This window comes from Acanthopagrus latus, chromosome 17 (assembly GCF_904848185.1).
Source record: "Acanthopagrus latus isolate v.2019 chromosome 17, fAcaLat1.1, whole genome shotgun sequence".
NCBI classification, from domain to species: Eukaryota; Metazoa; Chordata; class Actinopteri; order Spariformes; family Sparidae; genus Acanthopagrus; species Acanthopagrus latus.
Window position 1 is genome coordinate 12,447,358 of NC_051055.1, and position 144,179 is coordinate 12,591,536.

Consider the following 144,179-nt stretch of genomic DNA (forward strand, 5'->3'; position numbering starts at 1 on the left):
AATACGAGAGCGCTAATGTGTCTGTTGTTCGGCGGTTCTGGCTCGCGGCGCTCGTCACTTTCCCAGAAGGTAGGTGATCAGAGATAGAGACGACAGGATGCCAAAGAGATATCACAGAGAATGCAAGGATTTACATCTGCACTCCTCATAAAACCAGAAGCTTCTACAATGGGGCTCCGATGGGCCCGCGAGGACCGAACATAACTGTGTGCCTGTGTGTGTGTGTGTGTGTGTGTGTGTGTGTGTGTGTGTGTGTGTGTGTGTGTACAATGGATTTCCAGCTCCAAATCAGTCTATTATCTGCTGTGTGAGGAAAAACACCTATGGGAACCTCAGAAGAAAAGGCAATATCAACAATTTCACAAAGGACCAAATATCAGAATTACGCTTTCAAAAAAAAAAAAAAACCCCGTCTCGGATGGTAAGACACGCACGTGCACAATCCTACATAAGCGCACGCACACACGCATGCAAACTTACACAAGCACATGCACACATACAATCACAGAGCACGGGAGGGGATTACAATATTTCCCCTCTCAGCCAGATTAGACAAGATCAAATTATTTCCCTCCTCTGATGCCAGTTTTTCTGCTGTCTAATGCCGGCTTTTCAAACAGCACAAGGTTTTTATTGTGGGCCGCGCATAATGCAGCAGATTTCAAATTCCTGTCAAATGCGGTGTGACAGAATACAGTGGCTCTGCTCGCATTCAGCGGGAGGAGGCCCACGCCGGCCACTTACACTGGCTGCGGCTAAGCTGTTTATGTCCCCCATTCAGCAGTTACACAGGCCAGCGAGTGTAAACACAACAGTATCTTTTTAATTGTGCTGTTTCAAGCCCCGCTTCTCTGTCGAATTAGAGAGCGGACCACTCTGTGTCTCTACCCCCAGTCTGGCAAGATTAGGGGGCCTTCGCTGTGAGGAAATGCCGGGGTGGCTCGGTTTGGGTTGTCACCGAATCAGCTTAAACTTTGCTCAGCAAGCATGGCGAAGAGCGATAACAACCAGATGCTTGTTTGCGGTGCAGAGATGCTCGCGGCAGGGGCGGCCGGGAGTGTGTGCGCGGCATGTCCCGCGGATGTCCGGCAGACTTTGTTCCGCTCGCTGTCGTCTTATTTGTTAGGAGGCCCGGAGATAAGGAGAGACAGAGTGAGAAAAAAAAAAAAAAAAAACTGAGATAAGTCCTGTGTATGCGTGAGTGTGTGATAGAAATAGAGACAGTGAGTAGGTGTGGCAGTATGTGAGTGAGAGATTGGGAGAGTTGGAATACAGTTTAAAGTACAGAGTGTACACTACATGCCGGATTAAATAGGAATCATGTTTACACTGGTGAAAGAAATGGTGGGAGTTGCTCCACATGAAAAAATTTGATTATTATAATGTAATTTATGCAACGCTCAACACAACAGGTCAGTTATACAGCACAGAATTATTACGCCAAGAGGATACGACAGAGTTAGGTGAACTATATTTACTTCCTTCAGAGATCCTGGGACAAGTAGCACTATTTTTCATTTGCTTGTTAAAAACTGCGTTGGCATGAACATCACATAAATCTCTGCTGTCATTTTACGCTGTCGTTATTGTCTCGCAAGCTTTGTTCTAATCCCACATCTTGCTGCAGCCAACAGGGGAAATCAAACTACCGGAGAGGACTTACGCGCTCTGAAACCAAGGTCTGCTTTTTACTGTTTTGTCTTGTATAGTGAAGTTAGTATAAGCAGCTCTGAGCAACTTCCTACCTCCAAATTTGCTTCTGACGTTCACGTCTAGTCCATAGAGCAGCTTTATTATTTCTCATTTATTTATGCATCTACTTTTTATTTAAAACACAAATCACTTAAACAGCCATATCGGCCATTTCATCAAGTGCCCAAGACGACTTGCACAGTATGCTCAAGTGACAAAGCCCTTTGACTCTGGTGGCTCTGTAGTAAAGAAGTAACTTGTATGATAGTGTTGGAGAGTTGCAACTGCTAGGAGCTAGCTAGCTCTGGAAGAGAGAGTCAGGTGCAAAGCCAGAGCTCGAGGAGGAATAAACACCCGTAGTCACATTGGATTCTGCTCTGATCCGGGGCCATTTACTGACGGAAGGAGAGCTCGGAGATTAATTTTCATCTTTTGGGAATCGAAAAGTGGATTTACTCCCATTTATCAACCCGACTGTTGCAGCAATCTCCATTGTCCGGTGTTTATATAATCTCATGTTGACTGCTGACTGGAGCTGGAGGGGAAATGTACTTTACTACATGAACACAGAGGGGAGGAAAAAAGAGACAAGCTGGGTCTCTGGTGAGTGCTGAGTTCAATGAGAGTTGACCTGAACTGAAACACTGCCACAGCCTATTGTAGGATACGCTTCTTCGAATGGTTTGCGTCCAAAGGATACATATCCGTTTGAATTAAAATGAATTATGTATTATTCAAAATTTGTTTGAGCAGCCCCTGCTAGTTCATAAAAACGATCCAGGCATATTACTTAGCATCTTGGTTAAATCTGATAATATCTCAAATTTTTTCTCCGACCCCAAATTTGAAACACCTACTCAGAATGAAAATGAGAAATTGTTTCTGTTTCCTGGTCCCAGCCATTAAAAACTTCTCCAGGATTGGTTTACTGCATTTTTCATTGTACCATGTGCTTTTGTAGAATGATCAGCTGGAATTAAATTGGTTAGGACGTGTAGGTGCTGAAAATTTAAACATTGTCTTTAAAAGACAGGGGCAGGGATACAACCCTGGTGGTTGAAATGAGGTCTGTACGCACAGGAGGAATTAACCTTTTCTGCATTTAAGAGCTGTGGAGAAGAGACAAGAAAGTCTCCGTCTGTCACCTCTGGCATTCAGGAGACAAGACAGGGAGAGTTGGACTCGAGGAGGAAAGGGAATGAGGAGAGGAGAGAAGAGATGAAAAGAAGAGAAGAGAAAAAAGGGGGAGGGGAGTGATGTGAAAGCTCATGAATATTATAATGACAGTGATTTTATTTTTTATACCATAGGCACTTCACAATATAGCCAGGCCTTGATAAGTTCCCTGACATGAGAGTGGCATGATACTGTACATGCAGGGAGACATGTATGTCTGTGTGTGCGTGTGTTTGTGTGTGTGTGTGTGTGTGTGTGTGTGTGTGTGTGTGTGTGTGTGTGTGTGTCCGTCCACTTCTATCTTAATAAAAATCATTTTGAACTTTAAAACTCTAGTAAGGATTAACTTGCTAACTAGACCTGGTTTTATTCTTTTAATTGAATATCATTTCAGCATTTTTCAAGTGTTGGACCTTAGAAAATACTATAATAAACACATACTGTATACATGTATACATGCTTCTGTACATAACATACCACAGTGGACCACACAACTGAAGTCTGACTTTGATATGGTGGCCCTGAGGGTCAAAACACAAAAGAAAACACATCAGAAAACACAACATTTCAAAAAGCCCACTTAAAAAACCTGTACTATTCACTAAAAATGTCCTGTGGAATGCTAAAAGCAAGCTCTAAATTTTCAGACTGAGGCTGAAAGTAATGCACAATGGAAATGGGACATGACTCTGTCCATGTCCAATCACAAACGAGAAGTGCTTCCTGTAATCTGAAATGTCATTGTGCCATCGTACCTTGCTCACCAAAACAAACAACACCAAACTCTTCTCTTTTGTTTCTCGTGCACCAAAAATACTTTTTATCCCATGAGCTGACATTTCTACTATTCTCTGCATGGTGACCATAGCATTTACGTTAGCTCAAAGCTGCACTGTGCGTCACAGCCTCACAGAACCACTGGTAATGGCTGTAGAAAACTTTTGATAAAATAATAGTTTGTGCTCATATGATGAGTGTGGCAAGTCCTTACGCAATCATATATATATTTTTTTTCCCAAAACAAAGTCTCAACCATCTCAATTGTGCTTTATGTCAGGAAATATTCTGATAAACTCGAGACATTTACTGATTTAAGCTCCCACTCCCAGTTTATTAAGTATGTTATGGGTCCAGGATATGACTCTGGTCTATAGCATAATACGGTGTCTGTAGTCTAGCTGAGGTCTGATATACGTTGGAAGCCTGAGCCTGTATATGTTATATTTCCATCATTAAAAGTTAAGTTCCATAAAAATTATCACTGCTTAATTAAATGTCAGAGTGATTTAGAAGATGTTTGTGAAGATGTATATGTGGATCTCACCTGTGTAGTTCTTAGAAAACACTTTTCATTGCCTTGATTGTAAAATGTCATTGATATGCTCTCAGCCAGAAAAGACGTTTCAAAATACATAAATTCAGCAAAAAAAAAATGAATTGATATTAATATTTTCAAAGGCAAAGAAAAAAATCAGGTCTGAAGCTCAGTGAGGTGATGCCTATTAATCCCCCTCTATCCGACAGCAGCGTCGGAAAAGGTAGAATCGTGAAATGACAAGCCCCTAAAAAAGTGAACGAGCACACTTGAACGATTTCGACTACAGCTCCCCTCAACCATGCCTGTGGTTTTGAAAAGGAGGCGAATATAGTGGATTCTGTCTGTAGACTGATGCAAAGCCAAGTGGACAGGCAGGTAATAGGAGGGCGAGGCAGGGAGAGAGAGACAGGCATGGAGCAATCATGAAAATGAATGCAAATGGAGGCAAGGGCAGCCATGGGAGGTCCAGGAGCATGAAGGAGGGTGTACTTAAAAACGACGTGTTCAAAGAGTACAGAACGGCCGAACCCTCCGCTAGATACAAACGTATGAGCTTAATATACGGGACAACTTGGAATAAGCATACAAGCATTTCATTTTGAAAGAGATAAATGAGGGCTCAGATTTCTGAGAATAAACCTTCTTCCAAGGAATTTAAACATAATCCATTCTCGTGCAAACAGTTTTATATGGGAACCTATTTTGTTTTGCCTCCATGGGTCTTATCAATATTTTCCTTCAAAATTAGCCCAAATATATTGACAGAGAAGCCCAAATCTTACTTTACCCAACACAAAAAAATAAAAATGATTTGACTAGGAGCAAACTTTACAACCGGTGAGTAACATTACCAGTTACACTGAGGCCCAGCAGTTGCTTGCTGGTGCTAACTGGTCTGAGCTGAGGCAACCTTTGCAAAACCAGGCTATCCTCGGCAAGGAGCAAATGATACATTTGGCATGTATTTTGAGTAATTGTCACTTTACAACTCATCTTTGGATAGGGCGACTTTGAACCACTGACTCCTGCAATGCCAATCCTGACCTATGAGTGAAGAGACCAAAAAAATATCATAAGAGCTGTTTCACACCACCAGCGAACAGTCGTGTGTTACACCAAGTTTCCTGTACCACCTGTGTTGTGAGAGGTGGATTTTGTTATCGAAAGAAATGCCTTGAACCTTCCTCAAACTTTTCTTGCCTCCTATTTTTTCTTTACGCTCATGGTATCATGTCTTATGTACATTTCCCTCCTTTTTATCCCCAGGTTTGCCTTCCCCCTGTCTTCATCTTTCCTTGACTCTCTTGACTCCCTTCTACCTCCCCCATCCTCCCTCTACGAAAGCCCTGTCAGTTTAAAAGCATGACGCTCTGTGACCTTGGGAGGGCGCCGGATAAATGGATGGAAATATACATAAAAACTGCAAGTGTGTGTGTGTGTGTGTGTGTGTGTGTGTGTGTAGGATGGTTTCCACTCGAGTGAAAAAAAGAAGTGAATGAATGTATATGAATTGTGGACCCTTCATTTGGTGGATGCTGGATCTTGAAAATTCAAATCTATGGATACAAGTCTGTTGTCATAAGACTGCACTGTGCATTTGGATGGACAAAACACCTTATGTGATCTCATAAGACAAAAAAATGGCTACCTTTGATTTGGTATAGTCAGCTCTGACACAAATAAGCTTGACAAACGTTGTTGTCGCAGAGTGGCAAGCCGAAACCACCTGGTCGTGTGGTCACTCAAAACTCGACACAGACAATGCAATATTTGTAAAGCAACATGCAAAGATGGCCTGAGTGACACCTCTAACCTGACTGAGGAAACACCTCAAACAAAAATATCAAAAAGCGTTGTTGGACAGCCTGAACGCCACATGTCTCGCAGCGGCCACAGCTAATGTTAGCGCACCAGCAGCCAGTGCCAAAGAAGTTCAACTCTCATGACAAAACTTAGAATGAGGCCTCTTCAGCGTCAGCGTCAGCGTCAGCGTCAGCGACAACATCATTTTTTCCCAATCATCAACATCTTCAAGTAGTTGATCATCTGGTTCAGTAAGTTGCTATTGGAGATAACCGGGCTGTATCCATTGTCTTGGTTGACTAGCGTCTTTGCTAGTGTTAGCCAACACTGACACACATACGAAATTCCTTACCAACATGCTATTAACTACCATAAAAACTGTATTTAACATGGTTTGTTATGTCAGAAAGCTAGCTATGAAACCAACAGTATATGAATTCCATACAGTTTACATAAAATATTACAATATGCAAAAAAACAACATGAGAGATCATGCCAATGTTTCTTCCTCTTCTGTTGATATAGCAGACTAGATGCTGCAATTGCATCTGCTGCCCTCTGTTTTGTATTCATATTCCTTTTATCAGTATATACTATAAATACAGTGTATGTAGTCCAGTACTGTGCTCATATTCTGACAGTTTTTAAAAACACTGTAGTGTGCAGTGTTAAAACTTGTTCTCAAGGTGATCCCAGGGCTTCAAACAGCTTCTTTTTTAAATCGTTGCTGGTACGGTGTTACATCTTATTGTATGACTTATTTTTACATCTGAAATTGCACTGTTCTTATTGCAGAAATGGTAAAGCACCAATAAAAGGTACCATTGGGTACAGACTTCAAGTTATGGGTACTGGTACCAGTATCGGCTCAATTGTGAACAGTACCCGACTTTACTGTTATCACGCTTTAATGACACTGCTAAACTACTTTAAAAAAATACTGTAGTTAAACATTTCCACCTGCACCTTTCAGTGTAAATACAGATGAAAGGCACTTTGGATAATTACTTCTCCTTCCAGAGTTCAGTGACTTTCTGGATAACTTTGAAGATAGCGATGGTCGGGGCTCCTGATGAAGTGTTGGCAAACATGCATACATAATTCCTCTGTCTCTCTCCCTCTCACTTATTTGCCCTCCTTCCTTGCACCACAGGTTATGGCCTTCCTGCAGCTTTGAACATCTCAGCTTGTGGTTCCAGATTAATAAAACAGGAAATTAATGAATTTTGGATGAAATCTCCCCAGTCGGGGGGCAGGTTGTGCCTCATTAAGGCCTGTATTATTGATCAGATTGAAAACCTCCAGTACCTCTGGAACCAAACTGTTATAACCAGGCACCCAGCTCCCCCATCCTCCATAAAGAATGCTAATTGCACAGAGGTAAAGGATTAATAGCTAATTGAGCATATTTTCAGACAAATCATCATCATGGCTTGACACTAAAACGGATGTCTTTAATATGCATGGGGCCTGTCACACACAGTTAGCATGGTAATGTTATGGGCAAGATTTAGAGAGGTCTGGAGACGTAAGAAGGGCTTTAAACCAAATGGTGTGAGGCCCATATCTCTCATTATTATATGGCTGATCAAGGAAAGAACATATTACTCGAATGAGACATATGTTTGGCAGCGTTTTAACATTTTGAATTATTTGAGGAACACTTCTGTGGTTTTTCTACAAAAGAATGTTACAAAATGTTTTTCTTTGAGTTCTTATCATATCTAACATTACACACTAAAGCCACTTTGAGAGGCAATCAGCTGAAATGAGTAAAGAGAAAACGGAACTGTAAAATCATAAATTTGCCCCAAAGTTGTTGTACATTTTCTAATATACTTCAGTAAAATAAATGGATAAGAATAAACTCAGCTGGGCTTGATACCAACATGTCACTGGGCCACGACTGTCTCCCCCCGTGACATCCGTATGTCGTCGCATCACGTGGTTCCATTTTGTTGTTTTCTCTTCGGTGAGTATGTTTTTTTCTCCTCCCAAGCAGCTTGCCATGAAAAATTAAATGGATGCTAAGTGACTAATGCATTTTCTCCGTCGTGTGTTGAGACAATGAAAAATTAACAATAGAAATAATTAATTTTGATTGGTGCCTGCAGTACTGAAAACTTGTGTTGTGCCCTCATGACTAATTCATGTCTCACGCAAATTCTCCTCCTCGCTTACATGCAAAATAATGTCGCTTCCATGTTATATAAATTCTGAAAGACTTTAAACTTATGTTCGGGCATGTTGTGATTACAATATGCCCCCGTGCACCCCAGCCTGGCTTTGAAATTTTATTTGTTTTGTTTTTTTATTTTTGAAGTTCAAGCGAGTCATCTAATATGCATTTAACCAGAGGTAAACATGAATCCTGAGCAACTCCGCTTTGTAACTATTAATTCTTACCTTTCTCCCTGGCATCGGCTCGTTGTCACACCATCGTAAACATCTCTCCTTTTGTTTTGCTGTCTGCTACTTGGCATATCACTACCAGCCCTGCAACGCCTTAGATTTCACTGTCATTTGGCCTAATGCAGCATCCGGTTCCCCTTGTTTACATGATGTTAGCCCGACTACTACCACTGCGGTTACATTCCCACTGCCTGTTTACTAAAGTGATTCAACAAATAGATTGGATGCTACCAGGATATCTACGGCACAAGTGTGAGTCCGCATCTCAACAGGAGGAACAGTTATAACTAAGAGGCAAACGGACTGTTTTTGTTACTAAGTGTGACCAAAGAGTGAATCGGTCATTTTCTGGGGTGTGTGTGGACTACATGCCGGTGGTGTGTTATTACATTCACTGTACATTGTTGACTTGTGTTTAAAACACTGGCTACTTCGATAAAAGTGCTGTAAATGTATTTCAAGGCATCATTTGCAAAAACAGATGTCTTCATTTCTTCAGTTCTGATGTGATTCTAATGTGATTTTGTAATAATCTGAATTATTATTATTGTTTTATTTATTTTTTTTAATAGAGACGTAATTTGAAGCTATTGCAGCAGAGTTTGCATCTGCATTTGAATCATATTCTGGGTTGCTTTGATAAGATATCTAATTTTGTTTTAGAATTCAAGGTTGATTTCTTGTGTATTTATTTGTATTTAGTATTTATGTATGAGCGGTTGTTTTATTGTGCACTCAAGGCAATATCAATCAAACTGCTGTTGGTTAATCTATTGTAAGAATATTGTTAAACAATAGTAGAACACGATCTCCCCTGGCACTTGCTTCACTTTAATGCTGAGCATTCTGCTTCGTGCACTGTACATTTCCAGACTGCATAATGCATTTCTTTGCAGTGTGTGCCACAGGTTCCACATGCTTCACCTCTGCTTCCTGATCTGAATCAATCCAGTCGCAGTAGTTCAACTGCCTTTTATTTATGTATCAACCATATTTGTACAAAAAACAATGAATACCTAGCCTTAAATAAGTAATGACAAACATGTATGAATAAAAGATAATTCAGTGCACCATACCTAAATAATAACGCCAATACTTTCCGTGTCGAGATGCTGGAAAGGTAGACATAAAAGACAACACGACATGCCAAAACACACTGCACACACGTGATTACGACAAAACAATTGCATATATTTCCCCCTCAGCCCTTCCTCCACCCGGCCAAGTAAGACAAGACAAGTAAAGTTCTCCTTTGTAAACAGTCTCCTCTCTGCCCCCTGTGATCCCCTTGTTATCCCCGTATGGCATCTTGCTGAATGAGTGAATCTATCCTGACAACAAATGGGATATAAGACAAAGAATATGTTTCCCTTCACTCCCCCGTATTACTAATAGATAGACTGTTGGGTTGCATAGCATAAATACTTTAACCACGTCGCCTCCATTTGTAACTGTGTGGCCCAAACAGATTCAAACAGGAACATATGAAATATAAATTGCCATTTTATAATGGCCCATGTGTGTGTGTGTGTGTGTGTGTGTGTGTGTGTGTGTGTGTGTGTGTATTGCTTTGCAGTGATGCTCTGCAGGGACTCCCCAGCCTGTGTAGGCAAAGTAAATTGAGGAGGAAGAGAGAGAGGCCAAGCTTTTCTGTGGGGATTTGAGTTGCGATGGCAGGCAGCTGTAGCAGGTCAGCGCAGGGAAAATATGTTTCATCCAGCAACTTTTTCTGCCCTAATTAACCCACAAACAAACACATACACACACACACGAAAATCACATGAAACTCATACAGGAACACAAAGAAAACTCATAGAAATATCATTTGCATGCTAAAATGTGATTATTGTATCGCTATCTCTACAAAATATGGCAGCAGAGGTTTGTGCATGTTCATGGGAATTTTATAAAATTCAAGTGAAAGTGACATGCTGTCATGGACTTGGTGCTCAAATGAAACAACCCAGACAATTTAAAACATTCTTGAACATATATTCAATATTTGCAGAAAATGCTAATTATTCACTTAGATTGTGTGCCAGGGAGAAGTTGATTCAAAATCTCGGGTAGTTTAGTTTCGTCTTTTGTTGTCTAATATTGTAAGATTTCTGTGTTTTAAAAAAGAAAAGGCTCAAATAAAAGACTGGAAGGAAAGAAAGCTGCCTGGAGGTGGAAAGTACTGGTTGCCTACCACCAGAGGAAACCTAGTTAGCTGAGCAAATGCACAGAGCATGTTGACCAGAAGCAACATGGTTTCTTGGAGCTTGTACTACACTGTTGGACATCACGTCAACCCGCGGCTGATCCATCACACTCAGGAATGCACACGCAGGCACACACACACACACACACACACACACACGCTCACACACACATACACACTAGTTGTGCATCTCCGGCCGCAGATCTGTCATTGTAAAAAGCTGTACAACATCTTGTCTGTCTAACACTCACACAGGAGCTAAACTGCTGTACTACATCTTAAATCAAGGGGTCCATCATTGTACCGGCTAAAGAACATCTCATCTGTCTTGTTACCTTAACGCTGTAAATCGAGACAATTATGGCTTCGTGGATTTGACAAACACACACACACACACACACACATAAAATGTTATATTGACCTGATAATATGGACGTAATGCACAGCCACACACCATTACACAGTATGTTAATTACAAGGAGATGAACAGCACAAATAATTCACACTAAATACAAGCGTAGGGACTGACTGTGCCAGCTGTTTTCTGACAACCAGATTGATAAGTCTGAGCAAAGTCCCTTGCTAGGCCTTTGCACACATATAAATACATAACAACAACAACTGTGTACAAAAGCATACACAGCAATGTAAGCACGCAAGTATTCACAAGCACACAGGCTGTTGGCCAAATGAAACTGATCCCGGTAAATCCCAATAACGCTCAATTTCTGATCATTTAATGGTGTTAGTGCCAAAATGAAAAACCTTTTTTTGGAACAAACTTCTGAAGCCGCCATGACTTTGTTCACTCATTACAGGTGATGACTCAGAGAGGAAGGGAAATGATAAACCAAAAGTCAAGCTCTTCTTTTTACCTGTAAACAAGTACAAAAATAAATAAATGAATAAATGTAGGCATTTCATGACTTATTAAATCTGCCATAGAATGACATTATTTGTTTTGGTTTGAATCTGTATTTATTCACCTTTGTATTATGTTCCCTTTTTATTTAATTATGTATTAACCCATTTGTTTCACCATTCTGTATATCAGTGTATTCATCTTGTATGTATTTAGTTATGTATAGTTGTATTTATGCATTTATTTATGCAACATTCTTGCAAAAGGGAAAGAATACAGAAATAAATTCTTAAATAAATACATCTTAATAAAAAATAAATGATTAAATAACATGAAAGACTAAATGGGAATGCCAATATGGAAGTTAAAAAGAAAGATAACAAAATACAGAGGCAAAATTTATCACACTTCACATTTTGGTAGTTTCAGTGCTCCACATTCATCGATATGACTTGCTGATTCCATCATTGATTTTAAATCATTTTGAAAAGAAAATTAAAAGTTAATTCGCAAAGACAGATGCAAGACATTCTCATGGTTCATCGTAAAAACATAAATCAAAGACAAAAAAATGTGGTTTTGTTAATGAGCCCTTCAAGTGTCTGTAAGTGTTTTCAGTGGATTGCATTTTCTGTACTTTTGCATATTGAATGTTTGTGAAATCAATGACCTCTATAGCCTTCAAAACACAGACTCACTCAGACCTAATCCCAACTTTACACCAACTCCCCGGTGGAACAAGCTTGAACCTGACACATTTAAAAAGCTCCTTCAGGGGAGGAAACAGCCCACTGAGGGGGAGACAACTGAACTGCAGCTCATCCCACATACTTCAGGCTTCTGGAAGAGAGCAGTGTTGAAAAGATTCAGAGAAGAGGGAGAAAAGGAGAGAGAAAAAAATAATAGAGCGGGAAAGGTAAAGAGACAAGGAGACAGACACGATGAGCACGAAAGAGGGAGAAAATTGGGCGTCAAGGAAGTGATAGAGCGAAAGAAACGAGAGACAGTAGTGTAGCGGAGACAGGCCTGTCCATCCAGCTCAGTGAGGTACCAGTTTAGATAGGCAACCTTTGATTTAGAGATAATCTCGTTATCCTCTCCTTTGTGATAAGTGGACACTGGATCTATCTGGAATGACTCACCGCTGCTCTCTGTCTGTCTGCCTGATTGCCTTGTCTGACATCCACACACACACACACACACACACACACTCACACACACACACACACATCCGTGCACCCGAAATCTGACCACACACAAATACACATGCACAGAGACACGTATACATTCAAAAAACATAGTCATGGTCATTATCAGATAACACACACAGAGTTTACAGCACAATTGTACACTCTGTCTCTCTCTCTCTCTCTCTCTCTCTCTCACACACACACACACACACACACACACCCTCCACATCTGAGGGTCCGCTCCAGCACCCGAGGGATGGATAGCATCAAGTTTAAACACTTAACAGACCAACTGGCTGTCTCAATGTATCACAGACTCTTCCTTCTCCGTCCTACAGCTGCTGTGAGAGATAGACGGATAGTGCAGATGTTTTCTACTAATGGATCAAAAGACAAATGGGGCTTTAAAAGGGAGAGTAGCCCCACAGGGGTGGTGTGTCTTCAGGAGATAATTATATGACACATTCTTTGTCTGGCGATTTTATCATATGCTATTTTTTTCATTAGCACAGCTGAGAGTGTGTTCCACAACCGTTGCAATGCATCACACCGTGCGCTACATGTTTTATGATTTTCCGCGGCCGGTGATTTTGTCATAGGTGGCTGTCGTCGCGAACGGCCAAGACAGATGACATCAATTTTACAGTGTTACTAGTAATATCATTTTCACACCAGATGGCAGAATATGTCATCTGCCAGTGTTTTCTAAAGGTTTGTTTGTTAACCCAAGTGGCTTTTCTTGTGACAAAAAAGTTGTCCTTTTATGTTTGTGTAAATTCTATTTCAGATGAGACCAAGGTACCAACAGGGATTGGGTGTCTCTCTACTGTCTCTTCGCAATAGTCACAAATGAAAGCAACAGTGTGAATGATGATATTGACTGACATTACAGACTGAATTTACAGCTGTTCACTGTTCTGTACTGTACCGTCAAAACTATGTCCGATTTTCTTTTGGTTGATTTTGAATATGGAGGGGGTGGACATTAAGCCAGTGACCACAGCCTGAGCCTGCATTTCAATATTTGTGATGCAGACACCACTGGATAAATCTAATGAGACCTCAGTAAAACTTACAGCCGTCTTTGTGTTGGCATAAAAACATATATTTTTGAAAGAAACTTGGGACATCTCTAGCTATGTCTGTGGTGACCAAATCAGTTGTTTCACCACCATTTTAACACCTAACCAAGTGGCTTTTGTGCCTAAACCTAACCAGACCATAAGCGCAGCATCGTTACATTAAACAGAAAATGTATCCTAGAGGAATGTCAAGTTGCAACATAAAGAAATGTAAAGTTTCATCATATGAGAATTTTGCAGAAATGTTCTTTTATTCTAGAAACTGGGTTGCAAAAAGATTTGGCAACCCATGATGGCAAATCAGTTGGATTAATAATGAGCAAACACTCAGATTATATTGGAATTTAAATCTGATGTGACCTCTGACTTCTGATGTAGACAGTGTCTGAGTTATGCACAGATTAATAATGACTAAAATACATGAGCCTGCATTGCTTTTGCAGTAAAGAATGTACAGTACTACTTTACTTTTATCTTTTGTCTTGTCTTAATAAAATTATACACAAACATAAACAACGTCGGAGGACATGGCTTTGCATGACTGAACTGAGAAGTTAAATGTTACAAGTAAAGTTTGCTGTGAGCGAAAGCCTCATTCTTAGCAGCTCAGGCATGCGTACAATATGAAAACATCAGTAATGTTGTTTCATCTATTTTAGAATGGGGACATGGGGAAGAGGCAAAGAGAGAAAGAGAGAGTAACAGAGAATTAAACCATTACTCAAACGTTATTAATGACTCGCCCATATGCATGCGCTGGACAATTAACCATTCACAGGTGAGTGTAACCGATAGGCGCCTTGCCTTCTCCGCAGCAAATCGAATGAACTTCGATAACATCAATGGCATCCCTCTTTTTTTCCTGCACTCATTCATTGTGCTGCTTGTGTGTGTGCGTGTGTGTGTTGCATTGTCCGCAGGATGCCGGTGTCCCTTTGGTTATCAAACTATCGCCAAAATTTGCTCACCCATCTATCGAGGCAGAAAGAAGCAAGGAGGGCAGGAGAGAAGAAGAGAGGGAAGAGCCTAATTACTTTAGCCTGTTCCACTGTCAGGTCATTAATAAAACCTAGTTATCTTCCAGTGACGCCCAGCCGGCGAGCCTCCCTCGGCCATATCTGCGCCTTATCTTCCATAAAATATTTGGGAATTTTTTTTTCTCTGAAAATAATTCAAGATTTTTGTCTGGGTTGGATATTAAGGAGAGGAAATACAACATACCAGCCGTGCCAGAGATATTCATGGCTTAATGGAAAAGTCCTCTCTAAGTGTGTGTGCTTGGGTCTGTATGTTTCCATGCGCACGTGTGTGTTCCAGCTGGATAAATGTGCTAGAATTACACTGGCCCTGGCTTCATAAACATTGATGGATCTGGGCAACCTGCAAATGCAGATAAGGACTGTGGAAAAATCACTGGGGCAGCTTTTTTACCTCTTGGCCAATGTATATTTAAAAAGGAGTGTATATGCTATAGGTTACACTATGCATTACGTATTCCTTTGCCCACACCGGTGCATGTGCACATACATCAATGACAAGCAGGGAAAAATGAATAGTCAATAATATTGTGGCGGGGGATGGCCCAGCCGTGCATATTTTACATGCATCTCTATCAAATAGAAATAGTTACGTGATATTGAGTTCATTTCCTGTGGTGTAACCTCTTGGCCCGTTTGCTTGGGAGTCTGGGAGATAGAAAACAGAGCGCGGAGTTTGTAAATCAGGTTGGGAACATGGGGCGACACAGTTTTTTTTACCTGCTATCTTCTGTCTAGCTACAAGCTGGGGACTAAGTCGACTTTTTTTTTTTATCCACGGCCAGCGGTAGCAAATCAGCCCAACTGCTCACGGCACTCCCAAATGACTGGGTATGAGAGCAGAAGTAACATGCGGAGTGATTATTCTTGGATATTATGCAGAGTTCAATTTGTCTTGTGCTGTGTCTTAACAAAGGGAGATTGTACCAGCCCAACTGCCTGGCTTGAGTTACCAAACTCTGTTCGTCAGCTATCACAATTACAAAACAGAATGTGCACACACATGTGTTAAGTGTGTGTGATGTTCCTAAGCTTTCAGCCATAATACCCATCCATTACCTTCCTCCCCCCTCCTGTCTGATGACAGGTCATTTCCAGCTGCTTTGAAACAGTAGCGCCCTCAGCTGTGTACAGGTCTCTGATCACACAAGAGCCGCATTCAGCAGGAAACTGAGTGAATGGATAACTGGATATGGATTATAAAAGATGCTGTTCACTCAGAATGTCCTGTCCAAAGCATTCCAGTGTAACTCAACTCAGCATGGGAGGGAGGAGGAGTGAGGAGTTCAAACAGTGTCGGGAGAAGACATGAACAGGTGTCTTTTTCACGTTCACTGGGTGAAGAGAATGAAAAACAGTTTTCAGTCTACTCCAAGTCATTCATCTGCTGTAATATGAGGTGTTTAAGGTAAGCATAGTGTTTCTTCCATTTGAAACAAAAACAAGCAAAATTAAGCAGTAGGGTACTATGTTGTTGATGTACAGTTGCTCCATTTTTGTATTTGGAGTGTATGACTAAAAATCATTTCAATTTGACTCAAACAAACAACTTATTTTTAGTTTGACAAAAGGAATTATAGCAGTGGTTACATAGCATAGCATAACATTAATAGAACACAACATAGCATGAAATAACATTAACATCAACATAACATAAACATAAAAACTCAACACTGCATAATATTAACAAAACACAACGTAACATGACATTTTATCCTAGACAGAAGTACTTTTGGTGCCTAAAACTAACCCAACTGCGACAGTTACACAAAGTTAACCACTACTTGAGAAGTGTTGGAGACATAAAGGCTCTGATGAAAGATCATTTTAAATAGTCCTCAACAAATGCAATTTGAGTCTATATTGTCACTGACACCTATGAACATAGGTACGTCACATCATGTCATTCTATGAATAATGTGAAAATTACCTTTTCTCTGTTTAGATATGAGGACAGATTCCATATATACTTTTCTACATGCTAGAAAAGGAGTTGGTCACTGTGTGCATCTAAAGGGGTGATGACTTAATTGTTACCTGTGTATTTTGTGTCGTATGGTAATTATACTTTAAATCTGAGTAACATAATAATGTAATTTTAATCTTAAATTTTCTTCTAAAACTTTTTCACAACAAATGCAACACAACTTTTTGTACACTGGTGCCCCGCAGTATAACACTGTTCCCCTTATCTTTATATTTTTTGTGTTGTTTTCAAAGGTTACCAAGTTCACCACTATATCCTTATCTATCCAGATCACTAATCAAACTTGAATATATCCCTAAAGAACTCCAGAAGCAAACATACATTCCAAACTTTCCTCGCCTGCACTCTTAGCTCTCAGTCAAAAAACCTGAAGTGTTTGGGCATGACCAAAGAACATGTTTTATGAATAAAGATTGAATATATGCTCTTTGTTTATCTTAGATGGTCCTGTAGATAAAGTCAACGTCACAGCTGGCGCACTGAGTTTGATTCAATCACTCTGCTTCCATCTAACATCTCACACACACACGCACACACACACATGCACGCATATATACACAGACACGTAACCCACCCCCTATGATTCAGGGTCAGCCATGCCCATCTCCTCTGCTCTGCATTTAGGACTCATGAATAAGTAATGACATCTCTCATCACCTCAGAGCTCTGACAGTCAGGCCAAGAGCTTTCATCTGCTCCAGCCCATGTTCAATGTTAATGTTTTTCTTCCTTCCTGATCATGTGACAGACAAGCAGCTGACCCGAAACCACCATAAACAGTGGCAACCTGAAAGTGCATGACGGTGAGGAAATGGAAATATGGGAGTTAGATTATTTGATTTTGATTTGCAGTCATTACTTAGGTGGGGTCAACGCTTAAGTTTGCAAACTTTTTTTAAAAACCCCTGCAGCAAAACTGTAAGGGTACTAAAATATTTATTGTATTATGTATTCAGCTCGATTCATTTAAAACTAATTCATCATTTGGGAACTTAAATACAGCCTGTGTCTGCGAGGAACTCGAAGAAAGGGAGAGTCGATAAAGAAACTACCCTTAAATGAGGACTCACAAGAGTGAGGTTGCTCTCAGGCCAGCGAAAACAAACAGATTCAGTTAATTCAATGAAAACACCGAGGCAACAACAGCCTGCTCCGATGTTCATTGACTTTTTCAGGACAGTTAAGACCAGCCTGGCAGTTGCTTTTTTCTTATATCCCCAGAAGGTAAATAAGATAATTAGATTATCACATCTGCCAAGGTGTCAATAGAGTATCAAAAAGGCAATAAAATAGCTAAATGTTTATGCTTTAATATAGACTTGAAGCCAAACAACAAACAGAAATATGGGAAACTGGAGAAACAGGTGAAAAAAAAAAAAACATGGTTGCCAGAAATAGTTGATGTCAAGGATGCTGTTATCTATATAAGTGAATGTCCGTTTAACATTTATCCATCACTAACTGATACCGCGAAGCTCTCATATTGTTGATTCTACAATCTGCTGTCAGGTTGGTCTTCATCTCCACATGGGGTGATGCAGCTCACAGCTTCACAGTATATAGACAGTATAAAATAACTCCAAGGCTGAACAGATACAGATACTGATATCTATGGCACTGAGAGCTTCTTTCAGTTCGGTGATGGAAAAGAAGTGGTGACACTGCTATGAGATCACAGGGAAATGCAGAAGCACATGAGACCAAACCACTGACTGCTTACAACCATTAACCAAAGGTGGTATGAAATTTACAGAAAGCAAGACGGGGGGGGGGGAGTAGAATAGTGTTGCATAAAAAGCAAAGCACTGTGGAGCCTGGTATATGATCCTGCATCCTGTAAGTTTTAATGTTTACAATTGCTTTGGTTTGTTCATGCGAACCAAAAAGGTAAGGGTTACATTCAGCGTTACTCACCAAAATGCATTGTGGGTATCCTCGAGGTTTAACAATTGTGTTGAATGCAATTCCTCTTCTTTCTCTGTCTTCTTTCCTGCTTTTTGATGGCACACTGCTGTATTTCTCCACCAATCAACACCACCTGTAGATGAGCGGGATAGTGTGGCATCAAGAATGTGTATCACAATCATTTCCTGCGTCCTCATGCACGTGAACAACAACAAATAAAACAAGAACTCACATATAAAAGATGGTTCATGGGGTAGGTAGTGGTTGACAACTGTGAGTGGTACCGATGACATTTAGTAAAGATGAGGGAAAGATGGTGGTTTTAGTTGAAGCAAAATCTTCAAAATTATGTTGATGGTACAATGTCCTGTACTTCAGCTTCAGTGAGAGGTTCGGATCAGAGTTACCCCATATGGAAAAGATATAGATACATTTTGCTAAGTTTTTATGTGTTTTGTCTGAAACTTGTAAGTAATATATATGACAGTCAAACCAAGAACAAGATCCTTAGTAAATTTGTGTAAAATCAAACTTATATAATTTGGGAACCTATAAGTACTATATATGACAGTAAATCCACAAACAATATCCTTAGTAGATATGTGTAATATCAAACTTATATGAGTTGGGCAATCATTAGTGAAACTGAAATCTTGCAAGTGTTGTATTAAAACTTTACAAGATATATGTAAGATGCCACATACATGAAACATACAAATAAAAAAAATAACAAATTCTAATAAAATTACAATGAAAATTACATTAGATGACCAAATGAGTTTTGGGTATTTTTTATTTTTTTTTAACATTTTATAACACTTCCGAAACCCAGGTTTTTAGTTCACTTTCTTCTCTCTCAAATTATTATTTTTTCTAAAATGATCACATGGGGAATATTTGTTGTTATTTTTAATTTTATAATAAATGATATATAACAAAATAGGCAAAACTCATTTTTCAAGTTCTGTATGCAGCAAATATTCAACATTGTGTATTCAATATCAAGCAAAATAAAAATGAGATTAAAAAAGACCCACTCCCTCCTTTCTTGCTGTAGAAAGATTTTAATTTTTCACAAAATTAGCATATGACATTACACAAGTTGCATATTCACTTAAAATTCAGAAAAGTGGCAATTGATTTTTTTTTTTTTTTTTTTTTACATGACCCAACTGACCCAAGTTGATTAAGATGCAACTTTAAGTTGTTTTGCTCTTGTGTCCTTTTGGATGTTAATTGAAATACATACAAGTTGATGACATGCATTGCAAAGGTATCAAAGAAGAACAAATGTATTTGTCATCCTGATATGTGCCATTTCATCATAGTTACATTGGTAATAGATTTGTGTTTCTCACCTTAAAGTTAAAGAACTTACAGTTCAGTCACAGTACAACACAGCACATTCAATTACAATAACAGTAATAGCAATTAGTTACTTTCCAGCTCAGCGACCTTAAATTAATAGGTGACCATCTTCACATTTAGTTCACAATCATTCATTTACAGTAATATGTCTTCAGCAGCCGACATACAATCGAGCTGGACTGTGGACACTGAATATACATACATGGTCCAACTACCTGAGTAGTGTTTATGGCTTTGTGAAAGCCTGTGGGAAAGTGCACCGTTGACATATAGCTCAGTGGAGTTTTGATAAGAGAACCTCTGGCTAACTTCTGCACTGTGCATTTACCATAGTTCCCTATGGCGTATAAACACTGATCACCCATGTCAACAAAGTGGGAGACTCTAAAAATACTCCCATCCTTCAAAAGTACAATAGAGTTGTTTCTTTGTTTTGTTTTGCTGTAGGTATGTCCATGTACAACTTCTCCATTTACAGCAATTCTCTTGTAGTAATTCACCACATAGTTTGTGGGAACCTGTTTCACTGTGTGGAGAGCAGCTTGATCACCAACAGATATTAATCTTACATTTGGTGGACCAAGGGCAGTCACCTCAGCAAACTTTGCAAACTTCTTGACATGATGCTTTTCGGTTCTCATTTCATTACAGAAATCTTTAACTTCTGCTGGTGCATTTGTTAGGAACTGTTTTGCTAAACGGGGAAAAGCCCGGGACAACATTACTCGTTTGCATATTTGTTGTGGTACAGCTTGACTACTTTTTACTTGTTTCAGGAGGTATCCATTGAAAGCTTCAAACATAAAGGCTGAGTGGGCCCACAATGGACCCCAATGCACAACACTCTGGCTTAAATGCAGAAGTGAATGAACATTGAATGTCATGTGCCCTTCCCCATACAGCGCTTGCACACCTCCAACAAAGTATACTAATGCATCATGGGCGTGATTTATCTGCTCTGTACTTAATTCACATCCCAACAGAATGCTTACGCCCTCTATCAGTAACGCCCAATGAGAGTGATACTTCTGTGGAAGTATGCCTTTCAGAACTGGCAAGCTATAATACAGAAGCCAGTGTTGCCACTCATGGGCTTTCCAGAACTTGCGTTCAGTGAGAGATCTTGGAACTCGAGCAACAATACCTGGTGGCTTTATAGACAAGAGGTGTCTGTCCATGATTGCTGTTTGTGTGCCAATGTACCATGGCTCAGAATAGCTCTTAGAATCGATCCATAAAGTCGCCATTTGTCTACACACGCCAAGCAACACACAGTGCATATAGTCAGGGACCATCCCATTGATTAGATCAAACTTTGCTAAATCTACAATGGCAGATGGGCCCTTTATGCCCAATATAGTCTTCCCTTCTTTTTCAGCAATTTGTCCTATTTCTACTGTGGTTTTGTGATTTCTGTCACTTGGTTTTTCATCTGAACATGTGTAAACCCTTGAGTTTCCTTGTCCTTTCCTCGTTTGCACCCCAGGGTGAAGGCAGACTCCACAGCCATATTCACCATTAAATTGCTTAAAATTCTGTAGTAAAGGCCTTGCTACTGCATCACACACACAGCACAATGGATGCACCTTCACGTGTCTCCATGACTGATCAATAGGATGATGCCACTTAAAACCAGTTTGTGAAAGATTGGCACATTCCTCCACAAATGGTTTGAAGAAACAGGTCATGTCTGGCTTTTTGGAACCGAACCACAAAGCACATAAAAGTACATGCTTATCTCTACTCTCAGGGGGTATCTCATTAACACAGCACAGTATTGGCCAAATACTAAATTTAGAGGACTGAAAGACTGGTACACCATCACAATTAAATGTAAGGGACAGGAAATCCTCTTCACTGTTTGACTGCAAGGCCTGATATAAGGTGCCATCACATATATCATTTACTACTTGTCTACTACTGTCATCAGCAGGAAAACAGAGATCATGCATACCCTGATTCTCAAGAATATCTTTCAGTTGGTCCTTTAATGGAATACTGATAAAGAAATGTCCTTCCTGTAAACTGGCTTTTACTGTTATGGATGAGGAACATGACACGCATGTAAGTGTTTCTTCTTGTGACTGTGAAGTGCCAAGGTACTTAGTACATACGCTGCAGTAATGATGTTGTTCAAATTGATCTACAATACCAGCTAATGGTTTCTCCAAAAAATACTTGCTTGCTGGAACTGCACTTGTCCCAGCAGAATGTAACTTTAAAAGTTTCAGCAGGTCTTCCATCAATACACCTGTAGTGTTGTGTCTCAATGCAAAGGAGAGAATCGAGATGCAACTTTGCTCTTCCGTTAGTCCATGGGTGTGGACATCATCTATTGCTTGGGGTACATTGTCCTAAAATTACAGAAAAAGAAGCGTTGTATTAAAACTTATCAGGTTCTGTGTTTTTATTTTTCCACTACATAACCTTGTTTTGGTGTACAGCACAGCACAATTAAATGGAATTCACAACACACAAAGAATCAAAACAGAGGAAGGACAGAAAGTGTCTGTACACTTACATGAACTGCGGAAATGAATGTGTGAATGTTGTCATTGCACTGGTTGTCTTGTGATAATTAAATGTCATACCAAATTATGTAATAAACTTTATAAATGTGTGCACCGTAGTTTTGTCTCACCTGTGGCAAGGTGAAAGGTTCTGCTCTCTGCTCTTCTCTTTGGCTGGCATCTTCATCACTTTCCTGAGAAGAACACAAGACCACTATTCACCAAAAACACAAGATAAAGAGGGAGAGAGATGGGGTGGGGGCAGAGACAGAGATAGTAGCTGTAGTTTAGGAGTGTGTGTGTGTGTATGTGTGTGAGAGAGAGAGAGAGAGAAGATTGTAAAATACTGTAGTTTTGTCTCACCTGTGTTAATGTGAACGGTTCTGCTCTATGCTCTTCTCTTTGGCTGGCATCATCATCAACTTCCTAAAAGGAACACAAGTTCATTATTCATAGAAAATATAAGATAAAGAGGGAGAGAGATGGGGTATGGGAGGAGACAGAGATAGTAGTTTAAGAGTAGTAGTTTAAGAGAGTGTGTGTGTGTGTATGAGAGAGAGAGAGGGACAGGAGAGAAGATTGTATAATACTGTAGTTTTGTCTCACCTGTGTTAATGTGAACGGTTCTGCTCTCTGCTCTTTGCTTTGGCTGGCATCTTCATCAATTTCCTAAAAGTAATACAAGTCCATTATTCATCAAAAATATAAGATAAAGAGGGAGAGAGATGGGGTATGGGAGGAGACAGAGATAGTAGTTTAAGAGTAGTAGTTTAAGAGAGTGTGTGTGTGCGAGAGAGGGACAGAGAGAGAAGATTGTATAATACTGTAGTTTTGTCTCACCTGTGTTAATGTGAACGGTTCTGCTCTCTGCTCTTTGCTTTGGCTGGCATCTTCATCAATTTCCTAAAAGTAACACAAGTCCATTATTCATTGTTGTTGAAATGTTCATGCCAGTAAAGCCTTTTGAATTGAACTGAATTCACTTCACGAGGTGAATAGAGCTGACTAACAGGAGTTGCTGTAAATGCTGTAACGTTACCTATCGTTTCAACATGATGTTACATCAGCCTTAAGGTCTTTAAACACCAGGTACGTTATGAATAAACAACATGAAAAACACCTGTGCCAGCTGTGCACATTTTGGTGAAGCTAACGTTATCCTTTCAGATTCACAACTGTTGCAGTATGTCCACACATGTCAGGGCTTGAATGATATTGTGTATGGCAGGCTATAAGTAAAATAGTATCTTATAACGTTACATAACTATTGAAATGTATACCTTAAGCTCCTAAACAGAGAGGACAAGAACCGGGCTGCACTTACATGTCGTTGAGCAGTGTGTTTTTCAATGTCACTCAAAGTTTTGTTGATTTTCCTGAGGAAACAGTCGACAGTAACGTTAACTGTTACTATATTAATTACACCAGCATTAAGAAATAAACGTAGCACAAACCTTTTTTTCCATCTTGTCAAAGTACGTCTTGGAACATTTTCTCTCAACCAATCTGTTTCTTCAGTGTTGGGAGTAACGTTGTGTTTTCTTTTCGACATAGCTATTACCGTTACTGTCTTGTAACGCAGCTAACGTTAGTCAACTAGACTGGGGAAGCAACGCTATCTCACGTCAATGTCCTCGGCATCCACGCTGTAACTTAAACATGCTGTAACCAATTTTACCGCTAGCAAGCGACCGGTATCTTTACATTCAGTGGAGGGATTGTGCGATGCCCGGGAAGGGTCACTGTGCGAGATCTCGCGAGATCTCACAAAAGCAAGCAAACTATCGGTAATTTTACATTCAGTGGAGGGATTGTACGGTGCCCGGGAAGGGACACTGTGCGATATCTCGCGAGACCTCACAAACCAACGGTACTTCTTTGAATGAAGACGAACGGCGGTACTTGACGGTGTGGCCAGATTTTGCTTCTACACAACTGGGTGAATTTAGAGGTATGTGAATTAACGTATGTGTTTAAATGTTTTAGCTTAAATTTGACTTATTCATGTAACAGTTGATCTTCTGTCTGGCTAAAGTTAATTCATTTTCAGCGTTCATTTAGCTAGCTAACTTAACAGTCACTTAGCTAACGTTAACCTTAACCGTTAACATTACCCAAAGTGGCGCATTTTAGAAGGTAACATAATGTTAATATAAATTAGCTCTAATAGGATTTATGTTTGCAGGAATAGATAAAGTTACTTTAACTCATGTAGCCTAGTAATTAACGTTAGGCTAACATTACAGGGATTATTGGAGAGCGAAAATGATAATTTCTTAGATCAGTGCAGATCTAATGAGAAACAAATTAGAGCAACTGGTAGGGGGTCTCTCATCTAGATACAGGTGAGTCACATAGTCTGCATGCAAGTTACATTTTCTCACTAGAGCATCGTGAGATGTATATACAGCATAGCCGCCTGTGTTTGCTTATAAACAAGGGTAATGTTAAGGTGGCTGGTGATCCGGACTGAACAGCTGTTAACTAGATTGATTTTTCCAATGGAATTATCAGTTTACAAGACAGAATCATGGGGAATGAATAGATTACAAAGGGTAGGCTTATCGTTTTAAGCACAAAATATATAATATTCTATTTGCTGCAATATAACAGAATATTTGTTTTTGATCCTAAACTTAAAATGTAACTTATCCCTTTACATCAGTAAATAAAATAATTATTTATATTATATATGTGCTATATCTGTTTGCACAGCCTTTGGCCAAAGTAACCATAATCAAGAACATCTTGTAACCAGTGATGTGTTTCCTGCATCTCTCTATTGTCTGTTATAGCAAACACCAGACCCACTTGACCCTCTCTGGTTGGTTGTAGGCTGTAGAGGCTCCTTTCAGATAGGGCTAGGCTATATGAAAGAAGTAAAAATCACAATAATCATCAGGACTTTTCAATATCGATATACTGTACATCACAATATGTGCTCACCTATGTGGAATTAAGATTTATGTCATATTTAACTGCGTGGTAATGTAAAGTGTGGTTTAAAACCAAAAATGCAATTTTCAATTATATTCCTTCAAACATTTCAGATCAAATTAAGGAAGAAATTATGGTTAATATGTGCTTGGTGTTATCAATTTAGATAACAGAATTGTATATAACAATATATATGACATTTGTCTTAAATTTAATTCTGAGTGGCATCAAAAAAACGTAAATCTAACTAGCCTAACCCTGCAGATACCTGAAGTGTTTTTTGTCCAAAAAAGGATGTTTAGGTTATTCATATTTTCTGTCTAAGGACACATGGAGAGGAAGTTTGCCGTGGTGCAGTGGAGTGAAGGGGAGGATTTTGGGAAGCTCAGCGAGATAAAAACTGATGCCATAAGGGGGTATGATGATTCCAAGATGGACCACGATGGAAATCCCATTTCCAACTATTCAGCTGTCATTGAATGGCGCCATGGGAAGAAACAACGAGGAGGGTGGCCTCACTACAGAGGCACCATCATCTTTGTTAGTGGTAAGATAGAGTTACTATGGCTTTAATTGCAGATTGTCCTCTTGAATTTACAGCATTTCAAAAGAATTTGTTAGTTGTTCAAACATGAATAGGGCGAGATTCAGCCTGTTTTAGCTCATGTGTTACCTTTCATTGCCAGTTGACAGAAGACATTCTCGCATTTGTTGTGTTGTATAAATGATAAAATAATTGGGAATGTTATTGGTGGAATGTGTCCACAGCAATAAAACTGTTAAAGTACAAACTTCAAACATTCATAGAAGTCAACCCATGTTTTAAAATGTAATTTGGTTAAACAGAGCTCATACTTTTGTTGTAACAGTTTTGTCACCATTTCATCGTGTATACTGAACTACAAATGCAAGAAAGTTGTTAGTTGGCAGTGAAACCTTGTTTCTGAAACATGCAATCATCTACAAGTTAACTTGACTAAAAGTTAATGCATAAGCACAACTAATACATGCTTGATTCCTTAGTTATACCCATTGTACTCTAGACAAACACAAGTACTGTGTTGTGTTTGCTGAAAGTGTCCTAACATATAAGTATGTCAACTGACAACCATGTCACTTGACTTAGCCTCTGTCAATTTGACATTGAAGGTGACATAATAATACTTTGACAGTTGACACCAGATGGAGCAAACCTTTTTGAATGGTTACGTATGTTTATGTCAGATGTCATGTTTGCCTAATGCATAACCCCTTCAAATGAAATGCACATAGGAGCACACATCACCAGCTTGAAGTATATTTTCAGTCTTAGTGTTACGAAAAAGTGATCTGCCATTTGAGTATAACTCTGGTGTATGTCTTTTTCTTTCGTTCTTTAGCTACTCGTTTTGAGACAACTTGTAAACTTAACTCACTGCTGAAGGAAGACGAACCTGCAGAGCTGACAAAGAGGGTGTCAGTGGCCTCCCAAAAATATGGGGATGATTCAGATGGCTCAACCGATACTGAGACTCAGTCATTGCAAGTTAAGGTGATGTGAATTTACTTTTAGCTCCTGTGTATTGACCATATTTCCCAGTAGTAATGTAAAAAGAATGTGTAAGGGGTTGGCACTACCTTGTAATAGGCATTACATCTAGCTAGAAAAGAAAATCTGTAAAGATTACTGATTCTTGATGTTGATTCTGTTGTACAGTATGGCTGCTCAACTCCAGCAACAACCAGGTTTTGTCTTTTGGTTTTCTATCTGATGATTCTTTTTTTTTTCTCTTGACACCCAGAGGTCAAAGGTTCCCACAAGGACAGACCCCGCAGACGAGTTTCTTAAGCAATACGGTCAATCACAGCCTTCTCCAGATAATCATAACAATCCGAGGAAGACTGTAGTTGAATTAAAGCAGGAGATCAAGGACCTAAAAGCAGAGAATGCTAAATTGAAGGAGATGGTTCTTCTAGCTATCATTATATCAATAATTGACCCATTAGACAACTACTACACTTAACTAATTTTTTGTTTTTGATATACTATGTCTAGATGTGCCAGGACTCCTACAGAGCATGAGGAATATAATTGATTCGGTTGCATCTCCTGAGAGATCCAGGTTGGAGCTTAACACAACACCGCTGGCCCTCCCAGGTTCTCCGCAGTCCGGGTCCAGTTCTCCATCTGCCACTTCACTGCTGTCCATGCCCAGATCTACGCTGTCCAGTTCCAAGTCTGCATCTGTCACTCCATCACTGACTGTCTCCCAGTCTTCTAAGGTAATTGTTTTATAAAGTATAAATAAATATAGCACATAAAATAGACCTTTTAATGATTATGGCAGATCTAATGTGCTTTTATGTCTAAAATCTGTTGGGCTGAACAAATCATACATTTTCTAACTTTAAATGCTTACGTTGTGTCCTTGTCTAAACAGGTTGAGATCCATCCTGGGACCGGAGTCATGGTTGAGAGACTGGCATGGGCCTATGCCCTCAATGCAAATTCGGCCTCAGTATTTGTAAGACATCTGCTCACCGCAGTCTTCCCGGTAGAAGTACTGCTGGTGAGCAATCTTCGGGGGAACAAACGAGGCAGAGGAGATGCTCGTCTACCACTGGACAAAAATAAATTGGATGCCATTTACAGTACGTTTTCAGCTTTTAATGGTCATTTATTTGTCATTTTGTCACACCTCAGATTCAATAGGTGTTTCCCCAATAGTCTGCTTTTGTGTGTTTCCTGATTTTAGCCCACTGTACTAAGGTTTTACATTCTTGTTTTTTGTTTGTTTGTTTTTGTTGATATGTAGGTGCAACTCTTGAGAGGTGGCCAGGGACCCAGCTCTCCAGCATTGGAAGCACGATCAACGCCAAGATTACCGAGCTCCGGTCAAAAAGTAAAAATGTTGCTGTGTCCACAGCTCTCCATTAAACTGTTTTGTTTGCTGTAAGAGTTACACAAGTGTATCACATAGGCCTTGGCCTAGCAAATACTGGTAATGACTACTGTCTGCTGGAAGCATGTATGGCACCATACTACGCACTACTTAGTGCTTGTTTATTGTGAGATATGCAGTGTGCAGGAAAAAAAATCGCCGTACTTGTAATCCATACTGTAGATGTGCTGGTACATTACATGAATGAAGCATGAAGCAAACAGTAGGCAGTACTAGCATTTGCTCAGAGATTTTTGCCAATGTTCAAACTTACCTCTATTCAAGTTAGGGTTGAGTGTGAAAAACGCCCGTGGTTGTTGCAGATGTTCTCTGTCTCTGGGGCGCAGCTCTGAATGACAGCCAGCACCGTCATTTGACGTCACTGGCGGCGGAACAACAGATTTTGCAGCTGCGCACCAGAGACACAGAGAACATCCTCAACAATTACAGATGTTTTTCACATTATATTGCTAACTCGGATAGATAGAAGTAAAATTGAAAATCTGCAAAATTTCCCTTTAAGCCCTGTTTCTCCTTTCTTTGAATGTGAAGAGGCAAATCAGTTAGATGTGTACACCTGTTTGTAATAACAACAATTAGTTAATGGTGACACTGTTCCCATATTAGAGAGGGAGTAGAATAAGCATGTGCTCTTCATGTCTTTATGCAGGCATGACACGTGTTTGAAAATATCTAAACAAATTGTGATTCATATTCCCATCTTGCTACTAGTTCATTCAAAGGATATCTTTGAAAACACGATCTTTTCTAAGATTAGAGTTTACTGCTGTCGGCACTGTAATCCCAGCAATGTTCCACTGTTAATAAAGACCACTGACTTGAAAGTTTGCAGCCATGTTTTCAATGTAACATATCTATACAGACTGCATTTATATCGCTATATGGTGAAATTAGTTGATCTGTGTGATGACCAGGCAAACCATGTCTTGCCACTTTTAAACTTGTTTGATCTAAGACAGTATCAGTATGGGAACAAATGACATTATGTCATTTTAATATGTGATTCATATGTTTTTGATTATATAAACTTGTATGAAATGTCATAAATTAATACATAAAAAGCATATATTTGTTATACTGTAATGGTAATTTGCATTGCCAGACATATAAGAATCTTGTAAAAAAAAACATAAACAAGCATAGTTTACACAACATTAACATACAAAAAACCTATATATGACTGTATATATTCATATATAAAAAGTATATGTTTTTATACTGATACGGTAATTTTAATGGACTGACATACAACAGTCTTATGAAAAACATATAAAGAAAGCATAGTTTACCTTTAAATTAAATGCACTTTACACACAAAAATCATATATATAATATAATAGTTTTATATAAAAAAGCACATGTCTTTATAACTGAGACATGTAATTAAAAAGTACAAACATTATATTGCACATATATGGAAAGCATAATTTGCCATGCGCATTCCTTATAAACAATATATGTAATGTTTACTTGATTCATATATAATTCTTATAATTATGTTGTATGAGAAAAATGCAAAAGTGGCCACTTTCATGAGTAAATCATAGTATGAGACATATAAGTCTTATAAGACATACAATACATATAAAACATAAACATTTACTATTAGAGGCTATGGGAATTCTCATAAGTTTTTACTATTTCTTTTCCATATGGGACATACATGTTTAAATCAACATACATGCTTTTTAAGACATGACACTGTTATGAAGTCATGATTTTTGGTTGAAGTTAGCACCTACATTAGATCCGGCTAATTGTTACAGACCTGGAATTTGTCTTTACCACAGTGGTGTTGCACTCAGTCGCACACATTTCTACATAACGCTGCTTTAAGCACCAAAAACTCAACTTATTCCATTTTGTCTTGTTTTCAGTGTTTGTGACCGGAGTATTTCCATTCCCACTTCAAATTTGGTCATTTTTCGATTTTGATAAATTGAGCGAGTGTTCCTTTGTGGATTCAGAAAATTCTCCTACATTATCAGCTAACTCAACAATTCAGAATACTTCTTAGATTGGCTAAAAACAAAGACATGTGTTGATCTTAAATCACATGACGTATTGCTGTCGATTAAACCACCCTACACCCCACAAACACTATGCAGCAATAATAAAAATATGAAATCAGCTATACTATTCAAAAATTGGCGGGACATTTGACTGCACAGTGAATATTTTTACTTTTGATACATTTTGCTGATAAAACCTACAAGTGTTTACTCAAGTAGTTCACATAAATTTTAAATGTTGGACTTTAGACTCAACATGTTTTGACAGTGTCATATTAGTACGTTTAACAAAGTAAAGGACCTCAATGCTTCATCCACTTCTGCCGAACCCACAATCTTTCACCAGTCTATCTTGCAGCAGACCCTGGACCTGATTCTGAAGTAGTCCTACACACATACAAGGCATTGTGCATGTTTCTTTTACAGCTCTGCAGATTCATCTTAAATTATGCTCCAGCAGTGATGTATTTACGTCGGCAGATTTATTTGTGTGCGCGACAATGAATTGAGATTGTGATTTGGCCCCCGCTACATCTTATTTGTCATTTTGAAATATGGCGAAAACCAAAACGTCTAGTGATAGATTCGCCCTGAAGATGAGAATATGGTTTTTCGGTTGTGGTAACTAATAATATCAAACCCGTCCCCATCCGTTATGTCTCTCTCTCTCCCTCCCTCACTCTCCTTCTGCCTCTTTCTCTGTCCCTTTCATTCATTCGTCCTCCCCTTTTTGTCATTGTTGAAGAGGTTGGCTGTAGCTTCCCCTCGCCACCAGCCCCCCTCCCCTCACTTTTGCATATTCATTTCATGTTAAATTGATGGATTAAGTTATCCCTGGCTCAAAATCAATCGTGGCTTGCGTTTCCTTATTCCTTTACACTGGACCACAATCCCAGGGAGAGAGAGACAGAGAGAGAGGAGAGAGAGAGAGAGAGAGAGAGAGAGAGAGAGAGAGAGAGAGAGAGAGAGAGAGAGAGAGAGAGAGAGAGGGAGGGAGGGAAGGAAAGAGGGAGTCTGGGAGAGAGAGAGAGAGAATGCATTGAGACGCTGATAAGGCTCAGTCCCATTATATGTCATTTTAAACAAAGCAGCAAAGCAGCCTGTGGAGACTCCCTATCAGCTATTAAACAGAGACGTAGCATGCAGCCTGAGATTGATGATTAGCATTTTCTCCTGGTAGAATAAAGATGCCGGCCTGGACCAGCGATAACCGGGGGGAGAGTAAAAAAGAAATGCTTCCCCCTTTTTCTCCCCTCTATTCCTCCTTTTTCTTTTGGTATTATTTTTTGCTCTTTTGAGTCCATATATATCCATATCCATAAATAAATGTTCCTTTCTTTTTTTTTCCTCTTCACTCCTCCCTTCTCTCCCTCTCCCACTGCCTCGTCGACTCCCTTCCCTCTCTCCCCTCACGCAAATAAATGCACGGGCCGCGTTGCTGTTCTTTTGTCTTGCGTCCTTGTGTAATCTGTTAGGAGTGGACAACATGGAATCCCTTATGTCACAGCCGGAGACTTGTAAGTCCTGGCCAGATACAAGGCGGAATGACACAGAATGAAAGCGGGGTAAAAGGGGGGATTTAAGTAAGAGTTTGATAGGAGCGTGTAGGGCCATTGTTTTCTTTGCTGCAAGACCAATGTCAAGCATTGTGCCGGGACAGTTTCAACACCATGTACGGGGCTGCAAGACAGCCCGGCTTTAGATGTAGAGAAAGGATGTTTCTGCTTGATAATCTGTCTGCTGCTGAATGTCATTGTACAGTATGCAGAAGACACAGTGGAAAATTACATTTACTCTTCAAAAGTGACACTGAATCACCCTCGTTTTGTTTTCCCTTTACAGAACTCTTTTTTCGTTTTTGCAGAGAATAATCTTTTTTCCGTTCTCGTAATTACAAGTAAAAGAACACAACGCCCGAAGTCACCAGGGTCAAATGAACATTGACCTTCACGCCTTTACTTTCCTCTGCAGTATGTCTCTGTTAAACTGGCATCTGTTTTCAGTTTTTGTCTCCTTCATTGAATTCTTTCACAAGTGCAATGCATTTCTTCTGTTGTCAATTATGCATACCACAGACTACTTGAGCTGCACTCCTCTGCTCTTTTTCAGGAGTCAATTCTGAGATTTAAAGAATGAGTTCTGCTCGGTAAAAGCAGACACCAATTTAATTGATGTTAAAGGAGAAGCTGTCCAAAAGTCTACGATTGGCAGAGCTGAGTGGTCTTTTAGTACAGGTTAGATAATTCTGGCAGTCTTGAGATATCTTGCCATCTATCCAAAGTTTTGTTTCTTCTAAATTCAAGGGCCATAACTTCTTAATTTATCTGCTTCATCAACCAGATACCTTCAAACTAAAGACACACAACAGCTGAATTTAATTAATACATTTTTTGCATAACTTCACAAGCAACGTATCATATCCATAAAAACCTTACCATACCACACCATATCCTTATCCAGTATATAACATCTTAAGTGTTTTTTTTCATTTTATTTCATGCTACGTATAATTGTACCGCTTGTACTCTACCATGATCCCCACCTTGATTTATCTCATTTGTGTATCTGCACAGCTTGACACACAGTTTTCTCGTTTTAAATGTTTACCCTCTTATTGCATGTCTGTATTGTATCTTAATGTGGCGGACGCCAGGAAGACTAGAAGCACAAAGAGCAGACTAGGGGAGTAATGGAACACACGTAATACAATGACTGTATTATGGTAAAGTTAAAGGAAAAAATGATGTAGTTAGATTACAGATACATTTATTTAAAAAAGGGGATCACTAACAGGGAGATATATTTTTATTTTTTTTCCAAGGACGGTATACTAGTCTGTAGCCATGCGCATGCACACACGACAACACTGGACAAGTCTAACAAAACATCACACTGGTCTTGAAAATGAATACATCTATTATCAAGATTCAATTAAAATGATTCTATTGATAATTCTGTTCTTTAGTCTTTATTTGCATGTGTTTTGTATTGAAGTAATCTCCACGTAATGGAACATAAACATTAACCAAATTACCTCTCTATCCATTGTAGATTGATACTGATTTCTGACATATTCAATATATATACGTCCACACACTTGTTCACCTATAACGGTTCTCCACATTTCACAGAATTTCAAATATTGTACTACTGACATTGATTATGTGTCTTTCTATCGCTCTCAATGTAGCAGCCTGTGCCATGGTTCTTTGATGCCATTGCTGCTTATGGGTATGTATGTCTTTGTTACCCATAATAGATTTGTTCTTGCTCTTAAGAGACATGTTTGTGATAAAATGTTAAAATTGTACAATTCCAATAAATTGCAGCCAATCACACACAACTTTCAGTCAGCGAAGTCTATCATGTGTTCAACCTACATGAAGCAACATGCACACACTGTAAAGAGACATGCATAAACACACAGTTTACTACAACTGGCCCTCATGCTGAGACAAACAAAAACAAATGCAGATGTATTGTTGTGCAGCTGTGTGTTCAGACATAGAGTACATGCAGTTGTAACACATACAGTGTACACCTACAGTAGGGAGGCTAACACAGATCCATGCAGATGTAGATGTTCTCACACACACACACACACGCATACACACACAAACACACAGGCAGAATGTTTGTCTTGTGGTCCTCCCAGTGGTCTTCCCATGTGGTCAGAAGAACATCACTAGAGCTCCTCCATTTGCTCGTAGCTAGTACTGCAACACCAAAAACTCCTGTGTGACATAGTCCACTTTGTACCAGCTGACAACACAAACATGTATCTACAAAGTATGAGAAAATATCTGATTTTTTTTTTTTTTTTTTTTATCTCATACAATAACACTCTGCCATACCAAAGCAGTTACAAGCATTGACTGTGCTTTATACCAAAAAACAAAAATATGATTGCTTTGGGTTTGTTTTTGTTTTTTTAAATGTACCTGTATGAGCAGTATAACAGATCCAGATCCCAAGTTAAGTTAGGAGAAGTTAAGTTTAAGGACATAACAATAAGACAACCTCTACATCCTAAAAATCCTTTTTGAACCACACATCATACAGATGAGCAGTTTTAGATGCCCTATACATCCTTTACATGTTTATTTTTTTCTTTTTTACAGCACATGAAATTCCCTACCACTAATTGGCTGTATATAAAACCTATTTTGTATATATCATATACTATGTTATTGTTACAAAAATATATTGTATAGTCAAATATCGTCTTTAAATGATGCCTTAAAGGTGCAGTACTTCAGAAGTGGACACTTTTAATTCATCTCAACAAACTGTTAACATATGTGCAGAGTAACTGCTAACTGCTGCAAGCCATATTGTTTTTGTGACTTATAGCTACTTTTGGCTTGTTGATTCCATTAGCCGTGCGGCTAGACAGACAACCAGGGTGAATACTGACATTTACACCACTAGCACAGGAGCTTCAGTCCACTGGGAGAAAAAAGGTTTTCAGGTCCGGGCTAGCTGATTAGCATGCTAACTTCAGTAGCTATCTCTTCAACACAATACATAGAACATAGACACATAGACAACTGTTATTTTTCATATTCTGTGGATTATTTTAGTTGATTTTTGTGTTGTGTGTTTATATTTTGAACTAAAATTCATACATATTCCCACATATTGCACCTTCAGATTAACTAAACTTTACATAACAAAATAAACTTTAAATGTCCAATGAAATGCTGGCTGATGGCTCAATATCACAATGTAAGTCACTGTAATATTTCAACAAAGTCTACTGTGTTTTAGAGATAATATTACCATATAATGAGCAGCTCCATTGATTTAACTGGATGTTATTCCTTTGCAGCTATATGCCAGTGAGAGGAGAGAAGACTTCTCTTCATACTCGTTCACATTCTACACTCATATTTCCCTCTGAGGATTTGAACTGTCTACCCTGCAGTCGTAATCTCTAACCTCTGGGTTGTCACCACTACCATAGAGATTTGAACTGGATGCCCCGGAGAAAATGAGGAAACGACCGAGGGAAAGAAACGGAAAAGTCCAACAGGAAGAGAGAGCGTGAAATCAAAATCCCATTGCTTTGATACCTTTGTCATCACCATAGATGGTCAATTAGACTAAACATTATCTGCCTTACAGACAAGGACATGACATGAAAATCAAAGAGGGTGAAAGAGAGGAAAAAGAGGCCACATTTGTTGCAGTGCTGACAGATGTGGAGACATGGAAGGATGTTTCCCAAAAAAAACCTACCAAGAACGTTCAACACAAGAAATGTGACCTTTCACCAATCTGACTGCAAATTCATTCTCACATACCCCCCATGCTTCTTCCATTCCACCATTCCCTGACCACTTGTTCCTATCAAAGGGAGGTAATTTTATTTTTGTCTGCATCTTCTCAATCCGCTTGTCAGGAAAAGAATTCACCCTCTGTTTCCGACCGATTCACTCTCTTCTCCTCTGTCTAGCCTTGTCTACTTGACATTTGGCCGATCTGTTTCTGCAATGTTTGTGTTGGTCTTCTACTATGTCATGTAATTGAGCCAAAGCTCTCTTTTGATAGGCTGATTACATTGCCTGTGTTGCTGCTTTTGAATGAGTGGTGATGTATATAACTCTGAGAGAGTCCAGTATAGAAGGAGAGAGGGGCTCAAGTGTCCTTGAACAAGATACTGCTTTCTCAAGGACATGTTGGAAAGACTCTGAACCTCAAATAGCTCCCAATGGGTAGGCCAGCATCTTGCATGGCAACTCTTCCATTAAGAGTGTGAGTGGCTGTGTGAATGGGTGGAAGAGAGGCAAAGTGTAAAGGCCGCTGTCCGCTACAGCAGAGAGATGCTATTAAGTGCATTTCATACATGGCACCGTGACAGCCTAATATTTGGATATATACTGAGCAGAAATAGTATAAGTCTTATGAAGAGTTAGATCACAACACATTTTCGTATCAAATCAACTCAATAGATCAATTTCAGGTTTTCTCAAAACAACGTATATCATCGTTCTGAAAACAACTTGACTGCTGCAGCGTACCAGTGACAGGTGTACCAGGCCTTCATCATACAGTCACAGTTTGGTTAGTTTGAGGCACTAAAACCACTTGGTTAGGTTTTGAAACGCATCACAGTTTGAGTCTGAATCACTCTGTTACTTCTGTAACATACAGAAGAGTTACAAACGCATGTAACGTGACTTCACTACATTAGTAAGTTAGCATAACTCACCGTGTTGTTCGCCCTTCATACTACTCACTTTCGCCTTTGTGGCTGTAATATCTATTACAGCCACAAGAGGTGCTACCTGACAAGAAATGTAAATTTGGGTCATGACGAGCTGCTTTCATAGTGGATCGATATGGACCGCTTTTCTGATGAGGACTGACTTTAAGAACTAAATATGTATTTTCCTTGCAATGGAAAGGCTATGTAACTTGGAACCTGGAACCTGGAATAAGGCTTTATGCGTTCACTAGTGTCAACAAGGGTCCGCGTGGCAAAAATGACAACATCAGAGGGTGTATGAAGAAGCTCCGTCGGGACATATGCATACCATAAAGTTGTTGTTACTTGTCCAAATGGCCACTATGCTAAAACGAGCCACAGAGTAAGTCATGTGTGGAATCCTTCCTGCATGTGAACTCCAGACTGTAGCAACACAAATACAAACATAAATAATATGCATAGCCCAGGTTTCACAGTGATGACAAGAATCTAGGACAACTATTCTTAAACTATGGTACTCGTAGCACTGGTGATATGCAACTCCTTCTATGTGGAGGAATCCCAGAAATAAAAACATTTAGCCTAATAAATTAAAAATATATCACATAATACTATTAGCATAGTGCAGAATTTGGAATCTGAATATTTAAACTGCAATGAAATTGACAGTAAGTCTTATCTTTATTCAAATATTTGTGTTTCAGGAGGCTAGTAGTCACATGAGCATATGTCATCCATGATTAAGTCGAGCTAAACTTAGACTGATGGCTGGTACGCCAGTAAACAGGGGTACAATGAAAGGTTCACATGCACTACAAGTGTGGCTCCAAAAGGGAACGTTCAAAAGACAGGTGCAGATCAAGAGGAGAATATTACCAAGCAGCCTTGTTGAAAATGAAGTTGACAATAGTAGACAGAGCAGGAGTGCTAGTGGCTGCTGGTGGCTGAAGCATCCACACACGCTAATGTTAGCAGCAACACATCACAATGCTAAGCTAAATGTAGCAGGCCTACACTTCTACATTTCAATGTCAGTCACAATGGTGGTACTTGGAGAGCCTAATATATTCTGCTTCATGGTGGATAGCATTTGCTCTAGGAACTTATTGCACCTGTCCAAGAGTTAAGCTAGCTGCTTACCAGCATGCCATTGATGAATCCAAACATCAAAAAAGACGCTTCAAAACACTCACCATCCAGTCAGCATTTTCGTGAAATACACACAAAACAACTCTGCAGACATATTTCAAAATTCTAGAGCATAAATAATCATTTCATACCTGAAAAAGGGAAATATCAACAAAGATGCTGAAACACAACGTCCCGTCTCTGGCCGAGAGCTCCCCCTTCCGGCGCCTGCAGACATAACCAATCAATCACAAGCGTCATCTCCTAAAAGGCTCAACAGGTATATCACAGATGAGCAGGTAGGTATTTGTATAACCTTTTAAAGTCTTTTAATTTGTAGTTTTAATCTCCTTCACAAATGTTTTAATCAATTTAATTACACATGGTTTACCTTAGTCACATGAATTTGTAATGAGGAATTATAAATTACTTTTTTTACATTTATGGCTATATATAAATGACCTCTCTAATCACTGTTTCTGACAACTGATTTTATTAACTGTGTTTAAATCCCTTGTGAAGTTAAAATCAGTCCATCCCACATATAGAACCTTGATACCACGAGTCTTATTACATTTGGGTTTGTGCACAGATTGAACAAACACTGCATGACATGTTATATGATAATTTGTGGTCTTCAGGCAAGTTGAAAAAAAAAAAACTAGCCAGCTGCAGCTTCAGATTTATCTTACGCGCAGTGAGAGTGGTGTGAATCCACTCATCTATTTCCAAAAAATGCCAAACTAGACAACATATGTGATACTACTGCTTCAGTGACCATGACTGAAAAAAACTACAACCAACAAACAGAAAGTGACTTTGCGGACACAAAAAAACAGCTGCATTTACACTGTCAAAACCCTCTTCTGTCTATTGCAGCTCATCCATCTCCTCTATGGTTTCACAGATAAAAAAAAAAAAAAGAGAGACAATATTTGGCTTCCTCAAACCAAATATGTGGCATGTTAGAACAACACATTTCAAGGCAAAGTCTTTTTCATCCTCTGTACAGCGCGTACAACAGATGTGGACTACTGAAGTGATGGGTGTGCCTTTTAGTGAGTATCATTTAAGCCAAATCATATACATAATGGATTATTCCTACTAAATTATGGAGCATAACACCTGCCACACCATGATGCTGGCAGTGTTGTTTTAGACTTCAGAAAGCAGAGTGTTGCTTGTTGAAAGATCTGAGTCTTAACCAGTGTATAATGAGAGTCTGGTGTGAGATCTAGTGAGCAGTCCAACTCAAGTAGATGTCACTGAAACGATAAAATGAACTATATGGGTGATCATAGCTGTATTTGCTTGTAAAACAAAAAGACTCTGGGGTTCTCTCTTTCACTCACGCAAATGCACACACAGACACGGGTCACCGATGTCCCTGTGCCTTATCGTGATTTTAGTGCCGAGGCAGATCAGTGGTTTCTGTCAGCTAACACTCGACCTCTGACGACAGTGCAGTGCATGGGTAATTGTGTGTGTGTGTGTGTGTGTGTGTGTGTGTGTGTGTGTGTGTGTGTGCGTAAGGACAGCAAGAGTTTATCTGTTTCCTCTTCCTGCTCTCTATCGTCCATTGACATTCCGGAGTCATGACCTCAACTTTCACTCCCAAAAAGGCTTATGTCTCTATTTATTACCCCCTTCTCTGTTTATTCAATGCTTCAGTCTTCCAGTTCATCTCCAGAAAGCTCGACAGCACCACTGAAGATGAAGCCTACACGGAGCAGATCGAAGCATGTTGAAAACTCAAAAATTGACCGTCAGCTTTTCTGCTCAAGGTCAGAGGCCATCTCTTGAATATTCCAGCGACATTTTTCGCAGGTGTCAAATGTCACGTTCATGTGCTCGGCGTATCAGTCTCGCCCTCCTGAAAGGGCTGACTCTTTTGAGATGGAGGGCGATGATTTCCCCCCCCCCATCAAACATTCAGAAGAGGGCACTCAGCACCACTTACTGAATTCTTCACAAAGAAAACCCACACTCACAAACACACGCCCGTATAATCCCTCCACACACGCCCCCCTGTGTAGCCAGCCTTTGTTTTTGCCTGTGTAAAATTACAGTTGTACAGGTGTCCAGCCGGCAAAGCGACGCTGACAGACAGGCACGCAAAGAGGACAGCCAAGCACTTGTGTTCGCCACAAAGATCTTTCTTGTCTTACAACTGGCTGTCCTGCCCAGCATGTGGCTTTGGTTACAAAACCCCAGCTCTTCTAGCGGGAGCCGCCTTCATCTCCCCGAGGAACACAGAGGACGATGGAAGGTGCTTTCCAAGACGAGCGGCAAAGTGGCTTCCTCTTTCAAAGGGCCGCGGATGTACACGGCTCATGGATTCCTGTGTTAGCCGCGAGATAGGGAGGCACCTGGAGATGCCAGACAGGAAGAAAGGACAAGAGAGCAGAGGAGAGAGATGAGGGAAAAAGAAGAAGAAGAAAAAGAAGAAAAAAAAACAGAGAGAGGAGCTGCTTAGATTCGATGCCAGAGAGGAGCTCTCTCAGATTTCAAATGTCCGTTGTGTGAAATTGTGGTTTCAAACGCTTACCTCCCCCCCCCCCCCCCCCCCCCCCCCCCCAACTTTCATCCTCCACTCATCATCAGCGTATCATGAAATGTGTAGATTAGCGCTTTCACAAAGGCATGCTGCGCCGAGCTGAGTACACTGTGAATTCCACGTTTACCTGTTGGACACAAATCCCCTCTGTGGGTTAAATCTACACTATCACACTTTTGTTTGAGTTCTTTGTATCTTTGAGTGGGGGAGGAAAAGGAAGCGTTTTTTCCTCCCGCAGCCAAATGTAAAACAGAAAAAATTCATGTGTTTATGTCGCCACACAAAGACGAATGAAACAAAGGAACGTTTTTCTGTTCTCGAAGCTCGGGACAGGGGTAAAACAAAAGGGCCTTTAGTGATTGACACATCCAGAGAGTCCCCTGCCAATCTTGCGCACAATCCATTTCCTCAAGCCAAAGTGTTCTCTTTGTGTGTTGAATATGTTTTGGAACATGCCGGCCATTGATTGACATGGGCGCAGGGGCTGGTAAAACATTACTGTTGTGTGAAGCAAACGGTCCGTCTGTCAACTCGGCCTCAGATGTTTGGCCTGAGGCGGTATACTGATATAATAATGGTACAAAAATCTGGACATTTGCTCTTTCTCTCTCTCACTCTCTCGCTTTCTCTTTCTCCTTCTCTCTCTCTCTCTCTCTCTCTCTCTCTCTCTCTATTTCTTCTCCCATTCCCACTCACTTGTTCATGCTGCTGTAAAACATTCTAAATTCTTTCCCTTGAACTATCAGCTCTCCACCCAGTCTATGTCGTATCAGCAGGATGAGTTCAGTTCTTCAAATCCCCTTCTCGGCCGGTTTTACATGAGCTGATTTTGCCAAGCCGTTTCAGTTTCGGATCCAGCTTTAAAAGGCACATTGGCAGCGAAGGTGGGCGCCATCATTCATGCCCCCTGAGAGCTGGAAGCACACCAAATTCTCCCCTGACTTTTTTCTAAAGTAATACATCTTCAGCCACTACGAATGATGATCACCACAATAATGTTGACAAAACCACATAATGACCCAGATAATTGGCCCATCGTAGGTTTTGCAGCACACCACACTTGAGGCCTTTGAGTAAATATGTACAGCAATGATAGCGACATATTTATACTTGTTTAGGATATTGAAACTCTCCTTCTTTTTTGTCCTCGTCAAACAGTTGGAAGGCATGGTAGTGACACCCAATGCGAGTCGCCACCTTGCACCTTTCTGTTTCCAAAACAATCGGGGGAAAAAAAATGCTGTATATATAAAATGTCCTGATACTTGTGTATTTCCAAAATGTCATATGGATTGATTCAACACTGGCATTACAATTTTAATCAGCGGTGTAGAACCAGGTGTTAAAACGCATGCGGCAGCCCTCCGGGCCATAAGAAATTGGACAAGGCACCAGGAAATTGTGTCTCCTCCAGAAACAAGTGTTTTGTGATTGTTTACCCCATGTCTTTAAATTGCATTTCTTCCTTTTTAATTTAAGCACCTCAGCTATGGGATTGAAGGAGGGAAAGAGAGAGGGAAGGGGATGTGGGAGGACTGGGGGAAACCTTTTCCACTGGTTATTTCCCCCCCTTTCTTCCATCCCTCCATCCTCTGCGGTATTAACCCTGTCTGATGTGATTCCTGTCAAATGCAAATGTCACGACCTGATACGGTCAACCCACAGGGCACTTTGGCTACATGTTCTACACCAAAATTAAAAAATATGAAGATGAATGGCATGTGTGCGTGCCTGAGCCTCATGTTGGCGCACATTTGTTTGTTTGACTGGCTGATCTTGCAATTACAAAAACCACAAGCAAAAACATGATTGCCGAGAGGACGGGGAGAAATCAAGTGTGATAAAGAAATTACAGCCTTCCAAAACACAGCAGATTTGTTCACACCACATGGCAGAGTAGCTCCATGAACATGTAGTAGTCCAATCAATGGACTTCGTTTCAAATGAGACTTTTAAAAAATTGCTGTGCACACATAATTCAGCTTGTAAGCGGCAGTAGAGTACGGCACAGGGGTGAAGATATATCAAGCTTTAAGATGTCTCTGTGCCTTGGGGCTGTAGGGGATTCTCACATCAGGATTAGCCTATCATGGCCAAAATAATTCACAGTAATGTCACTGTGAATAGCGTGTTGCTCTTGTCTGTCATTACAGTAGTGGCCACACTGTTGTATTAGTTGGCTAGAAAGTAACACCACCTTGTTCTTTTTTTTGTGTGTGTGTGCAAGGTTGCAACCAGCATTAAGGTGCAATGCTGTCCGCTACTATGACAATGCAAGAAAAAAAGAAACATATGATTTGATGACTTTTGCAGACAGGCAACATGTAAGAATAAACACAATGTGTGGCTTGTGTGGTCTGTTAGAAATTGACCTACTGACAACTTTACACTAAAATGAATATGCTTTATCATACCGCCATGAGTTTTAAACAATGGCCCCCTGTCATGTTGTTATTCCTTGGCACTCTGTTACAGTCACACACACGCTTATACTTGCACAGTTTCCCTCAAGCTGTCACTGTTGACATTTATGTTGATTTCAATCAATTAAATTGTTGCTGGCACACACTGTACAATTGTCATGCATGACAGTTTATTGGCTGGATAACATCTCTCTGAGTATCATCGTGGCCTACAATACTTCTGTGTTACACACAGTATTTCTGCCAATCAAATCAAAACACTTCACTGCCACCATTACTGATGAGAATCTGATGTGACTTGGGAAGAAATGTTCACAGATGAGGTAATGTATTTCTCTGGGATTGAACATGTTGGAAACATTTGGGATAGAATAGGTACACATCTCAGAGACAACTAACAAAGGACTGGTACACCAAACACTAAAACTCACAGTCTCATATGTCATCAAGATGTGTCTCAGTATGTTATATATTTTGAACAGGCCTTCTCTGTCTGTCTGTTCATCTTTGAGTTTAATGTATCTAGATACTAGAGTCTTCATATTCTGATGGCTAAGGGTACCAGTAATGTGGCAGGGCTGCCTGCTTTGCTTTGAACAAAAAGAAACGGTATACCAATTATTGGCAGTGTAAAATTAGTTTTAAGGTCTTTCTGTAGCAGAGGAGCAGGTGAAAATATAACATCAAGTATGTTCTATGGTCAGGAGCTATATCTGTAAATCTACCCTTGTGTGTGTGTGTGTGTGTGTGTGTGTGTGTGTGTGTGTGTGTGTGTGTGTGTGTGTGTGTGTGTATTTGTGTGTACTCCCCACTGTATGATTGAGTGGGTGTAGTTTTTTTTACTCTGAAACGCAGTTCTCCTGGATGTACTGTTAAGTTTTCACCACTAGAGGGAGGCATATCATAAAATATCAAGAGTCATTATATCAAAACAAGAGAACATGAGTAAGTGTGATGTCACAAGGAAACAGAACATAACATGCTGTATGAACAAAAGGGAACTGATTAAATAACCTTAGATTCAAAGCCATAATTCTGAATGTGTACATACATACAGTTCAGGTATAACCAACCAGTTCACTGTTGTATTTTGCAATCAGATCCAAGTCAAATGCACTCACATATGAATGTACTTATATATCTTTTATAAGTCTTTGTTTTGCAGAGTAATTTCAAAAACAGTGGTTTTCCACAAAAGCAATAACTTAACCAAGCATTGTGATGCTTCAGTGGTGCACATTCTTTAAGAATTACACCCGTAACAATTCAATTAATTTGGCAAAGTTTGTTTTCATGCAGATAGAAAAAGAAAATAAGCAACACATTTGGACTTTTGGGACCGCTGATATCCTGCAGACATACTGCATAGGACGATTTGTTACTAAATTCATATAGACGGTTAATGTGTAGCATCAGGTGGCCACATGAATATATATCATCGACTGTATAAATAGAATGTTTATGATGTAATGTCATAGCTGGCTTTTGTGAGTCATTTCACAGAGCCACTGCACTCTGAGCATCGCACCCACTCAATTACTTATGTGTGCACATACTGTACACACACACACACACACACACACACACACACACACACACACACACACACACACACACACACACAAATTAGCACAGATAGACAGCTCTTGTTGACCATACCATACACGTTACAGTACATTTACGCTGAGCTGTCTAACAATAAACACCAACTATTATGACACCCACTCTTCTGCTACATGAAGAGCTGGACACCAGTTGCAGTCTGCTAATAATAGGTATAACCTTTCCTTTTGTTCTAAGCAAAGCAGGCGGTATACTGCCCCCTTATTATCAGCCTGAGACACCAGAGTGCTCTACTAGATGGAAAGATGGATAGACAGGCAGACAGACAGACAGACAGACAGACAGACAGACAGACAGACAGACAGACAGATAGATAGATAGATAGATAGATAGATAGATAGATAGATAGATAGATGGACATGTCCAAAGATGAAACAAACAAGGTAATTAAATGTAGCGCCACTATGCCAGGCATGGTGTGCACTATTTTCAGCTCCTTGCTCAAAAGACCATTAAGTTGTAGGTCTGTCTTGTCTGCAGCTGTCAGTTGGTATCCAGTTATAGCTACTGTCCATTTGTGTGCATAACTACACACACAAACCACACACACATATATTGTTTGCCCTATATTTCAGAAATGAATGGCAGAGATACACTAAGCTGCACATTACGTCAGCATACAATATGTTGTTCCAGCTTGTTATTAATCTACATCTTCCAAGTCACATGAGCTGTAGCCATGCAATTTGAATGTATAAATTCCAAGTATTCACTAGGACTACGTTTTGGATTGATGTATATTTACTGTAGCTTTTGGCTTTTGGCATTCCCTTTATCATTTAAACATCCCATAAATCCACAAAAAGCATTTGCAGTTGCTATTTGGTGTAAGATTTGTAGTATTCTGTCACACTATATTTGAATCACATATCGCAAATTATGTTCACTAAAACAGAACTTAAAACTGAAGGAAATCCAAAGGTGTTTTAAGTTAACTTTAATAACACATATACATATATTAATTACATAACACTAAACTCACACAATAACAGTTTTATAATTTTGGTTTACGCAATCCTTGTGTCCATGACAGTAGCAGACAAGGACTGAAAACCTATATTGTAATTTAAATTACGATATTTTGGATAATTTTGAAGGCAGCATCACATCGTGCTAGGATACGAGGGATGTGTCCTGCGCATGCGCGCTGTCAGAGCAGAGGAATCGTGGCTCCGTTAGCATCCAGAGCTAGCGGACTGGTTGGGGGGAACACGGTGCGTGGAGGAAGGCGTCCTGCGCACTGTAGGCACAAAGATATCGGCGACTTGACATATCCCCAGCTAATCCTTGAGCTAACCATTATCCCTCCATGCTGTCCGCGTAGGAAAGATAGCAGTAATAACCCTGCACTGCCACCTCAATTAGCCACCGTGCAAGACAGACAGGGGGGAACTGCGTTCTGCGTGAAGACTCTTCCATTCAGACTGAAGCAGTTCTCTGTTTTGAATTATTAGGCACATAGCTGCAATCTCGACGGACGTTACTTCTTGTGAGGATGAGGCTGCCGACGAACAGACAGTGTGCGATGGAAGGAGATGGGAAGAAGATGGACCAAGCTCCTCCGTTCAGGAACCCTTTTGTGCACGTCTTGAAATTCTCCCCTCTGGAAAAGGCAAAGGTAAATTGATGTGTGCAGGCGAATGATTTGTGCCCCAGCAAATACGCTCATGTCTGTTTCAGTTACGTTATTTAACGATGGAAGAACATTAACCCCTTAGTGCGACCCGGTGGAGAGGCTGTCACCATCATTTAACTTGGCTTTCCCCCGCTCTGAATGCATGTAGTCAGCTGAGCTAGTGTTAGCTAGCCAGCTAACAGCAGCTACATACATGTTGCTCTCTCCTTTCCCGTATTCTTGGCTCGCTGCCTTGCTTTAAGGATGCTGGATACGACTGGGGGTCTTCTGTTGTTAAATACGGGTTTATTTAGCTGTAGCGACTGCGTATGTTCCTCACATGAGTACATAAAAAGGACGAGAAGCACCCCTTCTCACTTATGAGTCCGCTTACTGTCCACTAAAAAAAAGAGCTATGTGAGCATGGCCGCCTGCCCTGGGTAGGCCTAGCTTGTTGCTCTCTAACTGTTACCACAGCGAGTACAAAACGTGCGTGCCGTCTGGTAGCTTTCACCAAGATGTGTTTTTAACTAATACATGTGCCACTTATGTTGAACACGACATCGTTTGTAGCTTCCCTTGGATATCTTTCTTTTCTTGCTTAGTTGGTGTGTCACAGTGTGTTAAACAGTCCCTCTCAACTAGCATCCAACACGTGTGGATGTGGAGGGTGGAGAGCTGGATGGATCCCTGACAGCCATGTGGAATTTACCTGATTTATCTGCTCTCCATCTACTAAAGTTTGCACGTTTTTTTTTTTTATTTTTTATTTTTCAGTCCATCTTGTTTGAAATAGCCCAGTCGCCTGATTGAGTATGACAGCTTTGCAGCATGGGAGCACACATGCAGCCCATCTATCGCTCGTTGCTGTTGATAATCAGATTTAGAGCTGTCAGGCTTCTCTGCAAAAAAGGTGTTAACTTGCAGGCTACTACAGTCTGTGGCGGTGATTTTCTTCTTTTTTTCTTTTTTTTTTTTTTATCTGATAGACGCTGCACAAGTGACAGTTATCTTTTGTGCAAGGATTGCAACATGTGGCACGATGCAGCAGAGGAAGAAAACCTGCACTGGATTACCTTGTTCTATGAAACTAGATCTGCTTATGAATTTGGAGGCGCATGCAGGCCCTTTTGTAGTTCACCTCATATGATCTATGTGAAAGCTCAGATAGTTAGTGAGCTGTGGTTGCATGTGTGTATCTACCCTGAGCTGCGGGTTTACATTGATCGGTACATGGAGAGACTCGAACCTGGTTTCGATAAAACGTAGATTTGTAGAGTCACACAGGGATTCATAAAGGTTTGTGAGACATTATTTGTTTTGTCCACATGGGCTTCTAGGTGCACTGTGTAGTTTTGGAGAAGGACATTACATTTAGAGGAGAAAGACTTCATTTGCTGTTTTGTTTTTGTTTTGTTTTGTTTGTTTTTTAAACTAGATAAACAAACTCACTTCATCTTCATGACTGAATAAAGCATCAAACAGTGTTTTGGGGAGATTATTTTCCTCTGAGAACTGGTTGATTATTTAGTTATGGAAAAAAAAAATCAGACTTTATTGTTACTTCATTACCATTGTAAATAATAAAATTCTGAGTTTGAATTTCTTCTTGATAACTACATGGTGCTGCTTTAAGAAGTTGTGTCCCTGATGAACAAAATGTACTACACTTGACGAGAAAAACAAACAAACAAAATAATTATTAAATAATGCTACAAATGCCGGGATGCATTCCAAAATAGCCTGATAAGCATGCATTGTCGGTGGACTCTTATCACCCAGTGCTCTGAGATAACCAAATATTAGTTGTGTTTTATCTTGGGACAACCAGTTGGCCTTCTCTTTGTAAAGCTTCCAAATTAGAAATTGGCAGCAGCTGCCCAAAACCACAATTGTATTGACATCCAGTAGTGCTTATCTGCGATTATTTCCTGTATATACAAAACAGTAAAGCACATGAATTTTTCTCATACATTAACAGCCAAATGCTCATCATAAAGATTAGTCAATCGGCGGTACTGTAAAGTATTAGTAAACAGTGTGGAAATGGGACACAGCTGTGAGTTATTTTCAGTAACAGACTGTGGTGTAACGGGAGAGACTCAGTTTTATGAATGGTGCTACATGGGCATAGCTGGTATCACGTCGTGTCTTGTTACAGGTAAGAATAGCGACTGAGGGAGGTTCACACACATTTCTCTCCTTCTGGCTCCTGTGACTAAGACTGAAAGGACAGGTGGAGCAAAGCCAAGGGATTTATTTACTGTACTTCCTAATACATGTGCACACTGAATTAGCAGAATAATTGATCCCATTTCAGATTTTTTTTTAGCAGTCATTCCAGTTTGGCATGCATACATTTGTTGTAACTTTACATTGACATGGTCTCTGAGGTTCAGCACTAAAACCGGTTTCTTGTAGGAACTCTGTGCTGATCCCAAAGTGGGTCCTGTAGTGATGGAATTGAGTTTCCTAGTTGTTCCGATGTAAGAGAGAACAACTGTTTTCAGCGTGTTGCACTGGTCCTTGCCTCTGCATCCACAGCAACATGAGGAAGGTGCAATGTGATCTGAAACTCTCAAATCTAGAGCAGAGACTGAAGGGATTGTCCTGTGTACGCTTTTGTCTACTGTTCAATCACAATGCATATTGAAAGACCATAACTGGTAGGCCTGAACTAAGGATTGTTTCACCAGTGTAACAATTACTGTAAAGAAACCTGTGGGTTGAAGGTTTTTTGTGTATGTGTTGCATTTATATGCCACAGATGGGTTAGATATTTCTAAAATGTCTTCTTAGTTCTTCCTAGGATGGGTAAATAATAGAAACAGATGAGTTGTGTCTTATTAACTTAGGCAATGAGAGTTTTCTTGATGTTGGACTATAATGCCTTATTTCTGTCTTTATGTGAAGGTTACGGCCCGGACAACCAATAAGACTGTATTATCCTTTATTATCTATTGATCTTCTTTTGTCCAACCACAGTCCAAAACTCAGACTCTTCTTTTACCATCATAAATGAAAAAGAAGAGCAGCACATCCTGACATTCAAGAAGCTGAAACCAAGTGTTTGACATTTTTGCTTTAAGAATTATTTAATTGAATCCATTGTCAAACTATTTGGCGACTTCTTTCCTTTTTCATCAATTTAAAGATCATTCTGTCAATTTTTGCAGCTCTAAACCAGTTCCCAAGAGTACAATGTAGAGGAATGTGAAACCTTTCACTTCTTATTCAACTTGCTGATTTGCTTTTTCTTCTTTCTTCTGGTGACATAGGGGGTTTTGGTCCAAGGGGCCATGAGACTGATATGTCTAACTAATAGCCAGATTAGTTAAAAGCCTCAAATCTTGCAGAAAGTGTTCAGACTTGAGACACTCATTAGTAGGCTGGCAGTTGATACTATGATCCAGCAGCCTGACCTTTCCGTCCATATCAAGATGCTCTTGTAGTTTCATGCCTTGATGAGCTAATTAATCGATCTACAGAGCTGATAGGTGTAGACCTATTGAGAACATATTTCTGTGATTTTTTTTTTTTTTTTTTTTTTTTTTTTTTTAGATTTAGGTGTATCAGCAAACATTCCGGTTCTAATCTAGCCTTACATCCTAAAAGTTTTGTCAGATGGCAAGCCTCTAATTTGAATTTGATTTAATTCCAGGTATAGCTTTGACATTCCTTGACATTCCTCCAATGAGTCAAGAGCTTATTCCCACACTGTATAGATCGGTATTTCTGTGGATTGGCAGTAAAAGTGGGCAATTGATATGTTCCTCATAGATCAAAGGTACATATTTATCACATTGTTTTAAGGTGTGTTAGGTAATATAATGGAGAAGGTTTTATGTGTCTTTCTTTCCTTTGTTTATTCATGTAACATCATCCATCACAGTCCATCACTTGAATATCTAGCCTGACATATGGCTATACAGTATACTTGTTTTTTAAGTATGTTTTTGATGCCCCACTACCACACAGAACAACCTTACCAATAAGCTTAAAAAACGAAGCACTCTGTGCTGCAGTTTTGCCTTGACCTTCCTACGAGCAAACTGTTCAGACCTTCAAAAGTGAAATATCTGTATGTTGAAAACAGGAAGTTGGACACATGTCTGTAACACTAAAATAAAGGTTACAGTTCAAACCTGTCAGTTTGGATGTCTTTGCTTTATGTAGCACAGCTTCCTGTTTCTGTGTGGATGCGGTCAAAAAAAGTCAATAAGACCAGAAGAAAGCATCTTGGTTTGTGACCGTGGTAGGGCTCTTGTCGTTGGACGACGTGATGGGCTACACGCTTTGATAACTGGCAAAGTCTGACAGTGCTTTCAGAATGAGTGAAGATGCATTTTATTTTTACTTTGAGGCTTGTCTGAAACTGCCATTGAAACAGAAGGGAGTGTTCACACATATACACAGGGTCTGTTCTCGTAAACTTTGGTTACATATTAATGGTTATGGTTTCAACCTTGCAGGGTCTTTTTCATCATTGAGAGAGACAAATAATAGACTGGTTCACAAATGAATGCAATTTTTGGTTTGCATTTTGTTAGTAATACTTGCAAATGGCTAAACCTTCAACACAGATCTGCCATCTTATAGATTAGCCTTTGATACCAAGAAGCCTTCATTTTGGCTTTGCCATTCTGCATCCATTATTTTGGCCCTTCCAGATTGTTACGCAATACATTTTTTAACAAGTCAGGACTGCAAGAAACCATGTTCGAATTGGATTCAGTCCCTCATTTGGAGGTGGTATTACATACAACTCTAAGAGGACTTTTCAAGTTGTGTCTCGGTCCGGATGCTCTGGCTACTCAGCTCGAACAACTAAAGTGTTTTTACTTTTTTTGTTTTGTGTCACTCGCAATGCAACAGACAATGATGACGTCAAATCCGAATTGAAAAACGTGCATCTGAACGGCAGAGCAGAATCAGTGCTACTACTAGAAGTGCAGCATAGGGCATGGCAATGTATAGAAGCACAATGAGTGCTGCTGAGTATGGCTGGTGTGACAGAGGAAATCTGTATAGTGTCTTGACAGCCTGATTGTGTGGAGGGTGAGATCTTGGATCTCCCTTTCGCATGCTTACACATTGGAAAGTCACATCAACTACTTACGTATACTGATGCCAGCGTCGTTACCACAGCAACCCATGCAGATGGACTAGTGATGTGTAGACACACAAATCTGATCCGACCACTTGCAAATAACCATGCATACGACCTGTCTGTAAAGATTTGATTTGAAAAGCAAATGATTTGCCTGCAGTCTTAACAGAGCTTTTTGCATTTACATTATTGTTACAATTTAGGCCCTACTTTGGCAGCTACAATATGACTCCCAAGTTGCATCAGTCCAGATGAATGTTTAGTCTGTTTTGTTGCTCATTTTTAAGACTATGCCTTACTGCTTGACTTTAAAGATGCCTTTTAGTACAATGTCTGAATTTGCTCCAACTCCTAAATAACCTTTCTGTTTCATAGCCTCGCCTTTATTTTAATTCTAAGCGACATTCATGCATTCTCATGCTTTGGGTCTGAATAAATTTTTTAACAGATGCATTATACAGTGGCTCTAAAGCATTGCCGACAAGCCCCCTTTTATTATAGGAAGAAGGTACCAGTACCTACTCAAGTGTTTGTTCTTTCTTGCACAAAACTGCATACTTTATATTTGTATAAAAAGAGAGCTATGTGTGGTGGGCATGTGTAATTAATTCATGTATCTTAAGTAGATCCCGGGAATGTAAATAGTTTGAAGTTCTAAGAAGACAGACGGAAACTACAATGGTGTGTCACCGTGGTAACAGTGGTAGAGTTGGTGTGTGGTGTAATTTTCCTCACCACATACCCAACAAAACCCATCTATAGTATAGATTTTACCATCATAATGTATAAGTGGTTATTTCTCAGACCAAAGGTAGGGCTTTTGGGGTAGGGAAAATGTGTAGAAAAGTATTACTGTAAGATCATGTACTCTCTTTGCTGTTTGATTGCCAGTAGTTTAACAACAAAAGCTTTAAATTGATTGATTTAAATTGATCATGCTATCAGACAAGAACTCTACCCTGGATAAGATAGTGCAGATAGACTTCAGGCTCCCCAGTAGTGGTTGCTATCAAGACAAATATTGACAGGAGATAAGCGCTGCTGTCAGAGCAATAACAAGCAGTAAAGTAAACAGTCAGTAGTCGACAAGCTCATTCGCGTGCCGGAGCCATTGAAGAGAAGAACATATGCTATACGTAACATTTATGTGATAGTTTATTTGGCTAGTATAAATATTCATGAAGGCCATGTTGTGACCTCAGGGCACACAATCTTATTTCAGTAGTCGAGTACACGGAACACACAGCTCTTCCTGCTGCTGAGCTGCAAGTCGCCACTGTGATCCAAGGCCATGCTGCAGGCCTGCTTCCCTCTGTAGCCTCTTTCATCAACTTTATATGTTGAAAGTTAAACCGCACGCACTTTTTAAAAATCTTTTCTTCAAATCAGTTGTTATAGTTAATTGCTTTTCATAAGATCAAGCCAACATTCCTTTGTGATAGACCTCTTTACGTTTTCTTTTTTATTAAGATGAGATGGATCAGTCCAGCTGTGATTTGTTCTTGCATCTTCCTTCCTGACAAAAAGCTTCACATTTAAGGCTTTACAATCAAATGCTTTGATAATGAAAAAATGTTGGGGTGGTTTGTACTATGGCTTGATACTGCATACACCAAAGTCAAACTGTAAATGTGACGGTACCAGGGTGAAACAAACGTGTATTGTTGGATCTGCGTTCTTAACACTTTTCCTTTTTTTTCTCTCTTACAGATCGCATTAATGACAGTCACACTGTTCCCCATCCGGCTGCTCATGGCAGCATTCATGATGCTGCTTGCTTGGCCTTTTGCCTTTCTGGCCTCAGTAGGGCGCTCGGAGACCACTGTTGAACCCCAGTGCCTCTGGAGGAGGTGGGTTTTTTGTTATACATATATGTTATACATTTGTTTGATGGAAGGCAAATTTTAGAAACCAGGAACAACCATAATTCTTTCAAACAAGTAATATTTCAACGTTTGGCTTGTAAAGCTTAGAAAGGGAAAAATCTTACATGGTCTTACATTCCCATTTTATTCAGCTTTTGTTTGATCCTGTCTTTTGTGCTCCACACATCCTGATTGTCTAATAGTCTGTCTAAAACACTCCCACAGCAGCTACAGGTCTCCTCTTCTTGATCACTTGTCTCAAACAAAAGATTAGAAATACCCCCTGAAGGTTAATGAGCGAGCAGGTGAAATGTCATTATGACAGGAGACATGGATATAGATGATGCTTGTATTTTAAGTGTGTCGGTGGATAGGTGAGAGAGGGAAGATTTTTTTTCTTCTTTTTACTGAATGAAGGAAGAAAGGAAAGATAGACAAGCTGATGGATATCAGAGAAAGAAACAGGTGGTTAGCAAACACAATATGGGATATGTAAATATCAGTAGAGGTAGCTGAGGATACCAATTCACAGTAGGCACCGGTGAAACAGTGGTAAAAGTTGATTTGCATTTCCGCTACCAATTCATAAGTGCCAAGTTGAGCTGATCTGTGATTGAAGTTTGGACCCATGGCGCACCCAACCCATCTCCAAGCGGTGATGTCTCATGATTGCTACCAACCCCTAATGACCTTGCCTCTCCACCAAACAAGCGTTTGTTGCATTACTTGGAGAGAAAGGCATTATTAAAATTTCTGTGTTGAATTCCCGGTGCTTCAGTATCTTCTAACTTGATCTCTTTAAAGTTAAGTTTCTCTCCTGTGTCAGTGTTTGTACTCTCAGATACCTACTTTATTTTACTGTTCCATCATGTTTGCTTTTATCTATTTTAGGAGTGGTGTTAAGTTACTGCTGGGGAAAGGCGTACATTTACTGATTTGGTTCTTCACGATAAAACCTTTAAACTAACTAGATACCAGGGGACTTTTATTGTAAAGAAATGATTGAAAATTAAACGTGTTTATTTATACCGAGCTTTGTTTGTTGTGATTCTTCAATAATACTGCTGCTCCTGGGAACACTTCTCAAAACAACCGTGTCATCAGTTAAAGGCACATCTTCAATCGGGTGGTCCTGCTGTAATTGTAAGTGCAAATCCCTGCTGTGACTGGTTGACATGTCGAGTCAAGCCGAGCCGGGGCATGTGTCTGGAAAAGCCCCAAATATGTCCCATTGGGCTTAAGCATGCAAACGACTCATCAGCAACACTAAGTGAAAACCCAGTTGTTTTGTTTTCTGTTGGCCCACTTAAAATTTGTCATGCATCTTTTTCAGACTGGTGGACATAATTCTGAAGGTCATCATGCGGGTCATGTGGTTTGCGGGTGGTTTCCATTGGATGACGGTGAAAGGGCGAAGGGCACTGCCTGCAGAAGCACCCATCCTCACGCTGGCACCCCACTCTTCATACTTTGATGCCATCCCAGTTACTATGACAATGGCCTCAATTGTCATGAAGGCAGAGAGCAAGGATATACCTCTCTGGGGCAGTAAGTAACAAAACATGACATATTGCTGTCATTTGATACCTCTGTGACTATGACCAACAGTATATTGTCAGGGAGAAAACAGTTTCGCCGATTTGAAATAAAGTGTTCTAATTCTGTATGATAACATTACAAAACCTATTAGAAGGAAGTGCAGTGTTTATGCAAAGCCATATTTGTTGCAAAGCCAATTTGTGAAGGGCTGCTCATAACAGTTTCTTTGACCTTTGCTGCTGTCAGTGAAGAGTCAGAGAGGGGATTGCCCAATCTGCTACACAAAATATTTTACATGAGCCCAAGCCAAGTTCAGTACAGCTTGGGTAAATTCTCAGGAAATACCAGGAAATGTGTAAAGACACAAACAAAATACACATGCAGCACTGTAGTACTTTCCAAACATAAGACCTTTGACTTGTCATGTTTGACTCGGCAAGTTAATTCTGTTAAAACATTTTACTATCTACAGTTCTGCAGTGTTACAACAGAGTCGTGATGACACCATAAAGCAGAAATCAAATGTTAACCTCCAGATAAATGATTACACACAGACTGAGGAACTCAGTCGTAACTCACAACATCCTGAAAATACTGGCCCACTAGCGTCAGTTTTTAACGTGAACCTAAAAATGCCTGTGGGAAAAAAGAAAGATGGTTTCATTATGTCTGTAAGGTGGAGAAAGTGGGGATTAAAAACATCAGTCTCACAACGTATTTAGTTTTCTACCTGCATCTCTAAGTTCCTAACAATCCGTGTTTTACTTTGATAGAAAATTAGTTGTCAAATAAAATCACCCACGTGTTGTTGTCAATAAAGTGGTTAAGGAAGACTTGCATGTGAGATTAAAGGTCCTTAAAACTCATAATTAAGAAAAGTTGACTTTCCTGACTGGTCAAACACTGGTGCTTTGGGGTGGTGGCCAACAATATCTATAATTGTGCGTATTCACACACTCAAAAATCAACTTAACTTAGAAATAGGACGTTCAACAGTTATGTTGCTATTGCCACTGGAGCTTTTGTCTCACCACCCAAGGCCACAGCAGAGGTCAAGCCGGCCTTCCTCAGTTTTAGTCAGTGACACGGCAGTATAACAGCAGATCCTCTTAACTGTTCAGTTGCCTTTCCAGTTGCCAGTTTAGGCATTTGGTCTTCTGGCCCTGGCAACAGGACACACAGCAAAATACCTTGGTGTGTGTTATTTTAGTCTCCCTTTCTCTTCCTCCTGCTTCACCTGCTAAGTCAGTAATTAGCCACTTTGTTACATCAAGGCTGAGTGACACATGCCAAGTTACAGCAGTCTCGCTTGTATTGCAGGACTGAGAATAATTTGCTCATTGGCGAACTGCCCAGCAGCCAAGATTAAGGAGCATAAACCCTGCATACATCTTCACAAACTTCTCTTTTTTTTTTTTTTTTTGGCGGGTGGGGTCTGATTTTTGTACTATGGGCTGTCCTGAAACTGTTTAAGGCATATGGCAATATACCACATACCTTCTACATCTTGTCAACTACACCTGGATGAAATTTCAGACTTCTAGGCCTAACCTTATGGGAGTTATGGAGGTTTTTAGTTTGTGGTGTCACTGGCGTCCACAAACCTCTCCAAAACGTCTCCAAATGGCCAAATTGTGCCAAATGCTTTTTCTCACTTCTGTGACACTGGAAACATTACTGAAGCATTTTGGTGACTATAAAGCCTTCCTCCATGATTCAAAACATAATGTTTTCACACATTCATTTGATGGGTGGTTGGAGGGGTTTCCACACACTTCTAGGTGGCCATATTGAGATATTGTCATGCGACAAGACACTACAGAATAGTAAGCGTTATACAAAAATGACATACTGAAGTGAATTTCAAACAAGGCTTTTATTATCTTTCAATATACTAATACTGTATGTGCGCAGCGGGGGAGGTAGCACTGGTGGATGCAGAGGAGGATCGTTGGCACTTCTGATGACCGCCTTCAGCAGGAGAGGGGGTTGGGCGTCTGACTGCCTCACTTTCAGGCTCCCAATCCACGTCACTGTCTTCAGACTGTGACCTACAAAACACAATGCAATGCACAAATGTTACCAAATATAATGAAAAATGAAAAAATATATAAATGCAATTCAATAGGGTGCTATTTACATAGGAAATAAATAAACACAGATATATGATATTACATATTACACAAAAACATCAGGAAAGTAACCGTACATAAACAGAATAATTGAATTGGGGGAATATTCCCAGTGTCCGGTCAGTGAAAAAGATCTAATTCAATTTGTTTACAAGCTTGATAAAAAAAAAATCTAAATAAAAAGGAATTAGAGGCTCAAAGAGAATTACATCATAGAACAGAATTACAAGGATTACCTAGCTTTGGTTGAGTAGTTGAGGCTAGCTAGGCTAATTAGCCCCTGGGGCCCTAAACATTTAGCGTCATTTATGAAATGCTAATGTATACTGGACTGTTCACTGTAAGCATAAGAACCCCTTCCACTAACTTTCATTCAATTTCACTCATGGCTAAATAAATAAATCAAACATTCATCAATGATTACGGTACTCACCGATCTAAGATGTCGTCACGAGGCCCTTAGCAAACCATCTCCTCTCTCTCAGAGTCTACTCACTGTCTACAGTTTCATCAGATGATGCCATGATCCATTCCAGGTCTTCTTCTCGGACATATTTAGTGTTTTTTTGTGGATTTCGCCATTGTAAACTGTGAAAACTGCCGTCCATTAAAATTTAAATGTCCGCTGCGAGTGCGTCTGCTGCGCAAAGTTAGCCCGCTAGCTGCCAGACGCAGCGATATTCCTCAGCTCGTACAAAACGGACCTGGGCACGCCTACCATCGTTGGAAAGGTAAATAATTGGCTAGAAGCCTGAGTGATTGACATGTTTGATACGCCAAAACGCTATCCCTGTTCTACAGGCGGGAACAAATAACAGTAGATCAAAGCCGATTGGCCCTTTAAACAAGGAGCGCTCCATGTACTTCACGGGCTGTGCTGGGGTGAAAACTGAACGGAAAAAGATGGGGACACTTTTGTTTTGTAGCCAGCAAAGTGATGAAAACAAGCACACCCAACAACACAATACAGGAACTAGAGAAAATAAACATACGGCCGGCGAAGTCTGGATTTTATTTGACAAACAAAGTCGGTAGACGGTAAACAAATGGACTTTACAGGACGATATTCACAACCTGGAATAATTTTATGAAAAACCATTTTGATGCTTTTGATCAGTGGATTCTTACGGACAACTGGAATATAAATAATTGAGGATCGGACACATATTACGGCTTTATGGCCGCGTCAAAGGTAGGGAGTCGCCGTGCGTTTCTTGTATCTCACGTTTACCATGCTGGTAAATATAAATGATTTATGGTTTAGTGCTCATGATTTCTGCAAAATCAACTGGATGAATGAATTGCTGAGATTCTACCCTTTCCAACGACGTATAGTATGTCCGTAATGATAGGTAATCTTCTAATACCTGTCCAACTGTTTGTAGAGACCTGATGGCCTTGCCATAGGAACCAGACACCTTGTGCGTTCCCTAACAAGTGGAATCCAGAATAAGCATTAAGACCTGATCCGTCACAGTGACGTATGTTGAGTGTCTCTCAGGGTACTAGCTAGAGCCCTAATCCCTTCCTGTCGGCAGACAGCTCACAGTTGGATTCAGTTCCTCTTCTCCTGGACTCATTCTCCTGTCTCTTTATATTGTATGGTGTTCTCATTCTTCTTAACTTTTTATGTCTCTTTCTCTTTCTATGTGCCTACTGGTCTTTTTCTAAATTTTAATAAAAATTGGATGGATGGGAAAATGCTTCCAGCATCTATAAAAACTCTGCCAATATAAAGCAGAATATTTAAACACAGTTCTTGTGTGATTGCAGTTCCTTTTTCATTTCCTTGTACTATTTTCCACTTGTAGTTCAGCCATGCTTAACCCTCTGGCTCTGTGCAGCCACCTCACCTCACCTATATCACTGATGCTTGGTAGATGCTCTGTGCGGTCTTAATCACCTGCTGCTGAGCCATGCCAGTTTGATGTTTCCAGTCAATATGCCTTCTATTGTTCCTCTGTAAGAAGTTGATAGGAGCTCAGCTCTTTGCCTTCTTTTTTCTACACTATACAGAGTTTACAGACCTTGCTACCCTGGAAGGTGCTATGCTGTGAGAAGTGAAATTGATAGTGGTGTTTTTATTCCAGTGACAAAACTTAAATCAGGCTTTCACATTGCTCATGAGAAAAAAAGTTGTGCAGTAAAATGGTCAGTGGGCTACTGTTTGTTTATGGTAATTTAAGGCAGTCTGAGTTAGAAACTGCTGCAATTGTGGTTTGTTGTTTTTGAAGATTAGGTCCTGGTATGTCTAAGTGTTACATCATTCTTCATCGAAGTCACGTCTATATACTGGATATTGAGTCTGTTAATGCTCAACCATTTTGGTGTTGGAGAGTGACCACAGTTTTAAAATGTTAACAACTGGTCATCATCAATCCAGTCAACTGTTCCAGACTCCCCCCACTGGCCTCCTGAGCTCTGACCACATTGTTCACATTGTAACTTGGACTACATGATTCAAGCATGTAATCAGGCAGAAAATCCAGACCTTTCTTCATTTGTAATCGACATGTGAGACTCATCTGACTTATGCAACCAACACACATGGTCAAGTCATCTAAATATGACAGTTTTGATTACTTATTATGACTAAAGTTTCCACGTGTATTTGGCTTGAGTTGGCAGCTTACCCCTGCTGTCACCCTGTGTGAAAGATATAATCCCTGGTGAGCAAGGGTCGTAAAGTCTAATATGGCCCAATTCAATGTTCAGTTTCCAAAACAAAATATTGACTGTTAGAATCTCATCTTGCCTTTCATTTACCCAGGATGAAGTGTAATAGTGATGCAAATCGGGACTCAATTTTGGCTACTGTTTTGCTCTTACCAATGTTTATTTTTTATGTATTCATATAACAAGCCTTTTTTCAACAGTACTTCACATTTATATTAATGTCACACTAACACTGCAGGACTGTTTCAGTACAACCATTCATCTAGTCATCACCACTGTGCAGCTCTGTTTTGGAGTGATTTGGATTTAAGTGCTTTGTTTAAGCACATCATTAGAGTGGTGGTTGGCTGGCTTTTCTCTGCAAGTACAGTGAGGTGTTTGTCCTGCTGAATGTATCAGTTTTCATTTCATGATTAAAATGCTCACTGAAGAAATGTTCAATAAAACAGGCAGTATAGACACGGTCTTTAGTACCAGCTTCAGTGAAAAGGTCTGAGTCAGAGTTCCCTATCAAACTCCTCATAGCTGTCAAAAGAAATTGGAAAAAAAGAAATGTTTCTGGAATTCTTTGTAATATCTCTACCCTTTCTCTGTTTGCTCCTAGCTTTGATTAAGTACATCAGGCCAGTGTTTGTATCACGGTCAGATCAGGACTCCAGAAAGAAGACTGTGGAGGAGATTAGGCGCAGAGCTCACTCCGGAGGAGAATGGCCTCAGGTAAATGGATGGAAATTCTTGTGCTAAATTTTGTATACAGTTGTGGGAACACATCCACACAACAACATCTATGCCGCACCAAACGAAGCAGCACTTATCTTAGACATGTTTAATTCTGATTTACAAAGTAAATTTAAAAACAAATGCATCTTATTTTGTTGTAAAACTACATATATACTGTATTAGTCATCTATACAGAACACCCTAAAGGTTACAACTGTCACCCCCTGCTCTCTGGCAGCATGAGTGAGGTGTCGGGGTGGATGCTTGAAAAAGAAATAGACCAGCCCTGAAAAGACGAAGCCTAAACCCAAACCACAGCCAAATTGGCATTTTCCCTGTAAAATGCAGTGCTGCACAAAACATTGCTAACAACTAACTATGCGGCTGACTTGGAGCAACTTGGATATATTGCAAGCTAATGCATTTTTAGGCTTTGTAGCATTTTCAAAATGCTGTCCTGACTGTTTCGGATGTGACCACTGTTTTGTTATAGGATGTGAACCATTCCTTCTTTTCTACAGATCATGATTTTTCCAGAGGGAACATGCACCAATAGATCCTGCTTAATCACCTTTAAGCCAGGTAAAGCTTCCTCCATCATCATTTTCTTCTCATTCAGCTTTCCACTGGTTTCCTTTTGAAGTTATGCCTCCAGCTGTTTACTCATAGCATGCACTGATAATTCATACTCATCCTAGTGAGAATATTGACTTATTATTTGGATGAAACTGCGCATTGAATTAATGTCCAGTTTATCTGAAAGTGTAGTGTGTAGTCTTAATTGCTTAGGCATAAGAACAAAAATCATTGTTGCATTCCTGGAGGTTGAATTCTGAATAGGCATGTGAATGTTTAAATCTAACTTTAATCTGAATTTAAATACATCTTTAATGTACTCTGTATTCTTGCAGGGGCCTTCATCCCAGCTGTACCAGTGCAACCTGTGGTGATTCGTTACCCTAATAAACTGGTAAGACTCTTCATGAATATGTTATAAACACAGCTTAAAGGCACTTTTTGTTTTACACAGTCATTCAAATAGTATAATTGATATTGCAATGGTCACATGTAAAGCAAAGGACAAAGTCAAAACCTGGTCCTGGCCATGCTACGTGTTCAAGTTAGTACCTGCAGTACTAAATTGTAAATGCTCTCCTTGAACTTATTCTAGGAGGGAATTGCATGAGCTTCATTGTGTGTATCTGTATGTATACTATGCACGCCCTGTAGCCTGCTTGGCATCTTACCAGATTCTCACCCAATAGGTAGGTAAAGATTCTTGCCGGTCACATGGTGTGAAGAAAGATATTGGAGATATATATAGTATCTATGAAGGAGAAAATGTTCTGCTGCTGAAGCATTTAGCAAACTCAGCAGAATTCCATACGGAACTGTGAGAACCTCCTGGAGTTGACACTTGGTGTCGTGGTCATATATTGTAATTTTAGAAGCTCTGAGGGTCAGGTTATATTTAATTCTCGAACAGAAGGAAATAACTCAAAAGACTGACAGAGGGACGGGGAATGAAAACGTTGTTTGAATGAAGAATTGCTTATTACAACATCAGAAAGGGGTTTTGGGAGCCGTTCAAGCAATCTGATGCAGTTCTGATGAAGCATGTTGGCAACTTTAAGTTTGTGCCAAGGGCTTTTAATGATTAAGCAACAATTTGTTAAACGGATGTTAATGCGAGGTTTCCTAGCTTTCATCCATATATAGTTTCTGAGCACTTGGACATAACCCAATGTTCCTATACTGGGTGTACCTCTATACTATATGTTAGACACACTCTGAACCTCTGGGACAAGCATGAGTGATTTTCTGCATGTATGAAATGATACAGAGAACAACTTGGTTATACAGGCTTTTGCTTGAAAAAAACAAGTGCCATGATATTTTCAACAACAGTTTCTCTGAAAAAGACCAGCAGAAGTTAGACTACAACTGGCTGCATGTTGCTGTGGCCACTGATAGCCTGTGTCTGCTCAAATGGCAGAAGTCCACAGATATTGTGTGGGTCTTTAGTCTGTTTAAAAGCTTTTTAATCCAGTCAAATATGGTATTTATGTAGATACAACATGCTGTGGGCATATGGGACTCATGTTGCTGCAGCAGTTTTGAGTGAGTGTATTATTTTGTTTTATTTATGAATCAGTCATTTACATCTGTTTATATAATTTGTGATTCAAATTTGCTTCCCACTGTGCCACGAAAACAGCCCATGGCAATAATTAGATAAAGGTAAAGCTTTAATTCAGAAAGCATGAGTGTGCCCTGTTCGAGTTTCAACATCTCTACACTCGCTTTCGACCACAAATGGTGGATGCTCAGATGAGTTTGTCAACTACACTCATTTGTGTCTGACATTCTGTGTAGAATAATAGACTCCTGACTCAAGAGACACCTACTGGCAGGCCAGAGAGGCTGATTTGACTGAACTCGTTTAAGTCTGTTATGAGAAAAGAACAGTGAAGCGTGCTGAGCAACTTTCTGATGGCCTCACTGGGAATCTGGCTAATCATGATATGACTCAGAAGGCTTGTCTGAGACGTTGCTCAGGCTTGTTAGGGAGGCTTTGGGAAACCAACTTTAGCTTAGGACATTGAAAGGAAGAATTGTTTGAAGATCTTATCAGCAAGCGTGTCATAGTACGAGTTAACTTCCCCACATTGTGCCATAACGTGATTTGTAGAATTGTCCAAGTTTATGGAAAAAGAATGCGCTCTCTGTTTAGGAGGCATGAGTGCTCAGCCATGTCATCCCAGAGTGTGGATTTTAAATATCCTTATTTGTACTGAAAATTACATCTGAATACTCTTAAAATACACTTAAACTGGTGTAAAAACTATGCAGGAGGTGGCTGAGGAATGTTGACAATCGAAAAAAACATTTAGTGTAGTTGAGTGGTAAAATTTAGTCATTCACTAGTCGTTTGGCTGGTGGACAAATAAGTGTGCAGAAATGTGATGTTTTCACATGACAAAGAAAGTCATTAAACTCAAGTCTGCGGCCACAATTAAAGCATACTGATGTAGGTTAATAAAGAAGTTTAGTGTGGTGCTAAACTGTAAAAAAGGCTAATCATTTTTTTATTGAACAGCTAAATCAGATTAAACTGATACAGTGCTAAATGGGGTAAGTCTACAGCCCTACCACATCTAAAATAGATTTTAATAAATAAAACTAATAAAGTGGTTAATTTGCAAGGTTTCAAACTGGCATGTCCTTAAAAAAGTAAAGCATCACCAGTCATCATCTACATGACTTGACACAGATCGATCAAAGCTGATCAGAAAGCTCAGAAATGATGACCAGCAGATTTTTCCTCTCAATAGCGAGTTTCTTTTTTTCTCATTATTTCAACACTGATTTGTTGTTGCAATGTGGCATTATCAGGGATACAATACTGCGCATCCCCAGGATACATGATAGTAATTTCCCTATGTCCTATTGGATTTTTATGCATTTAATACACATGAAATTAAGTAGTACAAGATAATGTGAAACAACACCAGATGATGGATATAAAAAAGGTGGTTGGTTGAAGAAGATGAAAAAGATGGTTGATTTAAGAATAGTTTTTCATTTCATTTCGTCTAATAATGTCTTGTACTTTTTTACAGGACACAATCACATGGACATGGCAAGGACCTGGAGCGTAAGTACACAATCTCTCATTCTGTATATGGTGTACTTCAGTTTCTATTTAATGTAAACGTAATCATTTATTTTAACTGAAAGTCAAAAAACATCATAAACTCAGATACACAAAGTTTGAGACTTAATATTATGTATTAATTGCTGTTTTCAGTTTTTGGCAAAACTTATACATTATAAAAGGTGATAATGCACTCACTCAACATCAAGGTGCACACCATCAACCACACAGCAAAAGAAGATGATTATTCTGACTTGACCAATAGTTGCAAAGTGAATATGGATGGAAATAAATGTTTTCTGTACATTTGGTGATGGTGTCTTTTTTCAAGAAAATTAGCTGTATATATTTCTCTTTTTCTGTATTATTTTGTTTAACTAAAGCACAATGTCAATGCCACCTAAATTATAATATCACGTATCATAGTGATGGCTGTCATTGATCACATCCTGTAGCTCAAGTGCTGGCCCCTATTTTTGAAATGAACACACTGAACCAGAATCTCTGCAGTGTGATCTCAAATAGACTGGAAGCAGATTAGTTATTGCTGGAGGAGAGAGACTGCCCTTGTTATCCGTCTCTGTCGTGTCCTCAGAATACTATGTCCTGTTTTGGTTCAGCCTCCATCAGCACGGTGGATCCCTGAATGCTGTCTTCCCAGCTCCGCCAAACAGATCTATCAAAAATATTTGACAAAATCTCTTTTTCAAAAAAGCACAAATGCAACAACAGTGTTGAATGTTACATGTCACAGGATGTTTACCAGTGATACAACATTCATATGTATTGCTTTACTCCGATGCTCTAAAATTAGGTTGAATGCATCGTGTTCTTAAATGATTGAAAACAAAGCAAAATCTGGTGATCTCTGTCAGATCCAGGTGTGCAGAGCTGTAAGATGCAAGCCCTAAAAGACTGGTGCAAACAAACACTGAAGGCCTGTAATGTGCAAGGAATTGTAGCAATCCAGGCTGTTTGTGTCTGTATTTGTTTCCTGTTGTTGACACTGTGCTGTTATTATCCAGGTTTGAAATCTTGTGGCTGACACTCTGCCAGTTGCACAACGAGTTTGTGATCGAGGTAAGCATGACATTAACTCATCACATGCTGTGTGGATTAATGTGATTGTAGATCGTCAGCTGTTTAGTCGTGATGATCACTGCACTTAGAGTGTCAACGATTATATTAAATGTGCCATCCTGCATTTATTTTATATTTAAATGCTAAAAACTTCTTTTTATCTCAAGAGCAGATTCTTAATCTTACTCCTTTCTGTTTTTTAGTAAAGGATTCTAAATTTCATGTGGACACAGTAAACAAAATATATGTTTGTAAATACATACCCTTACTGAAATGCTCATGTGTGTAGAAAACGTACATAGATATAAAATAAACCTCTTGTGATAATACTCCCAGGAAGAGCACCAGGCTTTGAAGCCAACATTTCATAGTGGCCAAAAGGCATAATTACATTGTCTCAATGCTTTTTTTCACATAAGCACACATTTGAAATAAGCTGCTGTAAAACAGGACACCTGGATATTTTTGTAGACTGGAATTTGAGCTTTTTCATTAACACCTTATCCGGGTCTTAATGTAACGTCTCTGCTTGTGATGTGTGAGATTTGGCTCGTTGATAATGTTCATGTCTCTCTCTAGTTCCTTCCGATCTACACGCCCTCAGAGGAGGAGAAAAGGAATCCAGCTCTCTTTGCCATCAATGTGAGGCGTATCATGGCCAAGTAAGACAAAACGTATTGTTCATATATGTGACACTTCATCCTTTGAGCTGACTTGAGTTAAACTTTCTCACATGCAATCAGCAAATGCAACATGCTTTTTAAGTGTAAGATCATAAATGTCATTAGTCAGATTCTGTACCACCTAGCATCGTCATCAGTATCAACTCTCTTAAACAGTACAGGGCTCATACTTACTACCCATGTTTTCATACATGCCCACACTCTGTGCTTCACCACTAAAGCTTTGGTCTGGAAGCTTAAGTTCTGCGGGCAGACAAAAAAAAAGTATACCCTGTCTCTACATCCAAGTAGCTCTATTGGCTGCTATATTGGCCTTCAAATCCTTCGGCAGAGTTTGTATTGATTTGCTCGTACTGATGTCCCGTCTCTTCTGTGCTCTGCCTAGAGCCCTGGGGGTACCCATCACAGACTATTCATTTGAAGACTGCCAGCTGGCCATGGCAGAAGGCCAGCTCAGACTGCCAGTCGACACCTGTCTGCTGGAGTATGCCAAGCTCGTCAGGAGACTGGGGTAAGTCACTCGAACCTTCCAATGCAATGCTCCCATCAATGAGAGAACCAAGGAAGGGGCATAAGGGTGAAACGAGGGGGAAAACACTCACCAAACACCACAGGGACCCCGGATTCAGTTTCTGGCAGTGGCACCTTCGGCTTTGGTGTGCATTCCAGCTAACACTACTGCCTTCCAGTTGGGGAATGTGTCCTTGTTGCTGTGCTAGTGACTCCTACTCAGGTGCCTGCACAGGAGGGGATATGGAGGGGGGATAGTGTGACCTCCACACACTGTATGGGTTCTTGGTGAAAGTCCTCTCTGGCATGGGAAATATTGGCAACCCCATGTATATTGGAGGAGGCGCATGACTGTCTACTCCCTCCAAAACTTGGCAGCGAGGAGGATCGCTGAGACTGCACAGGGACAGGAAAATAAGAGGGGGTGTGGGGTAGAAAAAGGGAGGAAAAAACGAAAATTGATTGCAGTATATACAGCAAACATGTCAATATAATGCAGCTCAACCATCTACGGTTAAAAAAAGAAATGCGTCTTTATTTGGTCGTCTTTTCCAAACATCCTTGTCGATACTTCCGCCAAGTTATTCATTAACATAAAGTCTCCTCTCCTTGCTGTCCCAGGTTGAAACCCAAGAACACTGAGAAGGTTCTGCAGGAGTACGGGAACAGAGCCAGGAAGCTGGAGGGACAGAAACTGGGCTTGGACGACTTTGCCCAGTTCCTCGATGTGCCAGTGTCAGACATGCTGCGAGACATGTTCGCGCTTTTTGACGAGGTAAAGACTGGAAACTTTTCTCTCACAACTATGATAGGTCTGTGGTCTTCGACAGTGGCAACTACTTGATCACTTGACTTGCTTGATGATGACTCTCTCAGACTTCTGTCAAACAAAAATGTAGTTCCCATATAAATACCTTGATTTGTTATATATGTGTATCTTCAGTTTGGCTCCAGCTTGAGTAAACTCCAAGCACTCAGTTGACTAAGTGCCTCTATAAAAACACTGCTAAGGCTGAATTGAATACCAAATGCTTTTTTGTTTTTTAAGCTAATTAAAGCACCTTTCCTTTCACTCGGGGATAAATTTACAGTATATACCCAAACAAACAAAGTTTTTTTTGCAGCAATCTATTCATGACCTAAACAGCAATCCCCTTTGGTTACTCTTGGTTATTGAATAAATAAGTTGCCTTGCTCACATCCTCTTTCTTCATCTCTCCCAACGTGTTGTTTTTCTCTTCTTTTTCCAGCATGACGATAACTGCATGGATATCAGAGAATACGTGATAGCCTTATCTGTCGTATGCAGACCTGCCAAAACTCTGGAAACGATGAAATTGGCCTTCAAGGTATGTTCTGATTCAAGCTCTGTGCTTATCTAACTACCAGGAAGATGATGATGCTTTCTGTGCTTGCTTTGGATCAGCTTGACATTTGCTCTGTTCAAATGCCACTTACTGTAGGTTGTTATGTGTTCATTGCAGAATAATGAGATCCATCATTAGTGTACTGATTCTTGCACAAACTGTTTCCTCGTGTCTGTGCTTAGATCTATATTTCACATTGCAGATAAAGTGTGGTGTTAGTGGTTATCAGTGTTGTCGATGTGTTGGTGGGGCAGAATGAAACCAAATAGCTTAAATTTGAGTCATCTTCATGTTTTCACTTGAGTCTCTTTCATAATCCTTAAAGTCGAGCAAGTTCTGTGACCTTAGGGCTCGTGAAACCCATTGAGTGCAGATTTATTATTTTTAATGCCACCAATTACTTCAGAGAAAGGTCACCCCATTGAAGAACAGTTTTACTTGTTCCTAATTTGCAGCCCTTGTCAGAATGGCATGCCTAAAGGCAAAGTCAGAGATGACATCTGCATTTCTTCTTCCATTGTGTCTTCTCCAGATGTTTGAGGCCGAGGAGGACGGTGCCATCACAGAAATGGAGTTGGCAGTTATCCTAAAGACGGCTTTAGGAGTGAATCACCTCAGCGTGTCGCGTCTGTTTACTGCCATCGACGCGGAAGACACAGGGAAGATCACATTTGGTAAGCAAAAAAAAAAAATCTGTCCTCCCTGTTTGACCTACATATTGTCCAGACCTCTCTTTGTCTTAAGCTCTGCTTCATCAGTATAGTAGTATTTTTTGTTCTGGCTTTTTTCCACCCTCTCCTGAGGTGCAGTAGATTCAACAACCAGGCCACTTCAGTTTCAAGTGCAGTCTGTCTCTGGGCATTTTTTTTGAAGCCATTGTCTGACGTTCCTGTTGTCTCTGGCGCCCTCTTGTGGTTTCTCCTCAGACAAGTTCAGAATCTTTGTGGAGCAGCACCCAGACTTTGCTGAGGACTACCTGTACACAGAAAACGCAGGGTTGCACAGTGGGCCCTGCCGCCGTCACCAAACAAAGCCCAGCCTGTCTTCCCTGAACCTGCAAGGCACTGCCGCCACCAAAACAGCTAACGGTATCTGCCCCGACTTCAGCCCCAACGACCACGGCACAATAGATGGACTCCACAAGAAACATAACTAGAGCGGTTTTAATTTGACACCTCTCCTGGTGAGAGGGTGTTATGTGTGGGGAAAGGGGGGTGGGCAGAGGAGATAGTTACTTGTGTTAACAGTAAGGGACTATATTTCAGTAACCACAATGATTAAATGAAGAAGTTTACCCTTTTTTAATTAGTACTGTGTCCATGAAAATCGCTGAGGTTATTTTCAGCCTAGTAACAGTTTATTTTGTTATAAATTTCTTCTTTTTTTTATGCTTTCAGAGCAAAATGCCAAACAATGGCTGTCACATATACAATTCTTGAATACTTGAAGGGCAAGCACTTATACAAATTCCTGGGGCAAATGTTTCGTCCTCTTTTTTTTTTTTTTTCCTTTTCCCTCCAACATAGTGCCAACTGTGCATGTTTTTAACATGAGGGAAGCAGGAAAAAAAAAAGAAAACACAAGCCCTGGACAGTGAAGTCTCATTTTTAGTGGAGTCAGTGTTGGGTTCTCTTTTTATTTGTAACTGTTATCTATTTCCTCTCTTTATTGGCTGCCTTTTTAACTGAAAGTGCAGAATGCATGGGCTCATGTTATTTTGAGCAGTGCTGTGGATTATTCATCTAAAGAAGGGAGACCCGAGGTTACCAGTGACAATAGTGCTACAGGAGCCACATTTGAGGTGAACTTGGGTCTCTGTGAGTCAACGGTCATAATTGCTATGAGCCTGATACATATATATATAAATATATAAATATACAATGATATATTTGATTTAGCTCAGGGTTCAGTGACAAAAATGAAAAATTTACCTTGTATGATGTCATCATTTTTGACGCTCACTGGGTTACGCGCATGTCTTTATTTTCTTAGGACATCAGTACTCTTCTACCCAGTCATTCTTCATTCACTGCTTCACCCATTTTAATTGTTTCAGGTTGGCAAATTCAAGTGTCTTCTTTTATTGTTGAAATTACACAATGTGGACCAAAAATGCATCTGGTGATATAATGTCACCTGTCACGTTTGTTCTGTACTTTGTTTAACTCGGTGGTGTGACGGCTGAAAGGGGAGGGAAGTTCACAACGTGTGGCCGTTGAAAGCACATTTAGGTAGGTTGCTATGTTCGGTGTTCTAGAGGCAAGGTCATACTGCTCCCCTTTCTGCCTTACACTGCGACATTTCAATCATTCCTACCCTTTTCAATACATTGTACCTCAGTCTGTCTGAACCTCATGTTTTTGAAGGGTAAATCCTCCGATTTTATACATTAAAGTATGTTGGGGAGTACTACTACATATGTGATGAAGACTAGTATAAAACCCTTTGTCTCTCCAGTGGAAGCTGCATATCTGATAAACTCCATTCCACTGATGTCACTTATTGGTTAAGTTGCATTGTGGGTTTTGAAAAGCAGTCCATTGGTCTAGCATTGCACTCTTATAACACCATTTGATCATTTGTTTTAAAACTACTCATAATAAGGTCAAGTCTATACAGCAGATTCCACACATTCTCCTTCCTTTTCAAAACCTGGCACCTACATTACCCACAATGCAATTCAGCCAATGGCTGATATCATCGGAGGCATTTAATAGATTATATGCAGCTTCCTCTGGAGCCACAAAAAGCTTTGGAGAACTTGTTTTCTCTTATGCAGTTGTACTTCCCAATACCTGTAAACACACTTTGAGTGGAGTCACCCTTTAATGACACACCAGTAAATTGTTACCTCCATGCTATGTTTTGAATGTGCGTGGATGGACCCTGTGTGTTGTTTTTATTCGCCAGTCCAAACACATCTACATCAAGTCTCATTTCAGAGACCAGAATTGGAATTGGAAAATATCCACCTGTGCTGGTATTTATGCATTGTTTTAAAGTTTTAGCAAATGGTGGTCTAATTAGCACAAAGATATTTGGCACTGAATGTGATTTAATATTTCTCTGTACCCTGACATGTAGTCTGTGGCCAGACAATGTGTGTATAATCACAGGCAGGATGGGCCTGTCCTTTCCAATTGGAATTAAAATGAAGGAATATTTATAGGTGCAGTATGTAAGATTTTTAGTTGAAAAACATTTAGAAATTAACCAAAATGATTAACCAAATGTGAAGTAACAGTTTAGACGTCATAACAACTATGTATTGTGTTGCAGATATATCTGCTGGAGTTAAGATGCTAACCGGCTACCCCCAACCTGTCCTGGTCCCTGTGCTAGCAGTCCAAACTCCCACACTTAGCCAGTGCTCCAAGTATGAAATCAACAGGTGGCCAGTTCTTACATATTGCACCTTAAGATCACAAATTTTAAGATTTTAAAGACTAATGTTCATCGGTCTTTAGTGGCCTTTAAATTATTGACAGTAACCTTGATTTATACTAGAAAGTTCTAATAAGACCTATTTTGTAATTTGTTCTGTTGTGGGTTTTTTTATGTGTGCGTTTGTAATTCCAGATAAAGTTAATCGATTTAAAAACAATCAACTTTTTCAATCAGCTCATTTCAATCATTCGCCAGCAGTGAATTGGCCGGTTTTCATCGTCTTTATGTCTAAAAGCACACAAAAAAAAACAAAATGAAATTTAGACTCTGCTGCAACTTTGCTCTGAACGCACAGTGCTTTACATCATGTCATTTTCATTTTATAGAGCGAGTCATTCTTAAAGGGAATACCTCTGACACACATGAGAATGAATTTTGTAGCCAGCTGTACTTGGATCTGTGAATTTGTCCTTTTTTTTGTTTGTTTTTCCTTTTTTATTCTGCAAGTCCATCGAGTTGATCAGCCTCACATTCCCACCACGTTCACGACCATGCATACTGTTCATGTATCCTCTCCAGTTATGGCTTTCAGTGAAGCAATATTTCACATCTCTTAAGCCTTCTCAAGATTTATGCTTTCGAAGAGTTCTGATATGTATTTTGAATATTCCAAATGCAGGACATTTTGTGAATTTTTGATATACGTATATGAATGATTTTTATTTTCACTGCCATGACAAAGATCTGTGATCTTCTCTCCTCTGCAGATTGTATATCGATGGTGAAAAATGAGCCACTTTCTGTTTTCCCTTTTGTATAATACTGCGATTGTTTTTGTGCTGTATTCCTCCTACACAGTGTAAAGTTTTATTGTTGTTATATTATTACTATTATTGCTGAGTTGACTGCTTAGAAAACAAAAATGCAGATTTCTTATGGAAACCGATAGCCTTGAATCTATAGAATTTTTACGCTAAAAAAAAATAAAAGAGAATGTATAGACAATCTTGTCACAATCAGAAGCTACTCAAAGCGCTGATCTCCAGTGGACATTTTCCGAAGAAATCTTAGTTTTCAAATGTACACTTTTTATCCCGTTTGAGCCCCTTTTCTCCATTGACTTTTTTATGTTTTATGTCCAAGTCGTGTAAGTGTTGAAAATGTCGAGTGTGTGAGTACGCCGGGCCTCGAGGTGATGTCTTCCACCACATGACGGGCCGCACGGCACAAACACTCCAAACTGCACACGCGCACAAATATTAGATGTGAAATCACAATCTTTAGTATTCCCCCCCACCACCACTGCTTTTTAAATTACATGTATTTGTGCTTGCACTTTAGATTATTTTCTTTCTTTTTTTAAAGAAATATCACATGGCTGTGAAGCATGTTAAGTCTGTAGGTTAAAGTATTGTAGCTCAATTAATGTTCATATGAGCAGTTTTTGCTCTCATATGTTTGCTGCAATAATGGGAGCACAGAGGAAATTAGGGATCACTCATTAAAGGAAGCTGAACCCTTGCCCTGTATTTGTTATACCACTGTAAGAAAGGAGTTCAGTTAGTTTAAGCCCACCTTTTAGACCTACATTTCTGCTTTGTCTCAGGATTGTGGATGTTTTGTAGCTTGAAATGACTTTGTAAACTCGTAGGACTTGGCAACAACGTACAGATTTGAATGACTAAAAAAAAAACCTGTTTGCACCGTGGAATGGATTAAGTATTAAATGTACTCTGAAATGATGTGATTTTACAACAGGTGGTTAATTATACAACTCACTCTGTTATGTATGAGGGAAACACTGTTTTTGTACATACTGTCAGCGGGAAATCAGATTGATATTCAAGACCTGACCGGGAATGAAACGTATCGAGCCACAGTGTAACCCCCCCTTTCTGCAGTTTTGTCAGTTTATTTCAGACAAATTTACATTGAACGTCCAAATGATGATGTTTTTATTTCATCAGCAAGTCAAATATGTACATTTATATATATACTCAACTTTTACATTCAGAACAATTCCGCATTGGGGCTGTATGAACATACTGGGTCTTTTTTCACACCTGTTTCCCTTTTCTTTCAAATACCTCAGTAGAGGTCGGTCTAATTTTTTTCTACTTGCTGTCAATCTGAGAAAAATGTAAACCTGCAAGAGATAAACTTGTATTTATGCTACTGCTGCCTGCTTACCACAGTTCGTCCAGCGCTGAGCCTAAGACGAAAGACTTGTGTACTCCGACAGGAGCGATAGTGTCTTTCTGATGGCTCACTGTCCGTGGACCAAGAAACTGAAACTCTCTGTTTTCTCTGTGGCTTTACTTCCTGTCTTTTTCTATACTCAACAGGTTTTATTTTATTAATGCATTTTGATGATGAAGAGTCATTACTGCAAGCTACTTTGAATTTGTCTGTTCAGGACTGCTATGATATAACTTGTTAATGTGACTCTTGGATTGAATTAAAAAAAGAAAAGTTAACAAACTGGTCTAGTTGTCACAGCTGTGTGTGTGTGGTAGCACGAGTGTGTTGTGTGAGAAGTTTAACCACAATAGTGCAAAAAATGAAAGATTGGTTATTTCAAACAATGTAGGTTGTACATTATACAAACAAGTATTTATAATCCATATCAGACATATGCAGTGGTAATCTTAAAAACTTAGTCCTCATTTTTAAACAGCAAAGCCATTCCTGTCAGGTAGTTAGGTTGTTGAGCATGTATTGATGCACATACAGTCATCATCTCCAGTCAACTGCTGGCTTATTGCATAAATGTCTCCCTCTTGAGGTCACATAGTGGCCATGCCAGCAGCATCAGGTACTGTACTGCTACTCTGTGTGTGACGTCCTTCATAGAACTGCTACATTCTTCAGACCACTGTGTTGTGTGTATACATGAGGTCCATAGTGTCACACCCTGCGGCTGGAATCCATATCATCATTGTTAGTTAACATAACAGTCAATAGTTTTAATGAAATATCTGAGTATATATGATTTAGATCATTTAACTGCAAGTGCATGTTGATGTTCATAGATGACCTGTCCCTTACTGACTGGCAGAAAGCCATTACATGGCACTTTTGTTTGTTATTTGTCACTGAATGTCATTGGCTATCTTGAAAGTCTCTCTTCAGTCACAAACAAAGGGGGACTTTGGATCCTAAAGTTAATTGTTTGAGCTTCAATGTGTAGATTGATGTGTAATTTATATTTATTAAATGTGTGTTGGACATTTACTCCAGCATCATATATGACATTTTTATTATACTCAATTTCAGCTCATTTTATTGAAGTGATAATGAACTTGGTAACCCTGCTGGAAAAACCAGCATAGACCAGCATGGAAATCATGCTGGTCTATGCTGGTTCCAGCAGGGAAATGTTAGTTATGCCTGCTGATCATCAGCTTGCCATAATTTAAAGCTCAGCTAATTTGAATTGAGTGACAGCAAATTAACAAATAAACATGCTAACACAAATAGCTAAGAGAGTAACCTTGGTAAACATTATACCCGCTAAACAGCAGTGTTAGCTTTGACATTGTGAGCATGCTATGCTAGCTTTATTTCATTTATACTAAAGCACTGCAGCAGAGGCAACTGCTATAGCTCCACAGTTGACGGATGGACTGCTGTCAAGTGAGGTATGTTAACTCGTGTTCTCTTCTCAGGGTGAACTTTGGTCTTGCAGTTTTCGCTCTAGTGTCACTCTTATGACACATTTTAATTTCAACCTCTGCCAATTTGATTTAATAACAAAAATGCTAACATGCTAACGGACTAAGCAGTGATGGTAAATGTTAGCTGTACTTACTGAACATCGCCTTGGCCCAATTTCAGCCTCAGCTAACTTGAAATAAGTGACGGCAAATTAACAAATGTTAACATGCTAACACATTAAAATAAGATGGTGAACTTGGTAACCATTATACCTGCCAAACATCAGCAATGTCATTGTGTGCACGCCAAGCTACCTTTAGCATTTAGCCAAAGCACTGCAGCGTACCCTACAACTACAGCTAGCTACTGGATGGACTGCTAAGAAATTAGGTACCTATGTTTATGTTCCCCTCTGAGGATGAAGATAAATCCTATAGAGTTTACTCCAGCATCATATTGGACTGTCTTTTTAGGCAAACTCAGCTAATTTGAAGTGATAATAAACAATTGTTAACACGCTAACACACCAAACTGAGAGAGAGCTTATGGTGTTTTCTCTCAAAGCCACTGACAATATGGTGAACGTTCAAAGTGAGTCCTTACTAATGAAATGTATTTCTTTTAACAAAGAACTATTCTCCCGTGCTTGCGTCATTTATTTCTAAATTAGACCTCCTCAGACATCCCTGCTGTGTTGCTCAGCAGGTGAGGTGGTGGTCTGTTTCTTTTGGGGGGGGGAGTTGTAATTGTCTGGAATCAGTGGTTATGGTCATGATTCAATAGGCGAAGAATTTGTCCTCATTCTTCTTTTGTGTGTTTTTTTTTCCTTCCTGTAGAAGTGCCCAGACATTCTCAGACAAAACAAGACAGGTGGAAGGAAGGCTTGTTTGTTCTCCACTGAGCGAGATCCAGATCTGACAGCTTGCACAGAGCAGAGAGGAGGACTCTTAAAGGCCCAGGAAATCATCATTTTTACAGTGCACTGTACAGTGCACTCTCATATTTTCATCCCCCTTTTTTGGACACCACTTTTTACCCTTCCCCTCCCTTTGCCCTCACATCATTCCTCAGTCCTCTCTGTCCCCCCTCCTCTGCCTCACCCATCTCCTCCTCTCCCTCACCCTCCTTCTCTCTGGGTCTCAGCTGTTGCATTTATGAAAAAACAAGACACTTGATTATGTTCACCTCGTCGTTGTCCGAGGCTCCGTCGGAAAACCTCATACATCCAGCCGCGGCGCACATCGACCCAACAATTTCTGATATGGGCCACGCAGCTTGATGGATGATTGCACTTTAGAGGTGTGTGTGGCGGCGCAGTTGGTGTTAGGGATTAGTGGCCGATTGATCATTGCGATTGGCTTGCAAACAACATGCTGTCATTTTGGACGCGAGGATCGTAAATCTGTCCGTGGGGAGCGGGCTGATTGTGTTATTTGATGCCCTGCGCCTTTTTTTTAGTTGAGTTGATACGGGGAGAGGTCTGGGCGTCGGAGCTGATTGTGTTTAGGCCTGTCAGACATTACAGGTAATGAGATTTCTGCTTATTGACAAGGGTGGGTAGGTGGGGTTATTGAGGGGTGGAGCAAAGAAGAAAGGAAAAGGAAGAAGGGCAAGTGGTTCATGGAGAGTGGCGGGGAGGGACCTCGAAACTCTTACGATCTGCGATTTACTGTGTTAGGAGTGATGAGGTCCAGCAAGAGCAAAGAATGGGCCAACGTTCAGTTTTTGATGCATGAAATGAGTGATCTGTGTGTTTGCATGCTCTCGGCATGGGTTCAGAGTGGGCGGCGCTTGTTTTGGAAAAGCTGACGTCACTTATTGTCACAAACCAATCAGGATTTAGCAATATCTGAGTAAAAACCTGATAGCAGTTGTTGGGTTGTTTGCTAAGAAAACATTCCTAAGGATTGTTTTCTCGTTTAAACTTTAATCTCTGCTCATTTAGCCGTACATACTTAATAGTACTGAGGAAAAACTCTTGTTATATGTTGAAATTTTACATTTCTTTATGTTGAAACTTTTTGTTACTTTAGCTTAAATTAGATATTTTGTGACAACGCTGTGCAGTCGGTCTGGTTGAGTTAATGCACAAAAACCACTTGGTTAGGGTTTGGAAATGATTACGTTTTGGCCTACCCATCTTGGCCGGCACAAACATGGCCTCAAAATTGTCCCGACGTCGCTTTTAAAGATATCCAGTGGTGTGACACTTACACATGTTGAAACACAATCTCTGTCTCTGTAGCTTTCTTCCCTTTAACTCCACCACATACAGTACCTCAGAATATGACCGTAAAGTCATAAACATTTGATACAACTGTGATATGTGACATTGTTTTGCAGAGATTTTGACTGCAAATATTTTATACTGCAGATTTGGCCACACCTGTCACTGTTGTACCCACTGGATTAACTGCAGTGTTTTTCCAGTCAAATCAATGAGATAACTAACATTTTGTCAAAAGAGTTTATAAGCTAATATAACATGTATTGTATTTATTAGATTAAATACACGTTTATCTCTGAAAAACAAATGTCATTGGACACTCGACTGATTCGTCCTCACTTTGAGACACATTTTCGTCGATCAAGGTCATGAAATGTTGTTTTTGGGGTTGAGATTATAATTTCAATATGATTTAGAAATTAAGGGGGGGGGGGACATCACATCTCCAAAGAGACCAGTTATGCAGAGTTTATATGGAAAAATGACTCCTTGGAATATGAAAAAGTTCCGTCTAATGCAGAATTGATAAAACCCAAGGCTCTAACACATCAACTCATATCATGCAACTGCCCTGCATGTACAGATTTGCAGTCACACAGAAAGAAAAAAGTCGTCATGGAAAATGCTTAAATCAGGTGAAAAGATGTGCAATGATGGGAGAGAGAGGAGGAGGAACAGATGAAGCTTGGCTGAGGAGGGAGGAGAGTGACGGGGATGTGTATGTGTGTGTGTGTGTGGTAGTGGAGGGATGGAGGGGGGGTGTTGTTGATTGTTTCTCATACAAGAGTGGTATCGCAGACAGATCTCCATACCAGACCACAGGGTACTCTGGGCTCTGTGTGTCTGTCACTGGAGCTGAAGACAGTGGGAGGGCTTTCTACAACTCCATAGATTTGCAAGGTCCTGTCATCTTTCTCAGTCTTTACCTTATCTTTTCTCTAAACATTTTTTTGTTGTTGTTTTTGCTTAAATCTGAGTTCAACTTATCAAGGACGTTCTGTGTCAGTATGGTCAGCTTCAGTTTGCGGCACACCGAAGAACATCAGCACAACTGGAATTATATCGTCTGAACTGACAGCTGGAGGAGCTTTTTTTTCAAAGGTAAGCGTTTCACTTCCAAGAAATTGTTTCTACTTTTGACTAAACAAACGTATTTGTAGCAGCATAGCATATGGCTGTAACCTTTGGTTTAATCTGTTGTCTTATGGTGTTTGAAAATTTACAGAAAAAAATACTGAATTTGACAACATCTTGTGTTAATTTGGTAGAGGAATAAAGGTTTGAATGATGATCTGATGGCCCGTGACCATGGGTTGATACAGTTTGTTGAAAATGTTTACGTGATCCTTACAAGAGCAGACAGATACTCAGTTTAAAATATTTCGGCTCAGTTAAAAAAAATTAAGACAATTGCTCTCATATAAAAAACTCACATTTTCTAGGAATGCAAAAAAATAAATCTTATATTTGAAAAATAAACTAGACCTCATACTGATCCTTTTTTCTTCTAATTTTGATAATTATAGTGCAAAGTTTTTATCAACTAGATCTGCTGTGCAACATGTTGTGCTGAGACGAGGTTAGTAGACACTGGGCCAAATGTGTGAGCAAAATGGCGATCAACAAGTGTGAAATGAAACGAGCATGCTGTGATGTCCCCACACCCTCTTGTTGCCCTCGGCCTGGATCCGGTTACTATTTTGCTTTTCTCCACTCTCCTCTGGCTACCTCCGTATTCCACGCTAAAACTCTAAAGCTTGAAATCATCATATTTAATGACCCATACTATTTATGTATTTCTGTCTCAACCAGTCTGCCAACATTTGTATATTGAAATCTTCAGTTTTCGTCATTATCTTTGCAACACTAACCCAGTTTCCATATCAGAAAATTAAAAAAAAAAGTTTAATCTTGTGTTTTTTTCCTCACTCTGCTCTCAAGACTGTTCAGCTTCCCTCCCCGACGACCCCTGGCATTTCGCTCCCAAAGGCTGTGCGACCCTCCATGCTAACGGAGACAGTCCCCGTCGGCCTGATGTCCTCAGTTGTGGCGCCAGAAAAACCCACCTCCAACACCATGGGCCCTAAAGAGGTCAGTACATATCTGACACCATTGTAGTGGATTAATGGCGCGCCGTTCACTCCGATTAAGAAAACCTAATTGAATCACTGCGTGGTGCAGGCGTCTTAATTAAGTGCATTTCTTTCTCACTCGTTCTGTCTGACTCAATTCATTCAGAACTGAAAAGAGTTGGGTGGGAAAAAAAAACAGTGACAAAGTTTATCTGGAGCCTAGAATTGAGTTTTTTTTTTCATCCATTTGCAATTTACTTTATTATTCATAGGGTTGAAATATAAAGCCTTTCTCTGGTACACGAAGCATCGATGAAGTGAAGTTGAAGTTGTCACTGCCTGTCATGTGTGGGAAGTGGGGGAATAATAACGTAATGGTGAGACTTGGATCAATCATTAAATCACATATACAGTACATGTCATGCCTTTCTGTGCATCCAAGTACTGTACGTGCAAGATTGTACAGAGAAGATATACGGTAAATGAAGTTAACATGACAAAATGTCATTGCTGACCTTCAGGAGACTAACAAACGCTGTCGTACGCTTTAGGCATCTTTTGCAGCTTGTTTTAAACTCTGCGATTTCTGTTTAGGTGGAGCTCATCCTGGTGAAGGAGCAGAATGGGGTTCAGTTCACTTCCACCACCTTAGTTGCTCCAACCCCCACCCAGACCCACCCCAGTGGGGAGGAGGAGAGGGAGACCTGGGGGAAGAAAATCGACTTCCTCCTGTCCGTGATTGGGTTCGCCGTTGACCTCGCTAATGTCTGGAGATTCCCCTACCTGTGCTATAAGAACGGGGGAGGTAAGTGTCCAAAGGATCCCCAGCCAGAGGGCAGACAGAGAAAGGGGTAAGGGAATGACAAAGGGAGGTAGGGTGAAAGAATACAATCATCTTCCTCTCTAAGGGGAGCAGTGAAAGGGAGGAATTGGGGGGCTGATGGTGGAGTGCTTTTGCATGGTTGTTGAAAAGAGAGAAATAAGTAAAATACGGGAAAAGGAGGAGAGAAAAAAGGGGAAATTAAGATAGAATTTATTCACACATGCTTGCATTTTTTTATATTTCCAGCAGTGTGGGCTATAAGCTAAATAAACCTGCACACATACGTAGATATGGATGTGTGTGTATGTGTATGGTTGATATTGTGTGTGCGTGTCAGCTCCTAGTGATCGCATGTTGTTATTTGAGATTTTTTTTCAACCCTTTAAAGAGATCAAAAATAGGGGAAAATGCACCACAGCTGCTCCGAATAGATTAGCTCTGACAATCACTGCCACTAATTACGGCTGTTTAACATAGAGCTCTCATTACGTTTAAGAGCTGTAAATGATACTGTGACCGTGGTCGAGGCCGACTGTGTCCCCAAATTCTGCATGTTGTCATAACTGTGTTCAGGGAAAATATTACTTAGTTTCATTCAAGGTGACTGAACAAAATCATTTTATCTTTTAAGTTATACTTTAGGGTATTTTCTGCCGTAGCTAACAGAGGAGAGGTGACAGAAAAAATCAGAGGAGAGAGGGAGATGGGGAATGACATGCGACAAAGAAATCCCTGCTAGGAAAACAAGGATGTTGTGGTTCATTAACCCATGAGCTGCCAACTACTTTTAATATTTATATTTCATACATCTGCAGCTGCATTTGTTTTAGGTAATCCAATCATTTGTGGTAGATTATCATGAACCTTACATAGGCTGGCATATCTTACATTTAACAGACCTGCATAGAAAGTGTCATGGAAACCTTTCTGTTTGATATGGAGAAGTAATGCAATAAAAAGTGTACATAAGTCCGTTAGTCTGAACATATTTGTAATAACAGACTAATACAAAGACAGCCTGACTGGAATACTGTCCATATGCTGCGTGAAAACAGTTAAGGCCATAAGTGAGCTCATTAAGTTGAAGAAATACGAGGAATCAGTGATGCATTATAAACAACCCGACCTGACCGCAGCTCACCTTTTTAGTTAAAAAGCTGAAGCTCCACCTCCGAGATTTTTAAAATGAGCGATGAGCGGCGGGAGAGAGAACGACCACCGTGATCGTGGATGAGGTTCATTATCATGGAAAGACGTCACATGAGATGTGGACCAAAACTAACTAAGATTATTGCACAAATACGATAATTAGCATACATCTTGAAATTGTCATCGTTTGATGTCAAGTAAAAAAATGAAACCAGTGAATATATATGTTGCTCTTTACTCCGTCACCTATTAGTTTTACCTTGCATTTTTTTTTCAAAAATAAAAATAACATCTCTGGTTTTGAAGTGAAAACTTCGGATTAGGGTTATCTGCTGTCCAGTTCCAAAATGGTACCGTTTTATAACTGATATTGTAAAGAAATCTCCTGAAATGTATGTGTATGTGAAGTTCACATGTCTCTATCTGTGCAGGTGCATTCCTCGTCCCATACCTGTTCTTCATGGTGATAGCAGGCATGCCTCTTTTCTACATGGAGCTGGCTTTGGGACAGTACAATAGAGAAGGGGCAGCAGGGGTCTGGAAGATCTGTCCCATCTTTAAAGGTAGGAAATCACAATTTCTGTATGCAGACAGATGGACAGACAGACACATGCAAATTGCTCCTGACATCTGCATGTTCTCACAGGACTGCTTGCACATGTATAACCGATCTCTCCGTGTCTGTCTGCCTACGTGCCTGTCCGTCTCTCCCTCCAACATCCACATGTCTTTCTGTCGGCTTGTCTGCCCACATGCCTGTCCGTCCACATGCCAGTCTCTTTTGTCTGCTCGCCTCTGCGTCGAGCAGCGACAGGCATTGTTTATCCTCCCTCAGGTTCTGCTGGCACTCAGATGGAAAGCAAATGAAAATTGGGCTTTTAGACTCTTGTCCTGATTGTCCGAATCCTTCTGTCAAACAGTGGCGGGGACCACTGGCTGGGGGTACTTTTCAACACATCGATAAGCAAAAGCGCAGTTTAGGAGAATGCCATCCAAACATGCACTAATGGAGACACAAACAGTAAGACCAATTTCTGAGCAAAGTCGTCGGTTGGAAATATAATAACACACTTTGCTCGGTTCAACTTTGTACGCAGACTTTCATCTTTGTGCCGTGTGTTCTGCTCTGATACCAATTTGTAATTGTCTTTGATAATTTGAGGAAAAGTTACAGCGTAACCTAAAGATTTAACACCTCACTCTCTTGAGATGCAACAGATACACAACCTCAAATACCATTATTACCAGCAGACCATCTGTTGCTTCACACTATGATGCCGCGCCGCTGTCTTTTGTCACATCACGTCCTCGCTGGTCTGAAGGTGGCCTCGCAGTGTGTATGTGCTCCGTCATGTGTGTCTGTGCATGAACATGCGCCGTCTGTCAGAGACCACACTGAGTAGGTTGACGTTCTAATCACACGCTTCACTCTCTCTCTCTCTGGCTCTCAGCGGGGGGATAACTGTAATTATTCAAACACACACATACACATGCCCATATTGACAGTAATTATTCTGATCAACAAGCTGGTTTCCTCTCAGGATCAATGCATCCGAGGCGAGGCGACGAGAAAGGGAGACGGAGAGAGAACAGAGAGATAAGGCGGCTGCATGCAGCGCTAATAAGAGGCATCACTCCCTGGGCAAATATCACATCCACATTACAAAGGAATCAATAAGGCGCAGTTGTGGTCATGCCTCTTAGCAAAGGTTTACAATTAAACTCAGCCTGAGCAGAGTGGACATTGTTTCAGATTTCCAGAAAGGGTAGATGTGCCGATAATTAAGGCATGAAAAGGCGATCTTTAGAAGTTGCGGTGCTTTCTGTGAGACCACAGGCGTGCGTCACAGGCTGCTGTGCTCACACTGAGCGAGGGATGTGCTTTCTGCTAGTGGAATCTGTGAGAATGTTCATTACAACACTGCCAAGTCTGAACTGTATATGAAAGATGTGACTTTTCCTACTGATTCACAGTGATTCTTCCCTGACCAAAAACTTAAGATCGCAACTTGATTAGCTGTATGTTCTAGTCCCCCTTGAGTCAAAAATGTAGTTTTCCCACGCCTGAATTTTCAAGATTCTGGCTGAAAGTGTCAGTCTTCCTGTGCTCCTTGTGATTTGAAGAAGCAGGCCCACATGCATAATGCATGACATCACAAATGGTATGGAAGCCGACATTTTCAGTGGCAGATGAAGTATTGAGATTTGAAAGGTAAATGTATCAATTCAGTATATTGTATAGAATCACTGTGGCATATACTTGATATAATTGTATTTTTTGTACTTCATACATTTTATTTATGAAAAATCTTAATCTGAATACTAACTTTATCTATACCTGATCCTCCCTCTGTAATTGAGAGGAGCAGAAGTATAAAGTTGCAAGTAAAGTGTAGTAAAGTACAAGTACCTCAAAACTGTACACAATATTTGAGCACTCGACATATTTTCGGCCATTAAGGACAGCCATGAATGATAATACTCTGTATATCTGGAGGAGTGTTGAGATTCCACTACGGTCCCCATTTTAAATACCTCCAGTGCTAATTTGGTATAGCCAGTTTCCCACCTTTCTATCGCTGTCTGCACAACCTATAGATATTAACCCTGTGTGTTCCTCTAACAGGTGTCGGCTTTACAGTGATCCTCATTTCCCTCTACGTTGGCTTCTACTATAATGTCATCATCTCCTGGGCGCTGTTCTACCTCTTCTCCTCGTTCACCAGCGAGCTACCGTGGGTCCACTGCAACAACACCTGGAACAGTCCTAACTGCTCCGACTGGGCTGACAACAGCTCAGTCGGCGACATTTACAAGGCCACCCCTGCTCAGGAGTACTTCGAGTAAGTTGGACCGAGTCTTTGTTATTCATTTGATAAACAGTAGACGGTTGACATTTGTAAAAATACTTTATAATCAGTTTGGAGCATTGACTATATAAGATATGGACAGAAATTTCCGACCTGAAAATTGTGGCAAGCAAGTGTGGAAATGCTTTAAATCTGCATACTTTCTAATGACTGCACTGGTTTCAAAGAGAAATCTGAGGGTATTTAAGCCTGTGAGAAAATTAAGCTACTTCACATTTGATTTATTACCTGACATAACATTGAGTTTATGATCTAAAGCTATAGTTTCAAGTCTTCAAGATAGCATGATGTTAATTTTGTACACTATGGCCTCATTTAGAGTAAAATAGATGATAAAGCAAGGTTAAGGAAATGTCGCTACCACGGCATGTCCCTGGCTTCTCAGTCAGATCCAGTCAGGATATCATCCTCAACTCCACCCTCTTGTCCAAATATGGTCACTTGTGGCTTCAAAAGAAAAACAAGATGCCATTGGCCATAATTCCAAACTTGAGTCTTCAAAACTATCTTTGGATTTACACTTGGTTTGAAGTCTCAACAGACTCTTTTTAGCAACTAATTTCAAGGGGTTGCGCGAGTCAAGTGAGTGATATGAAGGACAATGTTGAGAAAGCCTGTCGTGACAACACTATGGCTATTTCTCTAAGTCTAACCGCCTGTAAATTATATCTATCATAATTATGATCATTTATGTAATTTTTAACTGGACAAATGGCTTCATAACATGATATTCTGTTCCAAGAGCAGTTAAGACTACACTATTTGTTCATGCTTTCAAGTTAAAACTGTGTTAAAATCTTTGATACTTCTGTGAATATGGACACTTCAAAATCACTGCAGTTAAAGGCAAACATACTTTATTTATATTTCCAAGTAGAAAAACTTTGTGTCTTTGGCTGAGCTCAGGCTTTACTGTGTATCAGCCACTCATCACTACAGGAAATGCAAAAACCTTGATGCAGTGGAGTAAAGCCACGTAATGGTGCAGAGCTGGCTCAGTGCACCATAACTGAAGTCACTTTTAATTACTTGGGATCAGACTTTTCTTTTTTTTAGATCTAGTAACATCTTATTACGCCTAATTGTGAACAATTAAAGAAAATATCAAAAGTTCTAAAAGGAGCATCGGGTATATTTTCCGCAAAATGGATCCGTAGCCTGGCCACATTTGGCCACCTTCCCTGTGAAGACGACCAGGTGTCTCCTTTCCCCAGCGAGCGCGGGGTCGTTCTGTTGTGACAGTCAAGGCATTTCATCCATGCTCGTTGAAATGGCAGTGTGCTATTTAAGCAGAAGCACCTGCAGACAATTTGACCACATCAGTCGAACATCTTCTTCAGACTCATCTGTTAGTCTGTCTCTGAAATGGTCTGAATCGAGGTGTCAACCACATTGAGAGATAATATAGTCTTTCAGGTGACACGTGTAATTTAACTTTACAGAATGCACTGAAATAATACATTTTCAAATATGTTACATTTGATTGACATTGCTGTGTTCCTGTGTCTGCACACGTTCATGTTTCTTGAAACCTTCTCTTAAAATGCTACATTTTGCAACAGATGAACCACCACTTCTTGTAGAATCTATCTGGCCAGATTCCCTGGAGTCTTACATCCCTTGTCAGTGATGAACTTCAGGTAGCTTCCAGCAAGGCCAGGTGTTAATTGTTTAGCCAATTTTTATGCAGAATGTCAAGATCCAGGTCCAAGTGTATAGCTGACCTGATGTTGTGAATAATAATGACATTCAGGTGGGCTGCAGCAAACTCTGTGTGTGTGCTCATCGTCATTTGCTAAAACTTAGCCATAGGGATCCTAAATGCACCAAGTATTAGTTAATCTAGGATTAGTTCATTCAGGGTTAGGTAGAAAAGTACAGCTCTGCAGGACTCTCAGATTGTTTCTAAATAGTTTTTAGCAATAACAGATGTGAAGGTCTCTGTGCCTAGCAAAAATACATTCTAAGCAATGTCCGGTCAGACATTTGAAATGAAGCTTACTGACAAACATTAACTTAGACATATTATGACTTATGGATTTTCTATTAGCATTGTCAAATGCTTGTGATTTGCTTTGGTTTAGGCACAAGTAACTACATTCAGTGTCATAACTACATCTGTACACCTGCTGGATTTGATGCGTTTGAAATGAGAACGGGCTGCCACAGACCTTGTTGTGAGCAGTTTATGTAGAAAGTATTTTCTTTTTTCAGAGCAGCATTGCATCACCACATGGTAGGAAACGTGCATCTTCTGTTGTACTTACTTTACCTTTAGTTTTGTGTACATCTGTTGTATAACTGTGACCTGAAAACATGAACCCTGTTCCAAGAGGATGCCCTCTGCAATGAGGGCATCGGCTATAGCTATGGCATTTACAACGTTAAATGCAGTCCAACTGATGGCATTGGTCTCAACAACCGCTGAAGTAATGAGTTGGTCTTCGGGTAGTTCTTTGGTATTTGGTACAGTACTCACAATATTACTGAGCTGCTCCCTTCAGGCAATGTGTGGTCTTTGTGGGTGAGAATATGCTATATGAGACCTTACACATACATTAAACTTAGGAGTGGTTATGGCACTTACCAAATCATTTTTTTTCATTAGACGAGGGGTGCTTCACATCCAGGACAGTAACGGTATTGATGATCTGGGCCGCCCACGTTGGCAGCTGACATCCTGTCTAGGTGTAGTGATTGTTCTGCTCTACTTCAGTCTGTGGAAAGGAGTCAAGACCTCTGGCAAGGTAGGAAATGACACCATGGCCATGTTTCTTAATGTGAAAACCAAAAGAACTGCAGCTCATACCAAAAAATCCTACAAGTGAGTGGTAACTCTGAACTCTAAGATATGGAAACTTTTTTTTACTCTTTTTTTCTGTGTAAATGTGTGGGTGTTCTGTATGCTTTTACCCGTGCGTGTGTGTGTGTGTGTGTTTGTACATTGTGTGACCCTTCTCAGGTTGTGTGGATCACAGCCACGATGCCCTATGTGGTCTTGACTGTGCTGCTGCTCCGAGGAGTCACTCTGCCCGGAGCCATTGATGGCATTAAGGCCTACCTCTCCGTGGACTTCCTGAGACTCTGTGACGCCAAGGTGAGCGTCGTCGGTAGAGAGGGGACAGGAGTAAGATGCGGGTGGCGAGGGTGCAGAAGAAAGAAGAGGGAGGCATATGGCCGAAATGTGCTAATCTGTTGTTAGGACATAGTTTGAGGGCACATTTTGCAGGATTTTTTTTTTTGTTTAAGTCATCATAAACTCTTGAGCTGCCTCTGCATTCATTCCTAAATCTGTTATGATGCAAACAGTCTACATTTAAGGGGCACTAAATAGTTTTGGTGAAGAAATTTAGAATTTTAGTATTCACAGTATTAGTGAGGTAATAATGCAAACAGAAATATTTAGTTTTTTCCATAACTTAATAAACAAGCTGTTCTCAGAGGAAATTATGGTCACCAGAACACTGTTTGAAGTTAGAAAGGTGGCAGGGTCCGCCAAATACAGAGTATAATCTTATTAAATTTAAATTTTGTTTTCCTTTAAGGTCAATGTGTTGAAAATGAAAGGAAGTCTGTTTACGTAGGTATGACAAAAATCAGTCAGTAAAGGTCTTTCTGTTTGGACTGAAATTTCCTCACCAAAACTACACAGTGCACCTTTAAACAATCTGCAGTCAGGGCTTTGCTAGCAACCAGATGTTACTGCTAAGGAGGAACAAATGCAATATTGACATATTTTAGTGTTGATTTTGCTTCACAATTACAATATCAGAAAAAAGTATGCTGTGGTAAACAATGTTAACCTTTTGGGGTTTTAAGGGTTAAAAGGGGTAGCTCCTCCTATTTTAGACAGTAAAGTAGTAATATATAGCCTGTTATGTCTCCAGAAGAAGCTACATGTAATCTGATAAAATGCCTCCAATGATGTTAATCTGAGTAAGTTGCATTGTGGATAATGAAGGCACTGGGTTTTGAAAGGCAGTACACTGCTCTAGCGTTGGTCTCCTATATTACTTTTGGACTCATTCGAGATATTTTTATAGAACACTTTTTATTCAACACATTATTTTTTTCAGATCCTGGTACCTACGTTACCCATGATGTATACACAACAGCACTCCTCAAGACCTGTAAACACACTTTGTGTAAAATTGAGCGAGTTACCATTTAAGTATCGCTAGAGAGGCATTTCCTTGAGGCAGAATAAGAGACAGAAAAGTGGTCATGTAACCTGTTTCAAATATTTTCCTTATCTGTGAAACCCACAATCCCATCATTTAACTATCACTTATTTATCATAATAGCAGGCACTAAGAGCTCAATAAGGAAGCATGCAGTTCTAACGGACTCAGTTATGGAGAACGAGAGCGAAAGCAAGGAAGAGAGTGATAGAGAGATGCATGGCAGCAATTGGAGAATTAGATTAGATAGATGCATGGAGCAGTAATTTGCAAAATTACCCCCCGTATTCACTAGTGTCTTTCATCTACTGCCGTTGAATGAGTTTCCTGCAATTATCCCTAATAATGGCTTTTTTCCTCTCCTGTGCCTTTTGTTTGCCGCTTCACACAAGTGTGCCTGTTCTGTCGCTCCCCAGGTCTGGATCGAGGCAGCGACACAAATCTGTTTCTCTCTGGGCGTGGGGTTTGGTGTGCTAATCGCATTTTCCAGCTACAACAAATTCAGCAACAACTGCTACAGGTAAAAACACACAGGAAGAGGCGGGAGGGGATTCACAGAGACACACAAAAGGAGGGGAGTTGCTTCTACAAACACACACACGCAACACAAACAGGTGAATTACAATAACCTTTGAAGCTCCTTGAAACCCGCCATGTCTTTGACACCATGCTGTGCAGCAGACAGCCATAACACCAATCAAAACTGTCGCACTCTTTGAAAATCATCAGCATCCAGCAGGAGGCTTTTATCTCTTTTTTAATGTTTCTGATAACTGACACACGGCACTGTCCACCTTGAGGATTCGGATTCCTCCTTGAGCATAATACCAAATCCCTGCAAATATATTTCAGAAACATGCTGCAAATGTCTGACATTGGAAAGAACCGATTGTAATGTCATTTTCCTTAAGACGGTGTTGCTGCACATATACATTCAGACATGACACCTCTTTTCAACCCTTTTCCCTCACAGTCTTATTTATTGTTAGTTTTCTCTACATTTATGCAATTAATTGAGGTAAAATTACACCAACTACAAAAGACTTCCTTCACTTATCTGCGACAAAACATTGACTACCTGACTAATCTATGAAATCTATCGACAGCACGGCCAACTAGCATTCTGTCAGAGAAAAGCACACTGACACACTCTTTAACTGACCAGCTTGTCAATTATGTTGATATTGACTGTGTGACAGCTGATGACTGACTGAATTCTTACATTTGCATTCTGAAGTGTTTGTTTTTCTCCATCTCATTTGATTTTAACGATCCAGAGATGCCATCATCACCAGCTCCATCAATTCTTTGACCAGTTTCTTCTCCGGCTTCGTGGTCTTCTCCTTCCTCGGGTACATGTCCCACAAGCACAACGTCGCCTTGGACAAAGTTGCCAGAGACGGTAAGGTATTATTTGTCTGTGTTTGTAATGTGGAGTACATGTAAAGAAAAAAGCAAATCATTTAAAGTTAGGCAGAACTTACTATGTGTGGAGGATCAAATCCAGTCATTATAAAAAAGTTCCCAGAAGCCATATCCCATGGAATTTGTTATTGCACTTTGGACAGTTGTTTATGAGCCTGATCTACTTATTTGGACTCTCACACACATCAGCAATTTGGCACATTAAATATGACAATAAAAGACATACAGTATATTGATATTTCGTTGATGTCAGGTAACTCACATCTCCTAAAACTATCAAGTGTCGCTACGCTAATGTTAAACAATGTGGTCCCTGGTCAAAAGTTTCCACTGCTTCCATACAAGAAATTGCAGTCGCTCGCTTGGCAGCCTTATCGGCTGTAGTCCACAGCCATTCCCTCCAGGAACCCCAACATGCTATGACAGTCAGGTCATTAAGTTCACATTAATGTGAACATGATATGACATGTTTTGTAGACATGTCAGTATGGTACACAGGTCTATGACACGTGCAAAAGTGAACGATTCAGTGCTCTGCAGAAACTGCCAACATGCTGTCCTGGCAACATGGCTAACTATTAAATGATGCTGCAGTGGAAGCAGGACAGTGTGTATTCATTAATTATTCCAATAGACGACGATATTTAAGATGAGCTATCTTTAGTTGCCAAGATGTAATCAATGAAGAAAACCCACATGAACCCAGTGCCTGGATTCAAATGCCAACACTGCAGTTAGTGGAAATGGGTTGCATTCAAGTCGATTACAATTAAACATGTCGCACAAACTCTTCCCCACTTCTGTACAGTTTTTGTGTCCGCTTCCATTTTTGAAATGCTCCAAATGCTAATATATGTTTGTGCTGTTTTCTGCATTCCATTGTATTATTGTTCCTTAGGTGCCGGTTTGGTGTTTGTTATTTACCCAGAAGCCATTGCAACATTACCTGGATCATCGGTGTGGGCGGTTATCTTCTTCATCATGCTGTTGACACTGGGCATTGACAGTGCTGTGAGTATACACCCACATCCACATGGTCTTAAATAGACACCTATTCAGCCAGGTGACGTGTGTGTTTATGCACTATAATGCTAACTGAAATGCTTTGTAGCAAAACAGAGAACAAACAACCCATGTAGCAGCTTGGGTATTTTGGAGCTTGAGTGCCCCAGCAGCTCACTGTCTCTGACTTTGTGTTTTGTTCTGACTCCTGCGTGTCCCCTTGTAGATGGGCGGGATGGAGTCGGTGATCACGGGGCTGATCGATGAGTTCAAATTCCTCCACAAGCACAGAGAGCTGTTCACCCTCTTCATCGTTGTTTCGACCTTCCTCATATCCCTCTTCTGTGTCACGAATGTAAGTTTCATACCAGGCAGTCTTTGGTGCATGTTGGTCTTGTGTGATTGTTAATATCGGTCTTTGCAACTTTATACATTCATTTGATCATGTCCACAAATTGTAACTATGACGCTGCTATCTGTAAATGTAACAAACTAAATCATCAGAAGCTTGTTTTATTTCTATTTGTCTTTACTGTAACCTGTATGATAAACTTAACATAATAACACACTTTTTATACATCACTATGTTTCTCCAGGGTGGGATGTATGTGTTCACCCTGCTCGACCACTTTGCAGCAGGAACATCGATATTGTTTGGAGTGCTTATTGAAGCCATCGGCATCGCATGGTTCTATGGTGAGAATTCAGGATGGGAGAAAAGAGGGCAAAAAAACAGATGATTCATCATGTTTTCATGGTCGGCAAAGCTGATGCTTTATTAAGGGTTTGATGAGAAATCTGTTGGTATAGGTGTGTTGTGTCTCAATGCTACAGAGTTCTATTAGACATAAGGATGCAGGGGGGTGTCCATCCCACTAATGGTTTTGGCCCCTTCAGTGTGTGCGTATGTGTATTGTTAGGGTACAAGAAGATACTGTAGATGTGCTGCTCATGAGAGCTCGCTGAGGTTTAAATGAGACGATTTTTGACCGCTGCCAGTGTTACCTCTGTGTTCCCTCAGCAGTGGTGAGCATCCACATCAAGAAAATTGCAGCTGGGGAACAGGCATTTGTCATGGACAGGAGTCAGCTGTCTAATAGCCGGGTTGTAGATTGCTACGGATGGCAAGTGGTGCGGGGGCATGAAGTCGGTGTCTCTCCAGATGTCCAAGTTCTATTGACACTACATTTTGCGCAGTTTTGACATAATCTCAACCATGCTATATGGGTTTTTTCTTCCAACTTTCCAAATCTCCCTAAGCTTTTGCTTATCTCTACATTAGATGATAGAGTTTTTTCTAAAATATATCTCTCCAGAGGGATTTTTTTCTTGCACTTTAATCGCCCACTATGAGCACAACATGGAGGAAATTCTTTAGTTGTTGGAGTAAATAAGGGCCCAACCCATGATGTGCTAATCAGTGACTTCTTGCGGCTTTCTAAATTAGATGTTTGCCATTTGGGTTTGTGTCTTTCTCTTTCTAATTGCACAGCTAAAGATTTACTGGTTTAAACTTTGTATTTCAACATCACAACCACCAGCTAAACACAGGGAAAAATAACTTTTTCATAGAGTGAGAAAAACTAACCCCCATTTTGAAACACCAGCTGGCACAAGGTATTATATAACAATATCTAAAGGTTGGGCAAAATGGCTGACCTGAACTTCCATATTGAGCTCCTTGTCTCAAGTCTACTGAACCTGTCCATAAAGGGCTAAATACTAACTGGGCCCCGGGCAGTGAGGTCAGCATATTGCCCCACTTTGGTGGGTCCTGACCTTGGCAAGTCAGATAAATCAAGCCTGAGGCTTCAGTGGGCCTTTTTTTCCCATCCTCATAACTGTTGACATGAACCCTTGACCACTGGTCAGTGTGGTCTTTCATTCTGCTGTCCACTACATGAGCACATTTGGCCGTGCTGAGTACCTGGTCGTCAGTCTGGATATGTTCCTCTACAGTTAGAAATGCCTTCCAGGCAAAAACGCAGGAGTTACAGCCAGGTTTGTGAGAGAAAGACAATCGTGCTAAGGTAAAATGGAGCAGCAAGTTATTACAGTGAGCTCTGCAGAGTGTCTTGGGTTAGTGAAATGATCAAAATGTGTATTTCTACTGACAACCTTAAGCTTGATGGGTTTCAGCTCGGGTGCCTTCTGATTTAAACTGACAATATACAAAAGCACCAACTGCCTTCATAATATTCAGATATTCTTAATTAGAAAGATGTCATGAATAAAATAGGTGCTCTATAACTGTGTCTTAGAAGTAACATCAAGTATTTCCATGTGATTCAGGAGTGGACCGATTCAGTGATGACATTGAGGAGATGATTGGCCAGCGACCAGGAATGTACTGGAGGCTGTGCTGGAAGTTTGTCAGCCCCTGCTTCCTCCTGGTGAGTCCCTGCACAAACATATTGCACACTGGAACCTTAACCAAGGCCACATAAACAAAGAGATAAAATGAACTGACTTGTACAGTTTCCAGCAATCCATCAGTGACAAAACATCATAAAGACAAGCCCAGATGTTTTCAAGTCTTTTTTCCTCCCAGCTTTTCCTTCTGCAGGCCACCTGAGTCCTCCTCAAATGAGTCCTGAGGTCAATACATGCAGCCAGCTACTGTACCATATGGCCAGTGTCATTTCTAATTTTTACTGCTGCCCTCTAGTTTAAGTGCCCTTTTGCTCCTTAGATCATTACCAAGGTTAGAGGTTGAAATCTCCCCCTATGAAATGGTACAATCCCCCAAGACCCTCATACGTCATCAGTAGCATTTACGTCAACTTTGTATTTCACATTCCAACATGCTGTCATCAGCTGTGGTAATTTCTCTTGCAGTACTGTTGCAGTCCTGGTTTAATCATGATGCCGTTTGTCATTTCTCTGATGGAGATATAAAAGCATGGGCCGTTGCTTCATTGCCTGGCCACTAGTGGTGCTCCATAAGCTAACATTAGCGACCTGTGCTCCTCCTCTGCTGGTGTGCACTGATATTTGAGGAGCTCAAACTTCTTTGCTGGACTTCAGTTAAATTTCAGGTGTTATATGTCATCTAATGCGATGCTGAAATGTGGGCTTGTCCTGCACAAATCAGCTATTAGAATATAATGTTAGCTAGTTAGTTAGAATGTTTTATGCGGATCATCAGTGGTGGAAATAGCCACGTTTTGACCAAAGGCAAGGGTTTAAACAAAGACTCTGGATATTTAAAGTTAGTCAGATTGTTTGTGATTGTTCATACCAAAAGTAATGGCACCGCTAACATCCAATATTAATTAATTTGCTTTAAGATTGCTTTAAATGAACTCTCTTTTGTACTGACATTCACTCAAGTCTGCTGTATTAAAATCATTTTCTCCCATAGTTTATGGTGTGTGTGAGCTTCGCCACATTTAACCCACCGAACTACGGCTCCTACACGTTTCCTCCATGGGCTAACATGGTTGGATGGTGTCTAGCCATGTCCTCGATGACCATGGTGCCTCTGTACGCCATCTACAAGCTCTGCACGCTGCCTGGAAAGTTCTGCGACGTAAGTCAGAGACTAGACACGAGGGGAAATCAGTTATGGTATTTGACTGTATGAAAATAAATTCTTTGTCACTCCCGTCCTGTAACAGAGACTGGCTTATGCCATCACCCCTGAAACAGAGCATCATTTGGTGGATAATGGGGAGGTCCGGCAGTTCACAGTAAGTGCTGACGTCACTAAGATTTAGTTTTACTGTGCTGAAACTTCACATAATTCTATTTTTACATGAAAACAATTCTGTGTTTTACCTTATCTGGGTATTCCATAATTTTCTCCCTCCAGCTGCATCACTGGATGGTTGTCTGAGTGAGAGCGAGAAAGAGAGTGAGAGTACGGACATCGGGTGGATGAATGGATGCACAGCAAAGGTCTGAGGAGCTGAGGAGAAGAACGAAATAGCCATTTCAACTGATCACAGTGGTGGGTGGTGGTGGTGGGAGCAGTTTAAAAGTGCCGACAAAAAAAAAAAAACATAGAAATTATAGTGTTTTCTGATGTCAACAGTGGATGTTTGAAGCTGTGCCATCTCCACCTATATGTTCACACTAGTGAATGGGATTCAGTCAAACAGGTGACGTTATGTTCGGGCTGCTTCTTCCCCTAAATATAAACTCTTATTAAAGTAACACCATGTGTGAGCTTGTCAGTCTTACTTTGCACTTGAGAAATACTCTACACATAGACCATATTCACACAGCAGCCATTTTCCTCTGATGTCTTGCTCAGGGTGGGATGCTCAGATGTAATGGAAAATGGTTTATTACCACTTTACATTGTGTCCAGTGCATAGCGATATGTAATAAAAGAGTAAAACTCATTGCATGGTATTCCTTTGAGGCAAGGTGTATCATTCAATATTTTGTATTTGTTATTTATGTAGATGTTTAGCTACACACGACATCTGGAAAGTTAATGTCCTTTAGAAATATGATTTTTGTCTGATGATTTGTATTTTTTTTTTTTTGTTTTCTCAGTCAATTATCCTCAAAACAGTAGATTTTCCCCTTCAAAATCATGTAATGAATGCCACAGCTTTCACTGAATCCCAGTCCATGTCTCTGTGTTCTTAAGATATCTGTGTATTTACTTGCTCTCCTTAAAGACTGTTACAATACACACGATTCCTGACTTTGAGAAGTGACACCTACTTTTGTTTACATGAAAACAACTCACAAGAACGAAACCATCACTTCACCATCAAGCATAAAGAACACCAGTTCAGTAAACTACGCCTACGTCTCAGTCTACATTACCTGAGCTTTTCCTGTAGGCAAGGTTCATTTGTTCATCGAAGAAAGGACTCATCGGTCACAAATCAATAGAAGTGAATGTCTGAAAATAGAAGTCACTTCCTCTTACCATGTTTCTGCTTTCAGTCATATTCACAGTGGACCATTAGTGCAGTTAGGTAGTGTTTTAAAGTGTGGGTTTATTGTAACACTGCCATTCCATCACAGGGGTGAACATACTCTAAAATTAAAAGACATAAACACACTAAAAACTGAACCTGCCTATAATCAGACTTCAGTAGTTTTTAAACAGCTGCCCGAAGCCCTATCAGACACATCAGTGCACAAACATTGTCTGAAGCTTGCCAACTTCCAAAAAATGGTTGCTGATGGAAACATAATCGGCAAAACTGCTTTTTAATCAACCAAAGACTAAAATAAATTCAGAAATTTAGATATCCCTCTCTCACATGAGCAGATTTTGCCAGGGGATTCTCATTGTCTTTCTTTGAATTAATAGACCACTTGATTGTTAACTTCATTGTACCAGGTCTGTCTCCTCCCTGTTCAAAACAAGGCAGTGCCAACACACGTTCTCTTTTCACTTTTGTTTAATTGACGATTCTTTGTGTGTGTTTGTTTCCCACAGAGGTGGTGATATGAAAGCTACGACTCACATTTCCAGAAAGCATAAAGCTTTAATTTTACAGTTTACAGAATCTCGTTTGGTGTTCCAAGACTGTTTTAAAAAAAGAAAAAGCTGCTTTTTATTGAACTACAAATAGTGCGTAATGTAATATACAGAGTAATTTAAGTTATATATCTGTGTAAGTAAATGTAATGTAGAGGGGCTTGTATCGTATTGTACTGTATGATATTGAATAACAAGACCAACAAGATTATCATATATATATATATATATATATATATATATATATATATATATATATATATATATATATATATATATATATATATATATATATATATATATATATATATATATAATATATATATAATGGATTATTGCTTTGTTACTGTGAAGTTGATACATATTAGCCTTAAGGATCTTGATGAGAATTACGGATAAAGTTAGTTCTCATGAACTCTTTCTTTCGTTTCACTCAGAGACGAGACGTTTTCTTTCAGATGGTTCAGCAACGACTTGCTTTCCCCTCATGGTACATGTGACACACTGAAGGGTTAATTATGTCCTGCATCGTATGCCTGTGCTGCTGTACTGTGCCTTGTGGTGTTTCTGACTGTATGACTTTGTTTTGTACCGTCAAATAATAGTATAATTAATTAATTAATTAAATTATTACATTGAAAATGTCCCTCTCTGTTCTGCCTTCTTCTTTCTTCCTTTCTTTTATTTTGTGATTACATTTAAATCTCTGTGCCTCATTTTTTTTCTTCTCTCCTTTAGCAATGCAGTGGTTTTATCGAAGGTCAGACAGGGACAGAACACAAAACTGCCGCCTTGATATTTTTGACAGTCATTTAGCCAGCGAGACAGAATCATCATTTGTTTTTTGTCCTTCAGCAAAAGCAACGGTGTGAAGCTTGGTTGCCGACATGAGACAAATCTGACATTTTTAAACACTTTGCCATAAGCATGGACACTGCTGAGTAATTCTGAACCATTCGTCACCATGGTGTATGGTCCGAACGCACATGTACACACCTTTTTTTACCAATTACTGTTAATACTGAAAGACGTATCTCTTTGTTCTAACACTGAATGAGTCATAAAATGCACGCTACAACAAATTCAGTCTTAACGTGTTATCACCATTTGTAGAAGAGGTGTCCTATTGCTGTTGAGAGAGACTAATCAACCATCGTAACGGTGTGTTTGATATTCCGAAATGAGACGTCAGTCATCTCGCCTCCAAGCAGATCGACAGAAAAACTTTAGACCGCCTCCATTTGACCAGAGAAAGCACAAAACATAAGGGCAGCCATAAAAGTGCCCCTAATTGTTGTGAGTGTCTCCAAGATTGGTCGGCATGACCCCGAATCAACAGTGTTCATTACAGTAACCAGAGCGTCAAAACACACAGAGGGCCCAATATCCTCAGCAGACGCCTGTCTTAAGAGCTTTCAGATATATCGACACCGGTTCTAATCGGAGGGTTGCCTGTCCGTCCCTCTCGAGTTGGGTTTTTCTTGCAAGATCTGTGCACTATTGACGTCTGCAAAAGGAGCCAGTCATATGTATTTAGGGCAGGACTGACTAACCTCCTGTTGTGCATGTGGGTGTCCAGTGTAATTCAGGAAAAGACAGAAATAAATACTAAAAACAGTCATCTATGTCATTTCACCCTATTTCATCCCTGACCAAGCGCAAAATCCCTGCATCATCCAGCCCTGTGTGACTAAGTTAGCTTGATATGCTTACAGTTCCTGTGAACAGATTGCAGTTGGGGAGAGAGAATTGTTACTGATCCATGTATTTGTGTTTAAGCTCTGACTGTGTTTGATTTTACAAATATATTTTCACTTTGTAATTGTTCCCTAACACGTACGTAGTCCACGATAAACACTAAGCGGGACATTAACTAACTCTAACACTATCAGCTGTCATTTGGCTGACATTATTCATGACATGCCATAATGAATGAATGCATGAATGAATAAATCTAAATGTGTGTTTGTTGACGCCACCTTCCCTCCATTTTCTTTTTTTTTTTTTTTTTGACACTGGTAAAGGGCACCGTCAGATGTCAGCTGTGTGTTCCCCCCCCCAAATGTTGTCAAGGTAAGACAATTGCAAAGCAATCTCAGGACAGGGTGTAAAAAGGTGCCATTATCACATCCAATAAACAACAGCAATTATGTGTAATTTCATGTCTTGCCTCTGACGATGAAACTGAAAGGAAATGCTGGAGGAGAGGTGGAAGGAAATGGGATTTGGGGGGATTAAGATGTGCACTGCCATATATGGTATTAGCCATGTCTCAACGTTGTGTCAGAGAGGAGGCTCGTGAAAAAGTCACGTGCAAAACATAAAAAAGGCAAATTACACATGTGACAGTTTCATGAAATCAGTCAAATCAATCAATATAATATATTTAATATATATATATATATTGTTATCGTGATATGAGACTATATATTGTCTTAGATTTAATATATGTATCGTTATCGTGTTATGAGACTATATATTGTCTTAGATTTTGGATCATTATATTGTGATAGGAATTGTCCTGGTTTTAACTTGTGTGTTCCAACACTTGTGTGCACTCACATGGTCGTTATATCCACAACACTGATGATTACATTGATTACATTGATTACAAATCTCATTATGTTACTACAATAGTCATCCCTACCATGATATAGTGATATTGGATTTTGTGGATCTGTCATAACATTTATGAAGTGCTTTTGAGAAGACTTCAAAATACCACTGTATATGTCATACATCATGACATGGCCTATGCTAACTAAAATGTTAACGTGTGAAAATGAGAAAATGTCAAATGTGAACTGGATGTTTTAACAAATGATTGGCTTTCTCACAGATGAATGAAAATTTCCACATGAGAAATTAACATGTTTACATGTAAATGATATAGGTTCATAGGTGATTTGCTTTCTGAATAAAGTATAAATAAAATATTGAAAATAAGCTTTCCAAATGCGGAACGTGTATGTCTGTGTGAGCCAGTGTGTGGCTCGTTTTTTGTTCTACACTGCCCTCTAGTGACAAAACACCTGCACATACCACTCCACATCCTGTATTATAAGAAAAACAGTTACCAACACACAGTCAACAAGTTGATGCGCCTCTCCAGATGTCCAGCCCAGAAAACTACAACAAACACGTCTTTGTCTTTTCTGTGCCAGCGTCTAAAGGGACAGCCCACTCAAGAATTAAAATATCACAGTTTCATCTGACTAGAATCTGACTAGATTTATCTATCTTCATTGTTTTGCCGTAAGTTGCAGGATCTTAAGTTCTTTTCTTTTCCTTTCGTTTCTTTTTTGTTTGTCACTTGATGTCGTCATGATCTGTGTCACAAGCAGAAATATGATTGTGTTAGTACGTGCTAGCTGACTGGATGGCTGGCTGGATGGATGGATAGATGGACGGACGGATGGATGGATGGATGGGGTGCCAACAATCAGGTCAGCCTCAAATGAACTTCAACAGTAGATCCAGTGGAACAATAAATCTTGTGTATGATATACGCTACTATCATTTTTGCACTGTGTCTAAATTAGACTGAACCAAACTTCTCCTCTACATGCAGTTCCCTCTCGAGCCCACCTGATGGCGCTGTAGCAGCTTTATAATGTGCAAGAATAAATACACACAACATGTTTGTCAGGAGAGAAGCTGCGGATTAATATCATCAATACTGTATTGCTTATAAGTGATATTATGTATGGCCAGATATCACAGATACAGGCCTGGAGATGCCTGGTCACGTTATAAGGGCATTTTACGGGACACATTTTCATCTGATCTGAACTCCTCCGCAGGTTAATATGAGCTTCATCTCTGGCCTCCACTGGCGGGACGTCGCCATTTTGTTTGGACCGGGCTGCTCCGGGTGAGATGTGGGCTGACGGGCGGACATGTTCCAAGAGGAGACCCGAACGTTCCGCAGTCGCCATGGTTCGTCTCCAGGTGCATCATTTGGTCACGACCAAAACATTAACAAGACTTATAACACCAGAAAGAAAATCAAGACATTTCCACTTCAACTTGGACAATTTTCAACCAAGAAAGACCCACTGAAGACATTTTGCTTCACGTTTCCTTGAGGCCCACTGACAAGAGCACTTCTGTCAAGAAGAAAGTGAGATTTATAAATGTTTCAGTGCTGTGGTGTTGTGCATGTGTTTCACTGCAAACGCTTCTGAATTCACCAATTTAAGCTAGCTTTTATTGGCAAAACGTCAGTTGGCGTGATTTAATCTAATGTGACTGAATTTGACACAAACATTTCTTTTTTTAAAAAAACACTATATTTTAATATTTAATTTGCTGTTGTCCTGACCAACACAGACATCGTCAGTCATCAGCAGAGAGCTGTGAATCCACTGCAGACAGAAACTTCTCCTCCAGGAAAGGTGAATGTGCCTGTAGTAATGATGACACTCATTGTTTCCATTTATTCATTAAGGCTCAGTCCTGGTGCTGCAGGAGGTCTGCAGGGTTGTCTGTCAGCAAGACACTTGAGAACTGGCATATTGTTGAATGGAGTCTGGTGCAAATGTCACTTTCTAAAAGGTTTCTGGAAGAGTTTCAGACTGTTAGCAGGACAAACTGGGATTAGATATCAGTGGTTGGAAAGAGCAGAGTACAGCACTCAAGTACAGCACTTAATAATTCAAGGCATGTTATATTTCACAACTTCAGACACAGCAACTGGTGTCAATATTCAACATGTAATGTGGCTCCATCTCTCTGACAATATTATATTGCCATCTTAAACACTCTTACCCTTCATAGGCACTTTTATTATGAATATAAAAAAAATGGATTTGTTTATTCAATTTATTTGTTTATTTTATAAGGGAGAAGTCAGGTCATTAATGACACTGAGCTGGATGCAAATATTTATTTCAGATGTAATTCTAATTAGTTTGAACAAGTTGATTATGTCAGAATTTCCTGTGTTTGAAATGCAGTCACAGTTATTATACTAAACTGTATTCTGTGCACTTGAACCTGTTCTGACTTATGGGTGTGTTCATGGGCTTGATGTTGTGTTCTCAGATGGCTCAGCATACGGTGAGGAAGGCTATCCTCATTGATGCCCTGCCCATCAGCCCACAGGTCGTCCGCCTCAGGGTCCCAGCACGAGTCTCGTGCAGCAGCTCCACTAAAAGGTCAGGTTGTTCCTCCTGTAGCTCTGCTGCTCTCCTCACTCCCACTCGCTCCTCCTCTCGCCCTACCTTGTGCTCTTCTTCTAGCTCTTCCTCTCGCCCTGCCTTGGGCTCTTCTTCTAGCTCATCTTCTTGCCCTGCCTTGGGCTCCTCTTCTAGCTCTTCCTCTCGCCCTACATTGGGCTCTTCTTCTAGCTCTTCCTCTCGCCCTACATTGGGCTCTTCTTCTAGCTCTTCCTCTCGCCCTACCTTGGGCTCTTCTTCTAGCTCTTCCTCTCATCCTACCTTGGGCTCTTCTTCTAACTCCTCCTCTCGCCCTACCTTGGGCTCTTCTTCTAGCTCTTCCTCTCATCCTACCTTGGGCTCTTCTTCTAACTCCTCCTCTCGCCCTACATTGGGCTCTTCTTCTAGCTCTTCCTCTCATCCTACCTTGGGCTCTTCTTCTAACTCCTCTTCTTGCCCTGCCTTGGGCTCCTCTTCTAGCTCTTCCTCTCGCCCTACATTGGGCTCCTCTTCTAGCTCTTCCTCTCGCCCTACATTGGGCTCTTCTTCTAGCTCTTCCTCTCGCCCTACCTTGGGCTCTTCTTCTAGCTCTTCCTCTCGCCCTACCTTGGGCTCTTCTTCTAGCTCTTCCTCTCATCCTACCTTGGGCTCTTCTTCTAACTCCTCCTCTCGCCCTACCTTGGGCTCTTCTTCTAACCCCTCCTCTCACCCTACCTTGGGCTCTTCTTCTAGCTCTTCCTCTCGCCCTACCTTGGGCTCTTCTTCTAACCCCTCCTCTCACCCTACCTTGGGCTCTTCTTCTAGCTCTTCCTCTCGCCCTACCTTGGGCTCTTCTTCTAGCTCTTCCTCTCATCCTACCATGGGCTCTTATTCTAACTCCTCCTCTCGCCCTACCTTGGGCTCTTCTTCTAACTCCTCCTCTCGCCCTACCTTGGGCTCTTCTTCTAACCCCTCCTCTCACCCTACCTTGGGCTCTTCTTCTAGCTCTTCCTCTCGCCCTACCTTGGGCTCTTCTTCTAACCCCTCCTCTCACCCTACCTTGGGCTCTTCTTCTAGCTCTTCCTCTCGCCCTACCTTGGGCTCTTCTTCTAGCTCTTCCTCTCATCCTACCTTGGGCTCTTATTCTAGCTCCTCCTCTTGCCCTATCTTGGTCTCTTGTTCTATCTCTGTCTTTCACTTATTTTCTTCACTGCCTGGCACTTCTACCTCTTTCCTGCCAGCCTCTGTGGTGTTAAGTTGTCCTGCCAGGGTCACTTCCCGCAGGCGGCAGAAGGCATACAAATCTATGTCTCCTATTCCTAAGGTACTGCGTCAGCCTCAGCCTCCATGGAGCGGCCCTAAGCGGAAGTTTGTGCAGACCCAGCAGCCTATTGCGGAGCCTCCAGTTAAGCGCTTTTGTCCTTTGAACTAAATTTTGATTCAATTTTCTTTCTCATTGAATTTACTTAAAATCAATTAGAATTTCATTTGATTGAATTGAATTTGTTCGAATCGGCTGAACTGACTTATTTAAATACATTTGTTGAGTAATGTAGGGAAGAAGAAACAAGGAAAGCTTTTTCTTCATTTTATTTGCCTTGTTTTCACCTTCTTTTAATCAAATGCATTTTAATGATATTTATTTGATTAAATTTGATTTGAGAAGTGATTCTGGCAGGTTGTCTGCACATGCATATGCACAGTGAATGGATCTGGGGGATGGCGTGAACCTCCAACATGTTTCAACCTCCCAGTGAATCTGTGCAGAGACTTAATAGGATGACCACAACATGTGAAGGGGGTTCACGTGTGTCGTAGTACACCCTTAGCCAAGAAGAACCGGCAGTGACAAGTTCCTCATTGCAGGGGTTCATTTTTTGTATGTGCTACCATTAGCATCAAGGTACAAAGGGAAGGTACACACTGTTATGGGGTGTGAGGATACAAGGAAAGCAATTTATTTGAATTTATTTGAGTTGCCTTGTATTTAATTCCTTAAAAATGCTAATTTATTTGAAGTGATAGCGTCGAGGTAAGAAGGGAGGAGGAACAAGGAAAGCACTTTCTTTACATTGATTTAAGTTGCCTTGTTTTCACCTTCTTTGAATTGTGTTACATTGGGTTGTGTCATGTTGTGTTGCTTTGCCTTGCCCTGCGTTGCAGTGCGTCAGTTTGCATTGCGTCGCGTTGCATTGTGTTGTCTTGTGTTGTGTTGTCTTGCGTTTTTTTGTCCTGCGAGGAGGAGAGGAGAGGAGAGGAGAGGGCAACAGCAAGTGTGAACTCTCATTGAAAATGTAAATCAATTTTAAAATCAATTTCTGTTACAGTTCATGTCATGAATAAATGATCTGCTGATTTGGTTTCTAAAATGTTTCACTGAAACTCCACTTGTTTTTTATTAGTCTTTAAGAGAGAGGAGAGGAGGTGAAGAGGAGAGGAGGTGGGAGGGCAATATGAAGTTTGAACCCCTTATATGGAAAATGTAAGTATCAGTGTATTTCTTAATTTCACACTTGTAGTGATTAATAAATCATTTATTAACTTGATGTTTTAACTAACTCCTTGTGTCATGTATTTGTCTTTTAGCTAGAGGAGGAGTAGAGGAGGACAGATGGAGAGGAGGGAGGGCCAGAGCAAGTGTGAAATCTCATTTAAAAGGTAAACAGGAATTTATTTGTTATTATCTGAGTAATATATCAGAGGGCAGAAGTGTCTGGTTTTGTATTTTATATTTTTCCAGAACAACAGAGAAGAATCAGAGGAAAACAAGGGTGAAGAAGGCAGAGGCTTGGAGGGACAAAGAGACCGGTGGAACATAGCAGTGGTATGCCAGGTGTGGAGAAACAAGGAGACATGCATAGCAAGGCTGGTGGAATATCAGACAGGTAGCAAGAGGGAGACCCGCCACCTTTTATCTACTACACTGGACGCCAGGTTTTTGGCTTTTTTTTAGACACTGGATCTGGATTTCAATATTTTTAAGGCTCTTTTAACTGTTGACATTCAACCATTGTCAAATACATTTGAAAAATTATGAAATGACTGAAGCAGATTGCAGACAGATGAATTCAGTAAGCCAGGAATTGATCATCTGTGTGCAATAACTTGAGAAAAATCTGTCCTAAAGTGTTTTTTTTTTCTTTTTTTCTTTTTTTCTTTACAGCTAGACCAAACTTAAGAAACCAGAAGCGGAATTCATCTCACTGTATGATGACTTTTGACACAGTTGAACCGGGGGGCGGCTGTAGCTCATTGGGTAGAGCAGGTCAACTAGTGATTGGAAGGTTGCTGGTTCAAATCCCGGCTCCGGGCAAGGCTGAGCTGCATGTTGAAGTGTCCTTGAGCAAGATACTGAACCCCACATTGCTCAGCCCTGTGATGAGCTGGGGATTTGTCTAGGGAGTACCCTGCCCTCGCTCTGAGAGACAAGGCTGGGATTGGCTCCAGCAGCAACATCCCACGACCCCATGGAAAGGGATAAGCGGTTACGGATAATGACATGACATGACAATTGAACAGTAAACATGTGTTTTAAATAAAAACTCAAAACAAGAGGAAACGTTTCAGTTTGGTTTCTGAAGTGTTTAGGTCTTTAATGGCTTTGTATGTTGAAGAAGTGAGTTTATACTGTACTATACTAAATTCTGCCACCCTTAAAAAAAAAAAAAAAAAATCGAGGAAGAAGAAGCTTTTGGTCCATGAGTAGATGCACAATCTACTAGTCAGAGGAAACTGTTACTTTTTAATTCAGGAGTGAACGGTCCCTTTAAACTCCGGCACAGAAAAGACAAAGATGTATTTTCTTGTTCTCTGGGCTGGACATCTGGAGAGAGCATCAACTTGTTGACTGTAGTGTGTTGGTAACTGGTTCTTATAATGTGGGATGTGGAATGGTATATGTTTGTTGTTGTATGTTTTTGTCACTAGAGGGCAGTGTAGAGCAACAAAAAAAAGCCACAGACTGAACGTCCCACACACACTTCCACATTTGAAAAATGTTACTTAAATATTTTTTTGTTAAGATTTTCAGAAAGCCAATCACCTATGAACCTTTTATCATTTACATTTTTGTGCCAATGTAATGCTAAATATTCATAAAGAGGACAATTCAGACACTAAAAAGGCCAGAACCAGTAAACCAGGAATTGATTTGATGTAAACTTAAAGGTCAGAATAACAGTTTGTTCATTTTGGAGGTGATTTTGAGGTCAGATTTCTCCACATTGCTGCAGTGAAATGCAACCAAATATGTAAAGACTAAGAAGTCTGAAAAGTCAAAATAGCATGCAAGTTTTATGACTTCGTTTTGACCAAAAAGTAAAAATTCAAGAAATTCAATCACAATATTTCCAGATTTCATGCATGATAGGAGATGATATTTGGAGTTACTGACTACAACAACTGTTAGCGACTAACTAAAAAATACAAATAAAAGCCCACCCCTAAAGCCCCCTAAAAGAACATGGCAAACAAATACAGACACAAGCCACCAATAGATGACACAAGGAGTTGTAGTCAAAATGTCAAGTTAATACATCATTTGTCAAGCACTACATGAAATGTGAAATTAAGAAATACAGTGATACTTACATTTTCCATAGAAGTGGCTCAAACTTAGTATTGCCCTCCCGCCTCCTCTCCTCTCCTCTCTTCTCCTCTCCTCACAAGGCAACACAACACGACACAAGACAACACAATGCCAGACAACACACTGCGATGCAAAGCAACACAACATGACACGACCCAATGTTACACAATTCAAAGAAGGAGAAAACAAGGCAACTCAAATTGATGTAAAGAAAGTGCTTTCCTTGTTCCTTCTCCCTTCTGACCTCGACAATATCACTTTAAATAAATTAGATTTAAAGGAATTAAATACAAGGCAATTAAAATAAATTCAAATAAATTGCTTTCCTTGTATCCTCACCTCCATAACAGTATGTACCTTACCTTTGTACCTTGATGCTAATGCTATCACAAGGTAAAAAGGTTGTTATTGTATCCTCAACTCAGACATGATTGTGCGATATAACATGAAAATCTAGGTTACTTGCTGTTTGCCAGGAATGACATACACTGTAACGATTTGCTGTATTTTATAACAATTGTAAAATACTGTTAAACATTCATCCCTCACATGTAAATTAACACTTAGTCATTTAACAATTACAGTAGATAACTGTAATTTAACAGCATAAAACAGTATTTGTAATGAATTGCTGTAACTTTAGGGTGGATTACAACAGTATCTTACTGTATTTCAAAACAATTGTAGAATACTGTTAAATATTAATGCTTACATGTAAATTAACAGTTAATACTCAGTTAACAATAAGAAATGGTAATTTAACAGCATAAAACGGTATTTTCTGTCAAACAGTGGAGACATATCTTATGTGCAGCCATTATCCATCAGCATCTTACTGATGATTGCGGGCTTATGTTTCTATTTTGATGATAGCACTTCTTTGCCGTTCAAACTCCTCAAGCTACTCATTTTTGAGTGACAATATGTAACCTAACTGGCTACACCTGAACATGACCTTGGAGAGCACAGCTCCGTCATATCATTCCAGCCAGAGAAGTCCATGTGGAGTTCAACAGTGCAGGTAAAGTTATGCGTATCTCCCGAAATTGTGTCCAGTGTTGTTTTGTCTGCATGGTTATTGAACTGTTGACATTTCAGATGTTTCATTAGGTCTGTTTCATGAATTCAGGTTGCTGAATAAGTGAAGCAGGCTCTGTAGCTAGCTTGAGCTCAATTAGCTGTAGGTGTTGCTGACCTTCATAAAGGTTTTTTTTTTTTTTTTTGTAAAATGTAAGTGTCAGTATATTTATTAATGTAACTTCATTGTGCACTAGATTTCCAGCGGTAACTCTCTCTAAACTATGACTAACCACCCTCTCTCCTTTCTGTCTTTTGCTTTTCTCTTCTTTGCACTTTTTGTCCTGTTGTTAACCATTTTCTCTCTCCCTTGAAGAGTTTATTGCTCTGGCCCATTTCTCTCCTCTCATTTTTATGTTTCTTTCTCTCCCTCCATTAGTCTTTCATATTTTTATATTTTACCAAAGACGTTTTATTGCTAGTTTTATTCATTTATTTATTTACAGGCACTCATCATCGGTGACTGAGGAGACCAGCCAAATGCTGCTGTCAAGTACTCACTGTTCGCTCTTTCTTTCTCCAACTCTTTTCTTTCTCCATGTCCACTTTCTATTGTTCACATGAAAAAGACTTGTTTTCAAGCTAGACTGTTACACTGTTCTAGATGGTATTTTAATGCAGTGTTACACTGTTCTTGATGGTATTTTAAATCAGCGTCTGAGGTTACACTCATGAGTTCAGTAAAGCCTGTCACTTGTGATTTTATTGGAGACAGTTTCTTACAATGTGGTAATGCAATACCTTGTCATTTTTGTAATACAAATGTTCTCAATGTTACCAATCTTACAATGTCTGCTGTACAAATGAGCACTTTGTAATAAACTACAGCAATGTTATGGAATGTTTATTCTCTTGTGTTCCATACCAGGGTTCTCGAACATTTTACTTAAAGTTCTGCATCTGATGTTTACTAAAGGTCAGAGGTTAGGAATGATTGGCAATAGCAACAATATTTAATAATTCAGTTATGATTATGTCTCTTCATTGAGCCGACATGCATAGATACCCTATGTTGATAATAGAAACTGAAATAGAAACAAAAATAACAATTTATTACCCACTGGCATATACTGTAAAATTACCATAACCCACTGTTCTCCTACTGTACTGTACTGTAATCCAAAATATGGTAATTAACTGTTAAATAAATTATGATAGATGCACTGTAAAATTGCCATAACTGAGTTATCCTCCCGTCATGAACTGTAATCCAAAAAAAAACCAAAAAAAATGGTATTATACTGCCAGATAAATTACAGTAGATGCACTGTAAAATAACCACAACACCCACTGTTATTCTACAGTCATATACTGTGATCCAAAAAACAATAATATACTGTTAAAATAAATTACAGTACATGCCCTGTAAAATAACCACAACACCCATTGTTATTCTACAGTCACATACTGTAATCCAAAAATAAGTAATATACTGTTAAAATAAATTATGGTAGATGCGCTGTAAAATAACCACAACACCCACTATTATTCTACAGTCATATACTGTAATCCAAAAAATGGTGATGTACTGTTAAAATAAATTAAGGTAGATGGGCTGTAAAATAACCATAACCCAGTTATCCTACTGTCATGTACTGTAATCCAAAAAGCGGTTTCATACTGTAGATAAATTACAGTAGATGCACTGTAAAATAACCACAACACCCACTACAGTCATATACTGTAATCAAAAAAACGGTTTTATACTGTTAGATAAATTACGGTACATGCGGTACCACTGTAATCCAAAAAACGATAATATACTGTTAAAGTAAATGGATCTGGATCTGAATCCTGGCATCTCTGCTGCCAGTATTTTACTGTTTTTTTGACAGTGAAATTCTTTACAGTGTACTGCAAGTATTTCTGAAGGCTCTCTGGAGAAAAAATCAACAGTGATACGTACAATAAAAAGAAAGATAGACTGACTTTTTTTTATTTTATGCAGCACCAGCGATGTAACTTTTCAAGTCCTGTTTGTAACACACATAACACAGAATCACATGATAAATCTATAAAGGCATTTAATAAGTTCATTGACGTTTCATGTTTAGTCAAACACTTAAAGAACTAAAAACTGATTTGAAAAGAGGTGGTTTCTCCACATTTATTTTCTGTGCTGCTGCCACATGCTTTGGAATGTTTCCCAGTCCTAGACACATAACTTTAATGAGCGGTTTGTTGACGGGTCTGGCTCTGACAGCGGGGTTTGCATATCTGATGCATAGTAGAAGTGCATGTCTGCGGTTGTCGGCCATACAAATGAGTTTTTCCCCATTACCTGCCTCATGCAGCTCACTTGGACTTCAGCACCCACCACACTAAAACTATTAAAATGAAATAACATCAAAAATACATATTGTGTTATTAATAGTATATAAAATTATTAACTCAATGCTTAAAAAGTGACAAATACTAATAAATAAGGTATTTTCATTAAAATGTCCAATCCGGGTAACAGAGGGTATGTCCTGGGTAACAGAAGATCTTTGTTATCCAGGAAGGACAAAAACAGCATTTTCCTGCCAAAACTTGGTCAAACATGGTCTACTTGGCTAAAACATAGCTTAGCCCTCAACACATTAACGCCACATTCCACATGAAATGGACAGTTTTTAAATACATTTTAAAAAACATCATATATGTTCTATTAGCGTTATCCAGAAAGACACATGATTTTAGGGAAAAGGCAAAATATGACGCCAATCAGGCGAAGGACAAGGGGAAGAGGTGACAAGAGGTTCTGGTCATGATCTCTGGCAGCACTAGCTGCTGACAACAACTAGAAATCCCCAAGAATTATACTCTACGCTGTGCCACTGCTATTCTATCTAAATAAAATATGCTGGGTATTCTTTCATGGGTTCATTTAGTGGGGATATGTTTATTCACAGAGCAAATTGGATGAATAACAGCACGTAAATCCAGACGGAGCAACACCATAAATGCGCCTTTTTAATTGCAGCAACAGGAAACGTGCCACTTGACAATAATGTGCAAAAGGACATGGAGTACAGATGTGTCTGTTGTCATGCGACGCACATGTAGTACACAAAACAAACATGTTGTTTTGTCCCACTTTCTGGAGGCCACCGGGTTTTCCAATTGGTCTCCTGATGCCCAATTATCTTCCTCACGTGGCTGCTGGAGAGTTTCACACCGTCCACGCACATCGAGCTAGTGGCCCTGCTCTCCTCCTGCATGGTTGGTTAAATTTTACCTACACATTGTGTATTTAAAACCCTCCTTTTTTTTCCTTCTTTCCCCTCAGCAGTTAATGATGAACTACCTGCTGATGATGAGGGCGGTGTGAGGTCTCTGTTGATCGGTGAGAGAACGGCCCGCGTGTTCCCATAGATACATCCCAACAGATGAGCTCCCATGATGCCCAGCCTGCATCGTAGTGGAACCACAGAGACTACCTGCTGCGTAGCGGTGCGCACCGAGCGGATGACTCTGCAGCCGTTCCCTCTGCAGCGGATTGCGATTCTGCCAACACTTTGGAAAGCTGTCAGTAATAACGGCGGGACATACCTACGCTTTCATGCGCCTTGTCATATTTTCACTCAGTAACCCCCTCCTGAACCTGAGAGCTGCTTTTTTTCTTTTCTTTTCTTTCTTTCTTTTCTTTTCTTTTCTTTTTACCACTTTGTGTCCAAACCGCCGACCTCCTCCAAGATCTGCGCGCCGCGATCCTCACCACTTAACCCTTACAACATTTAGCCCGCCGTGGAGCAGCACTTATGTCATTATAATGGACCATAAGCTTTTGTCCCGAGGTCGGGATCAACCTGTTGCCGGTTCATCATAACAAGGATCTCACACCGCCGCGCGCCAGCCCCACTTTTACGCACGACGATGAGCTCGGAGAAGCCAAACTTTCTCTCGCAGCCCGTGGTGAAGAGCATTTTCATGTTCCGGAACGGCGACCCTTACTACGAGGCTCGCCGGATCGTCATCAACCAGAAGAGGGTGTCCAATTTCGAGACTTTGCTGAGGGAGGTGACCGGCGGGATTCAAGCCCCGTTCGGAGCGGTGAGGAACATCTACACGCCGAGAGAAGGACACAAGGTGGACTGCATGGAGAGCCTGCAGAGCGGGGAGCAGTACGTCGCTGCCGGGAGGGAGAGGTTCAAAAAGATGGAGTAAGGCTTCTCTTACCTTTTGCTTTAAGAATAAATACTCACAAGTGGGCCCCTCTCTATAACTCAGCCTAAAGAATATGTGCGTAAATAGTGAATTATTATATACAGTGTGTTGAGGGTTGACACGTCTCCTGCCTGCAGGAGGCCTCTGTTGAAGGCTCATTAGCTATAATACTAAGTCATTGAAATCTCAGGTGAGTCACACTGCTCACACACTAACGGGGCTCCACAGTGTTGTCAGTCAGCCATTATCTGCATTACTGTAACACTGCTCACCGAGCATCATATCTGCTCACTGACTCATGGTCTTACAGTGAACGGTGTTGCGCCAGTGCTGCTGAGTCACAGCGTGATGTCAGTGAGATCAGCACGAACACACACACAGAGAGAGAGAGAGGTGCTCTGTCATGGCTTAAAAATAAGTGGACTTATACTGCAGATAATGAGATTTGCACAGCAAGTTATTCATAGCATGCAGCGGTGAAGCAGCTGAGTGGTGCCGAGGAGCCGCCACTTACTCTGACAAGGCAGAGGCACACATCCTCTGCTGCAGATATACAACGCACTTCAGTGGCCATTGCTACACTACATATTGTACTTTACTCACTGTATACCACATTGTTGCTTCTATACTCAGAGAAACCTATGTGGAAAATGAGCTCCAATGCAAGAGATGGTGAAAACATGAACCACTCAACAACTAAACATTCACACGCTGTATTTATGTTCGTACTTATGCATTGTGAGGAGCTACACTAGGTGTTTATCTTTAACTGACTAGAGCTTTACTGAGAGGTAGATATTACTGCTGTCTCTTTAAAGTAAGGGTACGAATCATATACTTAAAGGTGCACTATGTGGTTTTGGAGAAGAAATCCAAACTCAGAATTTTAATATTTACAGTGTCAATGAGGTAATCATGCAAAATCATGTATTAGTCATTATTTCCATAACTGAATATATAAGATGTTCTCAGAGGACTATGAAGTCCCCAGAATATGGTTAGAAAGCTAGAAAGGTGGCAGGGTCCGCCAAATATAAACAAAGTAAAACAGTATGAAACTGTGCTGTCCTTTAAAGTCAGTTTGTTTCTTCAGTCATGAAGTAATATGCATGAGTTTAGCTTTTCTTCAGGTACATGACAGTTTATGTATGCAACTGTTCATGATACATCCTGCATTCATTCATATATAAAATCACTAGCCATGCATGATGGACACCTTCTTTTATGTATTAATGTGCCAGCACATGGACAACCCTATTTGATGAAATATAGTAATATTTCTTTGTTGTATGAAATATAGTAATATTTCTTCGTGAGTTACAGAATACCTGTTCAAAATCAGAGTGCTGTGCGTGATAAACGCGTAGTCTTACTTTATCTTCATCTTTTGTCTGTAGTTACCAACATATTGGCTTGAGACGGAGGAAGATGATGCAGACTCATCCAGCGCAGGTAAGGCAGAGGTGCTGTTAAATTAAGCAAGTCCACTCTCATTTTGTCACATGGTCATTCATGTGTCCAGTCTGTCAAGATAGGTGAGTTTGCTTTAACTACAGTAAAATGTCCAAAGTAGTGTAGTATCTGTGTATTTGCATTAAGACTTGACCATCGCTCCATGAAGATAATTTCATTTAGAGTTTCATTCATGTATTAGTATGTAGTTTTGGAGAAGAAATTCACACTCAGAATTTTAGTATTAACAATATCAATGAGGTAATTACACAAACTCAGAAATATGTATTTTTTCCTAGATTGAATAAGCAAGATGTTCTCAGAGGAAAATCAGGTCCCCAGAACACTGTTTGAAGCTAGAAAGGTGGCAGGGTCCGCCACATATAAACAATGCAAAACAGTATGAAACTGTGTTGCCCTTCAAGGTCAGTTTGTTTATTCAGTCATTAAAACCAAGAGAGTTTGTTGATTTTGTTTGTTTAGACATAAAACTTGAGCCAGTTCTTTCTCTTCTGATTAAAATGTAAACCCTAAAACTACATAGTGTCCCTTTAATCTTCATTGAGGAGCAGCCTTTCCTGGTGACATTTTTAAGTGTTATGAGATAAAAGTGAAAAAGCAAAAAAGAAATATGACAAAAAAAACAAAAACAGCTAGCTTCATGAATGTACAGCTGCTAATATCTGTGCCTGGATCTCCCTGTTTGTAGCACCTATTGTAATGTATTATGAAGACACAAAATGGGACTAAAATCATAATTCACTTAAGTGACTGCCTGTGCAAAGTGTCACTCTGTCTGCCATGCTGGAATCATAATAGATAATCATTAATAATTTACACATTTCATTGGGTATTTTTACCATAAGGATAAACATCCATGTGGTGTTTAATAAACGTTTACTTCTTCAGAATCAGCATTCCTTTATTTTCCCACAAGCGGGGCAATTTATCTTTTTCTCAGTAGAAGTATCTGGTGGTCCAAACTGAACCAAGGGTTGAGCCAGCTTTGGCTCGCGGGCCCCGCTTTGGGCATCAATGACCCAGACAGTTTCAGGGTGTGGTGCCCTTGTCAGAGAAGGTCCTCATGTTCCGCTCCACCCCCAGCTCCTTCAGTTTTGCAGTAGGAAGCATGCGTAGCATCACTTGACTCGATTCACTACACTCGCCAGCTGACTTCAACACACAGCGCCCTTATTAGTAAGCTGCATGAAAGAAATCCAGCACCCAGTGTCCACAGAGTACAAAAACTCCCACCAAACATGTCTGAGATTGTTTTTTTTTTCTTTTCTGAATCCTCAGCTGGAGTATCAGCAAAGTTAAGAATGAGAATAAGAAACCAGATCACATACACATTGTTTAAATAGATTATATTTTATTGCATTATTTTGATGCAGTTTTAGAGATGATTGTGACCTCTCACCGCCTGTTTTTTTTTTTTTTTCGAGGCAGGGTTTCAGTTACATCATCCTTACTCAATCCAACTTATCAACATCTGAAACGGCCACTAAATGCAAGATACATGAGGGATTTGGGAGTGTTGCCTCTCCCCACCTGCCCACACCCACTGAGTAAAGGTTTTAGAAAGATCATTTAAGCGAGGTGTTATGTTTAGCATTCCTCTCTGTTGTCCTCAGCGAAGAATCACTTTGTTGTCGTCTCGATGGCCATGCATTATTGATTTATGGATCATAATCATCCTTGCCTTTCAATGCATCTTTAATCACCAGCTATGAAGTCACGGCCAAAACAAGGGCAGCTTAAACTCAGGTGGCCCCGCAGGCTCATCTATTTTGAAAGTCAGCGGCAGGTCAGCTTTCATAAAAACAGTTATTAGTTCTTAATGATAAAATGTGTTCTAGGTGAGGCAGCCATGTGTGCTCCGATTAAATCCTAGTCACATTAACTCCATTCACTTTCAACATGGCAGAAAACAGGTGCAAAATGTTGACATGCTAGTTTTAGTCGGAGAAAATATCGGGTCATTGGGTCTATGTCAGGGTCCTATTTACCCCAAGTGTGCAAGACCATTTTCTTTTTTTCCCCTGTTTTTAAAGATAAGAGTTTCCCTTGACCAGAACCTGCAAGGCATTGGCTGTAAGTGCTGCCAGTCCCAAACCCAAAGAGAATCAGGGGCTACTCCCTGTTCTCTTGATTTTTGTCTTATCACCCGCTAGCAAGAAGCTTGTTAATCACAGATGACCTCGAGGGCTTGTTGTCGCTGCTGTGATTATGAGGCAAGCATAAAACGAGCCAATTTAGTTTACAAGGACCCTGCTTCCCCCGTCACTGCCTCACTTAACCTGCCTGATTGTGGCGATTAATGATGAGAACTCTTAGCCGGCTGGATGCCTGCCATGTTTGTTTTTTGTCCTGATTGATTCTGGAGCATTATAGGAAGGACTAATTATGGGAAGATTACCAATCAGTATGAGGCGTATTATGATGACAATATTCCCTGCTATAAGGAAACAGTCACTTTTTCACTCATGCTTGATTGATGTTAAATTTCCTTTTTATGTGGAAATTTATTTTATTTTTTTCTCTGCTCTGTGTTTGATTAGCTGGGCTTGAGATGACCCACTTCAAACCTCCTGGATTCAGTAAACAGTTAATAAATCAATGGAGTGATTAAGAGAGATGAAATGAGTCATCAGGGCTCGGGACCAACTTTTCACACTGGCTGCACCCCATTTTCATTTAGGTGCACCAGCACATGATTTAGGTGCACCCAATATTAAATTCCATTACACTTCTTGATGATTGTACACAGGAAATTACATTACAAATACATTTTTTTTCTTTATTTTACGGAACTAAGAAATCCCGATAACCTGAATTGTATAATAATCTGCTATATTTGAGGCCAATGAAAATGTCTAACAGATCTCTGGATGCATGTGTGACCAACATATTTGCACCCTGCAGCCCTGGTCACAATTAATCCATCACCAGTTATGAACAAAATCCCTACAACAATGACAATGATTACGATGATTCAGCCCTGACTCTGCTCATTCATTCAGCTGCATCTCATACCTGCACTCTGCAGATGGAATTGGTTTCTTGGTTTTGGCTGATTGTTAAAAGTGCCTGCAGATAACACAGTGATGCTGTTAACATGGGCACGGACACTTAAATGAGCTCCCCCTGCCATGTGCTATTGAAAATCACTGTCAGTTGAAAAAAGAAGAAAACCTAGCACATTTATTAGCTCCCCCGTGATCGATTTGTGCCTCGCCTCTCTTGTTCCTGTTTGTTCCTGGCTTGCTTTGGTTACTGTCTCTGAGGGAATACAGCAAGTCTCCCACATAGCTTGAGGGGCAAATGCGTGATTTAAACAAGCAGAAGTCCAAAAACATTTGAATTCTTAATGAACCTTCTGTGATATAAGAACATCACTATTTATACAGTCCCTGTAGGTGTCTCGGCCGTATGCCTTGTTACTGGCGTACTTCTGAATATGTCCCTCTCCTGGTTTAATGAAGTACGTTTTTGGCCGCCACATCTCTGTTGCCACGGTGCACTATAAGACCCCGGAGGACTTTTAATATACCTTGTCCCTTATCTCTCTCTCTCTTTCTCGCAGGATCCAGATCTTAGTCTTAGAGTCACAGTGGGCAGCGCTCACTCTTTGCAACCCAACAACCTTCAAGGATTACCGAGGGCTCATTCTTTTGCTGTCACAGAGATGAGAGACGGATTCTTTTAGTCTTCACAATAGCTCTTTCTTTTTGCCCTTAGGGGTAAAATCTTTTGATGCCACAAAGGGTTGTTCTTATATATAGCCTTAAACGGAGCGGCAGCGACTGCGAGCTAGTGACTCGCCGCGCTCTGCACGGTCGTGTACCAAAGACACCCTCGCAATATGGCGGTCAGGTTTAAACTGCAAACATTGTCCAGCTCTCCTGCTGACTCCCTGCACCAGTGTTGCTCCATGTTTTTTTTTTTCAGCCCCACCTCCACCCTATAGCATCTACCTGCAGATGTCTCCAATATCTATATGTATGGATTGGATTGGATGGATTTTTAAAATGAATAAACAGTATTGTTATCTCCAACAAACATGTTATGCTGCATGAATCTGTTAACCCCTCTGAGTGGCCCTGACTCCCTCTGCTCTGGCTCTAGAGGATGGACAGTTGACTCTCCTGACACGGGCTGCTATATTTAGGAGCCGGGGTTAGCTTATATGTTGTCCTCATCAACTGGACTCCGGTGGACTCCCAGCAGGAAAACAGTCCCTGAAGTTCATTCAGGTCTGTTAATCTGAGTCTCCGCAGGGGAGCAAAAGCTGTCCCTAAACCCCAACTGAAGATATATGCCTCTGAAGTTAGGTCAAGTTGGGACAACAAAAGACGGGGAGAGGTGGCATGAACAGCCCACAGGTAAATTGGCAACGGGCAACAGTGTGAAGCAGTAATGAAATCATAATGCACCAGTTATTTGCAGCTCGTCAGATGGTCGTCCAACAACTTAGTGTGGACAGAACTTAAGTTTGTTCAAACAATCCTTTTTTTTTTTCATAACACCATCTTGCATAGTCAGAATTTAAGGTATTAAGAGGACGAATGACTCTCGCCATCGTTGCTAGGGAGCAGTTGTGTTGTTATTGCAGTTACTAACAGCGTCTCCAATCAAAGCACTTTCATCTACACCAAGGTCGCTCCAGTTTACCCTTTACTGGGCGTATTTGAGAGCTTTTTGATGAGAACTGATCATTGTGTTTGGGAGAAAGTGAATGCTAAATCCCCTGCAATAAATTCAGTATTCGACTACGTCAGGGGATCTGTCGCAGACTACTAAAAAGCAGTAGATGCCCTAATCTTGAATCTCTCTCTTTCAGGCCAGACCGCTGCCACAGAATCGTATTGTCGTGTCGGCACGATTCCTCAAACCCATCAAGGAGCCATGTACAATATTGTAAGTTCAGTTTCCCCTGTTTCACATGAACCACGTCACACTGTTTTGACTGTGCCTATTCTTTTGAATGTTATCCCTTCATTTGAGTACAATTCATAATATGTATGTGACCCTGATTTTGACTGTGTATCCAAAAAGCAGTCAATGTCATAGACTGCTTATTCCTGAACTCACTTAACGTAAATGAAACTATGACTTTACTGAACTCAGAGACAAGGGGAGCTGTGTCAGTGTTCTATTTGCATGTTCTTTACTTAGTGTGGTAGCAAACGGCGATGTCTTGAACCCCGCCATGAGACTGTTGATACACCAGAGGATGCTCAGCCGGTTTGACCGGATTCTAGAGATGATCACAGAGAAGATGGGCCTGAGAGTCCTGGGGGGCGTTCGAAGGTACAGCCTAGAAACACGCTCACACTTCACTTCCACTGATAGCCGATGATCTCGTTGGTAAGTCTCGCACCTTGCTGTGTACATTTGCGGACAGATGCAAAAATAAGGATTTTCTTCAAGCTCTTTGCTCTCATGGTATGTGGACAGAAGTACACAGCATGTTGCCACATAAAAACAGCATGTGCTTGTTAATGTTTGAACCGTCTCGATCAGTGACCACAACCTCAACCCGGCCGGTACGAACACATGACGGGATCCCGTGGGACTTTTGTCTCTGTGTCTGTTTTCTAGTCTCTACACCTATGAAGGCCACCAGGTGCCTGATGGGAATCAGCTGGAGAGCGGTCAGCTTTACGTGGCTGTGGGAAGAGAGAAGTTTAAGAGGCTGCCCTACAGTGACCTACTCTTCACCAAACCCAGAGGGATGAGGAGGGTCAATGGGTACGCACTGACTTGCACTGTAGAAATAAAACGTGTTGTCTGATAAGTTTGTATTAAATGCAGACTTCCAGTTTGTCATTTTTATCAGTCACACATCTGCAGTCTGTTCGACAATACAGATAAGTTAAGTTTGAATTTCTGCCCCCGTGTAAATCCTCCATGAAACGTGCAGAGGAGCATTTGGTGTTTATATCTTTGTATATATACTAACTAAATTCCTTAAACAAACACTTTACACTGAGCAGACTATCTTAAGTTATACATTTAATGGGAGTAACATCCACCTATAACACACATCATTAGTATCCCCCCATCAGTAAGTAGATTCCTGTGTCCTTCATGATCAGTGGTGGAAATTTGAAAAAAGAACACTATGACTACCAGGGGTGATTGTTGGAGGTCGCCCAGTCTGTCTTGTGTTCCAGTGTGCAAACTAATTACTCCTCCAGGGCTGAAATCTGCTTTCAAACCTCCTGAAACCTTCTTCCCTCAAGGGCAAATACTAGTTTGGATGGATAATCCGCGGCACGTGATTAAAAGTGGTGCCTTTCCTACTGCATTGGTTTGAATGCATTATACTTGGCATTTCACATGCACACACAAGTGTTCGAAAACAGTACACTACATTAAAAACAGCCATTTCTGTATCATTTGGTAGATTGGAGCTTGACTGATTACTTAAATATCGAACAGTATTAAAGCCTCTTTTCATTTTCACATGAACTTTAGTTCTGTTGGAGTTTACAAAACAACATTTGCTAAGTTCTCAAGAACTTTGCGTCCTGTATTCAGCTCACCACAATATATCTTTCTTTTTATTATTTTGTTTCATTTACAGAATGAAAGCCTACTCGTTGCCGCCTATCTACAGATTCTCCAAGCAAAATGGAAATGTAAGATAATGATGTGCCTTTCGCGTGAATTATTTCGATTAGATTGTTTTCTTTTGTTATACCAAAGCTGGAAATGAATCATTTTCATAGCTTGTGTACTGTGCAGTGCTCACGTGAAACAACTCACGCGGAAGGACTCGGCACAGCACTTTTTAAAATACAGGAAAGTATTTGATTTTCTGTATCATTCAGTTACTTTGAGTTAAGTCATCGCGGGATGGGTAGATGTGTAAAAGATGTAGAGTGCCAGCCAGTCTTCAAAAATACGTTTTACATTGTGTTTAAATTCCCATTCTGTACATACTCTTAATGTAGCTGTTTTTGAGTTTCTAGTCAACAGACTTCGACCTCTGTCTCCTCCAGGGTAAGTCAGTGGTCCGCAGCAGTGACAGCAGAGACTCCAAGGCATCTCCTCCGAGCCACAGCAGCAGCAACAAGGAGCACCTGTCGTCCATCGTCAGGGAGATCTCTCAGGCCAGACTCATTTCCCTCAGGAAGAAGAGGAGTGGACAAAGCATGACCCTTGGCATCTCTGACAATAGTAATGCAGCAGGTACGGGAATGAAATGTGTTCACACGGACCTGACAAATACACGGACTTGATGCACATTTTGGAATATGGCATGAGAAAAGTTGAATGTAAAAGCAAAAATCTGAAAGATCTTGGGGCAAGAAAAGACATAAAGACAATGACAATTGAGGTAAAAAGTCGATGCGCTCGCTTGAGGTGGCTCTCTGCTTTAAAAAAAAGTTAAAGCGCATAATGGGTGATGGAAACACCTTGTCTCAGTAGGAGCAAAGAAGTGAAGAAGCTGTCAGGGGTTACCCAGATGTTGCCCCAGATTAAATCACACATTTCCTCCTGATTGTCGAAGCAACCTCTTTTGTCTCTTACTCTGCCTCTTTGAGGTTTATTGTCAGCTCATTTATTATAGCCACGTCTAACGTAGCATATACTGCCATCATCTGGTGAAACTACAGTTCATGTAGCCCAATTTATTGGCGCCATAACGTTTGATATAAATGCGTCTCATTAACTTTTTTTTTTTTAACCTTTTCTCCGGCATTTCATAAGTTTTGCCTCAACTAACCCGTATTAGATTAACATGGAAAAACATGACATTTGGCTCCTGAGGCAATATTGTGGATCCTTTAGTTGATTTTCTTGGAACAGTGTAAGAGATTTGCAAAGTAAAAACATTGTGTCTACATTTGAATGGGCTAGAAGTTGCAGCTTGACATGTGTGATAACACGACACCGTTCCAAGTTTCACGTTTCATGCCATTACTGAATATCAGCATGACTCCTTGGACCCCAGTGTGCTGACATCATCCGTCATCTGTAACATATTATATCACCTTACACACTATTCCAGACAGTACAATCTTCATTTTCTGTTAATACCCATCTACGTGTGATATTAAAACTTGGAGTTTGTGTGTGTGCTTGCATGAAAATGTTACAAATGAAAAGATAAAGTGAATATAGAGGTGGATGGTAGGTGGTGCTCGTGCAATTAAGAGGACAGGTGTCTGGCTTAAGAGATAAGATTCATCTTCAGGACACTTCTCAAGACGGTGTCACACCATCACACTCTTAACTGGCCCCGACCTTTTTAGTGTCTGAATTGTCCTCTTCCATGAGTAATTGCTGTAACGTCGGCACAAACCGGATTTTTACGCAGCTCGGCTCGTGAGATATACAGATTTATGATGTAATGCATGGCCTGTGGATTCTTATGTAACCTGCTGCATTCTTAAACGTCCACATAGTGGCACTGTTGCGCTGCAAGACAAATAGAGCAAGAAATATTGAAAGTAGGTCTAGCATGATGACATTAACTACTTCTACAAGAAACACATTACGTCACCCTATGGGCTTATGACCAGTGTGTTATAATGTCCTTAAGATACTCTGGTTCGTCTTTACCTCTGTGCTCATTGGCACCTGGCGCTCGTCTCATCAACATTAAGATGTTTTGCTCCCCTGGGACACTAAGAGTCGCCTCAAGAATGGTATTTACTGCACAGTGTATGTATGTTAGAAAGGGAATTGAGAGCATTTTTTAAATCCTACAGTAAAAGGGATTTTGATTTTCCGCACGCTGCTCCTGACCTTAATGTAACGCCTGCTGCGGTACGAGCCGCATTACGTCACCCGGTGGCTCATGATAGATGTTGCCTGTTTCCTCGTCTGGCAGGAGAGTTGACAGCAGGAGCCCAGGGGAGCGTGGAGAATTGTGTCTGTGGTTCAGGGGAGCTGGCATTTTGCATCAAAAGAGAGGGATGAGGAACGCGCGTGTGCGTCTCTGTCCGCGTCTGCTTTTTGAAACCTGTAATGTCACCCTCAAAAATCCCCACGCACACATCAGCTTGCGTGGCGTGTCCCGTTTTACAGACGGAGAAAAAAACACGTTGCATTATTGGTCCCCTTGGGTGACATTGACCAGAGATTGAATTAACAGACAGACAGCTCGGAAAACAAGATCAGGCTTTAGACAAGATCGTTTGAATGGCTCAGAGAGCGTATCGCGTTCCCAACACTGATTGACCCATTGTGTCGTCTTCAGATGCTGTCATGTATATTTAAGGATGTAATCCGTGCAATTGTTTTCTTTTTAAACTTAAATTATCAACAGAATGTGAAGAACAAACTGTTTTAAAGTCAAGTAAAACACGTCCATGTGTTGTGTAGTAGAGATTAACAGTATGTCAAAGTTAGCATGCTAACCGGCTAGCCTTCAGCCACTTTGTAGAGTGATGGTCTGATAGTAAACAACTAGAGCACCAGCTAATACAAGTGCCACCTACATGGTTCGTCGAGTTGCCTAGCTAATGGCAGCGACAGTTGCTACAGTGGCTACTCTGGTGATATGCCGCCACCTATTTGTTTGGAGTATGTATTTGCCAGGTGGCCAGTTTTTACATAATGCTCCTTTAATGTTTTCCTTATTTGCTTGGCTCAGTAGCTGGGTGTAGTGCAGTCTCTGTCCATGGTGCTGAACGGAGTTTTCAATTGAGGTGTCCTAAAGGTATCTTGACTCTCTCTGTTCCTTTTCTCTCCCAAGATGCTTAAATGTTACTTGGCCTCTGAAAAGCAAACAGGAGCTGGAAGCAGATAGCTCCTCATCGGCTGTAGCATGAACAAACGAGTTCTGCAGCCATTAGCAGCTCAGTTTAGGTGTCACGGATGTGTTTTAAGTTTCACAATAAGAACACAGTGTTCACGTCTCCTCTGTTGAACAGTACAGAGGTGTTCTTTGGTGTTGTTTTCCCTTTGGGAAACCCTGCCCTGGCTTGGTTGGGAGGTAAACACATCCAGCTTTCGCTGCCAGAAGGACTCCAGCCAAAAAAAAAAAAAAAAGTTGTCTGACTGGCAGAAGCTGTGGAAAGAACGCAGCATGAAACCCACACTTCAGATCTCCGGTGTGCTGGAACGTTGGAGTGAAAACAAAAGATTATTATAAAGGTGTCACGTCATTATAAATGTATTTGTTAGAGAGGGACGGAGGAAAGGAGGAGGACTGAAAGGTAGTGGGAGAGAATGATGGAGAGAGAGAGAGAGAGAGAGAGAGAGAGAGAAAGAGAGAGCGAGAGAGAGAGAGAGAGAGAGAGAGAGAGAGAGAGAAAAGAAAATGAACAATCGGGATGGAGTGACCCCGTAACTGGAGATTCTCCCTCTGTTCTGTGGCTGACTTTGTTGTGACAGGGAGGTTGTTTTTTTTTTTTTTCTTGGTGTGTGTGTGAGAGTCCATGTGTGTCACCACACCGGTCCCCATTATTCACTGTCTATCAGCTGCTGGGAGCCAGACTGAGGATAACTCCAGCAGTTTCTGTCTGGTAAAGCTTCTGACTTTTCTGCTTCATTAGAGTGAACACGGCGGTGAGTGACGGCAAAGACAAGGGGGAGGCGGCGCGACAGCTCATGCAGCAAAGGTCACAGAATGAATTTGAACTCGCTATAACAAAGACATCTGGCTTAAAAGACTTAACCAACGAGACACATTCCTTGTTGTGCGCTTCGGCCAACATGCTATACGGTAGCTCTTTTAAATTGGCTCAATTATTGGTCCGGCGTCGGCTTTTTGCCTTCAGAAACACGCCCGTGTTCAGGCTGTTGCTAGCCTCAAAATAGAAATAGGATGTTTATCAGTGTTCTCGTTCATAAAGGGCCTTTGTGACCAGTTCGGTTAATGGCTCCCTTGAGAAGAGAGGAAAGAGAGGTAAAAAGAGAGGCCGCGGGAATGGTAAAGGGGAAGAATACGAAGAAAGGATGTGTTTTGACAGGTGAGGGAGAAGAAGGGGAGATAAGAGCGAAGGTTAAAGAAAGGGGAACGAAAGGGTGAGACGATGAAGGGGAGGAGAACATTATGAGGAATGAGGAGAGGAGGAAAGAATGAGTACAGGTGGAATCAAGTAGTGAATATGATGAATGGCCCGAGATGGTGGAGCATGAGCGCTGGGTGGAATAAAAAAAAAAAGAAAAAAAAAGGCCCAGAGATACTGAAGGGTAGAGGGATGGGCGGGGTTTGGATAATTGCCTTTCATTTGGATAATCTCTCCATTTAGAGTCATCAAAGCAGAATTTTACTTGCCTCTGCCCCTCGCTGAGGCCAAATTGCTGCACCGGAAAAATCAACAAAAGAGCCTTGTACTTCAAGAAGGACGGACAGACAGGAAGGTATGGATAAGAGGAGAGGGAGAGGGAGGGAGGGCGAAGAGAGAACAGTAGGGGGAGGAGAAGGAGGTCCGGTGCGTCTGCTGATTATCTGGACTCTAGCACGAGGTGTGTGCGCCTCTCTGTGAGGGGGCCACGCTATTGTGGCTGCTTTGATTAGCAGAATAATGCGTGTGTGTGTGTGTGTGTGTGTGTGTGTGTCCTTGTCAGCGCCATCCCATACTGACCTCTCGTTGTAATTAATGTCGCTCCAGGACTTTCATTGCGACTGACCAGTGCAATTCCTTGTGATGTTGCAGCGTGAAGACTTGAGGAAAAAAAAACACAGAAAAAATGTTTCTAGCATGTAGTCAAAGGTACAGTATAGTAAAAAAAAAAAAAGGCCACCTGTTGAAATCATCCTCTGCACAAAAAGGGGCCAGCAGATTACCAGAATAACCATAAAAAAATAAAAAAAACTGAACTTTACTCTGCTTTTTGCTTTCTCAGCCATTTGTAATGGTAGTCCTGGAGCAACACTGATTCAAATGTTTGTTGGAGCAACAACACCAACACTGCAATGTCATATAAACTGTGATGAACATGTTGATGAGGGTTCCCAGGTTATGAACATCTATTCTTAACACGATTGGTAAGAATAGGGTTAGAATAAGAAAATTGCATCGTCCCTTTAGATGATGTCTGCAGTGTTGATGTGTTACACATGTAAGCAGACTGTAATCCATTTGACTGAGTAGACAATGATTCCTGACAAACACGATGCTGTACCTTGCTGCTGCCTATACTGATTTAACTGTACGTATTTTGAAGATGTGGTTGCAGAGCCGGCTCCAGGCCAGGGGGCCGTTGGTGCTGTGGATAACGAGCTTGACTTCTCTGAGAATTCAAACGACAACCAAACAGAAGTGAGGGGACACTGAATGCGTCTGAAAAGTGTGGATGCCTTCAAGACTGATCAAGGTCCAATCCTCAGATCGAACTTGTTTCTATATTTGTTATTTCATTTCAACATATTTCTTCCATGGACTCATGCGGTCTCAGCAATCGTCAATTACAAAAAAAAAACCCCAACTGCATCAACAAATCTGAAAGATTTTCCAGCGACAAATTGGACGCGCACATCCTGAGATCCTTCACACACAAACATCTACAGAACAGTTTTTTTGTGCGTGAGGTTGCAGTATCTCGGTGAGGTTCATCTTGCCTTGTGTCCACATCTCTGAGTCTAGAGATGGTGAGTTCCAAATAACCCTGTTACTCTGCCAGTGTTTGCATTGAAACCCTCAAGGACGTCCACTTTACTTTGTTCCACTTTGTTCGGAGGAGCCAGCTGCTTCCTTTTCATGCACTTGACGCCCTCTTTTTTATTTTATTTTATTTATTTTTTTTGCGGGAGCCAATTTAATTCCCTCCACACAGAGGGCTCCACATTATGTCCGTCCCTATTATTTCCATTAAAGGGAGTTTGATTCGAAAGTCAAGGGAGTTTTGGAGTCGAGGCATTTTTCAGAAAGTCTCATTTCAAAGAAATCAACACGGAAACATTCTTGGCATTGTTTGCTGGTTGAATGTGGGAGAAATGAGGACTGCCGCCTATGTGAGCATGTCAGCGTGTTTATGCCTGCCTTTTTTTTTTCCACACACACATCCAGCCAGATCAACCTTCTGCCTCTGGTGTCATAAAATGTGATGCCGCCTCGGGGGAATTAGCCCTGTTAGCATATGTATCTGTAATTCCTGTCAGAGCCAACTAGCATTCCAAACAGCGTCGGGGAGGCAGGAGACGTGCGCACAAAGAGGCAGCGAGTCTTAAAGTGTGTGCCTATGTCAAAAAAAAAAAAAAAAAGGAAAAAAAAGAGGCTCAGAGGCGAAGGATGAGAGATGGCAACATTTAGAGGAAGTTTTTCTCTTTTTTTCCCCCCTTGCCAAGTTCTTAGGAAGTGTGGTTTGTGAGCGCTGCGTTTTAAAAATATTTCATGTGTGTTAAGCGCCTGTTTTTCAGTCGCGTGTCACATTTCCGACAACACGACCGTCCTTCCCTTCCCACTCCTTCCTTCGTTCATTCTTCCCCTCCTTTCATCCCTCGCTTTTCACTACAGCAGGAAAAAGGTTCGTCATGACCCTTTGATGCAGGATTACTGGATTAAAGAGCAGGGTAGCTGCACTAATCTGCCACATTAATCTGTTAACAAGTGTTTCAGCTGTGACATACAACAGCGCCGGCTGTGACACGTGAAGTATAGGGTTAGGCTAACGTGTGACACTTTGGATGACACAAATTTTCTTAGTTTCCGTCACGTCTAATCTCGGCCGCCTCGCGCTTTTCACTGTTTCTTTTTCTTTTTTTTTTTTTTTATAGCTTGAGCTGGCAGACGCACATCTGGAGTAGTTGTGATAGGAGAATCATCATCTGCGGGGTTTGTATCAGCCCCGAGTCTCCGAAACAGCTCTGACATTCAACCTAAATGGCAAGAGTAAATATGTGACATTTGTGCAGATCTGAAGTTTACATCATGTGTTGGAGCCGGGCTTAGAGGGGCATCTGGAGTTGCTGCCTTTGCCAGAGGAGAAATGCTTTGTGCTCATCACTGTCAGCTCTAATGCAGTCCCACATACATTTTCAAACGTTGGACCACTTCTGTCATTTACCAGTTTGAGTCCGAACTACACCCTAAATCGTGGTTTAGACATGCATGGTGAAACTTAATTAAACATTATTTTTAGAGTTAACAAACAATAGATTTCAGATGATAAATAAGATGACTGTTTCTATAAAGATCCCTACTCGTATTCAGAACACAAGTACAGTTTTCCTTCTCTCTCCATTGTAGTGACCCGCATTATTTGTGCCCTGGGCTTCAAACTCCCATAATCAAACATCCAACCATGGGGAATGTCTCTGAAGTTATTACTAAGAAAAACTTTCAAATGCGGCCTTTCAGAGCATACAGTTCTGTTTTTATGTTAACCAAGAACAATCTAATTTCAGACATTCTGATTAGATGGGAGCCGGTTGGAATAAAACCTTCATGTCACGTTGATTCCAGATTCAATTTAATTATCACTGTGCAGCCCGAGCTGTACAATAAAAGGGCGCTTTGTGGCAAGGTTTTCTAGCAACCGGGAGAGAAGTGAGAGAGAGCAAAGTCCATAAATTATTAAAATATTTAACTGAAGCCATGACCTTTATAAATATTACTCCGCCTGTCTGACTGCAACACTGTTAAGCAGAGCTTTCTTCTGACTTAATGTCAAAGCTATCTAAGCACTCGGCTGCACACTGCTCTGGATGAGAGGTATTTTCTACACTGCTGAAAAAGTACACTCTACAGATAATGCACTTCATCTTTTCAGAGAGATCTTCAAAACAAGTCTTTTTTATGGACTTACGGTATACTAAAATAATCTCTCTCAATCACGGTTTATGGCGACTAGACGTGGGCGCCGTCTCAGCAGAGAGCCTGCCCTTTATTTATTTCTCTGTGTATATATATTTGACAGGGACAGTGCACAGCTTCTTAGCTGTACCAGAGCTAGTTTTAAGTTAATTTACATCCGTAGTCCCTGAGCAGGAGACAGAGGTAAGAATGTAAACTTCATAGGATAAAAAAACAGTTAGAGAATGATACATATTCACTATACAACCATAACAACGACAAGATTTCTAAACCTTAAACTCTACAATAATCAGATTTCTGTATTTGCTTTGATGTGTGATGGATACAGGATTGGGTTGAGTTTTAGCCACAATCTCATTTTAAATTCAAAATTAGTGAGACTCGACAATCAACTTTGAATGGTGTTTTTACAAACATCAACAGATTCATTTATTTGCTTTAATCTTTTATTGGATGTGTCATGAGTGTGTATGTAGCCTACATATATGCCTTGAGCTGTTGTACGTATTTTATGTGTATTTATTGTCTGTAAGGGCAGCTGCTATTATGCATTACGCACTTTAAGCCCATGACAAATTTCCCCTAGGGGACTATTCTATTCTATTCTATTCTATTGTATACATCATGCATAATATGCCTTTAATGCAGTGATTGTTATACATTTGAAATACGTAGAATAATAACAAAGAAAATATAAAAATATATATGTCATACTGGACATTACTGCTGCATTTGTCCTACAGTTTCCACCGAGTTCACAGACTGAAAGCTTTTTAAATGCACACTCAAGCAATTGAGCGCTGCACTTCCATGAAGTTTCCATGAAGAAACTCACAGGAGACAGATGTTAAAGATAAAGGTCAGAATCGAAGCAGCAAAGGCCGACATATTGTGACTTTTAGTCACCGTATGGGTGACGCTCTAAAAGCACTGGATCCTACAGCTCCCTCTTAATAACATCTGTCACCAGAAAAGCTTTATAAAAATCATTTTACAGCCACTTTTAAAGTTAAGTGCTCCCTCTGACAAGTAAATGGAATTTCACGTGTAAAATCAATGTCGAGTCAAACGAATAATTCTTTTTATACCTACGCTGTTTTGCCTTATAAACCGCAACAACACATTTTGTAATAAACACATGTATTATATGGAGAGATATTGTGTGAATGCATGATAGAGAGAGAGAAACAGATGAACGAGCACAACGTCAAGTCATCAGATTTTACTCAAAGCAGCTGGATTGTTTCTGCACGTCGCATCACTATAAACTAAAACCAACTGGGCGGCTGTCATGGCGTACGGCCATACACTCGTCAAATGTTTTTAACAGGGCCCTGGTCAGTGACTGGAGCACACTTGCTGAGTGGCGACATTTCATAATGACCATTCCGAGTTACTACCCGTGTTGTTTTACACCCCGCCATAACTCAGCCATGTGCTGAGTGGGTTAAATCAGCTGGGTGTAAATAAGCAATGTACTGCGCTGCGCGGTGATATACAGGGAGTGTTGTGTGCAGTGATTTAGGTACATTAAGTAGTACGTCAAGACTTGAGTGTTTATTTAACACAGCACAGCTAATCCACTGAAAGTGGAATTGGCTTGTGGAGGCCATGTCAATGATTTTTCCACGTGTGGTTTATATGCATAAATACGCTACGTGTTGAAAACGGTGATTTGTATTTATTTAAAATTACAACCTCTGCCATTTAAGGATTGATTTTTCCGAGGTGGCTTTGGGAGAATAAAGAATCTGCACTTACGTAGGCAAAAAAAAAAGGAAGAAAAACAGTAGCACTGCTGCCCGTGGCATTCAAAGCATATCTCATACATCCAGTAGACATGTTGGCCTTTAGAGGGTCTCCTCAAGCCTATCAGCAACATAAAGCAGCAATAGTAAATGTATATTACATTAAAGTAACATTATGTAACCATTTTTTTTTTTACCTTAAAGATGATCCAGTGGAATGAAAATATAAGTGATGAAAAGTGAAACACACAACATTCTCTATCACTAGTATTACCGCCACCACCAGGAGCTGTAAAACTATAAACTACTGATCAAATATGGATGAACATTTGCCTCCAGTGTTTTCAGGAACATATTTTAGTGGACTGTTGGTCCGCAATACAAGACTCATTGTAACCACGTGACTGCCATTTTGTGTCTGCTTCACAGACTGGGCAGTGCCAATCAGCTGGGATCAGTGTTCTGTTACTGATTCTGTTCACATTACAACACACACAGAGGCAGTGTGACATCATTCTCTGTTTGAGATGCCATTATTCCACTGTGGTTTTACAGAGCTAATATGTAGTTGCTGGCTGCTATAACCTGTCCGTGTTCAAAAATCTTGCATACGTAACTTTAACCTCAGGTTAAAGGTGCAACATGATACACTCAAAAGAAATAGGGGCAGCGTGTTACCAGAACTACTGCTAAATGCTGCTAACCGTAGCTGTTCATAGCTCAGATAGCAGCACAGACTGCTAGCACAGGAGCTTTGTACCTAGACATACCAGGGCTAGCTGGTTAGTGTGCTAACTTCAGCAGATGTCTTTGGAATTCTTTTGGTAAGTTTAGTTAATGTTTGAATGTTTTTAACTAAAATTCTGACATATTGCTCCTTCATGTTTTGGTGTTGAGGGCTTGAGTTTGTGAGCTAAACAGCTGGCTATGATTGACCTGATGTGGATGTTTGGTGTCCGTCATGAGTTTGCTCATTAAATGCTGGTTGTTTTTCAGATTACTTTCTCATCAAGCAGTGCAGTAAGCAGCATAAATACCAAAAGACCAATTATTTTTACATTATTCATTGTTTTGTTTTTGAGATATTCAGCACTGAGTTGAAGTTATTATGATTGTCATGCAGTGTCTCAGAAGCTTTATTCACTTCATTGGGTTTTTTCAAGAGGTGTCACAGCACTGGGAACATTTTACATCTTATCCTGGAAAGAATTGCAAAAAGCTTCCAGAGAAGCTTGAGTGAATGTTTTGTACAACGTAAAAAAAAAACAAAAAAACAGCAGGTCTCTCCGGCATTGAGACTCCGCGGCTGTTAAAAGCAACATACATCCTCTGTCAACCTATTCATGGTTCCATTTGCGGTGAAAAAAGGAAGAAAAAAAGAAGGAAACGTATTCATGCCCTGGTCTGCTTCAGATTTCCTGTGGAGCGGAGGACTTGATTGCACTACACTGTATGGGATTTATTCAAAAATGCTTCCTGGAGGAGTGGAAAAGCTTTTAAACATGATATTAGACCCCACAAGTCACTGCTGCTGCTGCTGCTGCTGGATGTGGCTGCCCACTCAAACGCTGCAGCGGAGGGCTGAAGAAAACACTGACGTAATGCACATCAACATAGAGCGAGAGCTTTATCATGAGGGCACACACTGATACAACATTTTGCGTGTTTTTTCTGTCCAAGCTTGCTTCATCCCCTCTGAGTTTAAACTCATGGCTTCCACTTTGGCATATGAGAAGATTGCGCTCACTGTATAAGTAATAAGAACCTGTTTGAGTTTGTTTAGACTGTTCAGGTTCTGCTATGATACGTTGTTGTTTTACTAATTAAGTTGATCAATATAAGCCATACATATTTGATGGAATACGGTGTCGGGGTTACCAGAATTGTATGAATTGGATGTGTGCATCAAATAATGGATGTGTGCATCAAATGGAAACACAGATCAGAGAATTGCTGCGGACTGTTGCTGTATGTTGCTGTATGAACTGAAATCATGCAGCAGGGAAGGCAGTGTGCAGTGTTTTTATATCGAGAGAGAGATGGAGTTTGTCGAGGAGCGGGAGATTATTGTGGTTTATCCCCGCGATCACTTCATCTTCAGTTGTGTTTTATTACTTTTCCTCCAAGGCAACAGTCATTTATAACTTTACCTTTTTTAAGAATGGCAGCGAGAGCCATTTATATGAGTAATTATACTCACTTACACTTGCATCCTTGTTTTACCTCGCGCTGATGGATGACACGTAGCATTACTCCTGAGATGTGGGTGTGCTCTGTCTGTGCCTGTGTGCCAGTAGGTAGAAGTGAAGGGGAAATGTGTGTGTGTGTGTGTGTGTGTGTGTGTGTGTGTGTGTGTGTGTGTGTGTGTGTGTGTGTTTATGCCCGATTATGAAAGAAAAATAAAAAGGCAGACAGACACTTTTACACACTCACACACACACACACACACACAAAGCTGTCTAGCCACTTGCGATGCCGGGAACACAAATCTACTGGATTTAATGAAGAAGGGGAGATTCTAAATATTGTGTTTAATTTGATTTAGCATTTTCATGAGCCTGTGCCTCATCCTTAAATCACGTTAAGATGTTTGGAGTCGCGGCGGCTCATCCGGCGCTCGCTGCTTACGCTGGATCGTTCGGCCCCTCGCCGTTAATGAATGCAGGGCGATTTCCATAAAATATTCTTAAAGAGGTCCGATATTATTACCATAACGTTTCATCTCCCACCATAGCTAAACTTCAATCAGTCTTGCATTTGAAATGCATTAAATGTCTCTGTAAACTCTTCTAATCTCTACCCGAGTCATTTTTCTTCTTTAACCAGTATGCGTAGAAAGGGAAACTAATATTAAAGACATTAATTACACCGTTCTGTTTTTCTTTTTTTTTTCCCTTCTACCCACCACTGATTTTTTTTTCCCACTTATTTCTGATTGGAAATGCTCAGTCTCAGTCTCTTCAGTGTGTAATTATGTTGTTTATCAGAGCGTATAGTTGTATTCCTCTTATGATGTTTTGGGTTAATTACTCCGAGGCCTTTGATGCACATGTTCACATGGAAACTTAAATAAGAAAAAAAAGAAAGAAAAAAGAATCATGTTGATTTTGCACTCCAACAAACCTGCTGAGCTGAGCTGATTGCTTCGGCGGAAACGTGTGTGTTGCCGAGTACCGAGTCGTGGTGTGATGTCTTGATGTGATGACCGAGAGTATCACAGTTGTTTAGGCCGTAAATGATGACGGGTGTTTCCTCTGGCCAACTGTGCAGGACACATTCTGGCAGCCTTGTATAGCATTCATATTGTTATTATTGCTATTTTGTCTGCATTACACACTGTGTCTTGGGTGCAGTGGTGGAAGGAGTGCTTTTAACCTTTTGTATTGTGTAAAAAGACTTCACCACAAGTAAAAATACTGCACTGAAGAAATGACCATGTAGCTACAAGGAACTTTTATCGTGAGTTGATTCTGATGGCTCATGTGGACAAAAGCGGTACAAGCACACGAGAGAAAAGATTGTAAAATTCTTCACGTGGCTGCTGCGTGTATTTGTTGTGGAAGCCAGTCGAAGAAAGAAGCAACGTATCCTGTTTGCAGGATTCAGGATGTAAGATTAGTAGCTGTAACATTGTTTAAGTCCACCATGACTTTCGGTATCGGTATTAAATTGAGATTATAAAGTTCCTTGTAGAACAAAAGTACTAGAAAATATACTTAAGCACACAACATAAAAGTAATAATTATGTAGAATGGCCCAATTCAGAATCATGTATTGTCACATAAAATTAACTTGTAATGATTTAACATTATTTCTTTGTTTATTATATTTTGTATTTTTTTAATCAATCAAAAGTTGCATCAAACCAGTCAACCAGCTGTAGTGGAGTAAAATGTACTATATTTGCTTCTGAAATGTTGTGAAGCAGAAGAACTGTAGAAAGAGTAGCAGAAATGGAAATATTTAAATAAAGTGCAAGTTCCTCATAACTGTACTTAAGTACAGCACTAAAGTAAATGCACTTTGTTACATTCCAACAAGTCTTTAGTAGAATAGTTTTGACTGCAGCTTGCAGTTTAGTCAAAATTCTCCAAAAAATGCTCCAGCAGATTAAAAAAAAAAAAAAACAATCAACAACAACAACAACAACAATCTCTTCAAATCAAGCAGAAAATTCAGGGTCTCTTCTTCCTTCAAGTCAATAAACCAGTGTCAGGGACGAGAGTGAGCAGTAAGAGTGGAGACCTGAGGGAATCTCTCTGATGGAACGTTTTTGTATGTTTGCGTGTGTCACATAAAAACAGTGGTTACGGTGAGAACAACATCCACCTTCATACGCCTGCCGGGTTATTCCAATGATTACTGCCGTGGTGATAGCAATGATGAAGATGATGGTGGTCTAATGTGGCATTAGCATTCCGAATCCTCTCCCGACCTTGAATTTTCTTGCTTGTGAAACGCTCCTTGGTCTCTCCGCAGCACGCGTCCATTGTCTGGGGAAGTTGTTTACTCGCCTGATACAGTCCTGGGGTTGCTTTTTTCCCATTTTGGTCACCAGGTGTCACTCTTGTGCCACGTTTGACGACACCTGAAAACACCAGCTGTGGTATAAAAGACGTATAATTTCAACAAGTCACTCAATGGAGGATAAATAAAAAAGCTCCCTTATTTATAAGAGAGGCTTTATGGATTTCAGAAATGATGTAATGGGCTCTGACTGAGGGATTCTGGGTATGAAAAGCAGTCAGAACATAAATGCAAAAAAAAAAAGGACCTGTAAAATTAAATTAGAGTATGAAAAACTAAATGATGGCGTGAGGATTTTACATAGCAAGTGTGACTTTAAAATGAACATGAATTTACCAGCATGCAGCTGAGATCGTCTCGTGTTGTTGAATGTGGCGTTACTTTGCATAGTTGTCCTCCGTGTAATTCATATCCTCTCGTCACCTCCCTGGCTCTGTTCTGTCTAATGTGGTCTCGAGAAGTCTGTGGGAGATGGAATAAACGCAGCATCTACACCAAGATGACACCCGTCACTCACCCTCGTGTCACGCTGCCCCGAACAGGCCCATTCAGGACACAATATCACACGTCAGGATGAAACACACGGGTCTATGTCATAACATCACACGCGCTTTAAATCAGTTTCTTGACTTTAAAGGGGCCCGGCTGCCTTTCACTGAAAAAACCCGGCCCACGCTACTCTGACATTCACATATTTGCTGCGCTCATTTCAAAGTGCCTCTTTTTTTTTTTTCTCTCTGTTTCCAGATGACCTGGAATCAAAGGCTGATGATGGAACCAACGAGGACAAAGCCCCCAAAGACCAACCAGCCGAAGAGGTAAGCCTGCAGAGTACGATATTATTATGTAGACAAAAATCTACACATCTTGTAGAAAGGCGCTTTACCACATAAGAATGACTGAGTTAATCATTTTAAAAATCGTTTGTCAGGTCCAAAGTGACCGTTTTGTGTGTCTCTTTGTGCAAATTCTAACAGTTGGTTGCAGCTTCTAACAAGGTTTGCGAGCCAATAGCATATAGCACCCTTTGAATCATGTGATATCTGTGTTTAGCCAGTATCAAGATCCTCGATTGTTGCCAGTTTGTAGGAAAACGACATTCAAACGGTTGATTTTGTACATTATGAGCCCAACTTATGAGCTAATGAACGTTAGCTCGCTGCTGTTAGCGAATGTTACCAACATTCGACCACTAACTTTGACATTTTGCTTCTCTACATAAAAATCTCATCCTTTTGCCCTTTAAGATACAGAATACAAATCATTTTGGACCGTGTGTGATGAGAAGGCTGACTTTGATTTATATTTTCTAACTATATGATAATGCTATACCTACAATTTGATTACCAAGTGATTACATATTAAAGAAGACCTGTCACTTGGCGCTCAAATTCATGTTATTCTTCTGCTACTTGTCGCACATTGATTGACATCCTATGCAACGGGTCATGAAAGAAAAATACTTTGGCTCCATTTGATTTGTAGGTGCCCCCTGAATCAATAGCGCCGTCACTCCCTTTCAGGAAAAGTGTAGGTAAACAATCCAATTACACCGCACGCCCGCTGACATATTTAGATCTGCCAATGTGTTTCCGTGGTCACAGAAACCTGCAGACGACGACGCAAAAGCCGCAGAGGAGAGCGGCGAAAAGGCGGGAGAGGAGGAGGCCGCCGCTGCAAACGCCGCGGAAGAAGACGCTTCTGGCGGCAAGGAAGAAGAGGAGGAAAAGATAAATGGGGAGAAAGAGGGAGGGGAAGAGAAAAAGGCAAACGAGCAGACAGACGGTGAAAAACAGGGTGAGGCAAAGGCAGGGTCTGAGGAGAAGGAGGAGGTGGTGGAAGAAAAAGTGATGGAAGAGGTCACGGATGGGAGCGAGGAGGAGGTTAAGGGTGAGGAGCAGGGGTCCAGCAGTGGCAACAGTGATAAGACCCAGGACGGTAAAGAGAAGGAGGACGGACGGCGTACGTCGTCCGAGGATGAGAAGGGTGAGCGAGGCAAAGGAGACATAAAAGAAGGAGAGAAGCGAGAAAAAGACAGTGGTAAGGAGGAGAAAAGCAGCGAGGAGCAAGTTAATGATGTAGACACGGTGGAGGAACAGAAAGAGAGCGAGAGCAGCGATGACCCGGGGAGGACTCAGGCAGATAACGAGACAAAGGAGAGCGATAGAGGCAGAAGTGGTAGTGGTGGCGACCGTAACCAGGAAGAAGAAGAGGAAGTGAACAAAACAAAAGAGGGAGCCACCAAAGAGTCAGGAGAAGAGGTGAACGGAGAGGTGAACGGTGAGGTCAGCGGAGGCGATGATGGAGTGGAGAGCGAAGCAGAGCTCGACCTGGCGGAGCAAAACTCCGCCAGTCGCAAAGACGCCACGGAGAACGGGGAGACAGGGGAGGACGCTGATGCAGGCGGCAGAGATAAAAGCAGGAAAGAGAAGGATTAGGAGAGAGACAGGGGAAATATCAAAGTTATTCAAAAGTGGCCAGCAATTTAAGAATAATGAAGATGGAGGAGCAAATTCCCAAGAAAGAGAAGCGAGACAATGTTTTTTACTAGGTGGCCTTGTAGAGTCTGCGGCGACGAGAGAACAGAGTTGCGATGCTGAGGCTTTTGAATGACTGGCTGCTAAACGACGTCAGGCACAGCAGCGCCGTCAAACATTCAGGTATGCGTCTGAAAGCTATTTATCAAACATCTACTCACAGCTATCACATTTTTTGAAAAGTATAAAGCTAACGATATAGTCCCATATTATTGTCTTCATTTAAACACACTGTTACCTCCAGAGCTGCTTTATTGTTCCAGTATGGTGAGCGACGCAGGGACGCTGAAGGATAGCGAGAACCTATCATTAAATGTTTAAGATAAAACATAGGTGGTTTATTTTTTAACAGGTATGATTGTACTAGCTGCTCGTTTTTAAAAGATGGCTTTTTTTGTATGTATCGTATTTTTGTTTATTTTCCAAAGCAAGTGAGACCAATGAACTTTTTTTAAAAAAGTATAAGCTATGTGTGATACTGTGAGCCGCACGTGTCTGAATGTTCAGCTAAGTTAATGGCGAGTTTAGTTTGAAAGTTTCTGTTCATCGATCATAATCCCTTGTTATGTTGTCACTACTGTATGTTTTTGTCATTATTTGTTTATTCATATCTATCTTCTGCCAGAATAAATAAAAGGGATGACATCACAGTCAAGCACCTTTAAAAGAAGCTTTAATAAAAACACACTTTGCTCACTCTCTCTTTATCCGTGACACTCCATTATACGATGACTCTGATCCAATCTGTCCAAATAAAACTGTGGTAAAAACTTTTTATGTCAGTATGAACCTTAATACAGGCAGCGATTGTCAGATTTGACAGTCTAGGTGGAATATATATGTTCACTTCACTTACTGCTGCTACAAGAATCTTCTAAATGACTCTCTGGTAGTGACTTTCTTTTTCCTTCACTACAGCTCGATGACTCTGATTGTGTACTGTTGCCTTTATTTCAAGTGTAAGACAGTTGTCGTGAAACAATAAAATAATTTAGCACCGACTGTGAAATGTGTCATTGGATCATTTCAGTAAAAGTAACAATATCATAAATGAAAAAAAAAAAAAAATCCATTGCAAGCCACACATTCATCGTTTCACCTAAACATAAGGTATGATCCGCATGACCTGTTACCTCTGCCAAGGAGGTTCTGAATAGATTTCCGCAAAACGCTGCTGTGGATGGGTCTCAGCCCAGAATGGACTCTGGATCTGGATAAATAGACGGATCCAATCTTTTTTTTTTTTCTATCTTTCTTTAAAATTGTGAAGAAATGCTGCATTTTTCTGAATTTCTCAAGGAATAATGTTTGGATCTAAATGAAAACAGTGATGTGGCTGATCTTTATGAGTTAGTATGAGGGGACTGCATGTCTACTTAGTGCATTTCTAGTTATGTTATGTTATGTTATGTTATGTTATGTTATGTTATGTTATGTTATGTTATGTTATGTTATGTTATGTTATAAGCTACATTTTGAGGCTCTAACTCATCAGGTATCAGAATCAAAAGGACTTTATTGATCTCTGTAGAGTAGCATTATTTAGTACCTCAGATCTGTAGATTTGTACTTAAGTCAATGGAAACTCACTTTTGGATCATATAAATAGATACTGTAGTTTCTAATATTGACTGAAAAGGAGTCAGCACTTTGCAACACGTTGACGTAGTTAGCGCCATATCAGGCACAAACAAACAGTGACGGTGGCCATGTTGCTAGGCTGAGGGATTCCTAGAGGAGTTAAGGAGAAAGATTACTCGCACGACCACACTGTAAGCAGCACCTCATTCCCATCTGTCTTCTCATCAGCCAGTCTTTTTATGCATCCTTTAATACCTGTGGAAGTTTACATCAGGGAGTTTCACAATAAAAGGTTAGCGAGTCCGGACTCGAGTCTGAAACCGCTTGGGTCACGGTGGGCCGGCAGATGAGATTCAGAATGTGATGGAGCGAACGCTTCCTCTCCTCTATTTTTAATCTAATCAGTCATCGCAGCCTCTCTGTCTTCCAGTGGAAAGAGGTTGCATAAATCCACTACAAACCGCCTCCGACAGGCAGGAAACTGTAGTGTGAACTGTGATCTAATTCAGCATCTGTGATGGCCCCGCCGCCCCTCTCATCCCTGCAGCTGTTCAGAAATTGGGATTCATGCAGTCAGTGTGTTTGTGAGTCACCATCTCGCAGCAGAGGGTGAGCACGGGTGAGAGAGAGGGTGAGGCAGAGGGAGAGAGCAGAGAGCAAGAGACACAGAGGAGGAAAGGCGGGGGAGGCGAGGGCCGGGGGTGTGGGTGAGTCATGCGGCCTGGCTGGTCGAGGTGATGATCCTCAAGGTGCTATTTCTGGAGTTACCATCAATTCTGTGTGTGTGTTAATAAGGCTCTGAATAGCACAGACACCCTTCTGCGCTTCCCCTACCTAAATGACACTCGTGATCGATTACAGTAAGAGCTTCTACACAGTGTAATAAAGGCCCAGTGTGTTGGAACCATCAACAGTCTGGAGTCTTTTATTAACAAATCCTATAACTACCTTTTTTAAAAAATGTTTTTCTCCACGAAGTAAAAGGGATTTCACTTCGTAAGAACTAAGAACAAGAACAAGAAAGAGCATTGATCAAACACGTGCAGTGTATTGAACTAAAGTTGTCTCTTGGGCACTCAGGTAAATTTAAAGGAAGATAAAAAAGTAAAAAAAAAGTAGGGATGCACAATATACAGCACCAGCCAGAAAATATTATCAGCCCCATAATTTGTGTTATAATGTCTTACTCTGATGATGAACTTATAGCTGATACCTAAGAAATGAAGATACAGAGGAAAATGGTTTTCACTGACTGAACAGTTGCAGCACATTCGGACTCAGATACAGCAGGTAGGAACATTTATTGTGGGTTTACGATCGGCCAATAAAAACAGAGAAAGTGAAGAGGAATGAGAAGTAGAAGAAGAAGAAAACAGTGGAAGGCTGCATCCAGATGTGCACCCTCTGGCGGCAGACTGAGCCCTCTCTGACTTCAGTCAAACGTACTGTGACGTGTTCTCTCCTCAACAGTATTTTCTGGCCAATACGTGATAAACATTATGTTTAGATAAAGCATTATGTTTACACATTCATATTAAGTTCTTTTTTTGTTATGTCTGACATCAGTTGGAAGTGAAGTAGTACGGTGAATGTTTGCACCCCCAGCGGAGTCTCTGGAAGTCTGCAGAGAGTCTGCTTGAGGGTGTCTTGTGACAGCCCTCAGTCTCCCTGTAAATCAACCACGAAGTCCATGAGTTTGCAAAAGTCTGGACATTCGGATGCAGCTGAACGATCGCAGCACGCTCCATCCACGCTCACTACATCTTAGCCTTTCTTACCTTGAGCAGCGCAAAAAACTACAGGTTAGGAGCTTTTCTAAAATGCAAAAAAATGATAAATATTCTGGTATCTTATCAGTATCGGCCAAAAGTAGGAGGTAGCTATCAGTTATAAGTATCTGCTAAAAGAATTTCATCCTGTGCATCCTTAATAAAATATTAACCAAACACTCCTCTAGGTGTTGTTAGGTTTAAAGAGGTGTGAGACATGGAGGTATGGTAACAATTTAGGATGAATGTAAGTGTTGGTGAGATCATTCTTCAGTTCATTTGTAATGAACATGTCGATGATGTGTTGTCGTGTTTCCATTAAAAGGATAAATCCAACCTTCAGACATTTTCAGCTGCAGATATTTCAGTTTATTGTGTTCTTTGAAAAATAGACATACTGACATATATATATATATATATATATATATATATATATATATATATTTACTAGGGGAATCCACTGTTACATCAGGAGACATTTAGAACTAGGGGGCCATCTTTTATGATGGTCAGATTGAAAGCAGGAAAAAAAAGAAAAAAAGAAAATTGTGGATTCGAAATTCTAATGCAGAACTCGGCTTTGGTCAGTATAAGGATAGGAAAAAACTCACAAGTCACAGCGTGGAACTACAAATCAGCACATTTATTGATCACTTGTTAATGCTCTGACTGCACTAGAGGGCTTGTTTTAACAGCTTCTTTTCGATACTGTAGGTTTGCAGCTTAAAAGTGGTGGAGTGAGTGTCCCAAACGTTAGTATATTGTTCTTCGCAGTTAACGCTACCTGTTCGTGTTGTGTCTGCGACCACATGTGTCGAAATGGCATCACAGAATTGTTCAACGCAAAAATAGAAAGACAGAAAAGTGGAGGTTAATATTAAAAGGTCAACTTACATGAACACTCAGCAGGCAGGCAGCAAATTTGTTATTTCATGGAGAAAGCAGCTGGGTTTTTTTTTTTTTTTTTTTGGAAGGACTTGCAGCATGGATGCATTGTAGGAGGCATGTAGCCTGATGGCACTTGGACTGTGACTATCACTTTTAACATTGTTCTAACCAAGTACAGTTCAAAAAAGAAAAAAAGTAGCTGTATTCATATGGTTTATGTTTGAGTACAATAAATTCAGAAGGTAAACAAACAATAAACAACTGCTTAAAGTGGCTTGATCGAGAGATGTCAAAATATATTTATAACATATTATAGACGAAAACTTTCAAAAAGCAGCAAAACATGACCATCGACCATGTTCTCGTGGCGGCCATCTTCCTCTGACATCAGGCTCAGGGTGGTGGGAGTGTCAGGTGTGGTCAGGCTGTCTTCCAGCTTGCAAGTCAAACAAACGGAGGTAGTCCGGCAAATTGTTATCGTTCACCACTTTGTCATTGATCAGCACTGGAAAAGACACTGGGCATCGGGCCACATTTCAAGGAAAAACAACATATTTGATGACCAGTAGTCTTCCGTTAGACAACAGCTAATGTTAGCATCCAGCTACTTTCCAGCTAACATAACCTTTGAGATACTTCAATGCAATAAGAGCAGAAAGCTGGGAAATTAATTGTAAAATACCAGCGTGCATCTTGGACGCACCTCTACAAACCTGGAAGAAACGAGATTTGATGTGATTGAACTGCAAGGTTAGCTGGGGAATGGTCAATGCTAACATTAGCTGTTGGGTCATGAAATATTTAACCTAGAACAGAGCAACATGGCATTAAGCCAGAATTCATGCTTCTCAACCTGAGAGTGACATCATGGAGGAAAATGGCCGCCGTGTGAATACAGTCTCTTAACAGCTTGTTGTGCTTGTACGTCAGTTACAGTGTGTGAGTGCAAAGCTTCTACAGAATAAGTAAAACAAAAGAAAAAAACCTTCTTGATGTAACTTCATGTAGGGTACTATGTGACTGAATATGCAGCCAGTTGAAAGCTGCATACAGTTCAGCTTACTTCAAACTAGTCTAATTTCAAGTTTCACGTGGAAGGCAGTTATTGTATCGAACACATCTGCGGATCCAGACTGACTGAAAGCGACGGTGCGCACGCAAAAAGCGGAGTGTGCCCCAACCCCCCCCCCCCGTTGTGTAACACTCCTGTCACGTTGTTTGTCTCTCCCGAGGCGCCGCTTCGTTTTAACACGCAGCACCTGCACCAATTTTTTTCACCAGCTAACGACTCTGAACCGACAACAGTTTGATTCAGAACGTTGCAAAAAACGTTCACGCTTGGATTGCGAGGCACTCGTCACCGACAGAGAGCGAGGGGCAGTCAGAGGGGTAATGGAGTGCGAAAGAAAAGAAAACAAACAAAGTGATGAGACAGATATCTGTTTGGTTATGTTTTTTTTTTTTTTTTAAACTGACAGGCTATAGACATGTAGACATTTGTCAGTGTGTCTGGTCTGTCTGAAGATTCACTGAAGGAGACAAGGTCGGGGGCCTAACGAGGCAGGAGAAAATGTCAGTGTGAAAGCTCCCCTTTAGGTCTGTTGTCTAATCTGCTTTTCCCTCTAATCTGTTCTGATGATGTTTCAACTCCACACCGAGTCTCAGTCGAGACTGCTCTTGGCCCGTTGTTGCGTGTAAACAGTACATAAAAGAAGTATTGATAAAGCAAAGCTTGTGTAGGGCGCATTGTGCGGTTTTTGATTGACAGCTCTCACATGCATGTACACACTGTACACACAAAGCACTGCGCACATAGACACACTCAATCCCGCGTTGTCCTTTGACACACGCGGCAGAGATAATGGTTTTTGTGTTCTGCACTTCTTTTGATCATTTCTGCATGTGGGGGTCAATCATCACGGACTTCAAACACTGCATCTGCTGCTGCACGCCCTCCAGCATGAGCACCGTTCTCCCTTTTACAAATTGCCAAACCTCTCAACAGAGAAACTCTGATGTTGTTGCTCGTCGGCTGTGTGTTATTGATTTGTTTTCTGGTTCAGTTTCTGGGTGGGGCTTCCAGACCTGGTGCTCAAACGGCAGACTTAAACTTTGCTCAGCTATGTGAACTCTGCGCCTATATAACCTTGAGAACCCGCTTTAATTGCAAACAGCAAACAAAGATTAAGAAACCAATACTATCAGTCACGTAAGCTGACCTTTCAGAAGAGAAAATGCACACATGGAATCGACACTCACGCACAATCTGCACACCAATCGATCATCACACACACGTCTTCACTGTATGCCTTCATGTGGACTTCTGTCAGGTCTCTGACTTTGTGGTCGTCGGCTGGATGTTCTGGACTTTGGAAAGTGTGACTGGAACTTTTCCCTCTCCGGGGGTCGGCGCTCTCATTATGGGGGTACCTGTGACAAAAAAAACACAAATTAAGAAATCTTTTAAGATAGTTATAACCTCACATCTTGAGCCTCCAGAGTAAGAACGTGGAGCATTCGAGACACAGTCTCTGTACCGCTACGTTCACTATCGTGGCTCCACCATCTACTGTATATGATATCTCTCGCCTTCCCTTTTCCTATTGTACTCTGGGAGAGGAGCTCAAGTTTGTGATCGTAACTGACTAAATTATGTTGTTATTCACCTGTTGTGTCACAGTAAACAGAGAACCCCATTAAAGATATCTCCTTACTGCCAGGCCTTATTCATGTTTATTCCATAATGTGTTATGAAAGGTAGAGATGATTAATACCAGTTATCCTTCCTGCGACCGATTCCGATATTAAACATTTGTTTTGATACTGAGTACTGAGCCGATGCCAGTGTTTCAATAAAATATTGTATATTTAGATGTTATGATTACTTAACAGCTCTATACTACAAGTACTGTAAAAATCTCTTATATTGATGGCCAGGGACAGAACAACACTGACTGAACTACAAATCTTTACCACGTTATGTCACGTCAAAACGGGCCTGCAAGACTATGTTAAGGAAGTATTATCAACAAATGTCTGAGAAGAATCCTGAGAATCTGGAGAATCAGGGCCCCATTCCTCATAAATAAATGATGCATAATCAAATCAGTGCACTCGCCAATACCGATTACAGCCTTTTAGGCAGTATTGGAGGCCGTTTTCCGATGCTGGCACTGGCATCGACGCAACCCTAATAATCACAAAGTGAAACCTCACCAACTGTTGCGTGCAGGTCTGCCAACCTCTCCTTAAACTTCTGCTGCAGATACAATTCTTCTTTGGAGTAGCTTTTGGCAAAGGCAGACAGCAGGAGACCCACGGCCATGGAGGTGCCTCCTACACAGAACAGCACGGCTCCGGTCAGCTTACACACATCCAGCGCGCGGTTGAAACTGACCGCGTGGCTGTTTGAGAAGGAAACACACATTTGTTAGCGGCATTCATCAGAATTGTGGCACCGATGTTCAGAGCTACAACTCTTTTAACTTTGTTTCATGACTTTTATTCAGATGCTCCACGGTATAAACTTTGAAAACTTTGAATCTTTACTATGCTGAAAGACCAGCTGTCCAGTCTCTGCATGTGTGATCGAAGGCTGCATCACCTGCACAGGCATTCCATTGAAACAAAATGCCTTTTATTGTGTTAAGCTAAATAGATAAAATAGCTGTACAACAATATATAAAACTCCATCCCAGTATGGTTCCTCTACCTGTCAACAAAAAGGAGGTCGTCCTCGCCAAACGCTTCGATCCTGGCTGGAGTGGCGTAACCCACCAAAACAACAATGAGGCCTGCGAACATGATCAGGGTGCCGAACGCAAGACAGACCTGGCAGGAACAAAACGAGTCAGGAAAAAAGAGCCTGTTACACCAAAACTCAAGTCTGTTTTTATGTAACTAAAGATCAGTGCTTACAAAAACAACATGACTATCCAAATAACAGCAGGGGAGGCGTGGTTCTTGTTCGACCTTACCTTCCAGAGTAAAGAGCTCCACCTGCTAGGCGATCTCTGAATCTGAAAATCTTCATCGCGTTCCCAGATAGAAGCCGTGCACTCCTCGTAAAACTGGATGGGAGATCAGAGAGACGTTCCGAACATGGGAAAACCACAAGAGATCGAGATCTAAAGCCCAAAGTTTCAAACATGCAAGTGATAAGAGACTGTTGAGATCAGGGGTTTGTGAACGCTTATTTGCTGAAGGGATGCTCCATACTCATCTCCCTCTTGTGTGTGTGTATATACCTGTGTGTGTGTGTGTGTGTGTGTGTGTGGTGTGTGTGTACTGAACCTGGTGTAGGTAGGAGCGGACTCCATACTGCTGGCAGTTCCCGCTGGCTTGAGCTTGCTCAGCATACTCCGACCCACAGATCTCTGAGCAAGACGTCATCCTTCACATCTGTCTACCTGTTTGAGAGAACA

The 144,179-nt window shown here is 40.5% G+C and overlaps 6 protein-coding genes and 1 long non-coding RNA gene across 32 annotated transcripts in view; 4 read left to right on the plus strand and 3 right to left on the minus strand.

Moving 5' to 3' along the window:
- Positions 1–19,435: 19,435 nt before the first annotated feature.
- Positions 19,436–24,335, minus strand: LOC119006163. 8 transcript variants are annotated; one of them, XM_037074586.1, is made up of 7 exons: positions 24,000–24,335; positions 23,870–23,921; positions 23,386–23,448; positions 23,152–23,214; positions 22,909–22,971; positions 22,677–22,739; positions 19,436–22,389 (listed from the first exon to the last, which is right to left on the minus strand). In XM_037074586.1, exons 1-7 carry the CDS (start codon positions 24,095–24,097, stop codon positions 20,167–20,169), a joined length of 2,625 nt encoding a protein of 874 aa, XP_036930481.1. In that variant the 5' UTR covers positions 24,098–24,335; the 3' UTR covers positions 19,436–20,166. The 8 variants fall into 8 exon arrangements, with proteins under 8 accessions (XP_036930481.1, XP_036930483.1, XP_036930478.1 ...); XM_037074588.1 differs by having other exon boundaries at positions 22,677–22,759; XM_037074583.1 differs by having other exon boundaries at positions 23,870–24,335.
- Positions 24,336–24,343: 8 nt separating this feature from the next.
- Positions 24,344–29,248, plus strand: LOC119006166. The gene is made up of 7 exons (XM_037074596.1): positions 24,344–24,496; positions 25,808–26,029; positions 26,862–27,013; positions 27,264–27,318; positions 27,518–27,744; positions 27,903–28,113; positions 28,278–29,248. Exons 2-7 carry the CDS (start codon positions 25,813–25,815, stop codon positions 28,397–28,399), a joined length of 984 nt encoding a protein of 327 aa, XP_036930491.1. The 5' UTR covers positions 24,344–24,496; positions 25,808–25,812; the 3' UTR covers positions 28,400–29,248.
- A 16,052-nt stretch (positions 29,249–45,300) lies between these two features.
- Positions 45,301–47,470, minus strand: LOC119005647. The gene is made up of 2 exons (XR_005070559.1): positions 46,208–47,470; positions 45,301–45,981 (listed from the first exon to the last, which is right to left on the minus strand). It is a non-coding gene; the product is annotated as an uncharacterized LOC119005647 (long non-coding RNA).
- On the plus strand, positions 45,839–73,205 carry LOC119005646 (lysophosphatidylcholine acyltransferase 1). Its single transcript, XM_037073455.1, has 14 exons — positions 45,839–45,996; positions 52,814–52,953; positions 54,302–54,516; positions 59,920–60,032; positions 60,557–60,617; positions 60,947–61,005; positions 63,659–63,693; positions 64,719–64,773; positions 65,353–65,435; positions 65,842–65,967; positions 66,588–66,741; positions 67,217–67,315; positions 67,866–68,007; positions 68,260–73,205. Exons 1-14 carry the CDS (start codon positions 45,874–45,876, stop codon positions 68,487–68,489), a joined length of 1,635 nt encoding a protein of 544 aa, XP_036929350.1. The 5' UTR covers positions 45,839–45,873; the 3' UTR covers positions 68,490–73,205.
- Positions 73,206–74,092: 887 nt separating this feature from the next.
- On the plus strand, positions 74,093–95,793 carry slc6a3 (solute carrier family 6 member 3). Of its 4 annotated transcripts, XM_037073453.1 has the most exons (18): positions 74,093–74,361; positions 75,214–75,676; positions 77,611–77,705; positions 78,546–78,695; positions 79,271–79,481; positions 81,080–81,211; positions 83,275–83,491; positions 86,127–86,265; positions 86,481–86,615; positions 88,116–88,219; positions 88,977–89,101; positions 90,023–90,135; positions 90,353–90,481; positions 90,723–90,822; positions 92,419–92,519; positions 93,491–93,658; positions 93,747–93,818; positions 93,941–94,475. In XM_037073453.1, the coding sequence occupies exons 4-18, from the start codon at positions 78,609–78,611 to the stop codon at positions 93,962–93,964; spliced, it is 1,857 nt and encodes a 618-aa protein (XP_036929348.1). In that variant the 5' UTR covers positions 74,093–74,361; positions 75,214–75,676; positions 77,611–77,705; positions 78,546–78,608; the 3' UTR covers positions 93,965–94,475. The 4 variants fall into 4 exon arrangements, 3 of the variants coding, with proteins under 3 accessions (XP_036929348.1, XP_036929349.1, XP_036929347.1); XR_005070558.1 differs by lacking the exons at positions 74,093–74,361; positions 75,214–75,676 and adding an exon at positions 95,537–95,793 and having other exon boundaries at positions 75,917–77,705; positions 93,941–94,078; XM_037073454.1 differs by lacking the exons at positions 74,093–74,361; positions 75,214–75,676 and adding an exon at positions 78,131–78,183 and having other exon boundaries at positions 75,917–77,705.
- Positions 95,794–98,661: 2,868 nt separating this feature from the next.
- On the plus strand, positions 98,662–136,512 carry LOC119006524 (doublecortin domain-containing protein 2-like). Of its 16 annotated transcripts, XM_037075302.1 has the most exons (16): positions 98,662–98,833; positions 98,950–99,024; positions 99,382–99,701; positions 99,911–99,975; positions 100,625–103,010; positions 103,119–103,198; positions 103,303–103,374; positions 109,653–110,526; positions 111,928–111,982; positions 116,826–116,902; positions 117,161–117,295; positions 117,587–117,736; positions 118,575–118,629; positions 118,993–119,182; positions 133,728–133,798; positions 134,585–136,512. In XM_037075302.1, the coding sequence occupies exons 8-16, from the start codon at positions 110,240–110,242 to the stop codon at positions 135,416–135,418; spliced, it is 1,854 nt and encodes a 617-aa protein (XP_036931197.1). In that variant the 5' UTR covers positions 98,662–98,833; positions 98,950–99,024; positions 99,382–99,701; positions 99,911–99,975; positions 100,625–103,010; positions 103,119–103,198; positions 103,303–103,374; positions 109,653–110,239; the 3' UTR covers positions 135,419–136,512. The 16 variants fall into 16 exon arrangements, 15 of the variants coding, with proteins under 15 accessions (XP_036931197.1, XP_036931198.1, XP_036931196.1 ...); XM_037075303.1 differs by lacking the exon at positions 98,950–99,024; XM_037075301.1 differs by lacking the exon at positions 98,662–98,833 and having other exon boundaries at positions 98,858–99,024.
- A 2,979-nt stretch (positions 136,513–139,491) lies between these two features.
- Positions 139,492–144,179, minus strand: part of nrsn1 (neurensin 1) — an 8,614-nt gene continuing 3,926 nt past the window's right edge. Inside the window, exons 2-6 of the mRNA XM_037072974.1 lie at positions 144,049–144,164; positions 143,733–143,825; positions 143,468–143,586; positions 142,972–143,159; positions 139,492–142,185 (exon numbers count right to left, since the gene is read on the minus strand). Coding sequence (XP_036928869.1) covers positions 142,082–142,185; positions 142,972–143,159; positions 143,468–143,586; positions 143,733–143,825; positions 144,049–144,147 — 603 coding nt within the window. The 5' untranslated portion in view covers positions 144,148–144,164 and the 3' untranslated portion in view covers positions 139,492–142,081. The remainder of the gene's footprint in view (positions 142,186–142,971; positions 143,160–143,467; positions 143,587–143,732; positions 143,826–144,048; positions 144,165–144,179) is intronic.

What these genes read in the sequence shown, in the direction of transcription:
- LOC119006524 (XM_037075302.1), top strand. Translation starts at nt 110,240, where the DNA reads ATGAGCTCGGAGAAGCCAAACTTTCTCTCGCAGCCCGTGGTGAAGAGC. An exon ending in AAGGAGCCATGTACAATATT is followed by an intron (nt 116,903 to 117,160) that starts GTAAGTTCAGTT and finishes TTCTTTACTTAG; the next exon opens with TGTGGTAGCAAACGGCGATG. An exon ending in GTCCTGGGGGGCGTTCGAAG is followed by an intron (nt 117,296 to 117,586) that starts GTACAGCCTAGA and finishes TCTGTTTTCTAG; the next exon opens with TCTCTACACCTATGAAGGCC.
- LOC119005646 (XM_037073455.1), top strand. Translation starts at nt 45,874, where the DNA reads ATGAGGCTGCCGACGAACAGACAGTGTGCGATGGAAGGAGATGGGAAG. An exon ending in CCCCTCTGGAAAAGGCAAAG is followed by an intron (nt 45,997 to 52,813) that starts GTAAATTGATGT and finishes TCTCTCTTACAG; the next exon opens with ATCGCATTAATGACAGTCAC. An exon ending in TGTTCGCGCTTTTTGACGAG is followed by an intron (nt 66,742 to 67,216) that starts GTAAAGACTGGA and finishes TTCTTTTTCCAG; the next exon opens with CATGACGATAACTGCATGGA.
- LOC119006166 (XM_037074596.1), top strand. Translation starts at nt 25,813, where the DNA reads ATGGAGAGGAAGTTTGCCGTGGTGCAGTGGAGTGAAGGGGAGGATTTT. An exon ending in CTCAGTCATTGCAAGTTAAG is followed by an intron (nt 27,014 to 27,263) that starts GTGATGTGAATT and finishes CTTGACACCCAG; the next exon opens with AGGTCAAAGGTTCCCACAAG. An exon ending in CGAGTTTCTTAAGCAATACG is followed by an intron (nt 27,319 to 27,517) that starts GTCAATCACAGC and finishes TACTATGTCTAG; the next exon opens with ATGTGCCAGGACTCCTACAG.
- slc6a3 (XM_037073453.1), top strand. Translation starts at nt 78,609, where the DNA reads ATGCTAACGGAGACAGTCCCCGTCGGCCTGATGTCCTCAGTTGTGGCG. An exon ending in ACACCATGGGCCCTAAAGAG is followed by an intron (nt 78,696 to 79,270) that starts GTCAGTACATAT and finishes ATTTCTGTTTAG; the next exon opens with GTGGAGCTCATCCTGGTGAA. An exon ending in TGAGACTCTGTGACGCCAAG is followed by an intron (nt 86,616 to 88,115) that starts GTGAGCGTCGTC and finishes GTCGCTCCCCAG; the next exon opens with GTCTGGATCGAGGCAGCGAC.
- LOC119006163 (XM_037074583.1), bottom strand. Translation starts at nt 24,097, where the DNA reads ATGTCGAAAAGAAAACACAACGTTACTCCCAACACTGAAGAAACAGAT. An exon ending in AACCGTTCACATTAACACAG is followed by an intron (nt 22,972 to 23,151) that starts GTGAGACAAAAC and finishes TGTTCCTTTTAG; the next exon opens with GAAGTTGATGATGATGCCAG. An exon ending in AACCGTTCACATTAACACAG is followed by an intron (nt 22,740 to 22,908) that starts GTGAGACAAAAC and finishes TGTTCTTCTCAG; the next exon opens with GAAAGTGATGAAGATGCCAG.